This window comes from Hyperoodon ampullatus (assembly GCF_949752795.1).
Source record: "Hyperoodon ampullatus genome assembly, chromosome: 19".
In the NCBI taxonomy this organism is placed as follows: domain Eukaryota; kingdom Metazoa; phylum Chordata; class Mammalia; order Artiodactyla; family Ziphiidae; genus Hyperoodon; species Hyperoodon ampullatus.
In genome coordinates, this window is record NC_136932.1 from 21362721 (window position 1) to 21506899 (window position 144179).

At 45.8% G+C, this 144179-nt stretch overlaps 1 protein-coding gene across 1 annotated transcript; it reads right to left on the bottom strand.

Moving 5' to 3' along the window:
* Window positions 1–73612: 73612 nt before the first annotated feature.
* On the bottom strand, window positions 73613–76819 carry SOX9 (SRY-box transcription factor 9; the record flags this gene model as incomplete). Its single annotated transcript, XM_079725436.1, has 3 exons — window positions 73613–74590; window positions 75137–75390; window positions 76389–76819. 3 exons carry the CDS (start codon window positions 76817–76819, stop codon window positions 73746–73748), a joined length of 1530 nt encoding a protein of 509 aa, XP_079581562.1. The 3' UTR covers window positions 73613–73745.
* Window positions 76820–144179: the final 67360 nt, after the last annotated feature.

The window sequence follows — 144179 nt, forward strand, 5'->3', positions numbered from 1 at the left end:
TCTTGTGGCCTCTCCCGTTGCGGAGCACAGGCTCCAGACGCGCAGGCTCAGCGGCCATGGCTCACGGGCCCAGCTGCTCCGCGGCATGTGGGATCCTCCCGGACCAGGGCACAAACCCGTGTCCCCTGCATCGGCAGGCAGACTCTCAACCACTGCGCCACCAGGGAAGCCCTAGCTTTTTGCTTTTTGATTGAAGTAGAATTATATACCTATAAAAAGTCCACGATCATCGGTGAGCAGGTTGATGAATTTCATGAGCTGAAACCCCTTTGTAACCAGCACTGGGATTAAGAAACAGAACCCAGGAAACCCCTCTTCCTTCCTTCCAGCTCTCCTCCTCCCCGCTAAGGGAGGCCCCTCTCCTGACTCTTTTTTTTTTTTTTTTTTTTTTTTGGCTGCTTTGGGTCTTCTTTGCAGGGCTCAGGCTTATTGTGGTGGCTTCTCTTGTTGTGGAGCACGGTCTCTAGGCATGCGGGCTTCAGTAGTTGTGGCACACGGGTTCAGTAGTGGCGCACGGGCTTAGTTGCTCTGGCATGTGGGATCTTCCCAGACCAGGGCTCGAACCTGTGTCCCCTGCATTGGCAGGTGGATTCTTAACCACTGCGCCACCAGGGAAGCCCTCTCCTGACTTTTAACACCATAAATTTGTTTGCTTATTTTTGAACCTTATAGAGATGAAATCAACGGTACGTGTGGTTTTGCATCAGGTTCCTTTTACTCGACATTCAGTCTGATGGTTGCATCAAGCTGTAGAATGTTTATTCCCATAGTGGTGAAATATTCCATTGTGTGAAAGTCCCATAATTTATTTTTCCATTCTGCTGTGGATGGACATTTGGATAGTTTCCAGTTTGGGCTATAGCTATAACCAGAACATGCATAAACCTTAAAGAATCCAGCACATTGACAAAACTTGTGAGAGGAGTGTATGTTTTTTCATTAATTATTTTTTTATTGACGTCTAGTTGATTTACAGTGTTGTGTTAGCTTCTGGTGTGGAACAAAGTGATTCAGAGATAGATATATATATATATATATATATATATATATATATATATATATATATACTTTTTCAGATTCTTTTCCATTATAGTTTATTACAAGATATTGAATATAGTTCCCTGTGATATACAGTAGGTCCTTGTAGTTCATCTATTTTATATATAGTAGTGTGTATCTGTTAATCCCAAACTCCTAATTTATGCCTCCCACTCCTTTCCCTTTTGGTAACCATAAATTGTTTTTTAAATCTGTGAGTCTGTTTCTGTTTTGTAAATAAGTTCATTTGTATCATTTTTTTAGATTCCACATATAAGTGATACCATATGATAGTTGTCTTTCTCTGTCTGACTTACTTCACTTAGTGTGATAATCTGTTGGTCCATCCATGTTACTGCAAATGGCATTATTTCATTCTTTTTTGTGGCTGAGTAGTAGTCCCTTGTGTATATATACCATATTTTCTTTATCCATTCCTCTGTTGATGGATATTTAGATTGCCTCTATGTCTTGGCTATTGTAAATAGTGCTGCTGTGAACATTGGGGTGCATGGATCTTTTCCAGTTAGAGTTTTCTCCAGATATATGCCCAGGAGTGGGATTGCAGGATCATATGATAGACCTATTTTTAGATTTTTAAGGAACCTCCATACTACTCTCCATAGTGACTGCACCAATTTACATTCCCACGCACAGTGTAGGAGGGTTCCCTTCCCTCCATATCATGTTATTAAGGCAGGAATGGATAATTTCTCTGTACTCCTTAGTGCCTGTTGCAGTGCTTGGAACAAACCAGAGTTCCAAAGACGTTTGCCAAATCAGCGCTCTTGTTTAATTAGCTTTCCAATGCAAATAACTGTGGGGTGGGTTTCTATTTTAAATTGGCACCCGTCTCCTATGTTTTGGCATTAGATGAATGAATGAATGTTTGCAGATCAGGCTTTATATCAGGCAGAGGGCGACAGTGTGAAATCTCTGGGTTCTGGGAATAAGGGTAAAATCTGGAGTTAGAACAAGTACAGACCAGGAAGGTGGTGACAGCAAGGTCAGATGTAATGTATTTCACAATTTGCACCTGGACTGTCCTGGCCCCCAGGGCCATTGTGGCCATCAGAGGGGCCTCTCCTAGGGCTAAGCCACCACCCTGGAGATCATCCAGAACACACTCTTCTCCTTCCCCTGAGTTAATAGGTATTTCCTCTCTTTCTCTTATTGGCTTGAACGTCATAATTAATCACTTGAGAGGAGCTTTGCAGGAAGCGTTCTTACCTGTGGAACAGTCACTGCTGGGGTTACGGCCACAGATCTTTACGCCCCGGAGTATTAACATTCACTGAGTGTCTCCTTGTGCTAGGCTCCATATTTGTGTTCACAACAGCTTTGTGAAAACATGGGTATTTGTTTCCACATTCTATAGGTGAGGAAATTGAGGTTTCCCATTCAGTAAGTGGCCGAGTGGGCCAAACGGCACAAAATGATCATGGCAATCATGTCTTCCTCAAATCTATTATTCATTCTTCTTCCCAGGCTCGGCACATCCTCGCTCCCCTGGTCCTATCCCATCCCCCACCCCAGCCAATCATGTCATACCTCTGCTCTCCTGTCTTGTCATTAAGGTGCAGCAATCATGTTTCATGCCTTTTCTTGGCATCTCTCCACATCAATGTGAACGTTCCATTCATTTCAAGAGTGGAGCTGACTTTGTAAAATGAAATCTGGGAAAAGAGATTTGAGAATACTTTGATGTCATTGGGCAAGAGTTAGTTGGAGGTAGAGAAAGTCTTGAGTTGAGGGGTCCATGTCATCTATTCACTCATTCTTCATTCATTCATTCAACACACCAGGCATATAGAGCTGCCACTGAGCTCAGATACCTAAACAGAAGCTGAAGTTATCAATATCCTGAGAACACAGTGGCTTCCCTCCAGGGTCTGAGGTCCCCAGTTTCCAGCCTGATGACCCTGTGTGTGATGCCTCACTCTGAAGCAACATGAAAGGACTTTGGAGAAAGGTGAGAAGGACATCACCACCGCCTGCCTCTTGCAGTCACATTGGCCATTAGTGTTAGATGAACTTCCTGCTTTGAACGTGCTCCCCCTCTCATTTAGTGCCTCGTCCCTTCTCAGATCCAGAAGCAGTGGTGACAAGCTTAGAGGCATTTCTGGTAAATTAAGAGACTTAAATTAGGAGTTTGGGATTAATATATACACACTACTATATATAAAACAGATAATCAACAAGGACCTACTGTATAGCACAGGGAACTCTACTCAATATTCTCTAATAACCTATATGGGAAAAGGATCTGAAAAAGAATGGATATATGTATATGTATAACTGATTCACTTTGCTGCACACCCGAAACTAACACAACATTGTAAATCAACTAAATTCCAATATAAAATAAAAATTTTTTAAAGAGAGAGAGAGACTTACATTCCAGATTACGAAAGCAACACAATTTAACTCTAATGTCCAGGGTTCTGAAAACTCATCTTTTTTTTTTCACTTTACTTATGCATTTCCAAGTCTGAAAATGAATCCATTACACGACCACATCATCATTCTTTTCTTCTCTCTCTCTCTCTTCCTTTTTATGAAGGTGCATCTTTAGACAACATTTCTTGGCAGTTGGTCCTGCCAGGATTCAAGAAGGTGTTAAGGAAGAGTAAAAGATGGTCCAAAAAAAGAGCAAAGAAAATGGAAAGTTGAAAAATGGAACCATTTCTGGGAGGTTATTTCATCTGGAGCCATGTGATTTGAGGAAGGCATTAATAGCTGCCTTTATGCCTGTGGAGGGAAGAGGTAAAAAACTAACATTTATAGAATACATACAATGGGTCAGGCATTCCTATTCTGGTTTCTCCCTCTAATCCCCACAATATCAGTGAGATTGGTACTATCTCCAGACACTCACACATGAAGAAACTGAAGCTCAGAGAGAGTAGGTGATTGGCCCGAGGTACTCAGCCTGTAGTCAGCAGAGCTAGCACTGGAACCAATTGGGCTGGTTCCTGCACCCATGCCCTTTGTCTACCAGTGATGGATGTCCTCTGGTGGTGATAATTCCATCTTGTCCCATCTTTCATGAGCCCTGAGAAAACAAAGGAAGAAAACAGAAGGTAAGTGTAGCACACTGAAGACTTTTTAATTTAGACTGGGAATTCAATTGAGGGGAAGGGACCCCGAAAATGCAGTGATCTAGAGCTTTCGGGGGCAGACAGATCTGGGTTCAAATCTTGGCTCTGCCAATATTTTGCTCTGTGTTCTACTTATGTAGCCCGAAAAGACTTTTTTTTTTTCGGTACGTGGGCCTCTCACTGTTGTGGCCTCACCGTTGCGGAGCAAAGGCTCCCGACGCGCAGGCTCAGCGGCCATGGCTCACGGGCCCAGCTGCTCCGCGGCATGTGGGATCTTCCCGGACCGGGGCACGAACCCGTGTCCCCTGCATCGGCAGGTGGACTCTCAACCACTGCGCCACCAGGGAAGCCCTTTATTTATTTATTTGTGGCCACATTGAGTCTTCATTGCTTCATTTGATCTTGGGCTTTCTCTAGTTGTGGCGAGTGGGGGCTACTCTTCGTTGCGATGCACGGGCTTCTCATTGCGGTGGCTTCTCTTGCTGTGGAGCATGGGATCTAGGTGCCTGGGCTTCAGTAGCTGTGGCATGCAGGCCCAGTAGTTGTGGCTCGCAGGCTCTATAGCACAGGCTCAGTAGTTGCGGCATGCGGGCTCTAGAGTACAGGCTCAGTAGTTGTGGCGCACAGGCTTAGTTGCTCCAGCATGTGGGATGTTCCCGGACCAGGGCTCGAACCCGTGTCCCCTGCATTGGCAGGCGGATTCTTAAGCACTGCGCCACCAGGGAAGCCCAGCACAAAACTCTTTATCACCCAGACTTGGACAGAATGAAACAGGAAAGCCAAATCTGAACTCCCAAATCCCGAGCTGAGCCTCTGTTTTGCCCCCATCCTTGCCCTGGATCCCTCTTTATTCCCCCTACCCACACACACACACCTGAGTGACCTCCTCTGTCCCCCTCCTCTGAGAGCACCAGGAGCCCCTGCGTGGCAAATCTCCCCACACCCCTGCCCCGCTGGAGCTCTCTAGATACCCGCCCAGCCGATGGAGGTGTAGCAGTCTCTGGAGCCCCGTGGGAGGGCATGGAGGTGGGGGGCAGCGGCAGGTCGGGCTTCAGCCTGTGTTCTTTGTTCTCCGATGACAGCTAACTTGGTCTCCAACAGGCCCAGTCTGAGCGTAACTCCACACTCCATGTGCTGCCCGCAGCTGGGGCCTTAACTCTTTCTTACCCAGCTCTGAAGGTCCTTCAATTTCTGCTCCTTCCTCAAAATGCCAGCTCTTAAAATTACCTTTCTGGGCTTGGAGGATGGTATCGATGCTGAAAGGGGGAGAGGCGTGTGACATCCCACACGTGGGACGCTCTGGGGCCATCGAGAGTGTCCCCGGCCCATGCGGTCCCACTTTGCTGGCAGGAAAGACCATCTGGTTTGAGTCCAGCACAAAATATGACCAGTCACCTCTCCACAGGTGTTCAGGTGGATTTGTTTCCACCTGGCAGAAGAGGCTGGAGACAGATGAACAGGAATTTTAAATACCTGCTCGCGCTCTGGGGTTCCTTCTGCTCTAAAAACAGAGGCAATCGGTTCAGGAAATCCGAGGAGAAAGCCAGCAAGCGAAATCGTAAGAGCACGGTTTTGGAGCCAGGCAGACCGATGCTGGGGTTGCAGTGTCACCATTTGATCTTGGGTAAGTTGTTTCATCTCTCCAGGCCTCAGTTCATCCGTAAAAATGGAGATGGTTGTAACATCAGCACGACCCCATGGGATTGTTGGGAGGATCAAATGAGTAGCACATGTGGATGTCAGTGTCCACTGCAGTTGCTGTGATAACTGAAACTTTCTCCAAAGAGAAGATACGTCTGCTCCAGGAAGCATGGAAGAGGTGAAAGCTGCAAATGTCTCATAAATCAAATTATTATTCAGTTTCTCTTTGGTTGTGAGCTAGGAAGGCGGCCAAAAGGAGATTGCTAGAAAATTACACTTGGTAACAAACCAGTTACTTATTCAACAAGTGGTTTGCGGCAGCAATAAGTTGGCCTTGAGGATAACAGAGATGACTGAGACCTGGCTTCAAGGAGCTGAGAAGTGGTGGTGGTTGGGAGGGTGGGATACATAGCTTGGACTCTTGATTGCAAATCTAAAAACCCAACTCTAATTGGCATGCATAAAAAGAGAACTTGAAAGGAAGAATACATGTGTAGCTCATGGGATCCAAGGAAGAGTCTCTCAGCCATGCACCTGGAAGAGTAGGGACGTAGCCTGGCTTCAGGAACAGCTAGGACCAGAGATTCAAGAGTGATCAGGCCCCTCGCTCTGGGGCAAACTCCCACTTCTCTGTGTTTGCTGCTTCCATCATTCTATCTCACAGCAGGTGCATGTAAAGCATGGTGGGCCACATAGGTCACAGTGATTCCTGAGTTGAACACTGCACAGTGTTCCTGGTGAGTTAACTCACCATGGTTGACCCAACCATGGCCAAATGCCCACTCAGGACTGAGCAACTCTGGCCCCGGGGGCAGGCTTATGTTCCACCATGACAATCTCCTCTGAGCCCCCATGAATGGGGATGCGAGATTTGGCCAGTTCTCAAAAGAGTTTCTGGGGAGACAACCATAGAGGAAGCCACTACAGAGAAAGAACCAGATAGTTAAGGGAGTTTCGATTTTGTCTTTAGGCCAAGGAAAACCACTGAACAATTTTACGCTGAAGAACTAAACAGATATATATATATATATATATATATATATATATATATATATATATCGCAAATGGAAAGGAAGGAGATGATTTTTAAGGTAGAGAGACCTGTCAGAAAGCTATTGCAGCCGTTCAAGCATTAGATGTTTGGGGCCTAAAGTAGGGTGATGAACTGTGGGGATGGCCAGAAAGTGATGGAAATGAGAAATATTTAAGAGGTAGAATCAACAGAACCAGTTAACTAGATATTGGATGAAAGAAATTAAACATTGAAGTCAACCTCCAGGTTTCCATTTGGAAAACGAGTTTATAGACATGGACTGTAACAGTAGTCCTATTCTGGGTGGGTATGATAAATTGGTGGGTCAGTGAAAATCTCGGGTATATCCATATCTATATCTAAATTAAATATCTTTTTCTTACTTCCTCCTTCCCTTTTTCCTTCTCTCCTTCCTTCCTTCCATCAATTTCTCTATCTCTATATCTATATTTCTTTCTATCTATCTATCTACTATCTATCGATCTATCATCTCTCTCTCTCTCTCTCTATCTATCTATCTATCTATCTATCATCTATCTATCTAGAGAAGTGTGATCGTATTTTTTTGGTCCCTGGGAGAGAGATGAGGAGACAAGAATAATGTAGCCAACAGAATGGTGACCATTCCCTAGCCTGGTCCCAGACACAAGCTTGATCTTTTATAGGAAAAACAGCTGCAAGCAAAAACTCAAAGTCAGAAATGAGATGTACCTAGGTGACACTATGAGATCCAGAGTTGGGGAAATGGGAGCACTTCCCATTGCTTCCAGGCTCCAGATGTGATTACAGCCCAGTGAAGATGAAGGGACACCATACTCTTTAGCATCTCAAAGTTGATGCTATGCTCTCTGCATCCACTCAGCAGCCTTCTCCTAGAGGGCACCAATGGCTGCATCAGAAGAGAAGCTAGAGCTGTAGGGTTCTGCAGAATTGCTGAAGGGATTGTCATGGGGGGGTAATGCATTGTCTGTTCCTCTAACCCTATTCCAGGTTTATCCAGGAAACTTTGCTTTTTTCCATCTTATGTTAAGACTTCAATTTGGAAAAATAAAACAGGAGGTTCTGTTGAAACAGTATCATGTTTTCTTATGATGGGTAAGATGTAAAAGCATGGAGTAAAAACTGGAAATAGGATATGAATTTAGAAGAAATTGATATTGTTTAAGTGAGAAGCTACTGAAGACCTGAGGTAGAGGGTAGCAGTTGAAATGGAAAAGGGGAAACAAGATGTAAAACAATGAAAAGGTAGGTTCTTAAGAGCTTGCAAGTTGCATGTGGGGACCAAATGAGAAGTCTGGAACAACAACCATTTTTCCTAATTTGGACCCTTGGCAAAGAAAAATGGTAGTTTTATTAACAAAGTTAGAGGGCTCTGCAAAAGGGCATAGTTTGGTTGGAACTCAATGAACCTAAGTCACATAAAAGTTCTCATTGAAGAAGGAATAAATAAGATATATGTGTTAGATGCTGCAATATGTAAGGCTAAGATACTACAGGTCATCTACTATCATGACATTTGCTGAAGTATCTAAAACTATAAGGATTTTAGGGCCAGGGTGAGTGATAAATGCTACTGGAGAATGTAATTGTTAGTAATCCCAGAATTAGAGGCTAGTTCCTGCCTTTGCAGAGAATGTTTAGGACAAGCAGGGGTGGTATGGATTAGTCTTCTTTCCAGTAAAACTCCACCTGTCATCTCTCCATCCATCCATCCATCCATCTATGCATCCATCTCCATCCATACATACAACGAACCATTATTTCTTGAGCATCTCATATTTTCTTGACTCTGTATTTCTGGAGGGTCAAAAAACAAAATACAGCTTTACCCCTTGATTAGCAGAAAAGAGATATAGCCAATAAATCACCAAATCTCCAAAAAAAAAATTGGCATCATATTGTTAGTACTTTCACTTGTGTAACTGATCAGAGAAGCCAGGGGGTCTTCTTGCAGACTGATAGTTAACATTTCTTTTCAGCTAAATGACAAATAGTTTAATTTCAAAAGAATTCCTAGAGACTCTCAGCAGCTGGCATGGGATTATTTACATTTTATATTATTCACTTCTATTTTAAATTTCTTATTATTTTCTGGAATGCTTGAGCACTTTCATTGTCTGTCCTCACAGTGGTCCACATTTTATGCTTAGAGAACTCAAATTCATTTTAATACTAGCTTTATCTACATATAAAGATGGATCTCCTTTTCAGAGTACATACCTTGCACTGCAATATGTTTTCCATCATCTTGGACTTTTTCCATGCCCTTTAACAAGAACTATCAAGAACTAATTGAACATCAATGCCCTGGACAGGTTACTCCTGGTGAGACAGTTTGGTGGATTCCCCAGCTTGTATCTCTCCAAACAGGAGATTCCATTTGCTATTTCAGTTTCCAGGACTCCAAAACTTACTTTTGTTGTCCATTAAGAACAAAATTGTTGGGCTTCCCTGGTGGTGCAGTGGTTGAGAGTCCGCCTGCCAATGCAGGAGACACGGGTTCGTGCCCCGGTCTGGGAAGATCCCACATGTTGCGGAGCGGCTGGGCCCGTGAGCCATGGCCACTGAACCTGCGTGTCCGGAGCCTGTGCTCCACAATGGGAGAGGCCACAGCAGTGAGGGGCCCACGTACCGCAAAAAAAAAAAAAAAAAAGGACAAAATTGTCAAAGAGATGACAGTTTCATTAAGTATATTGGTTAGGACTCTTTGTTATTAAATTTTTTAAAACAATTTATTAGAACTCTTTATTTTGAAAACAAAACAAACAAGTACACGAAAAGACAGCCCATCTCAAAATGGCTTAAACAACAAAGAGGATTTATTGGCTTACTTGATTGAAAGAAAACTGGATAAAGTGGAATTCAGGGTTGGTTTGATCCAACAGATCAATTAAGTCATCAAGGACCTGGTTTTATTTTGCCTCTTTTCTTTGTTCTCATTGGTGCCGCCTTTATCTTCAGGCCAGTTTCCTTCAGGATGGCAAAATGTCCAAATCTCTTGGATTGTTATCTTCATATCATGCTGTCCAGGAGGGAGGAGCTGGGTTTTGGTAGCTCTCTCTGACAAAGGTAAGAACAAACTCTCTCAGAAGTCCTAGCAATCTTGCCCTCAGGACTCAGATGGGAAAAGACCATGTATTGATGTATCAGACTTCATCTACCTGAACCAATCATTGTGACAGGAGGACTGGAATCTAATCTCTGATTGGTCCAAACTTGCAGCTTGGTGGGGTCCATCTCCACTTAAATTCCATGACTGCTAAACCATGGAGGAACGAAGAGTTGGTGGAGATTCAGCTATAATTTCTACTACAGTTAAGACTTTAAATATCTTTCAATATTCAATAAACCAATATGTTTTGAGTGCCCTCCACAAGCAATGAACCCTGATAGGTTTTGGCAATTGGCTGCAAAAATCCTGGTCTTCACCTTTATGGCTACTGCAATGACAGAGCAATGACCTGAATGCTTAGAGCAACAGGCTGAATCAGTCCTCCAGCTGCTGTGGGCTGAGTATGGAGAGTGGCTTGTTATGAGAATCCTGATGCATACCTAGAATTTGAATGATTCAAATGACCGAGTTTCAAAGCACCTAAGTAGGAACATGTTATTTACATTTTTTAAAAAAGTAGGAGTAACTGAGAAGTTTCTTTCCTCCCTTCTTCCTATGTTTATGTTTGATGATGGTTGTTTGGTGGAAATTATGTCCACCAGACCTTTTGAGCTGTGATACAACTCTAGTTAATATTTGACTATCGGCTTCCTGTTACACAAAAAACTAAGTAGTGAAGAATAAACCACAATATAGGTTAAGTCTCTTCTTCTCCTTTTCTTCCTCAAACTTTGGTTGTCACTACCCTTTCAAATAGATGCCCTCCTGCCTGTAAAGTTAGATGATATGTTTATCATTTGTTCCAACTGGAAAGAGTGGGTGGCATTTGGGCCTTGTGGTCTACTTTCCAAAGTGGCTGAAGGAGGTTCCAGTGACCATATTTCAAATATTTTGCCTCTTTTCATGCCTTCTTTTTTTTTTTTTTTTGCGGTACGCGGGCCTCTCACTGTTGTGGTCTCTCCCGTTGCGGAGCACAGGCTCCGGACGCCCAGGCTCAGCGGCCACGGCTCACGGGCCTAGCCGCTCCGCGGCATGTGGGATCTTCCCAGACCGGGGCACGAACCCATGTCCCCTGCATCGGCAGGCAGATTCTCAACCGCTGCGCCACCAGGGAAGCCCCCTTTTCATGCCTTCTTGAGCATATATCCAGCTGCCCATTTTAGATGTTATCCAGATTTGTAGGTGAAGAAGAAGCGGCAAGAAGAAATGAACATGGAAAAGAAAACAGAACTTTGGTATATGGTGTTCACAAGTATCAAAATGATGCAACTCCCTGTGGAGAGAAAAGAGGCTTCTAGTTTCAAGGACGAAGCCCACCTGTTGGTACCTTAGCCCCCAGTTCCCCATCTCAGTGCCTATCCCCCTCCGACCCTCAATAGATTGAAGGATCTTGTTGGTTCACATTGATTCCCCAAACACCTGTGTCCACCAGACTGTCCTTTATGGATATTTCCTGATCTCTTGGCTTTGGCTGGCTGGTGTCACCATGGTAACAGAGAGTGGGGAGGGGGATCTGGGGGGCAGCTCAGTCCATTTGTCATCAGTTGCCACTGTTTTGTTCTGCCTAGTGTGCGCTCTCAATTGAGTCCTGGGGAAGGCAAAGCAGAGCAGAGGGATTCAGCTGGTGGGTTGCTCCTGCCCTCTGATACTTAGGACGGGGGATGTAGCTACGGGAACTGCCTTCAGAGAGAGCCAAGACGTGGAGATTATAACCAAGTGCTCACCTTCTCCGGGAGAATAATTTTTCTGTACCTCAAGATTTTATGTTTTAAGAGGGAGGGTGGTATTTGTGTCGACCCAAAGAACTTTTTTGTGAAATTAAGAGGAAGGAAATTTTACCACCTCCCCCTAACAGAGAATGAGATCTTACCTTTCTTACTCTGGGTTGGAATGTTACTTAAAAAAATTGATTAGGCTACCACTGTATCACTGCCTTAAACAGAGCATGCAAACGTGTGTATCTTGTTTCATTTTTGACCCAGCCTGGATGCTATGCATTCATTTAGATAATTCACAAAAAGACTTTGCCCACCACAACCCCGCCCCCAATCAGGCTTAAATAGTTCAAGCCAGGCCAGCTGGGTGGAAGCATTCCTGGTTGGGCCTGGCCTGGAAGTCCCCTTCCTGCCACCATCCTGGCCCCAGTGTACTCTTTGCTTTGCTCCACTCTCATCTTTGCCCTTAGCAAAGACTGGGACCAAGTCCTACCCAGACTCACGGCAAGTTGGATGGTGCCCCGTCTCATTCTATGTGGACCTCACCAGTGCAGTCAAAGCGAAAGGCTGCTTTCTCCGTATTTTTCTATCTGGCCTCTTTGCATCCTTTCCAACATGCTATCACTCCTCTAGGCTTCCAGTCTTCCGCTCCTGTCACTCAGAACACTCCCTCTTCTCCTTCTTCCCCTCTGTACGATCCTCTGTGGCCCTTCTGTCTCCCTCACTATTCAAAAGTTGGTTTTCTCCAGGGATCTGTCCTTGGCCCTGTTTTCCTACCGTCCGTCACTCCTTGCAATGTCGCCACCTCCTAAAGCCTGGACTGCGCCTCTGAGGCTGACGCATCCCGCAGCCCGAGGGCCAGCTCTGCACGGATGTTAGCATCAAACGCCTCAACCCAAATCCCACTTTCCCTTGAAATTTCCCTCCGTTTGCTTCGGCGTTGTTAGCGTGCCTGTTCTCACAGTTGCTCAGACTCAGAAGCTTTGTATCCTCTCTAGTTATCTGCATACATGCCATGACTCCCAGCTGTCTTATTTCCCTCACCCTCCTTCTTCCTCTTCATCTCTTCCCCCCTCTCTGACCTCCCCCCACACTGACACAGCCCATCTCAGTACCCTAGTGCTCCATTTTCCCTTTCTTACATCAGGGTTCTCTACTATTCCGGTTTCGTCCCCCTGCCAATCTGTCTTTCCTTCTGCCTTGCCACTTCTGGCCAAACTAATCTCTGCTCAAAAACTTTAGTACCTCTCCAATCCCTAGAAATCAAAGTCCAATCTTTACTTCATGTCACGCAAGGACCCCTTAAATACAGCTGGCTCTCTGACCCTCCAGCTCTCCTCCTACTCCCGTGTCCTTTGACTAAGCCTTCTGAACCCTAGATCCTGCTGCTGGGACTATAAAAAGGCACACACCCTTTGGCAAAATAGATTGAAAACCTTCGTGTGTTTTGACCAAGTTATTTCACTTCCAGAAATTGATCTTAAGGAAATAATCAGACAGCTGCACAAAGATATGTGCATACGAAGCTTCATTACAGCATAATTTGCAATTATAAAAAAATGAAAACAGTATCAGCGTCCAATAATATCAATACAATGGAACTCTAGGCAATCATTAAAGAATAATATAAATGTATCCACTGACATGGAAAGATCGTTCCAGCATTTTTCTATGTTTCTAAGTAAAAAAGAAGCTATGCCGGGATCTATCCTAATGTACAATTAATATATATTTATGTGTGATCTTTATATATAATATTTATATGCATAAAGAAATAGAACAACTCTCCATGGATATATATGTACATATGTCTGTATGTACACATATACAGTGGCTGGAATTATAGTTAATGGTTTATTTTCTCCTTTTTCTTATCAGCATTTTACAAATTTTCTACAATAACCATGGACTAACTACATAAAGTAACGCATAATTACGTTTACAATGTGCCAAGGTAGAACAATTTAAAAATTCTTAAAAGAAAAATGTCCTCCTCTCTTCTCTCACCTTGCCTTTGCTAATGTCATCATTGTTCTTTTAAGCCTTTAACTCCCTAGGTTATGGTAAACTAGTATCCATTTCCAAGTCTAATTAAATTTCTTCTGCAAAGGAGGAGCAAAGGATCTGGGGTCAGAAGTCCAAGGTCTGTATCCTCATTCTGCTCTTACCAAGCCAAGTTTCCTCCTTGATAAAAGAGAGAGGGGTAATAATACCTAACTAACCGATGTGTCATGAGGGTCAGATAATATATATGAAAAACCTTTAGAGAACAGCAAAGTATCACTCGGTGGTCAGGGAGTGTGATTTATTCTCAGTATTATTGAAGCCCTTGGGTCTTTCCCTGTGGATTACATTGGCACCAGAATTGGAGCCTTTTCAGCCTCAGTCTTGAGCTCAGTGTGGACACAGCCCAAGCTGTACATCAGCGTGAGCTCTGGTCCCCAAGAACTGGCCTTGCGGGTGAAGAGGGGGTAGGGTTCCTCCCAAACACTCCCGGCACTTTCTGTCCCTTCCAGTGTTTCCAAAGAGATACTTAACTCTAGAAGTCTCAGAAAAAACATTATGTCCTGGACCAGTCTGCCTGGTGCCCACATGGAGACTTCAGAGCTGCCTTGCAATCTCCCTGACCTCTTCCAGTCCTGTACTCGGACCCCAGGAGCTGGGGACCCTCAGTGCTGCTGGCTCTGCGGATGATAAAAAGACCTCCAGTTCCCATTAGAGTCCCGGCTGGGCTACTATGCGTGTGTGTGTGTGTGTGTGTGTGTACTATGTGTGTGTGTGTGTGTGTGCGCGCGTGCACACGCGTGTCCCTGCCTAGTTTAAAGTCTTCTCTAAACACAAGAGGATTGGGTCTACTGCATGCCTTTAAGTGACTCAAGACTCAAAACCACCTACTCAGGTCCTGAACTGTTTGAGTGGGAAGGAGAGAGTCTGGGAAGAAGTAAGGAGGGTCCAAGAGGACCCAGGCCAAGCTCTACCTAGACAGCCAGCGATGCCAGAGTGGAGTGGAGAACCAGCCTTCCCCATCTCGGTCTGCTCATTTGCCTGTGGAAGAAGTGGCACCTGGGGATGATCCATGGGGAGGCTTGGAGGTGGACTGCCATCCAGGAGAAGGACTTGGAGGCACAGGGGCTGCAAGAGCTGGAGATCCTTTGTCTTGGCTCGGATGGGTTGCTTTTTGGCCAGCCTGACTGAACTTGTCAACAACCAGAAAGTGAGGTCAGCTGGGGGCTGGAGGCCTCATCTGCTATCACCAGAGCTTGCATCTCAAGCCCTTGAATCATCCATGATGAGACTCTTTATCAAGGCAGGAGGAGGCAGCCCCCGGGGAATAAGGCTTGATTTTGAGCAAGGCTACATCCGGAAGGACCGGCCAGGATGAGTTAGCCCCAGTACACACTCCAGGACAACCAAACAAGCTGACTTGCTGAAGGGAGTTATTTAGCATCCTCCATCTGGGATCAGGAGAACGCTGTGGTCCCTCTCTCTCCTTCCATGGCCAGGCTAACTTAACCCTCCCAGTACCAGCCTGCAGACTTCCCCCCAAACTCCACTCTCAGGAGAGAGGCTGGGAAGCCACCAGCTGAGGGACGGGGCATGGCAACAGTTTTACTTCTGTAGAAAGATTAGGACTCATTATATGGTGGGGAGCGATAACCTCCAAGGAGTTTTGTCAGCGATGTTCTGCTGAAAGGAAACAATTGCAATCCTCAAGTAACACATTGGAGAGATAGCAGAGGGGAAGAATGTCTTGTACTTTACTGTCTCTAAACGCTTCAAGGCCACCCCAAATAGCATGGGAGTGGGGGGAGGCCGGCCTCGGCAGCCGTCTTGCGAGGTATGAAGAGGTACTGGCCGCCGGCAGTGGCGATTCTGGGGGTCAGAGTCATGAGGGAGGCTGGAATTTTTAGTACAGCCTTGAAAGGAAAATATCAGCCTGCCCCACCCCTGGGATGGGAATAGGGTAGGAGTCTAGCAAAATAAATAAAATCTGCTGTCCCAACTAACCAGGCGTAAATTGTTGCTTGAACAATGGCGAAGGAAAAAAAAGTGCCAGATATGCTTCCCGTGCTTGTTTTCCATCTTCTCATCCTGTGTCCTTTATCAAGCCCCAAAGGGAGCAGTTGCATGAGGCCCAGAAGAGGGGCAGCCCGGGGGTCTGGCAACACCCTCACGTCGGTATTCCCACCCTGGGAGACCCCTGGGTGGGGAGCTGGCTGCTTGCAGTCAGTGCCTAGATTTTCCCCAAATCACCCAGGAACACAGCACTAATGGAAAAAAAGGTGGGGGGGAGTGCAATGTACCATTTGCCTATTTACCTTCTGTTTCATGCTTCAGAAGGAAATTCAGTTGTCATTAAAGTAAGAGTTTTCAGCCCTGGGGATGTTTGAATTATTTTTCTTTGGGTTTTAAGTTTGCTGTTCTTTTAAATTTTTTTCAACTTTGCCTTCACCAGGGAACAGGGGAGATGGCTGAAGGTGGTCCCAGACCCCCAGATTTTCAACCCTGCTACTGCCCTGAGCCCTCCTGCAGGGTGGCTGCTCATTTATTTCAGGGTTGCCGGACATCTGGGCGATGGGGCCGGGATGGAGCACCCCAGGTGGGTGGCTGAGATGGGTGATCTTTTGTTAGGGTCCGAGAGCACCAAGTGACTAGAGGTAGAGGTGTAATAAATGCTCTGACCCCTTCCCCACGGAGACAAGTCAGGAGCTCTGGGGAGTGTGAGCCCTGGAAGGTGTCTCCTAAACCGTCCTAAGCACCTTGTGCTGATGAGACAAGGTGAGGACTGAGACATGGCCAGGGAGCCTGGGACTGAGTTAGCTGTGAAGGTTCAGAAAAGTAAGCTTTGTAACCTGGATGTTGGCTAAACATCCTGTTTTGTTTGTTCTCCTTTCTGTTTTCTTTTCTCAGTCTTTCTGTCTCTCTATCTCTGTCTCTGTCTCTTGCTCATTTAAATTCTAGTCTCTCAGTTGGGCTTAAGGGAATCAAGGGAGCAGATGGCAGGCTACACTTGGGCCCGAGCTCTGAAGGACGAACAGTAACTCACGGCTGGGCTGACAGGGCTGTGGGAGAGGAGTCACAGGGAACGCAGGGCGAGGGAAAGGGGAGACTCAGGAGAGATGGCGTCTCTGCTGGGTCGGCCCTCCCTCCCCACCTGGAGAGTTGGCCTCCAGTTGTAAAGCCTTGGGGACTCTGTGTTTTGTTTAAATAAGAGGAGCTCTTTCCCTTACATCCTTCCAAAAATAAATAAATACAAGGCTGTCATATCATCTTACAGATGCTCCTCCAACAAACAAAGGTTCAGAACTCTGGACATTTTTTACAAAATCAGAAGATGAGGAGGTGGGGTGTGGGATGCAAGGGAGGATTTTAGAGGCAGAGAAAGCCAATTAGCTGGCTTATCTATATCTTGTATTAACCCCACAGTTGCCACTAGTGACAACAAGACCATGGAACCACCACCACCACCATCATCATTGTTGGACCACCATGAGCACCATCCACACCACCATCACCATCATCATCAGGATCATCATCGCCACCACCACCATCCCCACCATCACTGCCACCGCCATCACCATCACCACTATCACCATTATTATCACAACCACCATCAACTCATCATCACTACAATCATCATCATCATTATCATCACTACCACTAACACCATTAGCACCAGCACCACCATCAGCATTACCATCACTATCACCAACACCACCATCACCACCACCATTATCATCACCATCCGCAGCAACACTGTCACCATCACTGTCACCACCACCACCACCGTCACCATCATCACTACCATCCACCACTGTTACCATTACTACCATCCATCATCACCACCTTTACCGTAACTACCACCACCACTGCTACCACTACCACCTCCACTCCCTCCCCGCCCTCACTGCCCTGACCACCACCATTGCCACTACCAAGTAGCTCCTAGGAACACCCAAAATTGAGGACTGCCAACCTTGGCCAAAATGATGCATGCTGATTGTTGAATGAGATGGAGGCCATTGGGTCTGCAGATGCCTTTTTCCAGATGATGGGACTGAATAAGTAAATTAGACAGGCAATCCCAAAGCTACTGGCAGCAGCAGCAACTTGATGGAAAGTTTCTGGCCTCGGAGCCAGAAAACTCAGGTTTTGCCTGTTACCAACTGAGTGACCTTGAGCAAGACACTTGTCTTTGGGGCCTCAGTGTCTTATATATAAAACTGGGGGTAATCAATACCTATGGCCTTATAGAGTTTAAAGGGGAAAACACACGTAAAACATTTTTCACATCGCCTAACCTATAAAAGATGCTAAAAATCCCTTCTTTTTTCCCTCCCACCCCCTTTCTTTTCCTCTCTTTATTCTTCCAATTTTTCCTCTTCTCATTACTCCTAGATTTGAGACCCTCACCCATCCCCAAACTGCAAACGGAACCATGAATATGGAATAATAAAAAAAAGTTCCTTCATTTCAGCCTCCTAATTACTCCTTTAGCTCCTATCACCCCATGTCCACAGTACACGATCCCTTTCCTCAAAGAGGACAGAAGTGAATCCCAGGCTTCAGGCACCCAGCACATGGAAGATGGATGACAGCAATGGCAGGGGAGTGGAGCGGGGGGCGGGGAGAGGTCCAGTTCCTCCAGAGAATGAGGTCAGGCTCTGTGTGAAGGCCAGTTAAAAGGTGTGGCCTCATTTCTTGTGTCTTCCAGGAGCGCTCACAGGGTGAGGAGGTGGGGGAAGGCCGAGGCTTCCTGAAACAGCCTGCCAACTTTGTACTGCAGCTGCTTGCTGGAGAGCTGGCTCCGGAGAGCTGTTTGCTTTGGCCAGATGTGCTACACGGAAACAGTAGTAGGACAACGTCGGGGGAGTGGCCGGGACGGGGCAGAGGGGCCCTGTGCAGTTTCAACGGAGAGAAGCAGTTTCTTTACAGGTGGTGTCAGGCCTCAGGCTGCCTCAAGGAGCCAGCTGTGACTTGGGTTCGAGATGCCAGCCTGTGGGGACATACGAGACACTGGGGCTGAGCGTGGTGGGAAGGGCCGCTGTGCAGTTAGCGCAGAAGTGGGTGACGTGCCGAATGGAAGTAAAGCAAGGGTCCACAGAGAGCCAGACTTTGGCGCTTTCTTTTTTTTTTTTTTTGCCTGTCTCCATTTGGGTTGAGTTTTCCTGGGATGGTGAAGGGTTTGTGGCTAATGGGCATGCCTGTGCTCTCAGCCCAGAGAGGAGATGACCTTGAATGAGGCAGTAGGAGCAATACGGCCAGGAGATGGCACTGGAAAATGTGGCTGATCCAACACAGCTTGCAGATGTCACTTTTACTGAGACAAGCTGGAAACTGGGACCCTTTGCTTCAATGCTTGCGCCTGGACACAGGTCTCCTCAAGCGACAAAATACAAAGAAACTATAGGAGACTAAAAATAAGTGCATGCATGGGCAGTTGGGGCAAATTATGGACAACAAGACACAAAAAGACCAAAAACCCAACTAAGACTTCTGAGGAGCTGGGTGCAAAAAGAGGGTGTGGGGAGCAAAAGCAGGGTACTGTGCAGGCCACCTGCACACAGCACCACCAAGGGGGTGGGCAAAACGCCTGAGCCACATCCCTCCAGCCCGACCCCTGGATATACCCCACCCTCACCCCATATAAGGAACCAGCTCAAAGGGTGAGTGAGCAGGGGAACCTGTAACCTATTTTCACTCTCTGCTGCTGCAGCAGGGACCCCAATAAAACCTTGCCTGAATTTCTTGTCTGGCCTCTGATCCACTTCTATCGATTAAGGAGGCCAAGAACCCTGGTCGGTAACATAACCACTTTTAACCTTCTTGCAATGCTAAAGTAAGATTTCTTGAGCGTCCTGTGCCCTTTACATACATGATCTTTACATGCATACTCTCATTCAGTCTTTTAAAAGGAAATTTAAAAATAACTTTAAAAGATGATGACCCTAAAGCTGACGATGTTCAGACAAGATAGATCATGCAGCTAATAAGAGTAAGAGAGAAAATTTGGACCAAGATCTCTCTGCCTCTAAGCCTGACATCTTAGTAGACCTGTTATACTGATAACCACTTCCCAGCAAGTTTTACAGTTTATCCCAAGGATCAGGCAGGCATGAGACCAATGGAGAGTTGAAGATACTGTGTATAATACTACAAAAGGGAGAAGTTGGGGTGAAACCAAATGAAGGCTTGATAGCTCCCTCTCCGGATCCTGGGAAAAGATCCTTCAGAATCTTGGAGAAACAGCATCTCTTCGAGTCAGCCTTGATCTGCAAGAATAATTTGATTTCTTTCCACATTGCTGGGGCCAAAGGGAAGAGAGGGCTAAGCCAGGGGGCAGAAGACAACCTCATGCCTCCAGTTCCTTGAGGGGAATTGCTGAGGCTGACTTGGACTTCATGCATGGGGAGCAGCTCTGAGATGCAAGACCCTTCCACGTGAGCAGAGCTGACTGAGGACACCCCAGAGTGTGAGTGCCCCTTCCCCTGATAGACAGTAACAGACTGTTCCTGGTCCCTGGCGGTGTACCGTGTGGCCCCCTGGGGGAAATCAATAACCAGGAAGTATTTTTCTACTTTGCTCTCTCAGAAGAATTCAAAACAGCTGGGAGGGGAAGCAGCCGTGTTTGGCGGGGTGGGTGGGGGCGGGGGGGCTGGTCAGAACGAGCGAAGAGAGGATTAGCTGCTCCATCATTTAAGGAGATCCCCAACTGAGTCTGTAGCCTCTCCACTGCCGGTCACCACAGTGGGTCGCTTCTGCCTGCCCAGCCACCAGCTGATCCCTACAGAAGAGCTGACCGGCCCCCCTCCTTTGTCCGAGGAGAAAAAGAGACTTGCAGGCTTCAGCCCAGAGCCTGACCCCAGCCCGCTGTACCGCTGTAATCTTTTCCTCTCCCTCCTTCCTCTGGTCTGACTTTCCCTCTGTCTCAAAGTGGAGGTTTCAAAACGAAGAGGCTAACATACCCTTGGCCTCAAGTGCTGGGAAGAGGGAAATGTGTTTGACACATGCTCACCCAGAGTGCACAGGAGGGCTCCCAGCAGGATACAATTAATGACCAAGGGGGAGGAGGGGATTGCAACAATATGGGTTTTTTTGTTTTTTGGTTTTTTCCCTCCCCATATCTGTAGTCTCTGGACTTTGGCAACATTTCATGGTGGAAAGAAGAGCATCCCAACCTTCTGTAAATAAGTAGCTGGGGCACATTGGTCTCAGGTACGAGCTGAAGGGGGCCTAAAATATATTGTTCATCTGCCATGGAGAGCCAAGGATCTCAGAGGAAAATGGGGTTTTAAATGGGAAACCAGCCTAAAGGCATTGGGAAATTTTCCTCAAGTTTAATCTTTTGAGCCTCCTGGCTACCTTAAAAAAGAGAGACAGAGAAGTGAAGCAGGATAATTAATGTTATTAGAAACTGTTTGAAGTTGGGCTAGGTAATCCACCAGCATCTAAGCTTGATAGGAGGTCAGCATCAAAAATGGGAACTGGACTTTCTGTTCCACATTTTTTTTTTCTTTTTTTTTTTTTTTTTTGCGGTACGCGGTCCTCTCACTGTTGTGGCCTCTCCTGTTGCGGAGCACAGGCTTCGGATGCGCAGGCTCAGCGGCCATGGCTCACGGGCCCAGCCGCTCTGCGGCATGTGGGATCTTCCTGGACCGGGGCATGAACCCGTGTCCCCTGCATCAGCAGGCGGACTCTCAACCACTGCGCCACCCGGGAAGCCCCTGTTCCAGCTCTTTAAATGGTAAGTTTGGTTCCTGGGCATCCTAAGACCGTAGAAAAACCAAACACCCTACTCCTTTTGGGAAAATCCTCTTTATTTTAGAGTCACTGAATCACAAAGGGTTTTCTTAAGCCATAAGGTCATAATGAATTATTGTTCATATGGGTTAGGTGTGTATATCCTAACGGCGGTTAAAGAAGCTGCATGTGGATAGAAAAACTCCAGGAATCGCTAGTTTCTTTCTTCCAATATCTTCCAGGAAAGAAAAAAAGGAAATAAAAGAAGAAAATGAAATTGATCATAAAATGTTTAGGGGAAATCAAATTCAGGATGATCAGAATAACTCTGTATCTGTGGACAAGTTGGAAAAAACTTTAGGGATGTCTGTTTTTCTGGGCGTGGGTTAGGGTAGTCCAGGACTAACAGTACTTGACACCTGTCTGTCCCCATCAGTACCTGTGTGATTTCTTTTGTGATTCTCAACTGCCTTGGGAGGATAAGTATGGCAGACTTTTTAAATCTCCATTTTATAAAGAAGATGGATAAGCAAAAACCCTAGAGAATTAAAATGCCTTGAGTAAGTTCCATAACTTTCAAGCCTTAGGGTTAAGACTAGATACGAGTGTTCTGGTTTTGCTTGTTCATTTTACCCCTGTCCAGTTTTCTTTCCCCATGATGCTCCACAGAAGAGAGATGACCTACATGATTTTATGAAGATAAAGTGAGTGGTGCTTAATGAAGCCAAGTCAGGAAGATCTTAGGGCCCCAATCCTTTCCCTTTCACTGCCCTCCTCTCTCCCCTTTTCAAGGCAGGGCTTTCCTAGAAGCTGCGTGTATCAGGCGCTCAGTTGCACAGGTAGTACTCAGCAACTAGTACTCTGCACATATGGCGGAAGTTGGGGGAGAAAGAAACAGGGACCTTGGACATTGTTCCCCCATCCCTCTTCATGAGTGTCCTGCAGGTTGGCCCGATCTGCTCTTGGAAGGTTATTACTTCTGTTCATTTTACCTGGGGTAGCCTAGTACGCTCCAGGATCTTTCTTGACAAAATGCAGAAGCTAAGGTTGGGCCATCTGGGTGTGGGCTTGAGAGAGCTCGGGCCAAAGCAACTTCCTCCAAGCTAAAAAACCCAGGGAATTCCAAAGACCCCATTGGCACTGGGAGAGCCAACTGTGGGTGGGAAGGGCCACAGGGAAGTACTCCGAGTCAAGCTGACATTGGGAGATGGAATATGACTATTGGCCCGTGCCAACAAGTGCTTCTGAGTTCTTGTTTCTTATTCAAGGACCAGGTAAGGCTTGATGGCTGGGAGTTGAGAGAGGTTTGTAAATGAGAGCCTTTTAGAGGGCTTCTCCCAGTTTCACGGCCTGCAGGGCAACGGTGGTGGTGGGGCGGTGGAAGAATTCCACATTCCGTCTTGCCCATCCCTCCCCTTGTCCACTCCTGTTACATCTCCTCCCTTCTCCCACATGACAGTGGCTGTCACAGAAAAGCCTTCCACAAATATTAGCTCAGCCTGGATCTGGCCTCAGTACATCTCGCTCCCAGGGTCATCCCAGGCTTTGGCGAGGCCAGCCCTTTGGTGCCTGGCACCCTGCAGAGACTGACAGAATTCCAGAACTAGAAGCAACTTTAAAATTCATATCGTTCAACCTCCCCTCCTGGGAGAGAAGACAGAGTGCTCCATCCCCTGGGTCCAGGCCCCTCCGATCCTCCATCATCATTTGTATCCTTTTCACCTCTGTCAGTAGATAAAGAGCTATTTTAGGGATCCCTGAGCTTCTCAACAGTGGAAGTCGAACAAAACTACTGTGGGTGGGACAAATCCTCAGCCTTAATCTTGGCCCTTGAAGTGAGGGCTGCTTGAACACAATGTGCTGTTTATGCAAATCCCATGCAAATCAGGGCAACTGGATTAACTGGGAAGAAAAAAAATCCCATGGTCTCTCTGAGCCTTCCCAGCACTCTGTGTTGGCTCCAGAAAAGATGATTTTTTTTTTCAGGTACTGTTTTCTGTTAGAAACTTCTCTCCTGCACTGGGAGCCTCAGCCAGTACCAAGTCCACAGCCCAACTTGGCTCTTTCCATCCACTGGAGTCTTGTGTGAACAGGGAGGTTTGTTTCAAGCTCTGTCAACGGCGCCCTGTTGGAAGTTACCACACCTTAGACAGGCTCGCCAAGGTCTCCGCGGGGGCTGAGCATGGGGAAGTGGCTGGCAGTGGCCAGGGCATGGGGAGGACCCAGTCAGGTGACATTTGCTCAGCCAGATTCGGGGTGTCTCCCCATAACCAGCACAGATGAAGCGCCTTCTTTTGGGGGTGGGAACCTCCTGCCAGTTTGTAAGACCCTGAATATCCTATTTGAGAACACAGTCAGTTGCCATTTGACATACTTAGAGACACCATCTCAGCCACTCAGCTTTTGCATATTTATGCAAAACAAATGCAAATGAGTCCATTGAACCCTTTGTCTGTATCCTGCCAAGCTGGGAACCTGGGTCTCCTGACACCTCCTCCTCCAAGCCTTTACCCTCTCCAGAAGAGTTTTTCTAATTAGGGCTTGGAGCCTCTGAAACTCGGCTTGTTCAGTGAAATTCCCCTCAATAAATATGTTTACTGAACTCCTACTAAGTGCAAAGCACTGTGTTAGCTCTTAGTAGGGAGTGAAGAAGAAAAAACCTGCTTATTTTTCTTGAATAGCTCACGATCTCTTTCAATGAGGTTTCCAGCCCTGATTACTTTCTTATTTAATTATCTGTTCAACACACGTGTATTGAGCACCTCCTGTGTGCCGGGTCAACAGCTCAGTGCTGGGGATATGGCCTGGAACAAGTATGAAAAGGTTTCTGCCCTCATGATCTTACATCCTAAAATGGATGAGACAGACGAAAAGGGGGCTAGTGATGAATAAAATAATTACAGGTTGTAAGAAGGGCCAGGAAGACAATGAACAGAGTGATGTTCTACTGTGACAGAAATGCGCTGGGGACCAGTTTGGTAAAACTCCGTAACAGTTCAATCTTATTTTTAAGTGAATGAAAGGCAGTGACACAAAATGGCAAAGAACAGAAGGTATTTTTGCTTATCCCCTGCATCCTCGTTTGTCTTAATTGGAATAATGATGTTCCATTCATTCATGAATTCAATAAAGATTTATTGAGTGCCTACTCAAGACAGGAAGTGTTCTCGGTACCGGGGATTCGGTGTTGAACAAAGCAAGCCAAACACCTGTTGTCACAGGGCGCAGTGTGCAGACACATAGCAAGTACATAGGACACATAATATGATGTGGGGCAGGAGGGCAGAGAGAAGTGGGGCAGGGATAGTGGGCGTGGGGTGGCAGGTAGGTGGCCTGTAGGTGGCAAAGGTGGCATTTAAAGGAAGTGCAGCCCAGGTGAACAAGCACAGCAGGGGTAAAGGGTCTAATGGACCCGATGTGTTTAGGGACAGCGAGATGCCTTTTGTAGCTGGCTGCAGCCGGGAAGGGAGAAAGTGGAGTGAAGTGAGATGGCCCAGGTGAACAGAGGAAGAGGAAGGGCCAAGGCGAGGTGTTGAGAACTTATCATAAATGTGGTGGGAAACTCTTTGTAGATTTCAAATAAGGGAGAGATCTGGTCTGATTGATGGTTTTGAAAAGATTATTCAGTGGTTGCTGAGCAGTGATTAGACAGTAGGAGGGCAAAGCGAAGCTGGAAATACAGACGATGCTTGCAGTAGCTCAGGCAAGAGGCAGTGGCAGTTTTAATTAGAGGGACATCAGTGGGGCTGATGGGAAGGAACATCTCAGCTGTATTTTGAAGGTCGAGCTCACCTGACTGGTGCATGGATTGGATTTGGGGTGTGGCAGAAATCGAAGCATCAAGAATGACTCCTAGGTTTCTGTCTTGAGCAACTGGGTAAAACAGTCATGGGTTTTATGCTTTGGGGAAAATTAGGGGAGGAGTGGTTTAAAGGGCATTAAGAGTTGTGTTGAAGACATAATGAAAGTTGAGAATGAGATGCTTCTTGGACATCCAGCTGGAGATGCGGGGGAGGCAGCCAATGGACAGGTTTAGAGCTCAGAGCACTCAGCTAATTTAGGGCTGATATCTTAACTCTTACTTGAACTTCCCACTGTTTCATAAAGATATTGGATGAAGTGAAGCGAGGTCTTCCCAATCCATGGGAAGCACAGAAGGGGCTAAAAGAGTGGATGAGGTAGGGCTGTTCTTGAGGGTTGAGGGCCAGGTGTATCATTTGTACTACTCTTCTGGGGCAGGAAGAGGGCACAGCAGACCCTTGAAGCCTGCTCATTGCCGGTCTCCTGACCTTCCACTGATTTAGCAGGTGTGCGTGAGACAGGTGACTTCCTGGAGATGAGTGAGGAAATTCTAACTATATTCTGAGGAAGTGCTCAGAGCCCCAGGCGTTCCTTCCTGGGAGAGCCTGAAGTGAGGCCAGCCAAGAAGAAGGTGGCTAGAGCAGCTCATCGCTTTGCAGATAAGGAAACAGAGCCTCGGAGAAGAGAGATGCTCTGACCAAGGTGGTACTGTTCAACTGTATGTAGAGCTGGACCTTGAGGCTGGGTGTCACCTTGGTTCCCACATTTCTTCATGGAGGGCTTTGTAGACAGGAACATCTTGAACGTGCTGTCAAAGGGTATGGTGTATGAGAGGAGCAGGCTGTCTGATAGACACCCTTTGATTCCTCCTCGACGCAGTCTCACAATCAAGAGTTTCAGGAGCACTCAGATATCTCAGCATTAGCGGCCAATGACCAGGTCCAGCATCTGAATGGGTCATTCACCTGTTGATGTTGCCTCTGCCAATGATTCCATCCATCAACTCACCTGTCAATGCTTCTGAAACGTAATAACAAATCAGACCCTAGACAACAAAGCACAACAAAAGAAAAACACTATTTTGGGGGTGACAGTCAACAGTTTTCATTTGCGAAGGTTTTTGCTGGTAAGACCAGATCTGTTGGATGTCTGTGCCAGTTCTCTGTGGACAAACCACCATCACCCCAAACCAGACTCGCCCTGGGTATAAGAAGCCTTCTTTAGATACTGAACTGAAAAACTTGAACTTTCTGGGTTCAGTCTGGTGACACGTGATTAAAAGAGATTAAATACGAAGTAGGTATAATAATCCAGTGCAATGCAGGAATTTGATTGGCTCTTGGTGAGGGGGACTGACCGTCTCCAGCTTGCCTAGGATGGAATCAGGAGTGACGCTCCCCAGACTTTCCCGAGGATGGGACACATAGAGCCAAACCAAGAGAGTTGTCATCTTACTTCTAATTCAGAGTGAAAAGCAGAAACAAAAACTCAAACAGCTCTAAAACACATTTGTAAGATAGTTGGGGAATTTTAACATGGTCTGGGTAGCAGATAATGATGAGTAACCACTGTGAGTTTTTCTTAGGTGCATCAGTGCTATATGGTTACATAGGAGGATGCCAACATTCTAGGCTTTTGAGAGGTGTCGTGTCCTGAAGTCTGCTACTTATCCTCAAGTGGCCCAGAAACAAAACAAAAACCAAAAATCAAAAAGTACACACACAGAGACAAAACAAATATGGCAAAATTATGAACAATTATTGAGTGTAGGGACCAACTATATAGATGTTATCTATACTATTTCTAATTTCCTGTAAGTTTATATGAAAATTTGAGAAAATGCTTTTGAGTGGAAAGGTCATGGTCATCTCCCTTTTAAGGATGTAGTTACTTGCATAAGTTGAAATTTTGTAACTCAGTTCTTTGTCACAATTCAGTTGTAAAGGTTGCGGGATGCCAAGAGTAATGCATACAATCATATTTTAGTAAGTGAAGGTCTATTGAAGTTCTCAATCAGAGGTGGGGAAAACTTAGCACAAACATCCAGCCAATAAAAAAATAAAAGGAAAGAAGATGGCTAGAGCTAGATGCTGGGAGACAACTTGTAAATTGGAAGACGATCTTTCAGGGTTCGTGCAGTAGGCAAAGGGACAAAACACAACAGATTTCTCTATGCTTCTTCCTCATGGAAGAGAAAGCAGCTGAATGGGGGAAACAAAACCACCACAGAGGAAGCGGTAAGCAGGCACAGGAATGAGTCCGTTCCTTGAAGTCATGGAAGATAGTCGTAGCTTTAAAGCAACTGCAACGCTTTAATGCCGGACACTTAATAGGGACTAAAAAAAAAAAGAAAAAAGCTAGCTAGAGAAATATTCTTATCAAGTCTAGGCTCAAAGGTAAGATCCACATGGGGACCCAGGAATTAAATATTAAGATGAAGGTAAATTATACCCATTTGGATGTTTCTTTTAAAAGATGGACTTAATCCTCTTATTATTCTTGTAAGCTGTTGAATACAATTTCAATTTTAATTTAATTTAATTTAATTTTTATTTTTTTAAATTGAAGTATAGTTGATTTATGATGTGTTAGTTTCAGGTTTACAGCAAAGTGATTCAAATATATATATATACACACACATATATATGTTCTTTCTCAGATTATTTTCCTTTATAGGTTATTACAAAATATTGAATATAGTTCCCTGTGCTATACAGTAGGCCCTTGTTGGTTATCTAGTTTATGGATAGTAATGTGTATATGTTAATCCCAAGCTCCTAATTAATTTCAAAAGAGAAGGGGTGAAATATGTTATTCTGATCTTGTTTTTAGATTAAAATCGAGGTAGCCACAAAATAAATCTTGAATTGGTTTTCTTGGGGGAACAGCATAGACAAGATATCAAGGTTCTCTTGACCGCATAATTTCCTAAGGTGGCCAGTCTATGAATTTGGTTCAGAACTTGAGTTCAGGATCACGCAGGCCCATGAGGAAATCCCAACTCTGCTCACTGCCTGTATAATTTTAAACCAGCTGCTTAACCCCCTCCAAGCTTCAGTTTCCTCATCTGTGAACTGAGAGAATAAATTATATTCTTCATAGAGTTTCTGAGGCTTAGAAGTGTCCATGAAGGTAAAGTCATTAGCATAATGTCTAAAACACAGTCAGCTTGCAATGAATATCACCTCTTAATATGCCTCTTACCACTAATAAAAAAAGAATATAGGTCTGATGAACTCCACCAAACTTGCAATCTTAAATATGTCAGTTTGAAGGGGATGACCTCACCGTGACAGAGTCGACTAAATCCAGGAAAACTCATTTTGAGGACCACTCTCCTCTAAGAACTTGTTGAGACACATGCCATGTTCTTCTAGGACTGTGACCTTGTTTAAATATTTGGCTTTTAACACACAGTGGTATTTTTTTTTTTTCCTGAAACCACATGCTCTCATTTAGAAGGACTTGAAAATGTCCAGGGTCTTGGAATTTGGGGTTAAGTCCTGGGAATGAGGGGAATGAGAAAGTAGGACTGAACTGGGGGCAGTGCAGTATGAGAAAAACAGAGAAGTAATATTCGGCCCCAGCGCACGAATACCTGGCCCCAAGCACTAGCTACCGAGGGCAGGTGAGTGAGAAGGGCGCCGGGACCCTTTATGGTGCATAATAACCATTGCAGCTGTGCAAGCAGAGATCAAAGATCAAATCAAATTTCAAGCTGCAGGGACCTCAATCTGATCACCTGCAGAGGTCAGGGAAAGGAATTTTTCTTCCCTGAAGAGCCCCAAGATTGGCTGAATTCCCAACAGGGGGGTTTGGCACGGCCTTGAAGCATCACATTACTGGCTACTGCCCAGAAGCAAGGGGACACGGCCTCGGGGTGGATGAGACGGGTGGGACCCTTCTGTTGTTCCCCGCAGAGTGTCTGCCAAGCCGAATGGAGAAACTCAGAGAAAGCCCAGGTTCTCGGCATCCATCCAGGGGCTCCAGTGTAATCAGGGCTCAAAAGCCCGCCTTTGAGTGTCTGCTCTCAAGGTAGGTACCTAGAATGCTAAATGCTGATGTTTTTGTAAGTGCTGTGCCGGCCTCCATCTCTTCCTCCTTTGACGAGCCCAGGGTGAGATGGGACTTCTGCCAGAAGTGCAGGATGGGGCCATCTGCACTGTTTGCATGTCCCCCGATCCCCGTCTCTCCCAACCCCAGCACACGCACAAAGGGAAGTAGCCAGAGCCAGGAAGCTCAGACCTGTGCCCAGCTTTGGGGATACCCCCTCAGTGTGCCCTGGTGGAGACAACGCCATCTGGTCCAAAGGAACCCCCGGCATCTCTGTGCTGTCGGAGAGAAGCAGGTGGTCCCCAGCATTAGCTCTGAGAGGCTCCGTGGAACTCTCTGAACTTGAATCTTCAACTCTCCCTTTGCCCTACCTCTCCCCACTCCCACTGGACGGCATTCCGCATTGGGGGAGAAGTTAGGAAGATTTCTTGCAACGGCGGTAAGAGGATTTCACTTGATAACTAAAGAGAGAACAAAATGTTGTTCTCTAGAGATTTAGTAGATTGCTTGTAAAATATCCCCCCAGCAATGGTATCTCAATGGTCTTTATTAGAGGGCATCCTTCAGGGTGAGGGGACGTGTGTATAAGGCATGGCGGGGGTGGGGCAGTGGCTGGGTGGAATTGAATGTATCATCAAGAGAACATGGGGAACCAAGCAAGAGTGAACTTGGCCACTTAGACTGAGGATGCCAATCAAACTAATGTGTTTGGGGAAGAGGGGGGAGGAAGTTTGTCACCAGTTTTAATATCAGAAATTCCTTTACGTGGGTGGTAACCGGGGAACAGCTGCAGGTAGCTGAATCGCAGCCCAAATCCTTGCAAAAATGCCGGTGGGACCCCTGCCAACAACTGAGCAATGGCTTTTCAGGCTGGAAGGGAGCAAAGTCGGACTAAGTAAGGCAAAGCGGGGGAGGGGGGGGAAGCAAGCTTTTAAAAGCCGGGTCTGGAAGCCGGTGCATATTTAATAGGATTAGAACACATGAGTCCCCGTCTGAAAATTCTCTACCGGCCCCGTTAAACAGCCAGCCTGAAGGAAGGCCCAGCTCTCTGAGCAACGGCAGGAAAGCGGGGAGGGAGGGAAGTGAAACACCCTGGTGTCCTACCTGGGGAGCTGAGGCTGGAGGAGAGATTCTGGAAGTTCTTTTCTCTCCTACAGTCTCTCGGGAGCATCCATCCATCACTCTCGGGTCCATGAACGCACCCAGTTTGTCAATAATGCCTCCGATGCCCTGCCCCTGCCTGGCTTGGCCCAGGCTGGTCCACCTACCGCCTTGGCCAGTCCTTGGGAGGAAAGTGTTTACCTTTGCCTTTTCATGTGGGTGAACGGGCCCAGCCTGGCGTCAAAGGTCTATTTGGATGTGTCTCGGATGCAGCAGCTCTGAGTCTGGGGGTTTGGGGTGACAGGTGGTGGGAAAGGGTTAGGGTGCACTGGAACATATTTCTTCTTCTAAATGTGGATCTTCTTTGCTGGCCTGATGATTTAGCCCAAGGGTTAAAAGACAGTCTGGTTCCTGTGTGTCCAGCCAGATGGCCTGTGATGCCCAGAGTTAGCTGGGTCCTCCCCGGCTTCAGGCTCTTCGTGAATTTGGTGAGTGACTTCAAACAGGGCCTCTCACTTCCCCGGCTTCTTGTCTGCTTACTTTTATACAGAAGCCACAGATTGTTGGAGCCTTTCTTACGGTGGCTTTCAGTGCCACTGAAATGAGAAACAAGTCCCAGAATTGCTACAAATATTTCATCCGAGACATTAGGCAGATCATGCCATGACGGTCAAGGCTCACAGAGGCCACCGTGTTTACAAGATTCAGGCCTGACTGGGCACTTCCTCTGATGGACCTTATACTTGTTTAAACTCTAAGCCCCCTGCTTCTTCTTCACAGCATCCTAAGTACCATTCTTAGCAGTTGAAAGAAATAGAGCCTCTTGGAAAAGAAGTACTAGAAGTTATTGAGGTACATGGGTATCGCCCTTCCTTGATTTTTCAGTGTATAAACTGTCCTCTTCCCGATTCTGAAGTAGGAAGAGAAGAGTCAGGCTTGTCGTGAGACCAGGAGGTATTGCCTCGATTTCATCCCTTAAATGTAGGTAGAGCCTAAAGCATAGGGATTGGAGCCCGTTTTAGGACTGGAGATGCTTGAGTTCAAATTCTGGCCACCATTTATTAACTGTGCCAGCTTTTTTTTTTTTTTTTTGCGGTACGCGGGCCTCTCACTGTTGTGGCCTCTCCCGTTGCGGAGCACAGGCTCCGGATGCGCAGGCTCAGCGGCCATGGCTCACGGGCCCAGCTGCCCCGCGGCATGTGGGATCTTCTCGGACTGGGGCACGAACCCGTGTCCCCTGCATCGGCAGGCGGACTCTCAACCACTGCGCCACCAGGGAAGCCCTGTGCCAGCTTTTGAGCGGTACGGATCATTCTAAACCTCAGTGTCTTTGGTCTAAAATCGGTCAAAAATAGAAGGTCATGGGAAAAAAAAAAAAAAAATTGCATGTAACTTCCTTGGGGTGCAGGTACATACTTCACGTACCTGAAACAGAGTTGTGACCGCCAGCATCCAGGGTGCTTTCCCATGGGTCAGGCACTGCAGGTAGATGTCACATGATTCATTCATTTCCTATCCTCAGCCCAGTGGCCTGCTCAGCCCAGCCTTGTCTCCCTTCTTGGTTGAGCAAACGACTTCCAAAGCCCTCCTCCCCAGCTTGACCCCCAGGCGCAGCACTTGGTCCAGATAAAGATCTGAACCTGGTCTGGGGAGTTCCTGGAGGCCCCTGTCTTTGGACAACCCAAGGGGATTTTAAAACCCTGTGAGGGGTGGAGCCCCGGCGCCCGGATGCGGGGGCCTCAGGAATCCGGGGAAGCGGGGACCATTCCGGCCGCTCTGGGGAGCCCTGAGCAAGCAATGTGTGTCCTGCCGGCTGTGTAAACACGGTAACCAAATGCACTGATGATTTCCAGGGTCTACCAGATGGCAACAAGTACAGTGGGTGATGTGGTTTCCGGTTCTCCTCCTCCCTTCTTATTTTTATTTGCTCCTCATGCCTCAGGGTGGGACAGAATGTGAGACACCCAGGAAGCTTAACTATAACCCCAAACCTTTGCTTTACAGGTTTGCACCGTCCCTCATGTGGTCCCTTGCATGGCACCTCCCCGGGGCAGCCCTCTTGGACCCAAGTCAATCGAGCTCCCAGCACTTCACACACCCTCCCTCTATTTTCTTTTCCTCCTTAGCCCTCACTATCTGGCATGCCACATAGTTGAATTATTTCTTTTTTAAAAGAATTTTGTTATTCTCTTTTCCCCACAAATGAAAATAAGTTCCTAGAGGGCAAGAATTGTGTGTAGGAGGGTGTGTGTTTCACCATATATCAGAGCTATAATAGTGACTATATTTTTTGAATGAAAGAATGGATTTCCCTCCTGGGTTAGGCTGTCCTGCCAAAATATTTTCTGGAGGCTTAGGGATACCACCTGCCCCATTTCCAGACTTTTCTAGGAGACCTGGCAACAGGGGTCAAACCAGAGATCTTTACATTCAAGTTTCAAAGATAGAGTTACCCGCTCAAATGCATGGAACAGGGAATATGCTGGAGTCAAATTGGCATGATCACCCCCAGGGTCCCTCTTCTGGGGGGGGGTCCTCAACCCCAAGAACCCCTCCCACCCAACTCCTCTTGCTTTACCTGAGACTGGAGCTGAAGACGGCCCTCAAGTTTATGCTCCTTCAAGGGAACAGCCCACGGCCACTGGGTTCCAATCCAGGCTCTTTTCTCCTTTAAAGCTTTAGTGCACTTTCCCTTTCACTGAAGTGAAGTGTATTTTTATGTTTTATGTTATGTATATTGTTTTCACTCCTCTAGGTGGTGGAAGCAGAGGTAACAAGGGTGACTCAAGTGCCTACACATTCACTGACCGTCAGTATTCCCAGCTGCCCCCCTGACTCAGTGTGAGCTCATGAAAGAAAACAGAGCAAAGAAGAGGAAACTGGTCTTGGGACGGACGGAATCCTTTAACAGGAAATCTGGGAAGTGGGGAGGAGAGGAGTGGAGCCGGAGGAAGCAGGCCGGGTCAGGTTTGTAACGGGTTTGCCTGCACAGGTTTGGTAGCAGGGGCAGTATAGCCTGGGCTGGATCTGAGGCACCCTCATCTCCCAGCTCAGTCTTCCCATCACTCCAGAGAAAGAAAAGTCAAAGCCCAAAGCGATGTCCAGTCCATTTTGGCTTCTCGCCATCTTCACTCACTGGACCTGGTCAGCAGCTCTTCATGGTGGGGACAGTCATTTTGCCAAGTTCTCTGTCATCTGAGTTCAGGCTTCAGTTATGTAATCAATGCAATGCAAAAGCCAGTTACTTTTTTTCTTTCACTTGGCTGAAAATTTCACCTCTCACTACCCTCTTTATTTTTCCTTTCTTTTCCTCTTTGTGATTTCTCTCTCTATTTTGTTTCTGAATAAAAAAGAAATCTCAGGGGAAGGATGTAGAAAAGCAGAGTTGAGAGATTGAAAGAGTTTTTCTTCTCTTTCAAAAGCTTTGTCCTATTTCACAAGAGATACCAACATGAAAGAAGTTTTCCAATGCTAGAAAAATTGTCTACCAAAATATGATTATGATATGGCCTCTTCTCCTAGACCAAGGAAGGATACAGACAAAGACACATGTGCACACTCTACACGCTGCAAGGTTCTGTAACCTGTCATAGGAGTGTTGTGCAGGATACAGCAGGGGACGAGGGATGGCTTTTCAGAGTTTGCCCAGCAGTCAAAGGGAGTCAAAGCCCAGTCCCCCATGAAGGAGTTGAGGGCAGAAAGAGCATGGCATGTTTGGGGACCCCGTAGTCATTGCACATGGCTGGTATGTTGGGTGGGTAAGGCCTGGGGAGTTGGAGGTGGGCATGGGAAATGAGGCTGTAGAAGTGGTGGCTCCAGGCCACAGCTACTGTGGTTGCCATGGTGACATGCTGGCAACTGGACGGCATGGAAGCATTTGCAGCGGTGAAATAATGTGGTCAAATCTGTATTTCAGAAAGTAAGTCTCACCGATATGGAGGATACATGAGAGTGGAAGCAGGGAGCCTGGTTCTTCATTCCTTAAGCAAATACTGATAGAGCTCCTTTGGTGCACCAGGCATCATTCCAGGTCCTGGGATACAGCAGTGAACAAAAAAAGATTATTTTTTGGAAGGGAAAGCCAACAAGAAATATATGACATATATGCAACTAAATATATGATATATAAATATGTGATACATATGTATATATGTATGTATGTGTCATATGATGAAAGGTGGGAGTAGGGTCTGTTAAGAAAACTGAAGTGAGTAAGGATAAAAAGTGATGGCGAGTCACAGTTTAGACCGAGTGGCCAGAGAAGTGCTTTCCGAGCAGATGGCATTGGGGCAGAGAGCTGGATGAAGTGAGGGATCCAGCCATGGCAACATTTGGGGGAAACTATACAAATATTTTGATGAGAATAAGGACGGCTCAAATTAGATGGTGATGGTAGGGAGAGATGACAGGAAATTTTAGGATGTGAAATTGACAGGACTTTTAGCTTTGGGAAGTGAAATAAGGAAAATGATCTAAGATGGCGCCTGGTTTTCTGGCTTGATCATCTCAATGACTGGCAGTATCACTAACTAGGACATAGAGTGAAGGGAAAAAAGTATTTCTTTAGAGAAAAATAGTGAAAAAAATGACTATGTTGTCTTGCATTGGCTGGTGGCACATCTTGGACTCTCTTCCATATCCTGACCATTGCTCCTACTGAGAAGTCACTCCAGATCTTGGGAAAGTTTTATATAATATCCTTTCTCCTCTAAGAAAACGATGGAAGATCTCAACCCCAAACGTCAGGGACTGATCGAGAGTTGACTTGACTTGTTTCCTATTTTTCTCTTCCCTTTTTTTAAAAAAACTGAAGTATAGTTGATTTACAATGTTGTGTGTTGTTGTGTTAGTTTCTGGTGCATAACAAAGTGATTCAGTTATATATATGTGTATGTATACATACATATATATATATATTCTTTTTCAGATTCTTTTCCTTTATGGGTTATTACAAGATATTGAATATAGTTCACTGTGATATACAGTAGGTCCTTGTTGTTTATCTATTTTTTATATAGTAGTTTGTATCTGTTAATCCCAAACTCCTAATTTATCCCTCCCCCGCTCCCGTTTCCTCATTGGTAACAGTAAGTTTGTTTTCTATGTCTGTGAGTCTGTTTCTGTTTTGTAAATAAGTCCAGTCCCTTTTTCTTTTTGATTCCCAGCCAATGAAACCACTTACTAGACAAAGTCAAGCCTTCCTATACCTTAGAAGAATATAATTCAGACAATGTGAAAAGATAAGAACATCTATTTCTAGGTGCAGGGCCTCTGCTACTCAGAGAGGAAAGGTTTGGAGACTCACAGTCCAGCCACCAGCCTGACTTTAAAACCATTCTAAGCAGCTCCTGCATTCTGAAGACCAGCAGGAAAAGATAAAATTGATGACAGTTTCATCCTATTTAGGAATAGGTGACAACCAGTTTTCTGAGCTGGATTCTTAAAGAAGATTTTAAACTGAACTGTTGCCACAATCTAAAGATTTCTGAAAGATCTTTGCAAAATTGTCCAATGGGATCAGATAGTTGCATCTCCCCTTCACCCATGCACTGAATGCTGTTCATGTGTTCACTTAGAGGGAAGGTAATGGTACTTGAATTGCTTACATATTTTCCCATCATTTTGCTAATTACACTGCAGCTTATTTTGCCTCCTGTCCAACTGTGGAACTGGGAAGGGTGACCCTTAGCAAAACCACTTTTCCATAGGGCAGGAGCCTGCTGCCTGTGTCAGAACTTGCAGGGAATGGTTGGCGTTGCCCGAGTGAGCATGTGCTAGCCCCACAATGGGATGGTCAGTGACCCATCGCGGCTTCTAAGCACTACTATTGCGCCATCTTGACATGTTTCCAAACAGAACAGGAGAGTCTGGCCAACTTACAATTGGATCACCTTTACACTTGCTTTCCAGCTGGGTTGAAATTCTGGTCAAGTCTGGGAACCTCCACTCTTTTGAGCCTTCTCAACACTGATCTTCAGACTCTGACCCCGCTCTCTGTCTTCTTCATGCAGGGCCTGTGGTGTCTGGGGCTCTTGTGGGTGGCATCACATGAAAAATACTCTTTGGTTTGGGGGAGAGACTTTTAGTGTGGATGGAAGTAAAATTTTAACGCAAAGCAGAAGGGTGTGTCTTCTCTGGAAGAGCATGAAGGCAGGAGAAAGGAGGAAGCAGGACCCGGGGCCTCCCACTGTTCTAGGCTGAACACCAAAACCCTTATGATGGCCTCTGGGGCCTCCTGGCCTTGAGGAATGAGCCTTTGCCTGACTCTCGGATTCAACTTGTACCCTTCCCTTCCTTAGCAACTAAGCTCCATCAATTTTGGCCCTTGGTTATTGTGTTTCCCTGACTATGCTGTAGCTCTCTGAAGTCAGGGGTTGTGTTTATCTGCCCACCATGTTTGTTGATTGACTGGATGGATGGATGGATGGATGGATGACTTGGGGAGCTTGCAGTTGGAAAACTACCTTAGCCTCATGTTCAGCCGCTCAGCCTTCCAATCTGGGGTTCAAGGAGGGGTCCTTTTCTAATAAACTACCCAGGACTGAAAAGGTTAAAAGTTCCTTTCAAAAAGGAGATGATGCCTTAGAAACCCTTAATCCTGTGGAGACTTGGTAACTGAAGGTCATGAACTCTGGGAAAGGAGTTCTTCTGAAGCCCCGCCTGAATGTGAGTCTGAGTCTCAAGCTTTGATTAAATAATGCTTCCACACAAACGTACAGAAAAGGGTCCACTTTTTAAAAGCGAAGCATGCATTTGAAAGAACATTTAGTGGACCTAGAGATGACCATACTAAGTGAAGTAAGCCAAACAGAGAAAGACAAATATCATAGGACATGGCTTACATGTGGAATCTTAAAAAAAAAAAAAAAAAAAAAAAAAGATACAAATGAATATGTTTACAAAACAGAAACAGACTCACAGACATAGAAAACCAACTTATGGTTACCTGGGGGAAGGAGGGGAGGGATAAATTGGTAATTTGGGATTAACAGATACCCACTACTATATATAAAATAGGTAAACAACAAGGACCTGCTGTATAGCACAGGGAACTATATTCAATATCTTGTAATAACCTAGAATGGAAAAGAATCTGAAAAAGAACATATATATATGTATATATATATATACACACATATATATATGAAACTGAATCACTTTGTTGTACACTTGAATCATTGTAAATCAACTATACTTTAATTTAAAAAACTAAAAAAAAAAAAAAGAGCATTTAGGCTCAACACCATGCCAATCATTGAAAGGGAACCCTGAGAATGATTAGCCAGTTACTTTTTAAATAATGTGATACAGGCTTCATTTTGAAATTTTCAAAAGAAGTAAATTAAAAAAAAAAATACTCACCACCACTACTGCAAAAGGAAAGAAAAATGAAAGCAGGTGACATGTTAAGCCCGTATCACTTCAACAGAGTGGGTTTACGATGTGTATAAGCAGCGGGGGTCTTAAGCAGCCAGTCTTCCTCCTTTGGAAGCCTGATATTCTGTGCTGGGCTGGGAGGGGCTGAGCCACAGAATGGACTGGAAAGGCAATCCTGCTGGTTCCCCAGAGAGAGGGAGGAGCTGGGTTTACACCCCTGTAAAGAACTGCTTATCAATGCTGACTTCCTTCCAGCAACTTTCATCTTTTTATACTATATGTCTTTGAACTCCTTGAGCCTCAAAGGACCTTGGAGTTGAAAAGCAAGTTTTCCAAAAGATAGGATATGTTTGGATTTGGATTTGTGAAGCTGAGGGAGGGGGTGGCACCTGGCTATCAGACATACCTGGATCAGACCTGGGCTCTTGGCCAGTGGAGGTCCAGCCTGGATTACTGCCTTTCACCTCTGCTTCCTACTTGGACCTCTCTTTGGGTCATCACTGCTATTTATTTAGGATCTGGCTGCTGTAAATACTCCTGCAAGAGTCCTGTGTAGGAGAGAGGGGACTCTGATGGGGAAGGCTTGTGGAAGCAGTGGCTGGAGCTACTAGACACTGGCCAGCCATCTGGGAATGCGTGTGGTGGTGAAGGGCACTGGGCCGGGAGTCCAGTCCCTGGGATTCCAGCCCTGCTGTCCTCATGACTCAGCAGTGTGACTAACTCTGATCAGGTCACTTCTTCTTTCTTACAGATCTATCATCTGTAAAAGGAGACAATTGGATGGGAGGAGTTATCAATTTCAGAGTCTATTAGATGTCCTGTCTGTGTCCGGGAGAAAGTCCCACACCAAAGGCTGCAAATAACAGGGAGGTTGCTTTGACCCTTTCATGTCAATTGTTCAACATAAGATCCTTGTTGAAAAAGCCACGTGTGCCTGGTGTACAGGGCTGCCCGGACTGTGCCATATGCAGAGGTGTGTGTGTAAGCGCGGGGGCAGGGGGGGACCCCTTAGAAGTGGTGTGTGTGCTGTGGGTATATAAAGCGGTGTCAGCATCTACATTTGTGTTTTACTATATCATCAGGGAATTGTGAGAAGGGCTTCTACAACCTAATGTCAGAGAGGCAGGGATTTGAAGGCAGGACTTGTTCCGCAATTGTTCAGGCGGTCTTATGAGGTTTGCATCCATTGACTTGAACACCAGCAGTTCCGAGCTTGGGTACCAGCATCATAATGAAGACAGAAGGGTGCACAGCAGCCAAAGGGAGAGTATCTGCTGAATTCAGAAGCTTCTCCCGTCTTCCTTTGCCTTTGCTCCTTCCCGTTGTATGGTGCCCCCCATCCCACCGACCTTGGCTTGTCTCACATGTGGAGAGAAAGCACGGAGCTTCCGAGCCTGGCCGTGGTTACTGCCACCAGCTCTGCAGCAGCTCTGGCCTCAGTGGAGCCAGAAGGCCCGCATTAAAGGCTGTTACTGAAGCCAGAAGGTTGCAATCAGGAGTTGGCTGGCGAGGCTATGGGTCACCAGAAGGGTCACCCCTGACTTATTTCCATGTCCCCCAGTCCTGTCAGGAGGTCCATGGGGGCACAGAAAGCAAACACAGCGGAGGGCTCCAATCAGAAACAGCCTGTGACCTTCCCTGGCTCAGATCATTCACGATGGTCAAACTCCTGCAACTCCCTTAGGACTTAGGTGGAAAAGCCTGTATCTGAGAGTCTCTGGGCCCGTCTTTGTACTTGAGGCCCACGCGTGCTCACAGGAAGAGAGTTTTCGGGGCGATATAAAAGCTTGTAAAAGTCTTGCCTGTGGTGCCAGCGGGTTCAAACTGACCAGCCTCACGGGCTGTCTCAGGGTCCCCTGCTCTTTTGCTGGAAGGCTTGCCGGAGCCATCCTGAATAGCGTGGCGAATGGACAAGCAGATCAGACGGCCTCCCTGTCACTAAGTGGATTTGACCAATCAGTCAGTATCAGGTCTGATCGGTATGCGAAGGCGATGAAGGGGAACTTGTTTTCAATACAGCTTTGAAAGGGGTGGGGAGAGCCGGGCAGGAGGCTGTCCCCATCCCTGTTTCCCTCTGTCCTGGCCTCACCGTCCCTACTTCATGCTTGGTGACATTCTTTGATAGCAAGGCTCTCTCTTCGACCATCAGATTCCTTTGGGAATGGAAGGTCCCCAGCTAGTATTACGGGTCTCTTCTGGGGCTTTCGGAGCTCTTGTCCTGTACTTTTAATATGCGTAGTACCTCACCTATTGACTTCATATAATGGTTCCAATTTACATGTTGCTTTGCATGTGATTTGCATTACATTAGGTCCATTCCCCCTTCAATGAATATTTATCAACAGTCACATACCATGGAAGATGCTATATAATGAGAAGGAGGTCTAAGGATTCAAAATCCTCTCCTCGAAATCTTTGTTACTTTTCACCAGCAGCTTCTAGCGCCTTTCCAGTCCACTAATCCATCTCTCCACCTACTTTTCTTTGACAGCTTCTTAAAAAAAGTTGATCTCCTTGGGATAATCACTAGTTTGGCTTCTCAGAGTTTAACCCTGCCTGGACTATGTACCTGAGTGAGAAATTGTACATGCATGTGGTTCTTTAAGTCATTTCTACTGATAAAGTCCTGGATTCCTTCTTTCCTTTTAGATTGACCAAGTGTCTGCTTTGCGGTTTTTGTATACCTTAAGAACACTCCAGAAGGAGACCCATGGGCTTTATTCCATTGAAGAAAGGAAGAAACTGAGACATGAACCTTGAAAGGAATTTACCAAGGGCTATTACACCACATTCAAGCCCGACTTGAGGCAAGGGATTAGCTTCAACATGTATTTTCTGGATTTGATTATGTCCGTGTGCATGTAAGATGAGGGGGGAAGCAGACACACATATGCTCTAGAGAGAACATAATACATCTGTCCACATGCAATCCTTCTGACTCATTTTGGGGTCATTTCACTTGCTCGGTTGCTGTACTGGACACCACAGACCTGTTTAATATTTGTGTCCATTTCTTCAAAGATTCCTCCACGTCTCCATAGAGTATTGTATCAGACCCTCATGGAAACGGGACCTTCATACAAGACAAAGTAGGATAGATCGTGGTTTAGTAACTACCTTAAGAATATCTGTTTGCACGATCCAGAATGATGCCCGTCTCTCCTCCAAGTGGTGACTCAAAGATCCTGGTTCCTTTTATCTTGTGGATCGGCCATCTTGGAATCTTTTGCTTCCACTCATAGGTGCAAGAATGTGCAAGATGGTTTAGTCATCCAGCTGAGAAGGGGTGTGCTTTGCTTCTGTCCAGAACTCAGTAACACGATCAACACAATTGCCAAGAAGATTGGGAAATGTAGAAATGCACAGAAATGTGGGTGAAGGCTCATGATCTCTGCCGTACACCCGTAGCTGTGGGCCTCAGACAAATCACCAGTTCTCTCCAAGCCTTACTTCCTTATCCATAAAATGGGGACAGTATCCCCTAGCTTCTGGAATTCTTATGAGGATTAAATAAGATAATGCATAGGAAGGTACCCACCAGCACAGTGCCAGGCACAGAGCAGAGGCTCAAGAAATGTTCCCTTCACTTTTCAATCCTACCCCTCCTGCCTGTTAGTTGTTTCTGAGAGCCCACAGGAAAAGAGGATGAGGGATGGTCCACATATGGTTTTAATTGGATAAATCAGGAGATGAGGAGGTGCCATTTGCATTCTTTGCTGATCTTCTCAAGGCAAATGAGTAATATCTAGCTATTTGGAAAGAGACTGTTAGCTCATGTTGAGCCCTTTCTGACTGCTTCAGTGACTGTATTTCCAGGCTCTGTTAGAAAGCATAAGGGCACAGGATGGTACTGCCCATGAGCTCTGGACACTGACTTCTAAAGCCAGAGAAGTTTGCTGGGTTGTTCTTGTGAGCTGTACAGAGAGAAAGGCAGGCTGTGTGCCCTCCAAATTATTAACACAGGTGCTGGGAGCTGACTCAATTATGCTCTGCTTACTGGATAAGCTGAAGGTGGGTGGAGGTTGTGTGTACAGATGGCTCTCTCTCTGACTCACGTCTCAAAGGTGTTGACACCTAGGGCACAGCTTTGGGAAATGCTCTATTTAGAAAGGGTTGGCAGATGGCCTAGACTGTGTTCTCATCATTTAGAATATGTTAGAAAACTCAATCAGATTGAAATTCTGTCCTTCCTCTCCTTATAGACCCCCATCCCCTAATTCCCACACCCCCATTTATGCTAGCTGGCATGACTCACTTTTTCTCTGTGACCCCTTGACAATTTAGATTTATATCTTTAGCATTCTTTTTTTTGAGGTCCAATGTAAGGCAGTTGTAGAAATCAATATTGGTCCAATGCCTAAAAAAATACCAAATTATAGTACTGAGGTAAATAGTTGTATAGAAATACTTCAAGCTGCCATAATAAAACTTTAATAAGGATGGTTTCAAAAGTAAAGGCATTTAATTATCTCACAATGAAGTCTGGAGGATGGTAGCACAGGGCTGGTTCAACACTCAATAATGACCCCCAAATCCATGCTTCCTTCTACCTTCCTACACTTCCCTAGCTTGGCCTTTCACCCTCATGGACATTGTCACATGGTCACAAAACAGCTTCTGCAGCTCCAGGCATTACATCTGCATTCAAGGCAAGAAGAAGGAAGAAATTAATAGCACTAGAGATATTTGTCCCTTTTATCAGGACGACAAAAGCCAATCTTAAGATATAGATCAGGGCGAACAATTATTTTCAGGTAAAGTCAATGTAATCTACATTTAGTTCCAAATTCTGGGCTCCTTTATGTTTTTGGAATCCTTCTCTTCTTCCTTACTTCCTTGTAGAGGGAACCCTAGACTATAGGTTAGGGTTATGTTTTCCTCCTTTCCTCTGGTATGTCTCTTATAGATTGAAAAGGAGACTTCCAAAGATGAGAGAGAGACAGAGAGAGATGGAAAGACAGAGAGAGAGAGAAGAGAGAGAGACAGATTGACAGACAGAGACAGAGACAGAGACAGAGAGAGGAATTATCCGGGACATAGAGAGAGGTATTTTGATCTATTTCAGTCAGTGTAAACTACTATTTTTTGTTTATTTGTTTATTTTGTTTTTTTTAATTCCCCAGCCATATCTTTAACATCGCCTGCTGTGAATATACCTGCTTTCCCAGTGAGGTCCTGCACCTCAGTCATTGATAATATTTCAGATTCTCATGTGACGATGCAAGAATGCCCACAATGGGGTAGGTGGCTGAATAGTCAAGCTTATCGATAAATTATAGGGAGGGCTTCCCTGGTGGCGCAGTGGTTGAGAATCTGCCTGCTAATGCAGGGGATACGGGTTCGAGCCCTGGTCTGGGAAGATCCCACATGCCGCGGAGCAACTGGGCCCGTGAGCCACAGCGACTGAGCCTGCGCGTCTGGAGCCTGTGCTCCAGCAACAAAAGAGGCCTCGATAGTGAGAGGCCCACGCACCGCGATGAAGAGTGACCCCCGCTTGCCACAACTAGAGAAAGCCCTCGCACAGAAATGAAGAACCAACACAGCCAAAAATAAATAAATAAACAAATGTGGGTTTAAAAAAAAAATTATTATAGGGAAGCAAAAAATGAAAACTGTTACAGATGTAGAAATCAACTTTTACAAACCTGTCTAGGACTGGACCTGGTATTTGGATAGAAGGGTTTTCATATTTGCTTTCACATGTATAGATAAAAACTGACCTTAGACACCAGTTCACTCAAACATGAAAAAAAATATTAATTCTTCTCCTCTCCTTTTTAGAGTCTACAAAAATGGAAATGAAGGCCCAGGAATTTTAAGAAACTGTTCAAATATTCCTTGGAATGGTCATATTTTAAAAAACTAGGAATTTTATTTTGTATTATCTGAGGTGCATATCTGAGGCCACCCCTCAGGACAGACATTGCTAACTGATCACTGTCCACTTCCTCCCACGCACATGGCAGACATTGCTAATCAATCAGAGCCAACTTAATGCTGGCTTATGGTTTCACGATCCATCTTAGTAGAGCGCTTCCAGAGTCTATTACCAAACCATCAGGGTTCGTTGCCGAGATGTGATGAAACTTATTTGCCACGCCTGTCACAGACGTCTTCCATTGCTTTCTTTGAATAGATCTAAAAACCAGAACACTATTCATTCAATTAAATTCTAATTTTTTCTAAGATGATAAATTTCCATTCAAACATAGTCTCCCCCATTTCCCCACCAAAAGGTCTCTGTTAAGTTGTAGAGTCAGAGACTGTATGGGATGTACCCCCCAAACCTGCGATTATTAGCCTGGGGTGCATTCAGCTGGCCCTGCCCGGAGATGCTCTTAGGCGAGGTACCAGCTTCTGTGCAGAAAGGAATAGCTGGTGGGTGACGTGGAAAGCCCCTACTCTTTTTCCCACAGCTGGGAACATTTGTTGGTGAATAGGATGGATGTCTTGCCTAAAGAGACTTTGCCCCAGAGTTAGCAATGAGAGCATATCCCCTTTCCCACGGGGCTCCAGCATAACTAAGCCTGACACCTGGGGAATTGATCCCATGGAGCTGGGCTGAAAGGACCTGAGAATTTCAGATCTTTAGATTATGTGAGAATAGGGAGGAGGCCATTTGGAAGACAGGGGGACACAAGGCGTGATATTCCACTGGCGGTAAGGGCAGCCAGAAAATTAAACAGTGGTTGATGTTTCTAACTATCCTGGTTGGCTAAAGAACAAGTTAGAACAGAGCCACAACGAGGAAGTCCTTGCAAATGTGTTAACCCTTTCTGGGGTATGGTTTTCTTCTCAAGGCAATTATTTTTGTTATTTTATTTATTTATTTGTTTATTTATTTATTTATTTATTGCGGTATGCGGGCCTCTCACTGCTGTGGCCTCTCCCGTTGAAGAGCACAGGCTCCGGACGCGCAGGCTCAGCGGCCATGGCTCACGGGCCCAGCCGCTCCGCAGCATGTGGGATCTTCCCGGACCGGGGCACGAACCCGTGTCCCCTGCATCGGCAGGCAGACTCTCAACCACTGCGCCACCAGGGAAGCCCTATTTTTGTTATTTTAGTTGCCTTCAACCTTCCCTGGATGGGTGGCTGAGCCTGGCTTTAGATGTGAAGAATGAGTTCTTTGAAATTCACACGTGCTTGTACAACCCAATTTTCATTTTTAAATTACTGTCACATGATACTCTTTGAGTCTAGGATTGCAAACGCAGGCACAGTGCTTTTGATCTTCTCATCTTCCCTAAGGTGGACATTCTACGAGATGTACATTTACTCCTACAAATTAAGGTCACAATAGTAGTTAGCATTTGTTGACTTTGTGCTCTTGCCAGGCACAGTTTTAAGAACATTATATATATATCTTGAATTCTTACACCCTTGAAGACAGGTACTACCATCAACCCTACTTATAGATGAGAAAATGAAACGAGGGGAGGTAAGTGACTTTCCCAGGGTCACACAGCTATGAAGTGGCAAAACCTGGATTTGAACTCGAGTATGACCTCAAAGCCAGTGAGGTGAAGCCCAGTTCACTCTCCTGTCCCTTTCACCTTTAAAATGCATTAATCATGACTCAACAGTTGTTTTTCTTGAATGCAGGTGAAGAGATTTCCTCTCCAAGTAGCAGTGCTGGCTCTAAGTGTCCCTCCTCACCCTGTTTAGTGTTTCCTGCTTCTTTGCTGCAATGGAGAACACCCCACATCCTTCGAGGCACCAGCCTGGTTTCTGGATCTTTATATTTTCCCAACTCATTTGAATGTAGCCCTCAGGCTTTCTTCCGCTTCCTGACCAGGTCCACGGGGCTAACATTCCAAGGGCAGCAAAAAACTTTAGCTGGGGAGTCCCAGTTGTTGTTGTTTCTCAACTTCCTTTGATCCTATTTTGTGGTTGACTTGGCGAAAGTCCACATCTGTCACCAACGGGCTTTAAAGCGGCTGCAACTCAAAGCCCATATCGGATTTGACCTCAACACGCCCAGTTTGGAGGCATCCATTTCCTTTCAGTCCTGGATAAAGACACGGGGGTTTCGCTGATTCCACATGCATCTTTCTAGCTCTGTGTCTCTCCCTTTCCTCCCCCTCAGTAATCCTTCAGACTCAGGAAGGACCTTCGCTCGTTTCTGTTGCCGGACGGCATATGCTGTGTCCTAATCCTTCCTGTGTTCGCTGTAGGTATGGCGGTTCTCCAAGACAAATTACTGATATAGTTGGGGAGGTCACCAGGCGTCATTCTACTGGGGGATGGGAAGGAAGATGTCTCTGGTGGTACACTCCTGGGACCGCCACCGCCTCCTGCCCGGTTCCAGGCTTGTTTGACGGCTACCGTGCTGGACCCTGGGACCCCAAGCTGCGAGCTGGCGGAAGGGGAAGGAAGAGACAAGCTTTGCCCACTGGCCCTGTCATTTGATGAGGGGGAAGCTTGCATGGGGCAGACCTCGGGCAACAGATGTTGGTGGAGAATCTGCCAAAACTGTGTTGAGGGTGAGGGAGTGATGCATATGTTACTTGACACGGGAGGATTAGGGGAGCCGTGAGGAGGATGCCTCAGCCCTCACCGTGACGCCTCGGGGAAGTGAATTATGAGAACAGAGAAGCACAGTCCGCGCACAGGCAGGGAATGACGAGCCCGGGGCCGGCAGCTTGAACCGTGCCTTTGCTTTTCTCGCCCCCACCAACTACCCCCCGACTCCCCTGCCGGGGCGATTGGCAGGCATGGTGAGATGTATTGTGCGAGCTGCAGAATCCAAAGCAGGAGGCAGTTGATGGAAGAGCTGCCTTCGGGGTTGTCTTCCCTTGCTCCGCCCAGTGAGCCTTCCCTGCCCACCCCCCACATTGTTAAGGGGATGTGATGCGATGCCCAGTCCTTTCCCTTGGACTTTGCAAGTGAAGTCATGTGGAAGGCGGCCAGTGGATCCAACCATCTGTCTTTGTCGATGGCACAAAGGAGCATCGCTGAAAATGGGCGCTCTTCAACAGGCTCAGGTAGTCCGAGAAAGCCGGCAAAGCGACCATTGGAAATCTGAGATGGGGAAGAATTGTTCTAGATTCCATGGTTGCTTTCTTCCCCTTTGTGTTAGGTTTTCATGGGACTCTACATCCTCCTGGCAGAGCTAGAAGCAAGCAAGAGATGCAGGCATCACATGCATCCCCTACCTGTGAAATGGTGGCGGGTGGAGGGGAAGGAGAAGAAAGAGGGAGACAGTGGAAGGTTGGCCTTGGGAAAAGTACATTTGGTAAGGAAATGGCTTTTGGAAAGAATGCCAGAATCTAAATTCCCACTGTGGCGATTGCATCCATGGAGGAGAGGGAAGGACGGCCGAGTTGAAGTCCATTCTTGGACCCATTGAAGCCAGAGGAATTCTCAACGCTGGGAGACCCCCCACCAAGACAGGTCAAGGTTGTTTATGGCCACCAAATGAGGCAAGCCTGTAGACCAAGTCTGGTGGTCTTCCAAACTCCCAGTCTATTTCCACCAGAGATTCTAGGTGGGATGGAAAGAAGATGGGAAGCCAGACTCCCTGGCTTCTACTTACTAGATGCCAGCAACACACACCCTCTCCCAGTCGTGATAATCAAAAATGTTTCTGGACATTTCCAGATGTCCCCTGGGGGCAAACAGGGGCTCAGGATGAGACCCACCGCTCTGCCCCCTTGACCCCATTACTGTGCTGACTGTCGAGTTTGAGCTGCGTGCCCGTCCACGGTTGATGCTCCTCCAACACATCTTCTTCCCAGGGGGGTGCTTCCACCCAGCTGGCGGGACCCCCTGAATTTTGCTCACCCCTACAACTGGGAGGCTTTCGAAATGGGGTCACAAGGCTATAATCCCAATACTGACCCTATCAATGTTACTTCTGTAATTAGTTATTATTTCTATTAACGAATAATAGTCACCATTTATTAAGCATCTACTTTGTACTAGAACCCATGTTAAGCTCTTAGGTAAATTAGCTCCTAGCCTCTCAACACCCCTGTGTATGATGATTATCTTCAGCTTACAGATGAGCAAGGATGTATAGGACAGCATGATTTGTGCTACTGGAAAGCTGGAGACCAGCACACACCTTTGCAAACTGTCAATTCCCCACCCTTATTTTGGGCACATGCGCTCATTTTAGTCTAGATCCTGAGAACTTGAAGCAGGCACGTTTAGAATGCCAGATGCTGCCATGTTGCCCTGTGAAGGCTGTCATTATTGACATGGTCCAGTGACCATGTATGGGTGTGCCCATCTCCCACACACTCCGGATAATGTCACCTCTTTACATTTTTGCCAGATATTGAGACCCATGCTATCAAATACAGCAGTTGCTAGCCACGTGTGAAGTAAGATAAAAAGTTCAGCTCCTCAGTTGCACCATCTACATTTCAAACGTTTAGCAGCCACACGTGGCTCTAGTGGCTGCCATATTATGTGGCACAGATAGAGAACATTTCCATCATCACAGAAAGTTCTACTAGACCGTGCTACTCTTGGACAAAAAAAAAAAAGGATCTCATTGTTTTGGATGCATGTCTCTGATACTAGTGAGCTGGACCTGCTTTTTGTAGAATAATTAGGGCAAATTCTCAGACATGCTTGCTACATAGCAGGGACTATTCTGAGCACATGATGGAAGTCATCCATTTGACGTATTTGTTGACTTGTTTGAAGGCTGAAGAGCCAGCAAAAGAAGTGAAGGGGAATTTGAAGGTGTCCCAGAGAGAGGTCTTACTGAGAGAGCAGGGTCCTTGGGGAGAATCCGGAGCAACTGGTCTTTGGAGGAGAAGGGCTGTGTCCTCCTCTGAGCCCTAGGGGAGGAGAGGACAGGTCAGGTGTGGGTTTATCTGTAAACTCAGTGGAATGACTTCTGCTTTCTCTGAAGTTTAAGGCATGATTATCGCTCGGGAATGATGGCCCAGAAGAGAAACCGGAGCCTTGAGGAAGGTGGAGATCAGACACAGCCATTCCCTAGACTTGGAAAGCGAGCTGACTAAAGAAACATACATAATTTCTGGCCATTTTGAGGGCCCAGTTGAGGTTAGGGGATCATGAATTTATAGTGACCACAGTCTAGTTATATGATTTTCTCCCAGAAACTGTACTGATGTGAAACTTGGAGCCAGGGATGCTCTGTAAGCCCGAGTGTTCCCATGGGCGGAATGTCTACTTCTGAGAACTTAGGTGACATCCTCTGTGTAATGGCTGGGGAGGCACCTAATAAAATTTTGTTGAATGAATGAATAACGTAGTCCTGTTTCCTTTCTTTCCCTTCCCACTCCCTGTCCCCACCCCCAACTAAGCTGGTTTGTGCTTCCTGTCAAATCTGGTTAAAGAAACGAATAGTGTGAACCAGCCCCCGGTAGAGTGAGCATCAGGTGAGAGTGTTTTTGGTGACCATATTTCAGGAAGGGGCAGCCCGGTGGCCCTGGGAAAGTAGTCCTCCCCAGACCTGCTGGAGGCCCCTGAGAGGTTGGCAGTTGCCTTGGCTTGTGGTCCATGACATGGATGTTTCCTCTTTCTCATGGCTCGTGTTGGAGTGGACAGAGATCTCCCTTCAGTACTATCTGCTTCCCAAGGTCTCTTCAGCCTCAGACCCCTGACCGGCAGGTAAAAAAACTGCTTTGGAGAACCATATGCACCTTTGAATCTTCATAATGAATTCCAAACTAACCAATCAGGAAACAAAACACAGCTTGGGAAGTAGAGGAGAAGAGAATGGGACTGTCTCTGCAAGGATTTTCTCCCCAGGCCCCAAGTATTTACATTCAGATTTGCATATCATTTGCATATAATTTGCATCCAGCTACAAAGCCTGTCTGTTGTTCAGCTAATGTTTAAGCTAAAGTTGATTTCCAGAATGTCCCACTCTCCTCTGTCCTTCCTCACCCCGTCTACTCAGGTATAGGGTGGAAATGTCTGGACTTTCAGGGGACAAGGGTAGTCCCTGGGTCACACACTTTCTGTGTCAGCAATGCTGCATGTCACTGTGCATTTTATTGTCACAAAACATCTTGGACAGCAGAAGAAACCAGGACAGAGTTGCCTGGAGGGCTGCAAGCAATATGTAGAGGAGTGAACTCAGCTGAATTAGAAAGGGGAGAGTTAGCCAGATAAGCCAACAAAAAGTAAAGTCTGGGAAAATTAATTAATGACAGTAGCTGACACTTATACAGAGTGCTTACCACGTGCTTGGCATTGTTTTCAGTGCTTTACAAGGATTATGTGTTTAATCACCATATCAGCCCTACAAAGTGAGTACAGCTCTTACCCCCATTTTTTAGGTAATTAAACTGAGGCCCACAGAAGATAAGTAACTTGCCTGAGATCATGCAGCTTGAAAAGAGACAGAATCAGGACTTGGGATGGAACTAGTCCTACTCTGCTGTGTACAGAACAAGAAGGCAGTGTCCTGGAGGTGAGAGAGAGGACCAGCTCTGAACTCAAGGTTGCAGGGAGAGATCCTCCGGCCAACAGAGGGTTGGGGACAAGAAGTCTGGACCTGTGGGGGGGATTCAGGAGGTAGAAGGAGGCCGTGGAGCCCAGGCGGGCAGCGTGAATACACTGTAGCTCTGCTTTCACTCTGTTCTGTTCTGGCCTCATCTGAAGAAGCCACGGGTGTTTACTCTTTGTTTTGACAGTGAACTCCTTTCAGGGCAAGAACTGGTCTCAGTCTGTGGCAGTGCCCAAGCTGAAGTCTGCTGATGTGGACAAGTGGGAAATACTTGGTCAGTGGCCTGGAGAAAGAGGTTGGCAGGCCAAACAATGGCAAGGATGAGTCAGCCCCTCTATAGTGAAACCCAAAGAATCCATCTTATCAGGCCCTGAATGACCAACAGGAGAGCAGGGCTCACTGGGGAAAAGAGATACTGCTTAGATCAGCTCACCACAGTGGAAGAGGGGGGAAAAGAAAAGAGGAACCTGTGCTCTGCGGACACCTGGCAAGAACTCCACCTCTCTGTTTAGTCAAACCCTTCTTCTCCAGGATTGATCTGAAATGCGGATCTTCCTCTCATTTTTATTTATTGTTCTTACATGTTATTTTGTTTGTGGGGATGTTTCGATGGCTCCAGAATGAGAAGCAGGCAGCCGCAGCTGGGAGGTAAAGGGGGTTGTAGCTGAAAACAAACCTTGCAGGAGCGAAGGGGGGGAAAATAATTAATGAAAGATGGTGTAGGGGCCACCGGTTAGCATTGGCCGAGCAGTGTGAGAAACTTCCTCGTGCTGGGGCTCCTGTTGTCCAGGAGAGAGTGTTGTCATCTGAATTAATTTGCATGACAATAGGCCAGCCCTTATTATGCATAAGGATGCTAATGGCACCAGCCCCAGTGCATTTCCATGGGAAAAGGGTCTTCCTTTGAGGAGGCAGCCTCTCCTTCCTCCCCTCCCCCTCCCTTCCCCCTCCCCTCCCCTCCCCCTCAACTCCTCTTCCCCTCCCCTCCCCGTCCCCTCCCCCTCCCCTCCCCTCCCCCTCCCCCTCAACTCCTCTTCTCCCTCCTGCCCCTCCTCCTCCCCCTCCAACTCCTCCTTCCCCTCCCCCCTTTTCTCCTCCCTCTCTCCTCCCTCTCACAGTGGGAAGCCCCCATCCATCCCTCACCCAGTGGAATATCCCCTGGGGGCCAGCACTCCTAGTGGGATAGAAAGGGTCCTCTGAGGTGGAAGAAATGTTTTTCAACACCTCCCCAGACCCTTATTCTCCCTCCCACCTCTCACAATATGATCAAGAAGGAAGTGTGAGTGTGCGTAGTCTAATTAAAAAACAAATAGGTCCTCAAGACTGCCAACCTCCTGGGGATGGGTGATATTGGGAGAAGCTGCCATGGGAGCAGGTGGGGCGAAAGATACCAAGGTTTGGGGAGGAGCGGGGTCCAGGGGAAAGGATGGAGACAAAAGGGGCTTGGACTTGATTTAAGCACCTGGACATCTATTTCAGAGCAAGCTGTTCTGTTGTAGCTTTCTCATCAGTGCTCCCCTGAAGAAGGACTTACAATGTAGCACCATGCAGCTGTTCAGTCTTGCTTCCCTCACTTGCACGCTAGGAGGCTGTAGAATTCAAGGGGAGGGTTTGGAGCCAGAATACCTGGGCTCAAATCCCATCTCTGTTTTTTACCAGCCATCTGACTTTGGCACTGTGACTTAAGTCTTGGTGGCCCCAATATCCTTATAGGTATAATGAGTACCCTAATGTCTCTTCCCATTAGAGAAGATGCTTGGAACCCCACTGGCGCACTGTAAGGACCATAAGTGTCAGGTATCAGCATCTTTCCTCTCTCCTCTACTTAGTTCTCCCACTCAGTGGCCTCCATTGTCTCCATGTCCCTTTAGAAAATAACCCAGGTGGCCCCTTAGGCTGGTAGATGTCTGATTATGTTGACAGTCCCACCCTCCCCCCTCCCCCACCCCGTCCCCCACCACTACCACCACCGTGGGACTGCACAGCCCAGGAGCACATAGTGCCCTTGGGAAGGGACTGTCCCTGTTTGGTCACATTGTATCTAGTAGGGTAGCTGAGGAGCCCAACTAACTCATTTTACTGCAGTTGCTACAAGTTCTAGAAGGCTTATCTACAATGTGTCTCAAGGTATAAAGTGTTCTCGCCTCCCCAGAACAAGATTTGATTGCCAGAGTTGAAAGGACTGCATCTAAAAGTAATTTTGAGTGGCTTAGCTTTGCCCCACAGTGTGCCTGCAGAAAAGAAATAGGGCATCTCAGTAATGAGCGCATGGCTTATCCACTGGCTTGGAGGATGAGTCTTGGGTACTTGAGCAGCATTTCTCACACTTTTTTAAAAAACTGAGGCTCAGTTTCGAGAAATATCAATATTTGATTTCTTATACTGTAATTCAATATTTCAAAATAGATATTTTCACTAGATGTAAAGCAAAGAGGTGGTAATTTAAAATATACTTTTTGTGAGTTCTTTATTAGAGGGTGTGATGACAGGACCAATCAACTGTCTGGTCTTGACTCATGAAGCTCTAGCATCATAACTGAGTGGTACCCAAGACAGAATGACATTAGCAAATGGACTTGAATTTTATATATACATGTCTATCTCTCTATATCTATCTCTCTATATATAATTTATATAAAACATATAAATATATATATAAATTATATTATAATTTTTAATTGATATATAAATTTAGATATATATATCTGAATCACTTTGCTGTATATCAGAAACTAACACAAAATTGTAACTCAACTATACTTAAATTAAAAAATAAAATAATATTTAAAAAATGGACTTGAAACAGATATAAAACCAATTTGTTCTTGTGCTCAAGATGGCCATTTCTCGTAAACATATTTCAGTTGTTCAACACTGAATGGGAGTTAACATGACAGAAAATCTCCAGAGGAGGATCATTTGGATTCTACTTTGTCTCAGTCCCGTTCCACATTTTAATCAAGAAAAATTAGATGAAGCCTTAAAAGAAATGCTTGTGACGTGTTTGTGATCAATAATTGAAAGGCATAACTAATGTTGATAGCTTCACCAATCAAAACTCAGAATGATCTGAGAGTTAGCAGGAATGGATCCAAAAAAGCCAAATGAAATTCAATGGGGTCGAAAGTAAAGTCCTGAAAATGTTAGTTTTAACCATCAATTGCGATCGCTTTTTGTGGGCATAAACAGAGATATTTGGATTAATGACAAGCTCAGGAAGAATTAAGAGTTTTGAGAAAGCACCTAAAAATATTGACTCCAATCTTAGGGTTTGTGAATAAAAATACATGTAATTTCCAGTGTAAGAACAGACTATTTTCCAAACCTTCATTTACAACCTTGTTTGGAATTCAGAATGTATTTTTCCCCTAGAAACATTGTTATCAATTCACCAGGCTGTGATACAGATTCAGATAAAATCTAGCTGAACAACAGCATAAATAATAACTGATTCCTGTTTGCAGACAGGAAGATAACTCTGGTCTAACTGCTTCCAGACTTTACACTTGTTTTGCTTTTCTTCATCCTCCCCAGATGCTGCTCTTCATTTCCTCACACTCTTGTCATGCAGTATGCCCCACTTCTTTTGTTCCTGAACAGCTGGGCTGCGGGCAGGAGGAGAGGTGGCCATTAGAGCAGCCAACACCAAGAAAGACCTAGAGAGTGAGGCACAAGAGATGGATGACAAATTCAAACCCTGCCCAGGCTCCACTTTGGAAAATGCCTTTCTTATTTGATTTGGCTGCAAAATAGATCAGTAACCCCAGGTAGAAAGTTATAATCTGGGGCTTCCTTGGTGGCACAGTGGTTGAGAGTCCACCTGCCGATGCAGGGGACGCGGGTTTGTGCCCTGGTCCGGGAGGATCCCACATGCCACGGAGCGGCTGGGCCCGTGAGCCATGGCCTCTGAGCCTGCGCATCCAGAGCCTGTGCTCCACAACGGGAGAGGCCACAACAGTGAGAGGCCCACGTACTGCAAAAAAAAAAAAAAAAAAAAAGTTATAATCTTCATTCAAATAGATTTCCCATAAAAGGTACAAGTTCAAGGCCCAGACTGCACTCTACTAGAATTTCAAGACTTAGTAATATTTTATTACTAAGTAATATTTTATTTTTCCTTCATAGATCTTTGAATTGTTAGATCTCACTGTTAACATTGTTATTTCCAGGCTTGGGAATGGAAATCATTGCAACCTCACATTACTTTCTAGTTTTTAGAGTGTTGAAATTCCTTCTTAATGAGAGGAAATTTCAGTGTGGATTTTTAAAAATTATCATTTTATGGTTTTTTAAAAAATTTTCTAATTCTTGACACACCTAAGTTTTGAATATGGTTAAAATAATGATGTGTCACTAATGAAGTCATCTCATAATAAGATTTCCTTGGCCTGGGTACATGGAAGTTGATGTGTTTCTGAATAGACTGAATGTTTGTCTCTCTGCAAAATTCATATGTTAAAATCCTAACCCCCATGTGATGGTATCAGGAGGTGGGGGTTTTGGGGAGGTAATTAGATCATGAGGGTGGAGCCCTCCTGAAGGGGATTAGTGCCCTTATAAAGGAGCCCCCTCCTCCTCCAACCACCCCCCAAGAGCTCTCTAGCCCCTTCCTGCCTTATGAGGTCACAGCAAGAAGACAAGAAGATGGTCCTCTACTGTGATCTTGGACTTTCCAGCCTCAGGTACTATGAGAAATAAATTTCTGTTGTTTATAAGTCACCCAGTCTATGATATTCTATTATAGCAGCCCAAACTGACTAAGACAGTTTCTATCAACAACCCCAATAATGCCAGGAGGAACCAGATACAAGGATAGGTACCAGGTGGGCAAGAACCCTGACGCCTCTTGGAGCTTTGTTTTCCTTGTGACTCTGTCAAAGGAATGGGAATCAGAGTGATTAGGAAATAAAACATTCCACCAAAGTTTTATATTGCCCCAATTACATTCACAGCAGTGACAGACAAAAAAAAAAAAAAACTGCTCTGTAGGTATTGGATTGCAGATAAAACATTGACATCATCTTCACAGAAGTTTCAATCCCATGGGAAGAATGTGTATGGCAACAGATCATTGCAATACAATGTGTGGTAAATGCTAGAAAAGAGGGGGTGTTAAGATGCTCTGAGAGTACAGAGGACAGGCTGACCCAGCTCAGGGGAAGGGAAGCTTCCTGAAGGAGGTGACTCACAGTTAGGGCTTGGAGGATGAGTAGGAGTTATCCAAGTGAAGGGGTCAGGAGATCAGCTAAGAGAACCCATTCAGGTCCAGCCACAGTTATGAGAAACGGCAAGGAGTGACAAGTAGTATGGTATTTCTTTCGCTTAAAGGGCAAAGCAAACAAAGCCAGGAGAGGCAGAGATAAAGCTGCTCAGAATAGAGAGAGGCCAGGTCACAAAGAGCTTTCCAGGTTTGATAAAAGAGATCGGACTTTATTCTATAAACAAGGAGAGCCTTTGAGATATTTTAACATAGGAGATTGGTATAGTCAGAATTGTTTTAAAATGACCACTCCTTAGGCAAGAGTACCACCTCAAGCCGTAATTGCCATAAAATGGGATAAAGGAGGGCTAACAGAAGGCTTTGTGAAGGAGGTAACATTAGAGATGGTTCTTGAACTCCAGATAGAATTTGCATATACAGCAATGGGGAAAGGCATTGGGGAGGGGACTCGGTCATTCATGGAGCAGAGAACGGTTGAAAAGGAGACTCGTGAGAAATCAAGTCAACAATGGAAATTGAGTCCACATTACGGAAGGCTTACTTGTTTGTCTTATTTGTGTTAGTTCCCTGCCATCTTCACTCATGAGGTCTTCCAAGCAATAATCAGTCCTGCCTGCCATGTTCCCTGGGATGACACAGGAATCTGCTCTCAGCATCCCTCCTGGTGATGCTTGATTATGGCACCTCCCTTCTGAGTTGGTGGCCAGCGCCCCAATACCGAGGGTGGAAGACTTGCTCTGTGCACCAATATTTCCTTCTGCCTCACTGCAGGAATGATCTGTGATCCATGCTGGTGCCCCAGCCACTGTCAAGCATCTCCATTTGGCCATTTTACAAATTGCCCCAGGTAAGTACACACTTGCACATAAATTTCCAGTGACAGAGCAAACTGGAAAAAAAAATATATAGGCTGGTATCTTGTAGGACTTATTTGCACAACTACTCCAATAAAGTGATTTGGGTAAAAAAGAAAGCAACTAGTGACTATGGTAATTGACTTACAACCCACATGCACATAGGACTTTGCATAACCCTTCTTCCTCATGGCTGGCTCCCATTTTGGACTTCTTCCTGTCTCCATAGCTTCAGAGGGATTCTAGTTCTGAAACTGGAGGAACCTTACTAAGCCTTTCTTAATGTAAAGGAGTTTGGACATGAACTTGAATAACCGTTGAGCTGATTTTCCAGCTGATGGGAGATGGTTAATTGTCTGCTGTCTATAGGAGTCTTAAAAATCTGTCTGGCCACGTTAATAGCAACTTGGAATTTATGACTCGAGACCACTGGGGACCATGAGGAACTCAGAGCCCCGGCAACTCAGGGTAATCATCCCTTAGGTAGAAAACAAAGCCCAGTGGGCAGATCTCACAGCCCTGTAAATAGAGATGATCAAATGTAAACATGGTGCAAGTTTAGCATCCCTGGTGGTATTATTTTCTTTCCTTCTGGGGTAGCGTCTGCTTGTTCAAAGGCATGTACAACCAGTTGAGGGTAGTGTAAGATTTGGAGGTTATGGAATAGTCTGTTTGTATGCTACTGGGATGAGAACTCTGCAGCATTTTCAGGAATCAACTTTTCCCTGATATGGTATTTTATTCTAACAACTGAAAGGTAGGACAGGCAATTTATTATGAGTAGATGAATGGACAGATCTTTTTTTTCCCCCTTGAATCTTGGGTCAAAATGTAGTCTTGACACTCATGGAAGGAAGACACCCAATCTATCTCCCAGGGAGAGTGGGGAAACCTTTCACAGAGTTCATATAAGATATCTTGTTGAGAGAGAAATTCTAGCATAATCTTTGAGAGAGAGGAACAGGATGAGCATTGGTATGAGCTGCAGGTTCTCTGCCCAGAAGCTCAGAGTCATAACAGAGAATCTGGTCAGTGGTTCTCTGCTGTCAGCTCCTTGCTTTCCGGCCCTAGTTTAACTCTCAGCCTACCTGCCTCTCAGTGTTTCATTGGTTCCTCTGACCGCTGCCTTCTCATCCAAATACCTGGGACGTGGGGCTAATGAGCCCTCCTACCCCCTGGGCTCATCAGGAGTATCAAAGACGACAGGTGTTCAGCACAAAGTGCTAGAGAGATGGAAGTCCAGTAACTCATGTATCCTGCTTTTCATTCTTGCACTTACCGGACACATGTGCAATGGAGGGGCACGTGCAGTGGTTAACAGAGGTTTCCACTGGAAGCTGGAGAGTGTGGGCCTTTCCATGCCTTATTTCTACACATCGGCAATTTGTTAATTATTCACAACAAGCAGGGCATTTTTATAGTTAAAAAGAAAAATTGAAATGTCACAGCAGTAAAGAAAATGAAGGATCTTTACTCTGTATACAGCAAAGTAGCTCACCATGTGAGGAGTGGTTACTTGCACTCAGAGAGCAGGTGAGAAAAGGCAATGGCTCTGACCATAGTTTTTAAGCATTCCTGAGCTTGTGGGCTGAGTCAGAACCATCCCTTTCTTCACCCACGATGCACACAATCTCCTTTCATTCAGTTGAATGTCCCCTTTCCCTGTCTCCCATGAGAATGCACCTCCACCTACAGGGAGTGTAGATGTACAAAGGCTTTGGCGGCTGCTCTCTGAAACCCGGCCCCATGTTGCTGCCGGAGCCACGCCTCCCTCAGGCTGTTTCTGGCCAAGGGCTGAGCCCAGCAAGGATGCCATGCTGAGGGAGACCTGCTCCTGGGAGACCCGGCATTCCTGTGAAGGCCGACTTTGGCTGGATAATTCCCATACGGCCTTGCTCGGCCACCTAGGATGCTTTTACCTCTGCTTCATCTGGGGTCAGACTTGCCTGGTGGTCTGAGAGCCCTCCCAGCTCATCCAGCGCCCCACCGCCCCCACCCATGTTCCTTCACAAAGGCAGGTCCTCTAATAATGTCCTTGCACATCATCCCATCACAGCATCTGCTTCTCAGAAGACCCAGGCCAACACATCTTGGGTTTTTGTTTGTTTGCTTCCGTTTTCCTATCTGCAACCTCCAGGGTGGCAACTTAGGCGTCATCAATGAGATGACTCTGTCTTCTACTCTCTAGCTCAGTTTCTCCCTTCAGTCCCACTTCAAGCTTGGATAGACCTCACCCTAACTCTAATCCACATGCACGGGTCTTGTAAGAGTGTGGTCAGTGGTTGTCCATTTTGGTTGCTTGGTTTTCAGGTGTTTTCATGCCTTCCTTATCTTCACCGCTGATCCACCTTCATAGACCAGCTGGAGGTTCTTCTGAGTTTGTGCTGAGGAGACCCAAGGTCTGGACCATACTTGCAGCAGGAGCTCCTAAGTGCACTCTCCGATGGAAAAACAAAACAAAACTACACATGCTATCACTTTTGGTTTAAGATGGTTGCATTTTGGGAAGTTTCACATCAGAAGTTATCAGAAAGCAGGGTCCTATTTGCATCCAAGCCCAAAGTCAGGGCTACCCAGACTTCAGCTTTCTGGTGATGATTTCAGTGATTTGGCGAGCAGTTACTAGTAAGGGGTCAAAGGAATACCTTGGCAAAGGTAAGATAATTAAGAAATACCATTCATTCTCTCATTCTACGAGAAGATACTAAATATTTTTTCTTCCTCCCCTCTCCCCTTCCTCCCTTTCTTCCCTCCTTCCTTCCTCCCTCCTTCTTTCTTTCCTTTATCCCTTCCTTCCTTCTTTCCTTTCACTGATATTTATCGAGGGCTTAATATGTGCCATGTACTCTGTGATGAATGCAACACTGTATTAATTGCTAAGTGCTACAGGTGATTCCAAAAACAAAAAATGTAAGGTGCAACTCTAGTCATCTATAAGCTTGAAAATTATTGCTGTAAAAAATAAACAAACCCACATAAAACAGTTGGGAAGTAATGACAAAGTAAAAGTAAAATGCAAGTAAGTACCTGGGTGTTATCGAGGTAGCATGGAAAAGGCATTAGATCCACCAGCTCGGGAGTGACTCACTCAAGGTCTTCAGAGGACATGACTCAAGTCTTCAAAGATTTAAATAAGGGGAGGTAGTAGGAGTATGCTCTAGACCAAGAATCACAAGAACACAGACCCGCAGCAATGGTTCTAGACCAATGCAACTGTTCCCCTGCCCCAGGGGACATTTGGCAATATCTAGTGACTATTAAGTGTTGTCACAGCTGGGGAGCGATGCTACTGCAACTGAGTGGTTAGAGGCCTGGGATGCTGCTAAACACCCTATAATACACGGGACATTCCCCCACACCCCCAAAATGTCCATAGTGTTGAGGCTGAGAAACCCCGATGTACAAGGATGAATGATCCAGCACTGTGATGGGGGTGGAGGACCGATTATCCAGAGAGATGACTGGAGGTGGATCCATCAGGGAAGGAGGAGGGGCGGGGCTTAAAAGAATCGAAAGGTTTACTTGGCTGAGATTGTTCTTAGGATCCAGTGCTGGAGATTCTTGAACGATCCAGAAACATAAGAAAGTTAATGCTCCAGAAAACTCTGACGACAGCAGAAGCAAGAAGGGAATTCTACCAACTTCGGCATGAGAGGCAACAGCTCTTCTAGGTGGAGAACGTGGAGACATCCTCCTGCCACAGAGTGAAGGAAAAATAGTCATAAAAAGTCCGGTTTGGGTACTTCAGTGTGACGACATCCTCAAAGCTCTAGCTTTGTCCCTGGGGCCTTAGAGACATTGCCCAGCTCTTTCAGTGCCCTTTTCAGGGATGACACTACTCCTTTCTCTCTTGAGGGGCAAGCTGGTCTTTCAATTCGTTTCTAACTTTTCCTAAACCTGATGGCATGATTTCTCTTAGGCTTTCTGGAATTTGAGTGAATTTTCACTGCGGGCTTAAACCATTAGGCCTGTTTTTGTTCGTTTTCCTGTTTTTGTTTTTAGTAGAAAAGTTAAAGTAAAATCAAGACAAAGCTGCAAGTTCTCCTAGGAAGAAAAGCGGTTGTTTTCAGGGGAAGGTTTGCTCCTGCATCCGAGGCTGCTGTCAACAGACACTGTTCCTTTAAAGCTTTCTGAGGACACCACCTCCTCTCCCAGGGACGCCTCTCATCACAGGTGCCTGGAGCGTCGTCAGGGTGGAGAGTGTCCACTGGTGGTTCCGTTCTTTGTTGTCCTGAGAGGAGTTTGTGGTGCCTGGTGTGGAGTGTGTGTGCACACGTGCCTGCGTCTGCTTTGCTTCTGGGAACAGGGAAAAGCACAAGAGAGAAACAGATGGGCCCCCCTGAGCTTCTTTTTGGCCTGGAAAAATGAAACGCGGAGAAAATCGTCATAAAAAACGGAAACAGCTGTGGCAGGACCACAGCAGCTTGTGGGGTGGGTCGTCGCCTGAGGGGCTTGCAGTCTGTCAAGATTCTGCTCCCAGGCGGGGCGGGTATCACCCCAAATAATGTCCTCAGCATAGCTGTTGCCCACCCCGCAGGTCATCTGATCGACCCTATGCCCTTCCTCCCCTCCTTACTCTCCAAGCCAGACTGCAAGACAGATGGAATTACCTTTTAATGTATCAGGAGAAGATGTGCAAAGAAGCCCTCTCACTGAGGCTGGTAGTTAACTGTGCAGGGTGGCTGTTCCTTCTTCCACATCATATAAATCCCCCAACTTTGTTGAAACCTGTATTTTGTCAGTGTCTTGGCACATCAAGTTGACAGCAAGTTGGCACACCACGTCATTTTTGTCCACGATTGACCAGGATGGTACACTGAATAAGCAGAAAAGACATTTAGTCATAATCACTGGCTCCCTGTCAAAAGCTATTGGACTGTATCTCCAGAGGGTCTTTTGGGCTGGGCAGAAATCAAGAGGGGAAAATGTGGCAACGTGGGGGAAGAGCGTAGCTCTCATAGGAGACCAGATGGAGCTTCTGGGAAAGCGAGGAATTTGCCACTCCACTTCCGGTCATGAACGGGAATTAGAGTTTCCGTTAAATCACTAAAGTTGTAATAAAGTATAACACGGAGGGTACGTGTGACCACGTAGCCCACATAGGGTAATCTAAATGCCCATCAAATGGAAGATGGCTCTACAAACCAGGATATTGATTTTATTTTTCTGGTAATCAAGTTATTTATGGATTAAAGAATCATTTTTCATTTGGTATTTAAAAGCATACACATTTGGACGAAGACATTTAGAAACTAGGGAACTCCTGACTCTAAGCTATTTTTTTTTTTTCACTGAACTCCCTGGACTAACTTTAATCCAGGAACATAACTCTCCATAATTTATTAAATAACCTTGTTGAATGGGGATCTCTCCCTACTAGGTGTGAGGTCCCTCTGTACCACTGACTTCTAGCATTGAGCCTGTCAGGTGGTAAATGAGAAAGAAACATTTGTTGTCTTGATGATTATGACCTCTTGAGCAATGTGGCTGGGTAGACCAGAGCAAGGCAGTTCTTTCTATACTTTGTGTCCATGAGGACTGTTTTCATTAATAGCTGTGGGTGCTGGCCTCTAGCTGGACAGCTGAATTTCATTTGGCCTCATGTTCATCGATCTGCTACTGCTCATGGCTGATTTCGGATGCTCTGTTGGCTCAAGTTACTTTCCTGCCATCTTAATTTTGCTGCCTGGCATGAGGTGCAGGCTTGGTTTCAAGAGTTAACTGGAACTTCCCTGGTGGCGCAGTGGTTAAGAATCTGCCTGCCAATCCCTTCAGGGAATCCAGGTTCAAGCCCTGGTACAGGAAGATCCCACATGCCACGGAGCAACTAAGCCCGTGCGCCACAACTACTGAGCCTGTGCTCTAGAGGCCGCAAGCCACAACTACGGAGCCCGCATGTCACAACTACTGAAGCCCGTGTGCTGAGAGTCCATGCTCCACAACAAGAGAAGCCACTGCAATGAGTAACCCCCACTCACCGCAATTAGAGAGAGCCCGCGCGCAGCAACGAAGACCCAACGCAGCTGAAAAAAAATAATAAATAAAAAAAAATAAGAGTTAACCACTCGCACTATGATTGAATCGAAATGACCAGATAACACAGTTGAAAACTGGAGTGGAAAGAGCCTTGGTGGGAATAGGAAATCAAGGAGCAGGGACACTGGGGAGACTTAAAAATGCTGTATCATTTTTTTTTTTTTTCAAATCCCAGAAAACAGCTGCAGGTGGAGAATAGGATGGATTTCAAGAATTCTCCATGGAGGCAGGGGTTCAGACAGGGGCCAGCTGGGTGATGAAATCAACTCAGAGGTCAGATGTGTGTTCATGTTCAGTGACGGCTTCAGAAATTTCAGGGACTTTCAAAATTGGTTCTGGAGAGAGGCAGATCTGTTGACTGGGCAGACGGGGACTAAGGCATGATCCTTCTGGGATTCAGGGGCCTCAGGCTTAAGGGGAAATGAGGCTCCAGACTCCTTGCCCTATCTCTGTTTTGGGGGACCCTAGAAAAGAAGTGACTTGTTTGCTGAATTTACGGAGACGTGGGACACTCAGAATAGGAGCAAATCTCACCCTTTCTAGGGGCTTTAAGCTATAAAGTATGAAAGCCCCACAAACACCGTCTTTCTGTAAGGTCCCTTATCTGCATAGATGTGGGTCAGCTCCCCACAGGTCAGAGAATTTGGGGTAATTTGAATAAGCACCACCTAGAAGTTCAGACGTTTATTTGGGTTTTCACATTTCCCCCCCTTATCCTGACTTCCTCCACCCTCCCAAGCTGCCTGTAAAGGAGCTAAGAGCCCCCCATTAGATGTTCCTGGATTCCCAGCCCTATTAATCTCCAGATGGACCTGGAAAGCCAGCACAATCGGCTCCCTCACAGTGCTTGGCATGCCCTGTATGGCTCTAGCTGGATTCATACAGTGCTGAGGCAGCTGCAAAAATGAAAAGTCATAAGAAAAATGGATATTCAGACTCTTCCCATCCAGTGAAAGGAAATAAACATCTGGGTTCCGAAAGAGTAGGAGGTCATCAGATCTGATGTCATATGAATTCTGTAATGCAAAACAATGTGCAAGGGAGTTACACAGGTCTTGGAGGAAGAGAGGTCATTGGAAATGCACATTAAAAGCATGAGATGCCATTTCACACTTGCAAAAACAGGTGTCAAAAATTTAAAATCTGACAACAAATGTTGGTATTGATGTAGAGGAACTGGACTACTCTTAGGTTGCTTGTGGGAGTGTAAAATGATTTATGCACTTTGGAAAATGGTTTTGAAGTTTCTTACAAAGCTGAGCATTTATCTATTCTATGACCCAGCAATAACATTTCTAGGTGTTTGCCCAAGAGAGATTTATATTAGTTTTATTCACAGTAGTTCAAACTAAAAAAAAAAAAAAATCCAAATGTCCATCATGAGGAAAATGGATAAACACAAACACACACAGTTGTATATTTATACAATGGAATACTACTCAGCAAGAGAAAAGAATGAACTACTGAATACATGCAAAAGCATTGATGAATTTCATAGAAATTTTGTTGAGCAAAAGAAGCCAGATATAAATGGGTACATATATGATTCCATTTGTATGAAGTTCAAGAACAGGCAAATCTAATGTGTGGTGATAGAAATCAGACCAGTGGTTGTCTATGGGAGATGGGGATTGACTGAAAGAGGGAATGAGAGAACTTGCTGGGGTGATGGTTATGTTCTATAATTGGATTGGGGTAGTCACTGTTCAGATGTATTCGTTTATCAAAAATTATTGAGTTATACACTTAAGAGCTATGCATTTCATAGTATGTAATTTTTAAAAATTGCCTCTAGAAAATAAGGGAGAGGTGGATCAGAAAGGGAGAAGAAAATCTGTGAAGGCTGACTTTTGGAGAGTGGATGCCACACAAAGGGTATTCATCTTCTCTTCGATGGAGAGGTGGGGTGGTGTTATTCACTAACCCTAAGTTTAACAAATGGGCCTTTAAAGAGGTTGCTCATAAAGCTTTGGAATGGGTTTTTATAGGTGGGGAACACAGAGAAATGGTGCCTGACTCAAGAGTCTAGGTAACTTGGGTAAGATGTGAGAGGTGCTGACTTCTCTTGGCTGAGTGGTGTGTTTCCACTTACCTAACGTGGTTCTCTGGGAGAGAGAGCAAGCACAGGGTCACCTTAGGTCCCGTGTAGCAGAGTCTCCTGCAGGGGCAAGGAGACCTCACTGCTGGACGAGGCCGGAGGTATTCTGAGCATGCTCAGCAGTGGGGTAAGGGTTGAAAACTACCAGTTTGAATAGCAGTGTATCTTTCTGAGTTAAGACAACTGCATGAATAAGGAGTCATAAAAGTGCCCCAGAAGAAAAAGAACCAGCTCTGATCAAGAGCCTGGCCCACCAGGGACACCAGCTTTAACCATCTACGAGGACCCAAGAGTGTGATGCCATCCAGATACAAGTTCCCTTCCCTTCCCTTTCGTCATCTCCTCTACCTGTCCAATCCCCTTCGAATCTGTTGGGCAGACAGAACACAGCAGACGGGATGTGCAGAGAAGGGTAGGACCATCCGTCTTCCCCACTCCAGCTTTCCATCCTGAAACAATCATGAGTTGAGGAGGGAGAAGATTTAACATTAAGCCGGTTTAGGTATTTCCCGGGATGGGACATTTCAAGGACTGAAACAAGACTATTTTTTCACTAAATAACCAGAGTACTGATTTTCTGAGAATGTTGGGAAAAGTCCCGTTTTTATGGCCCCCATTCCCAATTCCACCCTCAAGGATCACTCAGGGCCAAGGGAAGATCCCAGCTCTGGAATAAAGTCTAAAGAGACAGTAAAGGCAAAAATAAAGTTGCGTGTTGATTACAATCCACATGCTATGTTTGCTCCATATTATAGCTCGCATGTCTGTCCAAGTGCCCACTGAGTATCTCTGAGCACGTTCCTATATTCCAATGTTGGTTAAATGGCACCACCTCTCACCTTGACGCTGAAGACAGAGCACAGAGGTTATCCTTGACTTCATCCTCTGTGTCTACATCCCACCAGTTTTCACACCCTTCCACCTCAACCCCTTGAGTCTCTTCAGAGCCGTCATCCTCTCTCTATTTTTAGTGCCACTGCCTTGATCTCAGCTCAGGCTTTCACTCTTCCCCAGTAGACTGAACAAGAGACTCCTAAGTGGTCTCCCTGTTCTTGGATTTTGACAGCAAAGTCAAAAGTCTGGGCTGGGGGCTTCCCTGGTGGCGCAGTGGTTGAGAGTCTGCCTGCCGATGCAGGGGACACGGGTTCGTGCTCCGGTCCGGGAAGATCCCACATGCCGCGGAGCGGCTGGGCCCGTGAGCCATGGCCGCTGAGCCTGCGTGTCCGGAGCCTGTGCTCTGCAACGGGAGAGGCCACAACAGTGAGAGGCCCGCGTACCGCCAAAAAAAAAAAAAAAAAAAAAGTCTGGGCTGGAATGATGCCACCCCAACTTTTTAAAGCACACAACTGCTCTTGTGCCCACCCTGGTTAAAATCCTCCTAAAGTTCCCTATGACTCTACCCTTGCTTATCTCTCAACTAATTCTCCGCCATTTACCTACCCACATCCAGTTCTAGTCACTCCGACTTGTAGCTGTCCCCAAGTGCAAATCTGTTTCCGATCTCCATTTTCTTGCTTCAGAAAGTCCCTTCTCTGTGTCTGAAATGTCTCCCCTCAGCGAATCGACCTCCTCCTCCTCCAATATCTCCCTCTGCTTCCAGCTTCTGTGTTTGTATAGGATTCTGTGCACACCTCTAACTTAACACTCAACACTATTGTTGGTTTAATTACTTTACCTCTATCCTTTTCCTTGTGAGTTCCTCCTCTTATTCATTTTGGAGTCCCCAAATCCTATCTGGCACGTAGCTAACGCTCATCCAACGTTCACTAAATTTATGATTTTATTACAGAGTAATTGATGACTTTTGGCCTTTGAACACCTAATTCTCAATTCCTACCTCAGAATCTTGGGCAATAAAAAAAACTTGAAATATTAATGAATTCATCAGTAAACAATTTCTGAGCTCCTGTTATGCGTCAGACACTTTCCTAGGTACTAGAGGTAAGTTGGTTACAAGGCAAAGTTCAAAGCCTTAGTCAGAGGAGAGGAACGTAAACGGCAAAGATCATTTCAGGAAGTGATGGTGTTACAAAAATATACAGAAAAATGAGTGAGTGACTGGGGTGATAGCAATGTGGGCTCTTTGATCTGGGTCGGTCAGGTAAGGTCCCTTGGCAGAGGTGATGTTTGAGGTGAGATCTGAAAAATGGGAAGGAAACAACCAAAAATTCTGATGAAAGGTGCTTTTAGGCTGAGGAAGTAGCAAGTGCACAGGGCCTTAAGTGGCAAAGAGCTTGGCAGATTCGAGAGCGAGAAAGAAGGCAGAGGGTGGCTACACAGGGAATAAGGAGGATGATGGTAAGAGAGGAGGTCACAGAAATAGGCAAGGGCTGGACTCTGTAGAAAAAGGGTCAGCAAGGCTTTTCTGTAAAGACCATCTAGTGAATATTTTAAGCCATGCCGGCCATGACCTCTGTTGCAACTACTTAATTCTGCTATCATAGCCTGAAAGTCGAGTTCATAGTATGTAAGCTAATGGGTGTGACTATGTTCTGATAAACTATTATTTGCAACAGTAGGCGGTGGGCCGAGTTTGGTCCGTGGGCTATAATTTGCAAACCCCTGGAGTAGGACATGATAGCCTATGGTAAGGAATTTGGATTTTATTCCAAGTGAATAGGTAGCCATTGGAAGGTTTTGAACTATGGCTGTGGGGATGTGTGTCATAGGTCAGATTTTGCTTTAAAAATATTCCCTGTGACATAATCTACAACAAAAGAATTTATTCTCCTTTCTCCATTAAAAACTCTTTCAAATTCTCTTTTGAAAACAGGACTAGGTTGGGGGGCAGGGGAGACAGGCTGTGGGGTGGGGGAGTCCATGCTAATTGTCTATAATGTTCACTAGTTACGTGACCTTAGGTTCATTGCTTAATCTCTCTGAACCTCAGTTTCCTACTTAATAAAACTGTAACAATAACACCTGTCTCTAAGGGTTATTAAATGGATTAAATGAGATCATGTATATAAAACATCTGTCACAGTGCCTGGCAAAGTAGGGCCTCAATGATGTCAGTCCCTTTTCCTCTTTTTCCTTCCATTGGATCTGTATATGTTACTCTCCCGCCAAGACAGAGGTAAATGTAAAGCTTGGTAACTGAGTTCAAAAAATCAGTTGCACAATGACAGGATTGGTGAGGACTTTCTGGTGATTTGGCTACTACAACAACAAATACAATTTAAATTTAAATTAATAGAAGCACAATTTCCGATGACAAAAGGGGTGAATCTATTTGTATTCCATGTTAGTCAAACGATATTTGGAGTCCTGGAAATAATCCTGGGCATGCTAAATTGAGAGAAATTTTGGTAAGTGAAGTATACGCAAAGAAAAATGGCAAGATATGAAAGGGCTTGGGAACCATATCATAATGTAAAATGTATTGGAAATTCTAACACGGTAAAAAAGAAAAACTAAAAGAAAACTTGAAAACTGTACAAATAGTTGAAGGTCTGTCATTTGGAAGAAAGACAAGACTCATATCATGTTGGTGTAGAGGTGGGTCACCTTGGACCATTGGATGGAAACTGCAGAGATAAGACTTTCCAGCATCAAAAATCTCCCTGATAGGAGAAGTGAACTGTCAATCAATGCAAACCTTCTAGGAAACACTGAGTAGTCATTCAACAACTGAGATGCTGATAAAGGACTTTTGCAATGAGAGTCCAGCCAAACTAAGAGACTTCTCAACATACCTTCCAAGTTTCTGATTCCATAAACCTGTGGGGGTGCAGTAACCAAGTCTCTGGAGATCAAGAGACCCTCTTGGATTCCAGGGACTGGATTCTTCTCTTGTTGTCTCTGGTGAAAAAGAAGATTGTGAGATACATGAATCTGTATTTTATCAAGAAGTAGAGAGACTAATACAAGATTAATCTTGGTGGGGAGGAGGGAATGGCTAAGATAGAGTGGGTCACCTCTGTGTAAATTGGGTCAGAGTGAATTTCATGTCAGTGAAAAATGGATGGAGATCAGGAGAGAAAAAGCAAGTTCATGAAGGTCCCACCAAAGTTATTCCTAAATCCATCATCTACCTTGACCCTCTGCCATCCTAGACCAGGCCACCATCATCTTTCACCTGGATGGCTACAATAACCTCCCAACTGGCCCTAATGAGTTGCATTTTTTTTTTCATAGCACGTGAACAAGAAAATATCAGGGAGTACTATTTGTTTTCTCCTGCCTTCTTCACTCCAAGATGGAAACCCCATGAGGGCATGGATTATGTCTGTCTTGTTCACTGCTGAATCCTAACCCACAGGAGATGTTCCAAAAATGTTTAGGAGAAGAATGAGGAGTATAAATCTTCCTAAAGTGCAATATGGCAGCATGAAATTACGGTAACTGGATTAAGTTCAGTATAAAGTCCTGAAATTTCAAGAAACGTATCTAGCAGTAAACTACAAGGGAATGTTCATATTGCCCCACATTTTGCCTGGTTGTTTTAAATAAATGCACATATGACATTGCCTGTCCCATGTTGTATTGGTCTAAAAATGATTCTTCTTCAGATATTCAGAGTCAGTCCTAGTCTGTGAGTGATGGAAAAAGAGTAGCCCAGTCAGGGCCCAGCAAACTTTTTTTTCAGCTGCAAGAAGCAATGGGAGATCCTAAGAAAGCACAGGGGAAAGGTGGTGTAAGAAAGGAAAAAAGAGAAATAAGTAGGAAGAGGGAAGTGAAAGAATGAGCAAGGACAGGTAATTAACATTTCTTGTGGGCGCTTTATTTCATTTAATCTCTATTATGCCCACGAGACAGTATCATTCGAGAAATGAGAATCATTTGAGTCTCAGAGGGATAAGAAAATTGTGTAAGGTCAAGGGGTAGAATGCTATGGTATAGGTTCCCAATAACCTATTCTGTGACATTGCCATCAGGTCTGTGGATATGATAAAAGGTTGGTATTTATTAATCACCTACTGTGTATCAGGCACTGCTGAGAACAGAAAGAAAAGCATCTTGTTTGCAGCCTCTGATGTCATGGTTTGCTGCCCAACAGCTGTAGTCAGGGGCAGACCTAGGTTTTGTGGAGCCTGAAGCTTTTTTTTTTTTTTTGTTTTTGAGAGGTGAGCTCTTTAAGAAAAGAATATAAATTTTAAAAATACAACTTTAAGTACAGGGCCTTCAAAGGAGCCTGTGCAAGCAATGAGTCCTGAAGCTTAAGCTTCTTTAGCATCATAGGAAATCCATCTCTGGTATAGCAATAGTTCATCAATTAATTTAATTTAAAAAGTGCCACCATGGTGCCGCAAAAATGTTCATTTTGGAAATCAGGGGAAGGGGAGGGATGGGACGGCGTTGAGGTGGGAAAGTCAAACACACAGCTCAAACTAATCCATAAGTTCCATTTTAATAATAGTGCAAAAGACTGATTCTAAATGAGTTTTTTCAATTCCCTTTTGTTTATCCCATTTTGCTAAAAAATTCCCTTTTTGTTAAAATAGTTAAGAGAGAGAGAGATTTTATTTTGAGTACAAATAAACAAATAACCCTGGATCTGCATACAAGCTTTTTCTGGTCTGGAGGACTCTGCTGTTTCCAATCAAGATCTTGTTGTCAAGGTGATAAGCTCTGCATTTCTGGATTTAGAATAAAAATTCCTCTAACGTATTTTATAATCTGGTGATCTTGGGCTTTGACCAGATCCGGCAGACGGGGGTGAGCCGATTCAGAAGCATGCTCTGCACTCCAGTGTCTGTTGTGTTTTCCTGTGTATCAGACCCACCTGGGGAGCTTGTGAAAACCTTTCTGCCCTTTCCTTCTTGTTCTAATGTAGGAGGAATCCTGTAGAGACCGGTCAGTTCTGATGCAGTCAATTCCCAGACGGCTCCCTGCTAAAAACTGCTCTAAAAACAACCCTGTTTCATGAGGGGGGGCGGATTATAAACGTTCTTAACAAAAAGGGAAACCGAGGAACAGGAAAGTAAGAGACTTGCCCTAGGTCACCGAGCAAGTGTATGTCTCAGCAGAACATTCTGGCTCTAAGAAGGTCTGCCAAAGGTTACATACTGAGGAAGAGAGACATTTCTAGGAGAAGAGAGAGCAATCTGACAAACAGTAGAGGTTTGGGGAAAGGGGTGGTCGTGATGGGATGGAATGTGTTGATTTTAATTGACAACAGGCTTAGGGCACATAAGGGTGTACGAGAACTAATGAACAGCACGGAGACTTTTAAAAAGGACGCTGTGAGTTTTGGCAAGGGGGAAAAATAGAGATTTTGTACCCATGCAGGATAGACTCTGGGCCTGAGTGAACGGATGCTATGGCACAAACAAGGAACAGAGTCTGCCGTCGGGGGGGAGCGCAGGGAGGGATTTGCACAGCACCCCGCAGGTCACAGGCCCTCAATCAGTGTTTGTTGAAGGAATTTGCAAAGGAGGAGAGTATAATGTTGCCTCGATTTGATAACTACCATTTTCCTGGTTGCCATGATCCTCGCGTGGGACACAAGCCAGGAATCCAATAAGCAAAAACAGACAATGTGAGGTAATAACCAAGTTTGGACGCTGGTTAAGACTGTCAGAGACATGGGCCCATTAGTGAAACCAGCCTGAGATGAGAATGCAGACTCGCCCCCTTAAAATCACTTCCCCAATCAGCTGGGGTGTGTGTGTGTTGGGGGGAGGTGGGGTGTCTCAGTGTTGGGGGTGGGAGGGAAGGAGTGATTTCATCTGTTTAATGAAAAATGACCTGAACGATTCTCTGATCCTGGAAACTCCCATGTAACTGAGGCCAAGGAAAATAGGATTAGGTCTTATTACTTCTACGATGGCTTTGCATCTTCGCAGAATGAGTTAAACTGGAGGGAACAGAAAAAGAAGTGAATCTCATGTCATTGTGCCTGCAGATAAACCAGGAGACTTAATGGGACAGATTTCCCCCTGGTCTCCTTTGGATAGTTTTACTTTGGTTTCCTTTGCCTTTTCAGTGGACACCCCGTTTCTTTGCTATGTGTTCGTAATCACAGAAGGTTTGCTCTAACCCCCTTTGGCATTCTGTCTTCTGACAAGCTACTGATTTCAGGGCTAATATTCCCCCTCTGACTTCTTCAAGGGAGCAGTTTTTGCACTGAAGCATGAGGGTGTTAAAACCACAACAAACATCTTTGCCAGAATGGCAACTACGGACATGTAATTCTCTATGTGACCTAATGGGGTGGCACTTTTCAAGATTTTTCTGCTTTGATTTTTGGGGACACTGTCTTTTCTTCAGAGCAGGTTTTAGGATTGCCAAAAGTGCGCATAAAAAATAAAAACATCACAATAATTGGGATGTCATGATCTCTTTGGTGCCCCAATTCTTCAAACCATCCTTTTAACAGGAGAACCAGACGAATAAGTCCACAGGCCATTGTCTTTTTAATGCAATGTATATTTATTGTAAACAATAATATACAAAAAAAAAAAAGAAAGGAAGAGAAAAAGGAAAGGTAAGTTTCACAGAGAAAACAAAAGGTTTGGGGGGGGAAACAAGCAAAACAAACAAAACACAAACACAAACCAAACCTTACCTAAAGACAAAATATGATTTAAATGCCAGGTTTCTTAAGTTACAGAAATATTTTTTTTAAAAAAAGATCTGCTTTTATACAGAAATGGAAAGATGCCATATTATAAGAGTGCTTTAAGATTTTACTCTACTGAATTCTAAAACTGTTAATATATCTTTTTTTAAATAAAAAAAAAAGTTTGCTGTCTTTTTTAAAAAGCAATCCTCACTCTCCAGCCACAGAATTAAGAATTAAGGTCTGTCAGTGGGCTGACCCCCCTCCCCGTTCCTCCCCCTCTCCAAGAGAACACGTAGGGGAACATCGATGACACACGCTTGCATTGTTTTGAGTCACCACACACACACACACACACACGCGCGCACGCACACACACACACACATTTAGGCAGCCCAAAGATCTGTGGCAGAAAACACTGCAAATGACTCAGTGATACACTACATCTGCAAACTCTCATTTGTACAAAAAGAGAAACAAGTTTCCAGTTTGTTTTCAACAAAACAACAAAGAGGAAAAAAAAAAAGGACAGACAAAAAGGCATTTATACAAATCTAGGACAAGGAATCCAAAGAAACTTGCTTTTAATAAAAAAAAAAGATTAAAGAGATAAATAAAAAAAACTGGTTACAGTTAAGGACATAATTTAACAACAGATGACCATACCCTTTGAGGACGGCTCCAACAACCTATTTTAAAGAAGGTAAATTTAAAAAATAAAAAAAAAAGAGAAAGATTTTTTTTTGTTTTTAATTAAAACCTCTCCTTACAAAATAAATAATTTTAGCACAAGGAATGTCTTGAAGTTAACTGCTGGTTTTCAGAGAGGCACAGGTGACAGTGTAAGTGAGAGGATTCTAGCATCTGTGTTCCACATGGGGCCCGGGCAGGCAACCAGGGGGCAGTGTGCTGGGGCACAGTATTGGCTGCTGAAACATTCCCCAAACAGATTTTGTCTCCTTTGCTTGCCTTTTGCTTCTTTCTTAAGGTTGCGGTGAGCTAGCAAACACAGGAGGAAATGCACTAAAAGAGGGCACAAGGATTTCCCAGCAGCATGGTTTTAAGGCTTTAAGGTGTTTTTCTCTTGTTTAAAAAACATACATATGATAAAGCTTACCAAATCATCTCTAGCCTATTGTTTACTTCCGTATTTGCAAAATAAGGCCTTGATTTTTCTAAGGCAACTCCTCCTCGAATCAGAAAGCCTGAGGAATTAAGCAAAGCTAACCCCCCAAACTGATTATGTAGCACAAATCTGTGGCTTCTGTAGGTTAATACAACACACACACTTTTTTTTTGTCTGTTTGTCTGTAAGAGAAAGCAAATCTGTACAAAAATACTCTGGTTGCAAGAAAAGCTAGGGCACACTGTTCGACTAAGTAGTTTAGCTGTTGGAAAAATAAGAGCATTTAATTTTTTAATCTAAAAATATGTATAAATCCCCTCAAAATGGTAATGAATCATACACAGTACATACTAAAAATATTTAAAATAGAGAATATTCCTCACAGAGGACTTTTTTCTTTAATTACTGCTAAAAAATAATTACAAAGTCCAAACAGGCAGAGAGACTGAGCAAACTGGTCACACGAATCTCCATCACCCTCCACGCTTGCTTTGAAGGTTTCCAGTCCAGTTTCCCGTCGGTTCTGCTGGTCCATCTAGCCAAGAGTGGCCTGGCCACTGATTCGCAACAAGGTGGTAATGCGTTTGGATAGTCTATGTTTCTGTCCTGTAATCTGAGTTCGAGTTGCCTTCAGCGTACATGTCTTTAAAAATAAGAAAAAAAAAAAATGTCCAAAGGAAATTCTGGTTGGTTGCGTTATTTCTTGGGTTCTTTTTATGATCATCATGGCCATCGTCGCTCTCTGTCTAAGCGTTCCTCAAGGTCTGGTGAGCTGTGTGTAGACGGGCTGTTCCCAGTGCTGGGGGCTGTGGGTCTGCGGGATGGAAGGGACCCCGGAGGTGTCGGCGATGGGGGTGTACATGGGCCGCTGCGCCGGGTTCATGTAGGTGAAGGTGGAGTAGAGGCCGGAACCCTGGCCCGCCGCATGGCTGTAGTAGGAGCCGGAGTTCTGGTGGTCAGTGTAGTCGTACTGCGAGCGGGTGATGGGCGGGTAGGACGGGCTGTAGTGCGGGAGGCTGAAGGGGCTGTAGGCGATCTGCTGAGGCGAGTGCTGCTGCTGCTCGCTGTAGTGGCTGGGACTCAGCTGCTCCGTCTTGATGTGCGTTCGCTGGCCCTGGCCCGGCTCGCTGCTTAGCGTGGTCAGCGTGTGCGCCTGCGCAGGCGGCTGCGGGGGCGCCTGCGCGGACGGCTGGGGGGGCGCCTGCGCGGGTGGCTGCGGGGGCGCCGGCGGGGCCGGCGGGGGCGCCTGCGGGGGCGGCGGCGGCGCCTGCTGCTTGGACATCCACACGTGGCCAGCGCCCGCCGGGGTGGCGGCCGTGCTGCTGATGCCGTAGCTGCCCGTGTAGGTGACCTGGCCGTGCGTGGCCGGCACCCCCGGGTGGCCATTGGGCGGCAGGTACTGGTCGAACTCATTCACGTCGAAGGTCTCGATGTTGGAGATGACGTCGCTGCTCAGCTCGCCGATGTCCACGTCGCGGAAGTCGATGGGGGGCTGTCTGCCCCCCTCTGGCAGTGGGCGCCCCTCTCGCTTCAGGTCAGCCTTGCCCGGCTGCACGTCGGTTTTCGGGGTGGTGGGTGGCGTCGGTGGACCCTGCGATTGCCCTGAGGACGATAAAAGAGGAAGAAACAGAGAGCAATCAACCAGGGCTGTATGGAGGCTTTAGTCTCAGGAACCCTCCTGGGACCCCCTCCCCCCCCCTCCGCTAAAGTGTCCCGTATCCGCGGGGGAGGCGCACTGCGCCCGAGAGAAATCGTTGAATGATTAACTCGCCGGTACACACTCGGCAGTCTCCTTTTATCAGGGGAGGGTCTGAGGCCCCGGAGGGTCCGGAAGACCAAATTGCTACTTGAACAAGAGCCCTGTGTGTGCTTTTGGGCTGGGGGAGCAAAGAGAAAAAGGGAGAAGTCCTGTAAAGCTGTAAAGGCATTTTACCCTGCAATAAAAATTACTGTTAGGATGCAGGGATTAGGTTGGGGTGTGTGTGTGTGTGCGCGCGCGTGCACGCGTGTGTGTGTTTTCAGGGGCTTGGCGCAGGGGTTAGTGTGTTTCCCTCCCCAGGGAGCGCCAGATCCCTAAGCAGAGCCCACTAGGTGGCTGGGGGCCCGGGGGTGTGCCAGACGGGGTGTGGGGGCCGGGAGGAGACTCACCGGAGTGCTCGCCGGGGGAGTGGACCTCGCTCATGCCGGAGGAGGAGTGCGGCGAGTCGGCCTGTAGCGCCTTGAAGATGGCGTTGGGGGAGATGTGCGTCTGCTCCGTGGCCTCCTCGGCCTCCGCCTGGCCGTTCTTCACCGACTTCCTCCGCCGCGGCTGGTACTTGTAATCCGGGTGGTCCTTCTTGTGCTGCACGCGCAGCCGCTCCGCCTCCTCCACGAAAGGCCGCTTCTCGCTCTCATTCAGCAGTCTGGGGGCGGGGTGGGGGGGTAGCAGACAAAAAGAAAGAGAGAGGGAGGGGGGCTCCGTGAAACCGGCTGAGCTGTCAGGTCGGCGGGAGGGGGAGGTGACTCCCACCCCTCGGCTTCTTCGAACACAGCCCCCCTTCCTCCCTCCTCCCTGCTTTCCAGCCACTACCGCAACTCGAAACTTTTCTTAAAAAAAAAAAAAAAAAAAAGTAAAAGAAAAGAAGAAAACAAAAATCTCCGTTCTTCTAAACCGACCTGAGCGGACCCTCCCCGCCCCGCCCTCTCCCCTTCTCTCCTATTTTGGAAACCCTGGAGATGAAAATAGCTTTCCGCGGCTCCCGCTCTCCGGGCTTTTGCTACTGGAGTTATACCCGCCCCCCTTCCGTCCGCAACACCCTTTAAAAACTTTCTGAAAAACCACTTAATCTGCAAGGAGCTCCTCCTGCCCTCCCCACCCCCGCCACCGCACGCACACACACTGCACCCACCTATTTCCAGCAGCCTCCCTTCTCCCCCCTCCTTCCTGCCACGGGGCCCTCTAGCCTCGGCTTCTCCCCCCACCCTGCATCCCATCTCCGTGGGCGAAGGGCTTCATGGGGGAGCGCAGTTCGAGGGAGGGGGAGGCAGACTTCAATCCCTTGGGATTGAACTTCACTGAGGCGGGAGATCCGGCCGGCAGCCCTCTCCCACCGAGTCTCCTGCTGGTGTTCTCCCCTCCTCTGGCCATCTCCCCCCCCCACACACACCCGCCCCGCCGCCCCTCCCCGCTCCACCTACCCCCTCCCCCTTTCCCCCAAGAGCAATCCAAGAACTTTGTCAAACTCTGAGCCAAGTTACACCTCGTCCCCATTCCTCCCCCTCGCCTCCCCCCCCCGCCCCACCCCGCCTGCTCCGGGACCGGCAACTCCCTCCTGCTGGGAGGCGGGGCGCGGAGAGACGGTCCCGGCCAGCGCCCCCCGCCGCCGCCGCCGCGAAACCCACCCTGCCGCGCCCGCCCTACCTCCAGAGCTTGCCCAGCGTCTTGCTGAGCTCGGCGTTGTGCAGGTGTGGGTACTGGTCGGCGAGCTTCCTGCGCGCCGCCTGCGCCCACACCATGAAGGCGTTCATGGGCCGCTTGACGTGCGGCTTGTTCTTGCTCGAGCCGTTGACGCGCACCGGCATGGGTACCAGCGTCCAGTCGTAGCCCTTGAGCACCTGGCTGACGGCCTCGCGGATGCACACGGGGAACTTGTCCTCCTCGCTCTCCTTCTTCAGGTCCGGCTCGCCCTTGGGGAACGTGTTCTCCTGGGGCCGCGTGTTCTCGGTGTCGGAGCCGGAGCCCGAAGGGCAGGGCGAGCCCGCCGAGTCCTCGGACATGGAGGGGCTGGGGGCGCCGGACAGGCCCTTCTCCTGCTCGTCGGTCATCTTCATGAAGGGATCCAGGAGATTCATACGCAGGCCCGGGGCAGGGGGCGGGTGGCCGGGAAAGGCGAGAAGCCGCGGCGGCTCGGGGGCTCGAGGCGCGGGCTACTCTCCCCTCGGCTGCCCGGACGCGGGGCGAGCGGCTCCCGGGGAGCCTGGCGCGTCACTCGGCCGCAGCGGCGAGCTTTTAGGAAGGCGCGCGGGGGCCAGCCCGCAGCTGCCCGCTCCAAGTGGGGGAAGGCGAATTGGAGAGGAGGGGGGGAAGAAAGCAAAAAGCGGGGGGCGATTGCACCCCTTCTCTCCTCCTCCTGCAAAGAAAAGTTCCTGGAGTGAAACTGGCAAGTCGCGGCGCCACTCAAGTTCCCAGTCAGTTTCAAGCTCCGCACTCCGCTCTCTAACTCCCAGCCCAGCGGCTCTTTAATAAATACACCCCCCTCACCTTAGAGACGTCAGCCAATCACAGCACGGCATTTCAGGTTTCAGGGCTTGGCAGGCAGCTGATTGGATCCACTTCGGGGGGGAGGAGGATTGTGGCGCTGGGCAGGGTGATGAGAGGGGAGGGGCGGAGCGGGGAGGGGAGCGCAGCCGCTGGTCCGCCGGTGGGGGGTTGGGGGGGGTGCTGCGGGGAAGGCGGGGGACCCGGGACGTCCAAGTGTGTAAGTTTGCCGTGCTCTGGTAATGTCAGAATTCGGTGCCGTCTTCGCGCGAATCTTTGCGCGCGCACGCGCGTGTGTGTGTGTGTGTGTGTGTGTGTGTGTGTGTGTGTGTGTAGACTAGGATCTCTCCCCACCCCCAAGCATTTCTGTTCGTTGTTTTCTCCGCGGTCCCGGGGACTTAGTCGGAGTTTGCCATATTCGAAAAGCTGTCGCTCCTGACTTAAATCATAGCCCAGTTTCCGCGCCTGGAGCCGGCCTCCGCCGAAAGCGCTTAGAAATTGTCTTGCGAAGCAAAAGTTTTAGTGACTCAACGCCCGCCGTTCCTCGGTAATAATCCATATAAATAGATTTAACATGCTCTGGTTCGCCGGGGCTGGCGCGGCTGGTCGGGATTCGGCTGCGCTCCTGCAAAGGGAATCAATGAAAACCACAGCGAGGTCCCCGCTCAGGCTGGCGGCCGCGGCGACGCCGCAGCCCCGCGCTCGCGGGAGCTGTCCCGCGCGCCTCACCGACCTTGAACTCTGACAAGTCCTTCTTCAGCCGCCCCCTCCCCAGCCCCCCACCCCGCCGACCCTCCTCCGTGACAGGGCGACTGCTCGGAGGTTCTGCTTTTCACTTCTGGTCGAATCAGGACGTCAGCAGAGTTACCCCTGGAAAGGGTTTGCATACTGCTCTGGCTTTGAGAAGTCGAACTTTGCGAATGTGGCTGTCCTGGGCCGCGAGGCTGAGGCCGGTCCCTTGGTTTGAAGAGGCCAAACCAACGGGCACCACTGCAGACAAAACACTCCACTTTGGTGGAGTCGTGCTGCTTGCCTGCTTTCGCCCTTTTTTTTTTTTTTTTTTTTTTTTACAAAACACCTGGAGCAGTGAAGCGCCTGTCGTCCTGACTTTAGTTGGGTCCTTTCTGACTTGCAGACGTTCGGGAGTTCTGGGGAGGGGGCTGGGGGTGTCTCTGATGTATTTCAAGTGTGATTTGAGCACAACCTTTGTGTTTACACGAACTGCTTAGAGCTTGGTTGGCTCTCTGTTCTGGGAGAGAAGAAAAATCTTAGTCGCCTGCGGGTTACATGTCTCCAGAATCACAAATAAACGCACAACTGTGGAAAATTCAGTTTTAAATATTTCCCCCACCCTTTTCTGGCTCTCGCCAATGTTCGCCTCCGAATTAAATTTTTGTTAGTGTCCATCGGCCCGCATCATATCAAAGACTTATTTCTAATTTGCAAATTGCGGACACTATTGCAAGATTTCAAAGAATGTTTTCCTTGAAGAATTTTTTAAAATCTCGTTTTAAAAGAACGTCTTTCTGAAGAAGTCAGCATTTGTTACAGGAAATGGAACTCTTCAGAAGGTAGTCAGCTACAAACCTGTTAAACAATATTTACTTTTTAAACGAATGTAACTCACAAGTGGATGTCTTTAGTACCCTGTAGCTTGTTTACCCGTTTGAGAGACATCATACAATAGCCTTGTATTCATGGCTCCGTGAATACGCTCGGAAAGTATAAGAACAACTTCGTCCTTTCTTAGGAGAAAAAAATCCCGGTTAGTATGGACTGACTTCTGTATCCTAGGGAGGGGACAGTTGTTAGTATAACTGTGCCTTCGCAGACACCTGACCCAAGAGGGGTCTCAGAGGCCAGAACTTCGGGCAGAAGTTTTAACCAGGCCATCTGTATTTAGTCGCATTTTATTGTAATTCCCATGTTTACTGGCATAAAGGCAGTGAAGACGACTGTGACTTTAAGATATTTTGGAAGATTTCACTAAATATTTGTCAAGATAAATACGTACACATAATATATTCTTAGTACAATTACGTAATAGGAGATAAGTAATATATCGCATTTTAAATCATAAGTTACCGGGGTGTATCCCTTTTCTGTTCGTTTGATGCCAGCATTTTTGTATCTTTTTGAAAACCTGTGGTAAACAATCAGTTGACTTTAAAAACGGACTGCAATTTTTAGCTATATCCAGAGGGGGCGCCAAAAGCCCAGAAACTGTCTGACACAGAAACTGCGGAAAACTTAGATGGTGGTGGAGAGGGGGTGGTGTGTTCCATTCAGTCAGGACTGCGTGTTGCTGCTGAGATTTATCTCGGCAGAAATTCCTACTCTATATCCCCTCCCGTGCGGATCCACCTCTGGGCATCCCAGTTAGGGGAACTGGGAGGTGTGTGTCTATAGGGCACGGGGCAAAAAAAAAAAAAAAAAAAAAGCGTTCGAGATGCCTGACGTTTCTGTTCTGCTCAGAACGGGGACACCGAGACCACAGTGACCCCGGGCTCCCAGGTGCCAAGCGTCGCCCTCTGCTCGGCGAGCCGAGACCAGGCCAATTCTGACCCGTGGGCACCGTCCATTAGCCAGTGGGGGCGATCCTGCCTTTCTGCAAGCGGTCGGGTGCCAACACTCCTCCACCTCTGTGCCGGGGCTCTTCTGCGTCGCCCTTGACCTCCCTAAACTGCCCAGGGAAGAACGCTCGCAGTCCCCGACCGGAGCACCTGAGTCAGAGAGAACCCGAGGGAAAGAAACCCGTGCCACAATGTTCCGCTTACAGATCGGGAAACTGAGGCTGTCGGCCCAGTTTCAGCCAGAGCGCTCTGCCTGGGAGCTAAACAGTCTAGTGGGGCTGAGGGAGGAAAAGGACGCAGATCAAGAAAAGGGGCAGGCGATGGACCGCACTCCACGGATCCCGAGTCGCGCGCTTGGGTCCCGCTCCGCAGCCAGCGCCGCGAGGTCTGCCGCCGGAAGCGGAGCCTTGGAGGTGCGAGCGGATCCCAAGGGGAACCTCGGGAAACCGAGGTCTGGGATACCCCCATCCCCCCACCGCTTCTCTCCTTCTCGGCGTCGGGGGCCGGCGCCGGGCTCAATTTCCCCAGCCCGGGCGGCCAATCTCCCTCTGCGTCTACACGGGAGCCCAGGCAGGAGCCCAGGGGGTGCTGGCGCTGAGCAAGTTTCCCTGGCTCGGGGGGGGGGGGGAGGGGGGGCTGGCGCAAACGCCGGGGGTCTGTTGGGGGGGTTCCGTCTCGGATGGGGGTGGACGGTGTGAGCGGATGGGGTTCCCTTTGCTTGGGGAATTAAGGACCACGACCTCCCTCTACAAAATTCCTTAGCAAAAGTGGGGACTGTGTCTAAATCCGTTTTCTGCCGGGAGGCAAGTCCTGGAAGAAATTGGTCGGGGTGAGAGCGGCAGCATCTCCCAAAGATCTCAGCCCCGGGCAACGTTTTCTACATAAGTGCTCAGGACGAGGGATGCCCCTTCTCTGTGCCAGTTCCCCTGGCCCGGTTCCCTTGAGGTCAAAGACCCCAGTCCCTGGCGGGACACTCAGGTCCCTGGCCCTCCCTCCGCTGCCAACCGCTCCTCGGTAATTAGCACTTTTCACTGGGCGTGGAGGCTGTTTGCCTGTCGCTCTTCGCGCCGGACACCAGTTCTCTTTGAAAAGGAGCGGCAGGTAAGCTTGTCCCAGGACAAGCGTTGGGCCGGACGGCAACAGCACGAGGGCAGAGGAAAGTCCCAGGTCGCTTCGTTAGATACGCAATAAATATCTGTTGACCGGCCAAATAAATGTGATCTTTGGACATCGCAGGCCTCCAGACCTCCCAGCAACACGTTCCATAAACGCACGTGACTGTATGTTTCTCCATGTAAATTTCTCCCCAAACGGGCGCCCTACTCTGGGAGATTAACCGACCAGTGTCACCCAAGACTATATAATTCCAGCGCCCCTAAAACTGCAGGCCGAGAGGGGCATTTCAGTTTTCTTCCCCTCTCTGTTTTCGAAGAGAAGAGAGGGTGAGGTGGACGGGAGGAGGTGTCGGGTGAAGGGGGCACGAACCGTCAGTGTGCTCCCTGGTGACCCGGCCGGGCAGGGGGCGCGGACCCGAGCCAAAGCAAGAGACTGGATGAGCTAGTCCAGGGCTGGCCGGCTATCCGAGGGGGAACGGAGGGGTGGGAGTGGGGAAGTCCCAGTCCCAGTCCCAAAGGGACTTGGCTTCCAAAGGGAGTGTGCTCTCTTTTTTTTAACCTTACTTTTTCGAAAATATCTGTTTTTAGTCCAGGTACAAGGGAGCCGCGCGTCATTCGGATTGCCTTCACGCATGCATCCCTAGAACGGCCTGCGGGAAATTTCCTGGGCCAAGTTTTTTGCTTTTTTTTTTTTTTTTTTTCGTCCCACCACAATTTTCCTCTTTTAAAAATCTCTCAGGCATTTTCAGCTGAAGGTGCTTTTGCCTTGATGTTTCAAAAATACAAATAAAATAAGCGCTCGACGCAGCGGTGCCCCGGTTGCCAAGAGCTCCACAGGGTCAGGGCGCTCACTTCAGCCCCCAGGAGTTTCCTCTGTAGATCAGATTCCCACCTGCCTCCCCTCGGGTCCCCTTTCGGTTCAGGGTGTGTTCGGTCCCAGGGAAGGAACCGACAGAAAAGAGCTGAGATTCTCAGGAGTTTTGTGCCGATTCCCCAAAGGGACGGCGGGTTCTAGAGCGAGGACTTAATCTCAGCCTGAGGGGACTCTAACAGCTGCTCCCTCTAAGATGTCCTCAAGGGTGGGCGATTATTTCGGATCTTTATGAATCTGGGAAATGTTTCCATCCAACTACGAAAAGGGAGAAATGCTATTATTGAACAATCACGCAGGTAACTGTCAGAATTAAAGACAAATTATCTTGTGTCTTTCTCGCAGTCCTTTTCTATCCCTGGGGCAGAGCGCATCTCCCTGTACGTTCTCAGGGCCAAGCCGGGCATCCTTCCTGCCGAGACTTGGGCCCCCGCTTCGGAGCGGCGTGAGCGAGGCTCCAGGGCAGAGAGCGCAGCTGGGTCGCCTGCCCTCCGGTCGGAGCTCAGGCGGCAGCGGTAGCGCGTTCTGCCCCGAGGGCCCCGGGAATGCCAAGGCCATGAGGTCAGCCCCCAACTTTCGAGTTTCCCCGGAGTGAAGTCTTAAGGCGGAGGGTTCTCAGAGCTGTGACGTCGTAAAAACTGTAGCGTGTAGGCGGACCAAGAGTCTGGTTAAACAGCCTTGGGGATTCTCCAAGTGGGGGCCACAGGGAACCTGGGGGACCCGCTGGGCTTCCTGCCTTGTCATTGTTTACTTTAAGTTAACTTCTTGGTCCGCGTCGCTTTCTGCAATCCTGCAGGAAAGACAGGCAGCATGACTACCTGATTCCCTCCCGGGGTTGCTTCAAGGGAGAAGCAAGGAGTGAGTGCCTCTGGTTCTCTCCCAGCTTCCAATAGGCAGATGAGGCATTTTGAGAAAGCAGGTTCTTTCTTTTCTTTTCCTTTTTCTTTTTTTCTCTCCGTGACATTTTTCTCCCAAGGCCCTTTCACTGATGTAAAAGGAGTAAGTAAACTCTTAAATGCCCCCCCCCGACCCGCCCTTTTTGACCAGCGTGAGATTTGCCCTGGCATAAATGAGAAGAACAGGGTTTTTGTTGTGTTGTTGCTGTCGTGGTTGTTTTTTGTATCCTCACCTTTACATCGTTAAGACCCAGAAAACTCTCACAGTGTCCACGTCTCCATCTTTAGGACAACACGTGTGTACTTGCAATAGGAAAGTGCAGATTGCTTCTGTCTCACTGAGTTCTCGGGCTGGAACCTGCTGCTCCCCGTTTCCTGGTGGGAGGAAACATGAGAGAAGGCCCAGCCAGCAGCCTGGACGAGGCAGGAGTGGTGGCAGAAACGACTTCCCTCCCCGGTGCCCCTAAAGCTCACAAAACTGCCAGCTTCTGTTGACAGACGAGGACTGTCCTTTTAGTCTCACCTGCCTTCATAACCATGCGCAACGCAGAGACAAATAGCAGTTCTCCGTATACTTTAAGGGTAGGGTCACTAGAGATTTGGACCTCAGGGCATTTATTATTCTTCAAAAGGGACAGGTAGTCTAAGACAGCCCTAAACGGAGGCACCTTTTCCTTAAATACTCCCTTTCTGGGAGCAGTGGCGATGTCTTACAGGCTGGGAGGTTGTCCTCAGAAAAGTGGTGTCTGATGGAAGGAGGGTTCTATCTCCAGTAGGAAAGGAAGGTAGGGTGGGTAGTCTTGGCTCACGTGCTCTGTCCTGGCTTTCACCCCCTGCCTCCAGGGTCTGCTCCCCCACCAGAGGCCTGGCCTGTGAAGGAGCCCCGAATCCAGCTGTTGTTTGAACCTCAACTGCCCTAAACGCATGAGGTATCCTGGGCAGCAAACCAGGTGCCTCCGGTGCTTGCAGATTTCCAAGATGTGGGTGACCCCAGACGGCTGTGCGGGAACGGGCTCCATAGGTCTGAGTGTTGTCTCCAGGACCCCAGATAGCGGAGTACAGCTCTGGGTGGAGGAAGTACAGCCTAGTGGGGACATCTTGTTCTCTTCATTCCCATACCCTTTCCTGTCATTCTTTCCCTGTCATCTCTGTCCCAGAGAGCCCAACCATAGTCATCCTCAGCTCCCACATAAATCAGTTCAGTGGACGCTGCTTGATGGGCCTGCTATGTGCCTGAACATCCAAAGGGGACAAGATTGGGTCCCTGCTGTTGTTGTCTCCTGTTCTGGTTTCCATCAGAATTCAGCCTCTGAATTCCACCCTTTCCCTGCTTTGTCCTCTGGCCTCACTATGTTCTGAGATCTGCTCTCTCTGCCTCTGCCATGATTTCCCCTCTTCCTGCCCTGAAAGAATGCATGGGTCACAGAGAGCTACTTCCCATCCTCGCTGCTCCATCAAAGTGCTGAGGGAGAAGTGGTCCTGAGCTCCGGGCTCAGTGTCCCATCCCTTTCCATCTCTTCCCTCTTGCCCCCAGAGCTCACCTCTCTCCTTCTGTCCCCGCTGATGCTGTTCTGCCCTGTGCCTCAGCCATCATTTTCCCCGCCCCGCCACCCCCCCTTTCTTGGTCCAAGCCCAGAAATGCCTTGTAGTGTGGGGTATATGCTTCACTCTCTCTTTGGAGGACATCTGCCAACCAGCACAGTGGTGATGACAGTTTCCAGATGATTTTCCAGGAGCAAAGAAATCTTCTGAGGGAGGAGAGGGTGGCATTGGCCAAACGCTGAGTGGGCTGAATGCTGTGGTTCCGGAGAGGCCCAGGAAGGTGGGGTTTTGTGAGGCTCCAAGATTTCTTTTTCCCCTTTCGATTCTGCCGAAAGCAAAAGTCACTAATTGCTTTTTAGTTTCCTGGCACGGGGGAGGCTCTCTTGATTCTGACTCTCCTCCAGGAGCTTAGATCTGAGGAAAGCGGGGTTTCAGAGTGATATCGGTGGAGGTGTTTGCCTCCAAGCTCACTTCCTCAGCTCAGCAAGGCCTGAGACCTGCTTTAGCCAAGTCTTGGGTTAGTATCAGCCAAGAGGACCGGACAGGTTCGGTAGAGGACAGCAAGAATGGTCACCGACCCCCTTCCTTTGTCCCCAGGCTTCGCCAGCCCACTTCTGCCAAGGGCACTTTGATTTTCAGTCAAACAAACCAGGAAGTGAGGGTGAGGCTGCTTTTGAGACTTAAGAATGGGTTCAGAGAAAAGACCAGGTTCTCTTTTGATTCTAAGAAATCCTTGGAATTTCCTTAGAAAGAATTATTGATTTGCCTTCATTTGCTCATTCCTGACAGTAGTCCTAATGCCTTAGGGCTTTTCCATTTTTTTTGGTTGTTTCTCAATGACTCATGTATTGAAGTGGCCCAGCCTTCCTGGATTTATGTACTGGCTCATCCCTCATCTTCAAGAGTTTCGTTTCTCATGGACTGGGGAGCCTTCCTTACAACCCTTGCTGGCAGCACACCTCTCCCTTTTCAGGGAAGGGTGTCTCTCTCAGATAAAAGCGGCCCTCGTCTACTGTTCTCTTGGGAAAGATGTGAGCCTTATTCAGACTATGGAGTAAATGACTATATACTTAGTATATTCTCGGTCTCAGAGGTAGCCAGATGTTAACAGGAGATAGACATCCGAGGTCTTCACAGATCTAACCCCTCTGTGAAGACTTGAGGTCTCCCCAGGAATGGATATTTGCTCTTATCTCTCTGTTTTTATAACATTTTGTTCATGCCTCTTTGTGTTGTCATTTGTCCTTTGTGCGGATATGCTCACCGTTAATCTGTGATCTCCTTGAGGACAAGTACAGAGTGTTATTCTCTTTGTATCCCCAGTCTATATGCCACAAAGACTCTGCCGAATAAAGATTCATTTAGAGAATGAATGACCAAAATTTAGCCACAGCAATGAATACCTAATGGTAGATTTCTGCTAGTCATGCAGTGAGACACCTTGGCTGGTTGGATGAGATATCTTTACGGCTCCTCTCCAAAATGTGTCCCGTAGACGGCTGCCTATGCCACTCACAAGGAAGTATGTCCTTGTTCTGGAATCCTCTTTTAAATTTCCTACCCTCTGACTTCTTCCTATAGGAAAGAGTGTTGGAGACATGCCTTTGGAGAATTTTTGGAGTGATGGATGTAAAGCTTTTAGATTACAATCTTTGTACATTTCTGGCCTGGATTTACAGGTTCTGAGAAAACAAACCACAAACTGAAATCATTATTAACATATCAGAACCTCTAAAACCCCCAGACCTTGCTACCCAAATATACAAGGATAATAAATATTTTTTTCTTCCTGGTTTTCTTGCTTGCTTTTCTAAGCATGAGGTACAGTCCTTTCATGGATGAGCCGCGCGCACTGTGTGGCTGCCTGTCGAATGAATGGTGGGCGGGGATAGTGGGGAAGGGGGGTGGTCCAGAGCAGAGTAGACAGTTATGACCTGGCTTTCCTCTGCAGCTTCCCTAAGAAAGGCATTTTCTTTCCGCTGCCAAGGGCGCTGCTGTTTGTTTGGAGAAGGAGGGCTGTGGGTATGGAATTAGGGGTGTCATGTGGGCTGCACATGTGGCTGGAGCTACCTGAAATCTGCAGGCTAATCAGTCCCAGGAGCCCCAGAAGCACAAACCCCTCCCCTACTCCTCTTTGGGGGCGGGGGGGATTTAAAGGGAAAGCGAGAATGAAAGTGTGTGTAACGTGGATGTTCTATGTCTAAGGACTTGGGGGACTCTTGTAGTAATGTTTGGACCTAACACCCTACATCCTCTCCAACCAAAGGCACTTGAAAAACAGAATCACCCATCTCCACCCCTGCCCCTCATTCCAAACGGTGCCTAACGTGGAGGAAGAAGAAAGAAGGGGAGAAGGAGAGGTAGAAGCAAGGAGAAACGGGAGGAGGAGAGAAACTGGAGCTTCGGGAACTGTTGCCCTGGCTTGAGGGTGGGGTGGGGCGGGGTGGGAGGAGTTAATTTCAACAGGTATTTATTTAGGTATTAGGTGTCAAAGCGTCACGGCTCTTGGCTCTTCCTGGGTGAAACTTGGTGCCATACGGGTGGGGTGATGCAGTGAGGGGGTCGAGGATGGGCATTCTCTTCCAGCCAGTGGGCGGCCACCCCGGGTAGGAAATGTGGGGTTCCCGGCTTGGGGAAGAGAAGCCTCCAGTCTTTTTAGAGCCTGTATTCTCCCTACTCAGTGCACTGTGTCCATTTCCATCCACACTGTGATTTCCGTCACTCCGTCCCATAAAACCAGCAACTACCCGGACACGGTTCCCTCCGAACGCCCATTCACACGCTGCGGAATCACTCGCTCCGGGGCAGGAATCCTGGGGGTTCACACTCTATCCCCTCTCTCTTTTTCTCCCATGCGCATGTATACATGCGCACACACGCGCACACGTGCACACGCGCACACATGCATCACTCTAAAGAATCGGCTCTTGTGCCTTCTCGCCTATTACTGAAAAATAATTTCACCGCTAATGAATACTCCTTGCGGCTGCTTCCTGCTTCTGCTTTTGAAGTGCCCTTACATCCACTCATCAGCTTTATTCCCTGGACATGTTTAGGACGCTGTGAGGGGAAGAAATTATTCTCCCTGCTTTTTCGTGTTCAGAAACAGAAGCCCTGAAAAGAGTGTGTGGCTTGCTCAAGGTCACGCAGTTAAGGGGAGAGGCAGGTCCCTGGATCCCGTATCGCCAGGGTCGCATCTGCCTCCCCTGGCGCGTCCCACACACGCAGAATGCCACACACTGCTGTTTCCACGGAACTCTGGCTCCCAGGCCCGCAGGCCTCCTCGTCCAAGCAGACCACTCCCCCACGTTCTCACTGTTTCCCCGGAGATCTCCTTGGGCTCTGGCTGTTTTCTGGGTCACACGGAGATACGGGGTGGGGGCTCTACCCTTTTGTGAAATGTGTCTCTGATCTTATCTCCTCCCTTCTCCCCTAATCAGGGTTTGGCCACCTTTGTCTCAGAGGAGCAGAGAACGAAGTGTGACTTGAACCATGCACATCTGACGTGTCTTTCCTCCTCTTCATTTCCTTTTCAGGAGAACCTCTCTGGGTTTGCAGAAGTGGTGCCTTGGTTGACTTTGTTTCACAGCCATCATTTCACTCTGACATGTGTTGGGGTTTCTTTCTTCTCTGGGTTGGGTGGCAGCTTTTTTACATCTTGATCCAGGCTTGTCCAGGTTTTCAAAATCATTTTATTCAACATAGCAGAAATGGGAGGTCACTGTCCCCCTAATCCTGGAGAAGTCCTCATCATTCTGGAAGGCAGGACCCTGTGTCATCACCCTGTCCCTTTTTGCTCCATTGGGTCATTTATTAATAAGAGGAAGTGTTTGCAGAGCCCTTACCATGTGCTTGGTAATCTGCTAAGGGCTTTACCTGGATATGTCACCTGTATCCCCCCAAGAAAACCTTTCATGGTATTTCTTCCTTTCCCCCATTTAATAGATGAGAAAGAAAAGGTTTAGAATGGTTAAGTCACTTGTCCAAACTTTTACAACTTTAAGGATAAAGGGCTAAAAACCCACACTAACAGCAACAGTGAAACAAGAAAACAGTAGCCACCAACGCTTGGATGCTTATTGTGCAAAAACTCAGAAGACCAGATGGGCTACAGCATTGTCATCTCTCTTCTCCAGTGGGGGGAAATTTTACCCATAGCCTTGTTTCTTTTTGGCCTTGCCTTATTTCCTTTGGACTCTGTGTTTTATGAAGCAACCCAGCTTTGTTTGGGAACCCAGAAATTCCCAAACAAGGGCTGTCAGTGGAAGAGAAGGGTTTGGGAGGGAAGAGGGGCCGCTGGGATTTCTGACTCTCAAATGGCTGTCTTGCGTTTTGCATAAGTCACGACTGATTCAGTAAACCTGGTGAGCTCACTTCCCATCGGTACTCGCTGTTTGCCTTATAGCCATTCTCCCCTCCTGCCCAGACCCTGGAGAAGCACAGTGTAAGAGAAGAGCGCGTTCTTTGGGGGAGGAATCAAGATTAGAATCCTCTGGTTCAAACTTGGTCTGTAGGAGAAGACATTCCATTTGTACAGCAAAGATTGATGTTTGAGACTTGATGGTGTACAGCACGTGGGGAGAGGGTTGTGATGCTGGTTTAAGGAAAGAGGAAGCTGATGCTCCAAAGAGGGGGGCGGGCAGATGCTGCGGAGACTTGGAGCTCAGATTCCCTGATGATGTCCTTTCCACCATTCTCTAGTGTTTTCTCTATGGAGGAGCCAGATTAGAATTCAACTGGGCTCAGTCTTCATTTCTGGCAATCATTCCGGTATAATTGGTTGGAAAAAAAAAGGAAAGGTGGGTAAAGGTGATTGCACAGGACTATCTCCAGAGAGTATACAGAAAGGGACAGAGACCTCCAGAGAAGAACAAAGATCAGTTATTTTAGTAGCACATTTTATTTATTTATTTTTATTTTTATTTTTATTTTTTTTTGCGTTACGCGGGCCTCTCACTGTTGTGGCCTCTCCCCCTGCGGAGCACAGGCTCCGGACACACAGGCTCAGCGGCCATGGCTCACGGGCCCAGCCGCTCCGCGGCATGTGGGATCCTCCCGGACCGGGGCACGAACCCGTGTCCCCTGCATCGGCAGGCGGACTCTCAACCACTGCACCACCAGGGAAGCCCTATTTATTTATTTTTAAAAACATTTATTTATTTATCTATTTATCTATTTATTTATTCATATGGCTGCGCCGGGTCTTAGTTGCAGCAGGCAGGATCTAGTTCCCTGACCAGGGATCGAACCCCGACCCCCTTAACCGCTGGACCACCAGAGAAGTCCCTAGTAGCACATTTTATTGATGTTTCCTGAGCTCAGATCCTTCTCAGGGGAGCCAGGGAGTCTAGTGGGGATGAGAACAATGACAAATTCAAACGTTAGGACTCCTGCCTCTGGGAAGCATCCAGTACATTCCAACAGTGACACAGAGCCCTTTAAAAAAGCATCGCACATTCACTCCACAAACATTTCACGAATGTCTAAGAGAGGCCTGGCTTGTGCTACACAACTACCCAAATGGACCAACTCAAGGCAACTTCATTTCTTAATCCATCACGTCAGGCTGTGCTGCTCTCTTAGCTGAAGCCTTTGCCCGTCCAGCCTTTCGCAAAGAAATGCCACTTTGGGGACCTGATTTTTTTTAAAAAAGCAACACATCCGTGCCACATAACTGGACACTGCCCTCTGCCTTCCCCACGTGTGTTGGACGCTCGTCATAGTCTTTTTCTAGTCTGTGGCCACAGGGGTTTCCATGGATGGTATAAAGTGCTTTGTGTATTGGAAACTGTGAATAAAAAGGTAGGGGGGAAGAAAAAAAAAAGACTAACCCTCAAGCTCACCCAAACCCTAAACCTCAGACTCTTGGAAGGAACCAGTGGTGTAAAACTGTCCCAGACTGCAAACATACAGTCAGCAGGGAGCCGTTTCCGAAGAGACTGGTGTTTCTGCCACTATGGAGGCCTCGGCTGGCCGGTCCACACCAAGGAGTTGGGATCCTTTTTTAAGTTTCCGAAAGCAAGACGCTCTCTTCCTGCCACAACCCTCACCCCGCCCCCCACCCCTCCAGCCCCACCCCAAACCTCCCTGCCTCCCAGGATGATGGCCCTCTCCTCCAGGGGCTCCTGGCTGCCCCCCAGCAAGAGCTGACACCAGCCTCCCCTTGGTAGCACTCACGGCTCTTGCCAGCCCTTATCTGGGAGAGCAGAAGCCCTACCTTTCAGATTCCCCCCAGTTTCTAAAAGAAGGTATTGTTATTTTCTCAAAACTGCCCAGGTTAGGAACAAAGGCAGACTCTGGATCTTCTTTGAGCAGGAGTGAGTTGAATTGGCATTCCTTTAAAATGGCTTGTTATTACAGCCGATTTCTGCTAACAATTACCTGACAATATAGAAAGGGATCTGACTCCTTTAGGGTCCTGTTGGGTTTTGCCTTTTCTCTTTTTCTTTTTGTGGAGCCTTAAAAAAAAATGCATACTCGCAGCTTAGACGGGCCTAGTGTATTTTCATCCATGACGTCTGGGGAGATCTTACTGACAAATAATTATTTTATACAGATGTGTGTGCATGGCTATGTGTCTGTGTATGCGCATTCTCCGAGAAAAGAAAATAGGGATAATTTCTTTCTTTTTATAATCAAGTTGTCGCTTCTTGAGAACAGGATGGTAGGAAAAAAAAAAAAAGAAAGGAGTGAGGTGCTGAATTTTGGAAACCGTGAGAGAGTGTGGTAAGGGATGGTTTGCTTCACAAGGGGGTTTAGCATTTTTTATCTGATTTGAGCAAATGCCTTGAAGGTAATTGGTGCTCAACAAATATTTGTTGAAGGGAATTGCACCTGCTATGCTTGATATGTTTAAGTGAAAGGAAGTCCAGATTGTGTGCTGGAATTGGTTAAGTAGGAGAAAAAATGTTTCACTGACAATTTGGGAGATAGGAGAGTTCTGAAGATTCTAATGCAACAGAGCTTGAGGGGATGGTCAGTATATTTTGTTAAACCTAAAAACTAACTTCTGCCAACACAGTACAACCTCCATATACCTTTCCGTTAATAATCCAAAATCCAGGGTTCCTTAGACCAAAAATGTGACCTCCATGTTCCTGTAAATATATTGTGTGACCTTTTGAGAAACACTTTCCTTCTCAAGGAGCCTGTTTTCTCCTGTTAAAAATGAGAAGTTGCCTTGTCTGAGTTTCCATAGATATTTAAGCGGCGTTGCCTCAGGCTTACTAGGGACTTTGACCTCTGAGATAAGAGCTGGATTTAAAAAGCCTGGATCCAAACAAGCACCTGGCATGATGAGCATTGTTATTCCATTAGATCTATTTGTTTGACAGAGAAGCTTGGGGTGGAATTGGTGGGTGCCCTAAATGCCCTCGCCTGGTGAGAGGTAAGATACTCCATAAATATCTCTTGCAGCCCAACCAACCTCCCAACTCAGTAGACAACTAAACAGAAAATTCCGTGAATACCAGGAGACTGGGTTGTTTGGGGATGGATGGAAGCTCTCTTGAGACTTCTGACTGATACTAGCCCTTTCAGAGGCAATACGTGTCTAGAGGGGGTCAAGTCCCTGTAAGACTCTTTGTAATATGAACCTCATCCCAAACGCTCAGAATCCTTTTTGATGAGGATGGATTTGATCGCAGATAGAGGGTTGTGTTTGTTTGTCTCAACCAAAACCAACGTGTCACCTTCCCCTCTCACCCCTTTGTTCCCACCTTCCTGGCTCCCTCTGGCGGGGCCCACACACTGATTTTCATTTTCAACGCTGAGAGCCTGACTTAGTGATCTAAGATCACTGACTCAGAAAATGGGAAAGGTCAGTCTGACTAACACCTCACCCAGCGTCCTGGGATTAGCATCCAAAACAAACAGATCTGAGATGGCCTGTAGGCTCCCAAGAGATGATTCCCATGTGTGAGACAGCCTGGGAGAAACGGAAGGCGTTTCTCAAGCTCACTGACATCACTCAAGTTCATGATCCAGGGATTCACCTTATTGAGGTTGGGGGTTGGGATCCTACTGGAAGAACGGAAGAACTGGGCTGGTGGATTAAAAAAAAAAAAGGGGGGGGGAGGGAGAGGAGTTCTTCCTGCTCATCAAAGGAGAAACCAAATAAAACGAAGGAAGTCCAAGAAAAATACAACACTGTTGTTTTGGGGGCATAAGATGCTGGCTCGGAGGCTTCATTGAGTAATCCAAGTCACACCCTTTCTCTGTGGGACTGAAGGAATGTTGGCTGTTTCTCTGAGGCAGGTGGGAGGTGGGTAGACAGGTCTATGGAGATGAGAATTTCTTGGAGCCAGAGCTCTCTGAACACCTTGTGGCCTTGTAGCTGGGAGGCTGGGACACAAAGAAGCAGGAATGTGATGCTGAATTAGAGCCAGGGAGAAGCGACCATGGTCAGAAATGAGGGGGAGCATAAAAAGGTAGAAGAAAACTAGGAAGCAGCAGGGGAAATGACCTTGTTCTTTTTTGCTCTCATCTGAACAGGGCTCCTATGTCCTCAAGAGCCCCTTGGCTCCCTTTCACAAAACCATAGGGCGGCTACCCAGGGAGAGGTAGCGTGTCTGGGTCTGGGGTGCGACGGGAAGCAGGAAGTACCAGTCATTTCACAAGAAGGCTTGACAGTGGAGAGAGAGCCAGCAAAAACTGGCAGACCCCCAAGGTGGGGTAAGAACGTCTGGCCCGGCCTGCAGAACATTTGGCTTCACGTAGTTCTGTGAGTATGTTAAAAAACACAGCAGCCCACAAAGTTGTTGGGCCAGCCCACCTAAAACATCACTTTCTCTTGCCCATCCTTGATTGTTTCTCTGCGAGGCCATGTCAGCTGCTGGCGGTGAACTTCCACGGCCCAAAGAAGGATTAATGTGCCCAGATGACTTGTCAGGAGAATCCTTCCCAAAGCAAGTTCTTAAATATAATTCTCATAAATGTGTGTAGGCTCCTGATGGCCACTGCTACCCCACTGCATCCCTCCTCCCCACCTCACTCCTTCTCCTTCTCTTTAGATTTTAGCAAGAACCCTTGTATGGTTGTAGATACAGCTCTGGAGTTGCTTGTGACTCTACTTTGGGGAGAGTTTCACGGTTTGATCAGTTGGTGGTCCCTTTCCTTCTGAACATGTCCATCTGTTCTGTGGACCTTTGTCTCTCTCCTGGGCTGGGCATCTCTTAGCCAAACTCTAACTTTTCTTCTTCAACTACTAATGGCAAAGACTCAGAAGATGCCCCTTCTTTTTCATCTGATGCAAAATGTATCAGATTCATCAACAGTGTCCTATCTTGGTGCATCTGAAACTGCACTCTTTGATGTCATTAGCATGCTTTCAATTATTTCCAAAATGCTTGTTCTCCAAGGATTTGTTTCAGTTCTCGAGTCTCTGGACTTATGCAAATGGGCATTATTCCTTATCTAAGGCACAGCAGTACTCTGGATTCAGAATTCATAAATTCTCTCTCTCTGTCTCTTTTTTTTTTGTTTGTTTGATTGACTTGCTCTGTGACTTTAGAAAAGCTATACCACATCTCTGGGCTTCAGTTGCATCTCTCACTCAAAGGCAATTCTTCATCAAAAGTTAGCATGCACTCACTCTTCTTTTGCCTTTCCCAAGGCCAGAAGACTGACCTTAGCAATCTCTGACATGCTCCCTTATGGAGGAATCTGGTTAGAGTTGTGTGTGAAGGAGCTTAGAAGGAGGGAAGGGTTGGAAACTGTCAAGAGCTTTTTGGCCTGAAAGATGGCAATCCATTTGCTTAAGGAATCCCATGCCTTCCCCTAGAATCAGAGAAGAGCTAATCATCTGTGGGGCATGAGCCTCAGAACTCTCAGGGTTTCAAATTTGTATGGCAGCCACCACGGAAAATATCTTTGGGCTGAAGAGATGAGGGATGAGTCCGTCTGGAAATATTTCCACAATGTAAATAGCCATGTTTACAGTATGGCATATGGACAGAGTTTAGATTTGATAAATTTCCATCACTTAAAAAAAGAAAAAAAGGTGATCCAGCCAATAAAAGATATACCTTAACAAGTGCTGGTGTCTGAATTCTATTTGTCCAATACAGCATGGCCTTACCCAACTATGGCATTTTAACATTCTCTGGTTCCTATCACAACCATACTGTTCAGTTTTCTGAATTTAAAATCTGAGCACTCAAAGCAGTTCTTTGCAGAAAGGTCTTTGCCAGCTAGACAGGAGACAGCTCTCCAGGGGACCCTGGGTTTGGGGGGGGCGGGTAGCATCCCTAGTGATCCAGCAATAGTAATGGCCTCAATTGTTAAAAGAATGGAGTATGGGAATCCAGGGCAATGAGAAGCATTAATTGTTGGCTATGTTCTCATCTATAACCAGGTGCTGATTGGGGACCCTTTCTAAAAATACTACTGCTGCTAATACTAATCCTTGAGTTATTCATTGAAAAGCCACAGTGAGTAAAAACTTTATACTAAACATGCCATGCTCACGATGGCTCCTTTTACAAGGGCACCACAAGGTAGAGGACCTGGGTGTCCAGCCTGATTCTCTACAACGGGAGGCAACACTAGGGCCCCTCTCACGAGGCCACTTGAGCATTTGAGCTAGCGGATGTCACATGGAAGGGTTCCTGGAGTCTAATAAATGCTCAGCATAGGTTCATTGGGTGAGCTCTCTGCTCATTATAAATTGAAGGCAAACTGAGGCTCAGAGCAATACAATAACACATCCTGGTTCACATAGCTGGTAAGTGGAAGGGTTGAGATCAAAACCCAGATCTGTGTATAATGGTAACCCAGGCTCTTCTCGTTTTTGAAAGAGGATGGCCAGAAGCCCTGGAGATCACCTTGAAGAACTACGGAGTACTGATTTCCCGTGTCATAGGTTTCCCATGACAAGTCTCTTGAAAAAAGTGGCTTGGAGAAGAGGGTAGGAATACAAGAGCCATGCAGGAGAAAAGGGCAATAACTTAAAAATGTGTCTCATGGGTTGTTACTGGGTGATTCTTTCAAATTTTCTGGATATTTGAGATTTTCTTAATAGAATGTAGGGGAAAATAGGGTGCATTAGAAGCAAGATGAGCTTTGTGCAGAAGGCAAAAGGGCCTTTGCCCAGCAATAAAAACTGTAATCTCAGCATTTTCTAGAGGCAAGAAAGAACAGCAGTGACCTGGGGCCCTGAGCACCTTTTCTGAGGGCTCAGCTCCTGAGACTTGCTTGGCCTGATTCAGAAGACATCTGCCCGAGTGGGTAGATAGGTTCTAAGGAACAAAAAGCCTCTTTTCCCAGAACCTTGCTGCTCTCCACATTACATAATGTAGAGTTATGTGCCTGCTGTGAGGTTGGCAGGAACCTGAACATGATATGTTGACAATACATGGAGTCTTGCATGCAAACTTTGTTTATATGCTGGGCCCTCCCTCTGAGTCTGGGGGCAGGTAGCTGCCTGCACCACCTCCATCAGAGCTGGGAAGAGTCAGTATTTTATGGGCAATCATGTTTATTTTGCTAACTATGTTGGCCATTGTTAGTTTGGTTAAAGCAAAGCCCTGTAAAGGGATGGAGAAAGCATCCTTTGATAGAGAGGCAACTGCGTTTCCATATGTATCTTCCTTGTCAGATGGCATCCCTGTCCACGGAGGAGGGCCCACCTATGTCAGAAAGGAGACTAGAGCTCTCTTTTGAGGCTTTAACTCATTGCTTAGATGTTTTGTTTTTATGCCGACGCCCACTGAAATATTTAACCAAGTTTTCCGGCAAAGTTGGCTGCTGGCGTCGGAGAACTGAGAAGTGGAATTCCGTCCTGAAGGAATAGCAGAAAGACGCAGTCCGGTCTCTCACGTCGAAGCCATTGGATCTGAGTGGGAAAAGAGATCAGCCCTTCTCAAGAAGCCTTTCCCATCCCAGCCAAGAGGGAGTTCAGGCCTCAGGTCAGGGCAGGTCCCCATGAAGCAGCCAAACGTTTGCAAAACAAGCAGCAGGATGAAGAGACTCAGTCTCCAGAGACATCCCAAGGTTGGGACAGTCTTGGGAGGGGCCATGGGAGCTGGGGCCAGGAGGCGGACCTGCCTGGGAAGAGCATGGTCCCCTCCGCTCACCGCCTGGGATGCCGTGTGCCGAGCAAGGAAGGGCTAACTGGCTGGGATAATTGTCCAGTGTTTATATTTGAAAAGGGATACTACACTTCCAGGATAATTCCCTCCAGCCTCCTCTTGGGCTAAGATTTCCAATTGGTCTAGAATCTTGAAGAGAAATCAGGGGCTGATTACCTGGCTGAGTGGGCTGCAATCACACCTTTCAATACTAATTATCTGCTCCTTGAGCTCAATGACATTGAGCGTCCAGGCTCTGGCTGGGGCCAGCCTTGCTCAGTGGTTTGCATCACTGGCTTAAGACAATGATTTGAACAGACAAAGTGCCCGCACGATGCCTTGATAAGCAGGAAATGAACGCTTGTTTGCAAATAAGATTGGGAAATGTGATCAGCTTCTTGTTCTGCTTCGGTCTTTGGGTAACTAGCCTGATAGTACTCATGTAGAAATAATATGTTAGAAGACACCAAGAAAGGGAGCCTTTTTGTATGACCCTCCCCTGAAACTTTCTGTACCTGAAGCCAGGCAGAAGTAAATGAAATTGTTGTTTTGTGCGCTTTTTATCCCCCTGAAATGATTCTAGCTTGAATGTTTCTTTGTGGGGATTTGGGGAAACAGGTAACGATTTGTTATGAAACTTTTTCAGCGTTGGGCCTTATTCACATACATGTCTTTTCCTAGATGCCTGTTTCTGTTCTCAGCCTTCTGTGACCACTTCCCCCAGGAAGCCTTCCTTTGCTGAAGAGAATAAAATGTTTATTTCTACTTGGATGCAGCTACATCAAGGCTCCTTAATGTTACATAAACAGCTTTGGCGTGGGATTATTTGAGGGGTGTATTACTCTGTAACTGAAGTGCATTATGAGTGTCTGGAAACTCATGGAGGTTTAAGATGTGGGTTGGGTGAAGGGAGAGAGATTATGGGCCAGTTACCCATTGGAGGTGCCTGCATTGGTGCCCATTTTAATATATCATTCCTCATGAAGGAGTATTGGGTGCAAAAAGTAGATGTTCACGGCCTTTCATCTTTGGGGAATGTTACTTTCAAATCTTGGCCTCTTGATCATAAGTTAGAGAAGTCTAGTGTTATGGGTTGAATTGGGTCCTCCTAAAAGATGTTGAAGCCCTAAGCCCTGGTACCTCAGAATCTGGCCTTATTTGGAAATAGGGTCATTGCAGATGTAATTAGTTAAGATGACGTCACACTGGAGTAGGGTGGGCCTGAGATCCTATAGGACTGGTGTCCTTTTAAAAAGGGAAAATTTGGACACAGACATATATATACAAAAGGAAGGGGCTTCCCTGGTGGCGCAGTGGTTGAGAGTCCGTCTGTGGATGCAGGGGACACGGGTTCGTGCCCCAGTCCGGGAAGATCCCACATGCCGCGGAGCGGCTGGGCCCGTGAGCCATGGCCGCTGATCCTGCGCGTCCAGAGCCTGTGCCCTGCAACGGGAGAGACCACAATAATGAGAGGCCCGTGTACCGCAAAAAGAAAAAAAAAAAAAAAAAAAGGAAGATACAGGGAGGAGAAAGCAGAGGATTGGATTGATGCATCTGTCAGCCACGGAACACCAGAGGCTACAGAGGCTGGGAGAATGACATGGAGCATACCCTTTCCTAGTGCATTCGGAGGTACCATGGCCCTGCTCAGACAATGACTTTGGACTTCTAGCCTCCTGAACTACTAGACAATACATTTCTGTTGTTTTAATCCATCCAGTTTGTGGCACTTCATTACGGCAGCCCAAGGAAACTGATAACACCCAGCTTCTACAGATCCAAATACTTCGGATGGGAATGGCAATGTCAGCCTCCCCAGACCAAAGAACAGATACGTCCTTTGATTTTCCAACTTGGGAAGTGGGAGGTTCTCAGTCGGTGACGACTGACGTCTCTGGCCTACCTTGAGGGTGTTTGTGTTTCAGGGGACTGAATCAACTTGAAGCAAGCCTCAGGCCACATTACTAACAGGGGTCAGGATGCAGCTGAGATGGCCGTATGGGAGGATGGATTTCCACTTTGAATCTCTCCTTCATCCTCTTATCATTACTCCCTTCACCCTGGAAGGGCAGCCAAGAGATAAATGCTCAGGACTGGGGCTCACTTTACAGTCAAGGATGGTTAAAGCCACAGACGGTTTTCATGGATTTTTCTTACCTACTTGACCAATCTTACAGCCCTTTGAAATAGATTAGAGTGTTCCCTTTAGCAATCCTCCCATGCAACTGCCCCCCAAAGTAACTGGAACTCAGGGGAAGTGGAGACCCTCTGGGCTGAAATAGCGAGTGTATTTCACCTTCATCTTTTGGTTACTATCCTTAGATAGTCCTGATGTGTTTCTTTGTCTACTTAGATTCTGCTCTGTGATGGGGAGGACAACCATGGAGGAGATTTCTCTTGCCCAGGCCCTTGCTTTTTGCCATCTTAGTGTTTAAAACCTTTGAACCATAGAGCTCTAAGGACCCTCAGAGATTAATATTAAAGCTTCCTTATTTTTACTTGAGAAGCTGAGTTCCAAAGAGTGAATCAAACTTGCCCAAGATGCTCTTGCCTTAAAGTGGACTTTGAATCCACGTATTCGGAACCTTTCTCTTTGTTTCATACCATGTCTCTATTCCTTCCTTTTCTCTGGAAGGTTCAAGGCTTGCCTCACGATTTGAGAATTCCTCAGTATTCTCTCTTCCCCAAGCTCCCATCTTTCTGCCACCAGACCACACAAGTTTGTCCTCCTTCTCTGTGCAGCCCGCCCTCTCTCCCTGGAGGGAAAGGAGATCTTATGTTTCCTGGACACCTGCTCTTTGCCATGCATCACGCTGAGTGCTTTACCTGTGTTAGCAAATGAGGGGACTGTGGCTCAAAGGGGTGAACGTCATGCCCCAAATTTTACAGGTATTAAAAAGTGGAGCTGGAATCCACAGTTCTCTGGGGAGTTTCTTTCTCCAGCTAGAGAAAGGGGACTACACCCACGTGGCCCTGCTTGGGTGTAGTTGTAATCAGCAGAGGGAGGGTGAAAATGGTACCTTCCTGCTACATTTCCATTCTCTGCCACATTCTTCCAGCTCAAGTGTTTCTTGTTTCAAGTCAATGAAAGCATTTTGATTCAATAGGAGCAATGCCTGCTATCAGTAATGAGGTGACTTATTTTTTCCTGCTCTGAACCTTCCCAAGATAAACAGGACACTCTATGGTCATGGCACATGCAGACTCTCCCGTGGCACGCTTCTAGGTCAACAAATATTTGGTGGGTACCCACGATGCTCAAGGTGAAAGGCGTGATGTATGAGCTCTGTTTGAGTTGGTTCCTAGCCTCGAGAGGGATGACTCAGGAGCCACTTAGCAAGTCAACATGCCCAAAATAAGGATGTTCTATGAGCCACTGGCCAGCCCCCAGTTCACCTCCAAACCTTTCCTGTCACGTCTCTCCATTCCTAGCCTAGTCCTGTTGCTATGGCCATGGCCACATCCTGCTCACTCAGTTTGGTGCCTGAGCCGAGGGTTTGCCCCACCTCCTCCTAAAGTGGCCAGAATGATGCAGTGGAAAGACTGGGCACCTGGGCTCCTTGCTTCCTGAGCCTCCTCTGCTACAGGAACCAGGTAGGGGGAAAAATCTCACCGAGCCTCATTTTCTACACTTGTAAATAAGGGGTTCTCCCAAAGGAAATGAAAACAGGATATTGAAAGGAGATCTGCAGCATTATTCATAATAGCCAAGAGAGGGAAACAATCTCAGTGCCCTCACCCATCAATTCAATGAATGAACAGATAAAGGAGATGTGAGATGTACGTACACATACATATATGTGTGTGTGGGGGGCTGAACAATGGAATATTACTCAGCCATAAGAAAGAAGGAAACCCTGCCATTTGTGACAACATGGTTAGTACCTGAAGACATTATGCTAAGTGAGATAAGTCAGACAGAGGACAAACCCTGTTTGATATCACTTATATGTTTAATCTAAAGAAGTCAGATTTGTAAAAACAGAGGAAAGCGGTGGTTACCAAGGGCTGGGAGGTGGGGGGATAGAAGAGATGTTTTTTTAAGGTTACCAACTTGCAACTAGTAGATAAATAAGTCCTGGAGTTGTAATGCACAGTATAATGAGTATAGATGACAATATTGTATTATAAGCATCAGACTTGCTTAAGAGACTAGGTCTAAATTATTCCCAACATAAAAAAAGCAATGATAATCATGTGACATGATCGAGGTGCTACTGCTACAATGGCAGTCATATTACAATATATAAATATATCAAATCAACATGTTGTACCTCTTAAATTTACACAATGTTACATGTCAAATATATTTCACTTAAAAAACACTTATACTGGGCTTCCCTGGTGGCGCAGTGGTTGAGAGTCCTCCTGCCAATGAAGGGGACAGGGGTTCGTGCCCCGGTCCGGGAAGATCCCACATGCCGCGGAGCGGCTGGGCCCGTGAGCCATGGCCACTGAGCCTGCGCATCCGGAGCCTGTGCTCCGCAACGGGAGAGGCCACAACAGTGAGAGGCCCGTGTACCGCAAAAAAAAACCCAAACCCCCCAAAACCCCCACTTGTACTAATGAAAACCTACCGTATAGCACAGGGAAGTCTGTGGTGACCTAAATGAGAAGGACATCCAAAAAAGAGGGGATATATGTATAAGTATAGCTGATTCACTTTGCTGTACAGTATAAACTAACCCAATATTGTAAAGCACCTATAGCCCAATAAAAAAATAAAAAAAACCACACTTGTAATAAGGGGATTCTATTTACTAATAAAACAAATCCTTCTTCCAGTTCTAAAACTTTATACTTTTTCTGTGCCAATCCCTATTCAATCACTCTTTTCAAGACTTTAGCCAAAACTCTTTTCTTTTCATTTTTTCCTGATTCTAACTCAAAGCATTTAACTAAATAGTTTCATTATACTATTTTATGCTTTGTAATTGGCTCCTAGAATAGTTTCATAAGTATATATTTCGTTTTCTGAGCAAGTTTATTAGCTATTGAGTGTAGAACTGCATCATTCATTTATTTATAATCTCAGGCACTTGACAAATCTGTATCATATAAATAGAACTTAAGTGTAAATTCCCATGTATTAGCTTGTCACTGATAATATTTTTTCATCCAGCCTTCTGTTAAATTCTTTGATGATTTATTGATAGATATTTTTATAAACACACTTCCATACTTATGCAGGTAGAGAGGATTCCCAAGCAGATGTGGGAAAAAAGTTATACAATTGGTATAGTACCCAAATTATAGAACACACAACAAAGAGTTTGTGATGTCTTTTCTGGCAACAAGATCATTAGTCTCCTTGGCCTTTTGGGCTACACATCTTTCTGCCACTGTTATTTATCATTCACATGAGTTCAGTTGGAGATAAAATTGCCCACAGGATCAAGGATTCTGGGTTCTGGTGGCTGTTATTGATCTTTCCTTTGAACTAATTAAGCCTGGACAAAGCAAGGACATTTATTATGATTTAAACAGATATTGATTGAGTCCTCATCACATTCCAGGTACTGTGCTGGCACAGCAGAAAGCAGCTCCCAAGGAGCTTCAAGTTTGAACAGGAAGACAGAGCAAATAAAGGGTATTCGATATTGTGACAAATACTTGAAGAAAACCAATGAATGCCCAAGATAGGCAATAATTGGTGTGGGGTGGGTGGAGGATGACCTCCTTTAGACAGGGTAGCTGGGGAAAGGCTCTTTGAGAAGATGGTGTTTAAGCTGAAGCCTGAAGTATTAGGGGTGCCATTCATGAGAGTCAGGGGACGTGGGGAGAGCATCACAGGCAGAGACAAGAGTACTTTCAAAGGCCCTGGGGTGGGGAAGACTCTGGTATGTTGGAGGAACCAAAAGAATGCTGACTGGCTTTCAAATGTGGAGCCTCTGGTGTAGAGAGTAAGTAACTTTTTCAAGCCAACCCTGCTAGAAAGTGGAGAATCCAAGTTTGTCCTCTTTCCCGCCCGCCATGCTTCAAGGCGTGCAGTCGGCTGGGTGTGTGTCTCTAAGGAAGTCAGAATGGATCACCTGTCAGGACTAGGAGGCCGGGGCTTGGCTGGCAGGATGTGGAGTGTGTGTGTTTTCTGTTTTTTCTTGAAGTTTACTTCCCCGCAAACACATGCCTAACTGCCGTGCACCTCTCACGAGGAAGCCAAGGCCAGCACTCCATCGCTCATGAGCAATCCTGAAAAAACAAATCCGTGTCCTCCATGCAACTCTAGTGCCAGCCTGTCAGGCCTGCACTGGCCAGGCAGCCTGGAGCTTAGGAACAATCTGGTCCTTAGGAAGGGAGGGAAGAAAAACAATTTCGAATTCCAGGCGCTGAGGGCCGCTCACAGACGGCCATTGTCAGGGGCAGGAAAGTTAAACTGTGGAAGGGAGCACGGTGGCGCCTCTGAGGAGGGCAGAGGATATTGAGTTTAGGGGCTGCTGCCCTGGGCGTGTGGGCAATGGGGATGGGGATGGGGGAGAGTTTACTCCTGTGAGCTTGCCTAAAGGGACTCAGTTTCCTCATTTAAAATTATAAGAGTGATATCTGCCCTGCCTCCGTCAGGTTGGACGAAGGAAGGAGGATAGCCTTAGGAAAGGGCAACGTGCTTTTTAGGGATTGCAAAAGGGGGCTGCTTCCCTCTTTAATTCGGTGGTTGGCTAGACCCTCCAGAATGTCCTAGGGATTTCCCCCCTCCTGGGCATAACCACGGGGGGAAGACTCCTGCAGTTTCCTTTTTCCAAATGTGAAGGTGGTGGGTGGAGGTCTTTGGAGTGATCTAGGCTAGGTTTACGCCCCACATGGTTTTGGTAGCTGCAAAATGGTACCAACTCAAGTTTTACAGCACCAGGAGCTGCCACAGAGAGATGCGGCAGGGCTGTTTTAACATTTTGATGAGAATGAGGATGGTGACGTTGATGATGGTGACTGTTGTCATTAAGTTGGTTGAATGCTACTGCATGCCTGGTGTCTTAGTCTGCTCAGGCTACGTAAACAAAAATACCATAGACTGGGTGGCTTATAAATACCAGAAATTTATTTCTCACACTTCTGGAAGCTGGAAATCCAAGATCAAGGGAATGGTAGATTCAGTGGTGAGGGCTGGTTTCCTCATAGCTTTCGTCTGTGTCCTCACATGATGGGAAGGTAGAGGGTTCTCTCTAGGGTCTCCTTTATCAGGGCACTAATCCCATTCGTGAGGGCTCTGCCCTGATGACCTAATCTCCTCCCAAAGGCCCCACCTCCAAATACCATCACATTGGGAATTAGGATTTCAACATACGAATTTGGGGAGATATGAACATTCAGTTCACTGCACCTGGTAAATAGCACTAAGCACTTTATCCTTATTATCTCACTTGAGCCTCACCACAACTCTATCAGGCAGGTGCTAAAGTCATCCCCACTTTGCAGATGAGAAGACGGAGCCAAAAGGGGGTAGATAATTTTCCAAGGTCATACTGCTAATGAGTGGCAGAGCTGAACTGCAAAGCCATGTATATCTGACTTCAAAAAGGATGATCTACCAATTACATATGGATCATTTTTTACAAATGCATCTTAAAATTTGAGTAATTGATGTTCATGTTTTTAACAAGCTTGTACAAGTACTTGTAAACTGTATTTAACATTTATTGCTTAAAAAGTATTTCTTATATGGCATTGCTTGATTTGTGGCTTTGCACATTCTTTAGTTCTGGGAGCTTTCAGAGAAACGAAGTATTAATCTAACATAAAAACTCAGCTGAGAGCTGGTACTATTTGTTTTCTGCCCTTTGTTTTCTAGTCCAGTAGATGTTAGCCAGAGAAAGAGAAGGTGGGGCAAATAAGTTCCAGACAGAGGGGAAAACATGGGCAAGACCCAGATATCAAGAGAAAAGCTGGCAGGTTCTGGGAACGCAGGGTGGATCAAATGTAGAGAGTTACTGGGGGTGAGGGCTGCAGTGAGAGATAAATCTGGAAAAATAGGCTGATGTCAGATCAGAAAAGGTCTTAGATGCAGTGTTAAGGACTTTGGAATTTATCCAAAACCAGTGAAGGCTATGCAGCTGGAGACCTATATGATCCGATTTACATTTTAGAACGAGGATGCTTGATGTATCAGTAATAGACCACGTCCCATGCTGCAGACCTAGATTCCCTTCCCGCCCCAGCCCTCACTCAGATAGTGAGAACAATGGAATTTTTTTTCATGATGTGGTTCAATACTCTGGGGATTAGTCCTAAGGGTGATACCATTTTCCTCTTTTAGGAGTTGAGCTACCACAGAAGGTGGGGCAGCCCTGCCCTAACCCCATGAGAACACATGCTCCCTTCCAGACTTTCAGTCCAGGCCTGTGCTTCCCCCTTTTTTCATTTATGGGACACTAAAAAGACAGGTGCTGAGTTTTAGGACTTTCAGCCCATTGACTGTTAGCCTTGATGCTGTGTTTTGGAGAATGTATAGCTGAAGCCATTTGGATGCAGATACCGATGTGAGACCCTGAGTGATTTTTCACCACAGTTATAACTCCTGCACATCAGGAAGGAGAAGGTTGAACAGAACCATGGCACCTCAGTACTTAACAACAAAATAGAAATGTTTCTTCATCTCCTACTGGCACTTACATCCCTAAATGGGTTCTCCACCACCACCACAGCAGAATATACAGTTAAGTGACAGATTTATGGGCATTTAATAAATTGGGTTCATTAGACTTGAAATGGGTCAAGTCTGCTGACCTCACTTCTTGACTTTGCTCTTCCCTGAAGTCAGTCTCACCAGCTCCTCTTTGTTTGGTCAACTCCAGAGACTGCAGGTCAGTGTAGAGGCAGAAAGAGAGGTATGCTTGATGCTTTTTCTGATCCAATTGTCCAATTCACTCAGATCACTAACTACAAATTTCCTGAGGCTCAGTTGTGAAGGTCCACTAATCAGAATAAAAGATCCTGGCTCATGACTGTGCCAGGAAGCAGAGCCAGAAAATTCCTTCCTTGCTGCTTCATAGGGGTCAGGTCTCAGAAGGTAAAGGACTGTTGTTTGCAGGGTGGACCTTCGTCACCTGAATGGAGCTTGGGAAAGTTCACAGCTCCACTTCGAACTGGCCTGTAAGAAGTCAGAGCAAACACTGGAGGTCAATGACTAAATCGTGTCTCAAACTCTTTCCATGAGAGTCAAATTCCACTCCCAGCTGTTTAACCAGGACACCTAGGACCTGAATGTGAACATTTTGACATCCGTGTTTGAAGGGACAGTTCATGACAACCTACCACCACGTTTTGGCCAAAGGAAGAGGGGGAAGGAATAAAAATGGTGGAATATGCTGTGCTGCCTTGAATTTTGTCAGATGGTTTCACAGCCCCAGTGGTATATTTGAAAGTTGGTCACTAAAAGATGGATCGTAATTACGGATTTCTCTTCCATTTTATTTTCTCAGTTTCAATGTATTTCAAGACCTAAATCTTATCTGTGTTAAAAGTCATGGTTAACTTAGGGTGAGAGCAATATAATGAGATTAAGCAAACCTATGGAGTTGCAGTTTTGTACAGCAAAAAATTTACTTTGTAACTCTGAGCTCCAGTTCTCTTACAAACACAGTGGAGAAATAATTGAAAAGGTGGAGGCATCATGAATATCACGGTAGGTATCTTTACATTAACTTCTTAAAAACCAGTAATCTGTTTGGAAGGACATGATGACAGATGTATTTGTTCTTGGTATTTCAGCCTTTTTTGTCCTTCCCTTTGATAGCTGTATTGTTACTGAGGTGTATTAAACCATTTGGAGATTATGCGTGAGGCTTTGTGTCCATCTCTGCGAGACCCCTGACAGGTTACCTGCAGCAAGGGGGATGAATTACAAGAGTTGGTGTGTGTTCAGGGCAGAAAGAGATGCTCTCCCTTCCATCATGGTGTCTGCCTGGATCTTAGTAGACCCAGAACTGTGAGGTATGTCAACCCTCACATAGAACTGGACTTCAGAGACTAGTCTTCTCTTTGTTTGCCTAACAGTTGTACTTCCTGAAAGAAAGGATTTGATTGGGCTCGTGTGCCACCATCCTACTTAGACAGCCTTATGGGGCAGAACTGGGGAACAATGGGCTCCAGAGACATTCAGACTTCTTCATGCCCTGTCCGTATGTGGCTGTCTTTGACTTCTTGACCATTCAAAGGAGCAGTTGGATGTGGTTAGAGAACAGGGTTGGTTTATCCACACAACATGGTAGCACCTACAGCATATCATGACATAGGGTAGAAATGAACCCTTTTAGCCATTTTCCTTATATGTGTATGGGGAACGTGGGCATCTGATGGCTTGGGGCTCCTCCCAAAGTCCCCCCCACCAGTACTATTCTCATCTTGTCCACAGTCTTGGGAGTATAGTGTCATTGGCCTGCCATTCACCAATGCATTTTGATGTCATGATAAAATTTGGTCTTTATAGGTATATCTAAAAGACCTTTCTTTGTACAATGTGTATGGACTAGTCTATAGATATACCAGGTAGAAGCCCATGGGAACGCAACTAAGTCTGAAGATTAGCTCTGAGAGCCAGCAGTCTCATTGTCAATGAGGATTTTGTCCAGAGACCTCAGGGAAACCCTAAATTTGCCAAAACATGAATGTTGGTCCTACTGCTGTATGGACCCTGTTCTTCTCTTGAATAACGTTTCCTCTGAGAGTTATGCATGTTCTGTAAACATCATTACAGCATGAGACAAACTGCATCTAACCTTCTTTCTACACTAGTTTTTTTTTTTTTTTTTTTTTTTTTTTTTTTTTTTTTTTTGTGGTACGCGGGCCTCTCACTGTTGTGGCCTCTCCCATTGCGGAGCACAGGCTCCGGATGCGCAGGCTCAGCGGCCATGGCTCACGGGCCCAGCCGCTCCACGGCACGTGGGATCTTCCCGGACGAGGGCACGAACCCGCGTCCCCTGCCTTGGCAGGCGGACTCTCAACCACTGCGCCACCAGAGAAGCCCGGCATAGTGTTTTTATTAATTTTTCAAATAACAAAATTAACAATAACTAGTACCTATTGAGTGTTCCCTTTGTGTAGGAAATATAACTTACATGTACTTGTTTATTTCTCCTTGCATAAAACCCTATGAAGTATCTTCATTCCTGTTTTACATACAAGGAAACTAAGAACATGGAGATGTTAAAATACACATCCCAAGGTGACTCATCTAGGAAATGCCAAATCCAGGAGTTGGACTTGGGCAATCTGATTTTCAACTATTGATCTCTAAATTTCAACTGGATACTTCTTCAAGGGCAGTTGTGTCCACATGACACACAGAAAGCTTCCACGGCTGGTTTTCTAAGCAGCTAAGTCAGATACTCCCTAGCATTAGCCTAATCATAACCCATGGGATTTGCAGCTATGAGTTGCCAAAGGTAAGAATTTTCAGGGTTGCTCTCCAACAACAGAATTTCAAATATCAAGCTCCAAGACTGCTCATTCTCAGCATGGCCTTTTAAGTGAATGATCCATTGATCGATTCATTCAACAAATATTTATCTAGCCCCTCGTATCTCTTGTGTGCTGAATACTGTTGAGGACGCTGGAAACACAGCTGTGATTAAATTAATTAATGACTCAGTGCTCATAGAGCTTACATTCTAGCAGGGGAGATAGATCATAAGGAAACAAATATATGATATGATGCCAGGAAGAAAAATAAAGCAGAACTAGAGGGTTTGGAGTGTTGGGTGGTAGAGGGTGTCATTTTAGAGAGGGTGACCGGGAACGATCTCTCTGAGAAAGTGGCATTTGAGTAGGAAGTTGAGTGACACGAAGGAGGGAGACAAAATGCAAGCCTCACATAGTAGAAGTGCCGTAGTTATTTTGTAAAATAAATTCTTCCTACTGTGCATTTGACTTTATATGAAAAACGAACACAAGATCAACAGGGGCAACAATGTTAATAACGAAAATGTCACTCACCAAGGCAAGGCTTTGTGAGTTATTTTAATCTACTTGCTGTGGCAAGAGGGAATAGATGGGGTAGATGGTACATAAAACTATGGGCTCCAAGGGCGTGTTCTTCTGACTGGCGACTTGAGGTCTGCTGAGTGATTCCCTGTTTTTTTGTTCTTCTGAATTAAGCTAGAATCAGGCAGCCTCCGTTTTGTGGTTTGGTTCTGCAGTCTCTGGTGGACCAGAGCATCAGCCCGTTTTCATTTGTGTTGATTCACTCGGAGGAAAAAGTTGTGGCAGAAACTGCCCGACGTGCGTGAACTAAAACCGTTCTTGGTTGATTGCTGCGGACTCTGTTTCCATTATTCTTTTCCAGGGGCAGTGTTTTCAGGTCTCTGATTTTGAGCATCGCACCAGACAGTAGGACTCATGCAGTGAATGTGTAAGTCCTGCCTAAGGCTGGGTGAGGAGAAAAGCTGCAAAGACAGTCTTATACGTAATTTACTGGGAAGGCACATAGGTTAGCCTGGGTGTGGACTCTTCTTCCGTGAAGATCTAGAAGAAGACAGAGATTGAGTTGGGCAGTATATTTTGGCCTCTTCTGGCCTGGGACTGGGAGGAAGTTGACATCACACTGTGATCTGGGTAAGTGGACTATGAATGAAGGTAGATGCTCCCAGGGCATCTTTGGCCCGAGGCAACATTTTAGCTCTGTTCAGAGCCAAATTTTAAGTTTTGGCAAAAACATGTTTTGCAACTCAAAACGTCTCTTCCTGCTTTACCCTGATGAGTTGTTGGTTGAAAACTCTCAGCATCTCAGCTCTGCCACCCCTCCCTTTAGTCCCCCCCACCCACACACCAGACAGCTGCAAATTTCCAAGAGAAGGGCTATGCCCAGAGTAGACATTTAAGACAATTGTAGGAAGGTAGATGGGAAGAAAGCAGGGAAAGAGGGGCGGGCAAAAGGGAAGGAGGAAAGAAGAAATCCCTAATCCATCCAGTTCTGGTCTTGGAGATCCTGCTCTACGGGGCATGTGAGATGCAGGAGTTAGAACATTCCTGTTCAAATCTTGATCCTCCATATAGGTGTGTTAGCGTACAGTGTTTGTTTTTCTCTTTCTGACTTACCTCACTCTGTGTGACAGACTCTTAGGTCCACCCACCTCACTGCAAATAACTCAGTTTCGTTTCTTTTTATGGCTGAGTAATATTCCATTGTAAAAAAAAATGGTACTGATGAACCTAGTGGCAGGGCAGGAATAAAGAGGTAGACATAGAGAATGGACTTGAGGACACGGGGAGGGGGTGGGAGGGGGAAGCTGGGGCGAAGTGAGAGTAGTGTCGACATACATACACTACCGAATGTAAACTAGATAGCTAGTGGGAAGCAGCCGCATAGCACAGGGAGATCAGCTCGGTGCTCTGTGACCACCTAGAGGGGTGGGATAGGGAGGGTGGGAGGGAGGCTCAAGAGGGAGGGGATATGGGGATATATGTACACATATGGATGATTCACTTTGTTGTACAACAGAAACTAACACAGTATTGTGAAGCAATCATACTCCAATAAAGAGCTATTAAGAAAAAAATATTGAACCTCCACTGAAAGCACTGTGTGACCTCAGACAAGTGTCTTAACCTTTCTGAGCTCTGAATTTTCCTCATCTGCAAAGGAATAATGTGAGGATTCATTTCAGTGAAATAACTTTAGTCAAATGATGCTGTTAAACTACTTAGCAAATTGCCTAACACATAATAAGCATGTAACTTACTATGAAATAATTTCATAGGTTCATTATGACTTGATTGAGACAGTGAGACCCCCATTTCCAGGGTGGCACTGCCTGGCTTGGGGTAAAGTTGCAGCCGTGAATCCCAGGTCCACGAAATCTTTGGCTTTCCATAGCCAAGAGGTTTGAATAACCCCAAAGCTTCTTAGGATACAAGAACTTCATAGAAGTTCAGATGCCAGCAAAGTCGTCAGAAGCTGTGACAGTTAATTCTAGGTGTCCACTTGGTGAAGCTAGAGCACCTAGCTATTTAATCAAACATTCATCTAAATATTGCTGAGAAGGTATTGTGTAGGTGTGGTTAACACTCAAAACCTGTTGGCTTTAAGGAAAGGAGATTACCTCAATAATGTGGGTGGACCTCATTCAGGCTGTTGAAGGACTTGGGAGCAAAAACTGTTTCCCAGAGAAGAAGAAATTCTGCTTCTAGAATGCAGAATCAGTCCACAACTGAGTTTCCAGTTTGCTGGACTGCCCTATGAATTTGGGGCTTTCCAGTCACCATAATTACATGAGCCAATCCCTGAAACAAATTTCTTCATATATATATGAAGAAATATATATATAAATGTATGTATTTCTATATATGTATATATATGTATTTGTATATAATATGTACATATGTGTATATAATTATAAAATTATATATCTTTAAATTTATATATAATATATAATACATTTAAATATGTATGTATATTTAAAGTATATGAAATATATATAAACATATATAATAAAATAACATATAATAAAAATAATATATAATAAACATAATATTTGTACATTATATAATATAATTATTATATAATAATATATGGTGAATATATTATATATAAAATGTCTTATTCCTTCTGTTTCTCTGAAACACTGACTGACATAAAAACCCATGACTTAAACATGTATGTAAACAATTTTTAGCAGGAAGCTTTTTTTGGCTTATCTATGATAGGAATCCAGACTTGAGTTCTTAATGCAAGCAACCAAAAGGGATGAAGGCAGGAGCTTCTGGCTCAGTGGAGACTGGTGTGGGGAAGGATTTCCTAATCTTAACCTGAAAAGGGAATTTCGGGGTAGGATGGACAGCATCCCAAACCCCAGCCCTGTATTCCATCCCTGAAAGGCTCAGGAGAAGTAAACAATCTGGGTGGGGCGTGCAGTTTTGCCGGCTCCATTGCTTTGTGAACCTGGCCTTTCCCCCAGGCTCGGTCATGGTGGTTTGTTTAAAATTAGTTCTTGTTTGGGGAAGAGTGAATTGCAGAGTCTGGGATTTACTCTGAGCCTTTGCATTTCAGGTTCTGAGGCCAGATCACTTGTCTATTTTAAAAGTGGAGAGACGTGGGCCCAAGACCATCCTGTGACCAAACCTCCATCCTCATGATCAGAACTGGCTAGAAACCCTAAACTGAATCAGAGGCCGTCACCTGGGTCTGATCTTCTCTGTCCCAAATAGAACTCCCTATCTCCCAAGCTGAGATGCCTCCAAACTTCTGGGAGAATTGTCCCTTTTAGGAATGAACTGTCAGCTGCCCCACTGCAAAAGTGTCCTCTCAAGGCCGTCACCGGCCATAAGCACTCACCATCATTTCATTTCACCTTTAGGGGTAACTCATATCCCCTCAAGCAGGGTCACCTTGGAACAAGACGCAGGATGGGTAAGCTTGGAGGAAGGAAGGTGGAGATACCAATTGCATATAATAGCCTATTTGGAAAAGAAGTGCGGGCTCTCTGGAACTCAGCATACAATCACTAGGGGCTAGGAAGGGGAGGACACAGATAGAGCCAGTTCTATAAAGGGACAAAGGAGTATGAGAGCTGACATTCATTCACTTCACAAATTTGTTTGCAGTTGGCATGAAACCTTCTTTGATTCTGGAGTGTTTTCTCTAAATATATTTGCTTTCCCCTTTTCTGTGAAGTTGGTTTTGATTCCAATGTCAGAATAAGGCCACACATTGTTGACTACACACATTGCCTGGTCCTTGGGAAGATATCTAAACTATTCTTGAGCTGAGGGGTACTGCTGATGGCTGTCCTTAGGGGACTAACATGGTGCAGCTCTATTTGAATCAAGAACCATATTGACCAGCCATACTGCAAACATGTATTGTCACTCGGGAAGTTGAAGACTCATACTACACATCCTCACACACACTCGCTCCCCATATGTTGATAGATATGCATACACACAGAACATTTTACTACATGGTAAGTTGAGCTTAGTTATATTCATTTCAAACTCAGCAATGCCTGGTTTCTTTGCCAGATATCAATGGTAAAAACTGAGGTGAAGAAAGGTGATTGGACCCCTAGTCACATGACGGTACATATTTAAATCTTTGGTTGGCAATTCAGTCTCACGGCCCCCCAAAAAGAGTGATCCTTAGGGTAAAGATCAGCTTGGTAAGAATGGTAGGATTTTAATACTCTAGATATGATAAATAAAAAGAAGTTAGAAATAATTGGAAAATTTGCTGCAAATTCACTTTAAGTTATAATAAAAGACTTCCACATACCTGTCATATAGATAGTTGATTTCTGTTCCAATTACAGATAACTATGTCATCTGTTATTGAGTTAAGAAAGTTTATATAGTTTCTGTTCAAATAGACAGATTTGAGCAATGAAAGAAATATTGTAACTGGGCATCTATTGGTTACAACAACAGCTCAGGCCCCAATCCCTGCTATGTCTTCCCAACATAACCCTGATTTGGTTGAGGTTTAGGGAAGCAATGTGTCAGGGAGGGTGGAGTAGGAGGTTTTCAAGGGAGACAACTTGATTGATCTTAGCCAATCATGAGATTCCTAAATTTCCCTTTGCTAGTGATTGGCTTAGAGGTGGGCATCTGAAAGATGATAGGAATCTGTTAGATGCTCTGGGAAAATACTGCACAACAAGATTCATCAAAATAGGTCTTTCCTTTTTGCTTTGAATGTTGTCAGGTAGGAAGTAATGCTTGAAGCTGCTGTAAGTTGCAATTATTAGGGAAAGCCAAGACACTCTGAAAGAGACCATTTATTGAGCCGCTGAATTAACCCCTCCTGGAGACAACCTACCCCATGTCCTTTGATGTGTCCTTACCATTTAAACCACTTTTAGTGGGGTGTTTGCAGCCAAAAGCATTCCACTGATACACTGTGCCCTATCAATTCAGAAGAAAAATAAACATGGGTAAGATTTAGTCTTTATATCTTTTTTGGTCCCAAGTAAAAGGTAAAGTAGTGGACAGAAAGTTGATTGCACTTTTTGTAGCTCTAGTAGCCATTACATAAGAATAAAGCAGTTTGGGGGAATTCCCTGGCAGTCCAGTGGATAAGACTCAGCGTTTTCACTGACACAGGCCCGGGTTCGATCCCTGGTTGGGGAGCTAAGATCCCACAAACCGAGTGGCACAGCCAAAAAGAAAAAAAAAGAATAAAGCAATTTGGAAAGCATGTGTACACTTGTGTGTGCACACACACACAGTCCATACTTGAGGTTGATGTATTGGAGTTTCCAGGCATAGATTGTTTCATCATTTCCATGAATAAAACATTGATGAAGGATCCTAAATACCCAGATCTAGAATTTGTATAGCTCCTTGTATGTGAGTGTGATAAGGTGGGAACGCATAAATGGACAGGGAAAGAAAGCAAGGGGTACTGGGACCAGCTGAGGTGAATAATGACCAGGGGGAAAGCAAAGCTCAGCCTTGTTGGGGTCCCCCTCTACCCACATCACTTCCCAAGCTCAGAAGTCATGTTTGCTAAGTGTGCTTTGCAGACAGAAAATTCCAGGTGGAGAGAAGTTAGGACCTGCTCACAGGAACGGAATGATCCAAGTTCCTAATGCTTCCAGAGAATTTTCATTACTGCCCATTACCTCTGGCTCATCTTCTCTTATGAACAAGGAAATGCATGCATGCTCAGCCCTCTGAAGATCTGTTGCCTCTTTATAAGCTTGAGTAGAAAAGAAGTCAAGTCTGCTGGGTCTGCTCGACTTGAAACTATGAGTTTGTCCCAAGAAAAATGGTTTTCATTTCAATTAACCCAGCCATCTTGGCCGCTTGGGCCTTAATAGCCAAATGTAAGGAACTGCATTTGGAAGAGATTTACTTTTGTAGTTTAGCCAGGGGGTCACAGGGGTCCCTCTCAGGACCTTGCCAACACCAGACCAGCCACTGATGGAGATCCTAACTGTGTGTGACAGGTCTGTACATCATGCTTCCAGGTTGCTGCAGAGACACACTTCCTGAAAATCACCCCTGATTTAAAACTTTCCCCTGACAATCCAGCTATGAAAGCACAGTATCCATACCATCCACCGAAGGAGCTAAAGAAAACATCCACAGGTTATCATGCACATTCCTAGTCCAGCTGTCATTGGATGATTCCTCAAGGACAAGGAAATGTATGGAAAATAGTATCAACAAGGGACCAAGATGGCTCGGGTACCACTGCTGCCTGGGGTTGGGCACTTCTGTGGAGCAAGAGAATCAGAGTTAGGGACCGTCACGAAAAAGGCCCCCCCTCAATTGACGAGGGACAAGAAATTAGAAGCTCGTGATGGAGACAGCAAAATTAAGAGCCTCCTGCTTTCTACCGCTTACATTCTGCCTTCCTCTTGGCGGCTGCTGGGGTGGTCACAGCCCATGGCGATGATGTTCCCTCTTCCTTGGAGGAGTTGGGGAGGGTGAAGAGACTTTTTCCATCTTTCTTCAAAACCAAGACAGTCTAAAAATTTTCAAAATATCACTATTTTTAAAGTAGATTTTTATCAGAAGAAAAAATTTAAACATATGAATAATAAATAACAAGGTCCTACTGTATAGCACAGGAAAGGATATTCAGTATCCCATGATAAACCATAATGGTAAAGAATATGAAAAAGAAAATAGTGATATATATATATATATATATATATATATATATATATACACACACACACACATACACACGCACATATATATATAAAACGGAGTCACTTTGCTGTACAGAAGAAATTAACACAGCATTGTAAATCAACTATACTTCAATAAATTTTCTTTTAAATTAATTTCTTTATATATTAATTTATGGCTGCGTTGGGTCTTTGTTGCTGCGCGCAGGCTTTCTCTAGTTGCGTCGAGCGGGGGCTACTCTTCGTTGCGGTGCGCGGGCTTCTCATTGCGGTGGCTTCTCTTGTTGCAGAGCACAGGCTCTAGGTGTGCAGGCTTCAGTAGTTGTGGCACACGGACTCAGTATTTGTGGCACGCGGACTCAGCAGTGTAGGCTCAGTAGTTGTGGTGCATGGGCTTAGTTGCTCTGCAGCATGTGGGATCTTCCCGGACCAGGGCTTGAACCCCTGTCCCCTGCATTGGCAGGCGGATTTTTAACCACTGTGCCACTAGGGAAGCCCCCAAATTTTTAAAATATATATGAATAACACGAATTGGTTGAGTCTCCAAAAATAATTCTTAGAAAACTAAAATATCACCACAGAATAGCTCATGTGACCAATAGTTTTTGTCCTCATTTCTCTGGCTTCCTGCTTCTGTCCCATCTGGTCTGGGACTTTTTTACTCCTTGGAAACCAGTCAGCCTAAATTTCCTGCTCTGATTAAAGTTACATGTGACTGTTTCTTTTTGTTTGTTTCAAATATGTGTATTCCTCGGCATCTATCCTCTGAGGACAGGGTTATGATCCTGAGGAAGAAACTTGTTCTCTGTGTATTGATACAGCATCTGTAATTAACATATTTTTATTTTTGCTTCTCACTTCCACTGCTATCTGGATCGTTCTTCAGATACCTTAGTCCCCTCCTTCTGGGAATATTCTGTCTTGCGTCTAAAGGAATTTAGTAACTGCTGCAGTGAAGTATCATCTCCCAAAATGTATTCCATGGAACACAATCCCCTGTAAACTGGTATTTCACATTCCACCTAATAACACCTTCCAAGATTCACGTTCTCAGGGAAGTACTTTTGGAAATGTTGAAGTGATGCAATATTCTGGCAGCACTGACTAAAATTGCCTTGGAATATTGGAGGTTTCCAAGAGGAGGTGACCTTTCATCTTGATCCTGAAGACTTAGTAAGAACTCAACCAGGAATTTGACCGGAGAAAGAGGCTAATGGCATACTACTCTAGACTGTGTTAAAATAAGGACTACTTAGAGAACTTGGCATATTTGGGAAGTTTGGAATGTCCATCATGGAGGGTATCTGTGAGTGAGGGGTAGAGAAGGAAGGAGGAACAGTTTGGATCAGAGCTTGAAACGTCTTCAATACTGTGTTGATTTCTTCTGTTTGTCCCTCCACATCACCTTCCACCCTTGCCCTCCTTGTTCTTGGAAAGATATCAACGGGTTGCTTTGCCCTCTGGCTTCTGGTTGGATTCCCCCCATGGAGAGCCTTGGCAGGAGATTGGGAAAAGGGAGGAGAGTGAGGTCAGAGTTTTTGCTCGATTGGCTCCCTCCATGAGTATGGAGGCATCCTCCATCCTCCATCTTGGGATGGATGCTTTTCCCAATGGAAAGTCATTGGCCCTCTAAACCTGGTCAACTCAGCTTGTCCTTGAAAGGTCAGGTAACTGCTGCTTCTCCTCATCTTTTTGGGTCTAGAAATGGTAAACCCTAGGTTTCTGCACTGTCTCTTGTGATTCTCCTATATGCACACCTTTGTAAATGGTCTCTGTGTAGATAAAGCCTTCTTAAATTGTCCTTTTTCAAATGTGTCATCTACTTCCTGTTGTGCATAAATGTGATGCTAAAGACTTAGAATATAATGTAGACAAAAGAGAACAATGAGAATTTTTAGTAAGGGTATGGTATTACCTGATTTACATTAGCAAGAAATCATTAGTAGTCCCAGAGTCAGATACTATTTATCTTGTTAATAAAGAAGTGTATATACCACATATCACAAATTTGTTTTCTAAATATCTGGATAACTGCATTTCAATATAATTTATTTTTTATAATTATATATATTCAAGTAATGTATTTAAACATACAATTCTTAGAAAAAGCCATCAACAAATTTCCAAAAGGGCTAATGGTACACAAATTGTTAACCTCTGTTCATTCATAGATACTCAGTCAAGAAAATATAGCAATAGCTGGATCTCAGGGATATCCCTTTCTAGAAAAAAATCCCCAGTTACAATAAAGTCTGAACAGTTTCTATATTGTGCAGTTTCTGGACTAAATCTCTTTAGTTCAATGTGTTGACTATATCTAAATTATCTTAAGTATTTGATCTACTTCTATTTTTCTCTAATTCTCTGTGTGTTTCCTAAATGTATTTCCTATTTACTGTTTGTTTCTCAAGGGTTAAGGGCAAAACTTGATATCTGTGGCCTAATTTTAATTTTCATTAGGTAAACTTATAAGAAGTAACTCACAGCTTGGTGTCTCATAACTCACTTCTGAAATATCCAATGAGAAACTGCCAACTTCTTCATGGTTGTTTATTTTGGTCCCAATACACTGTCCATGCTCTGGTTGAATATCTTGCCAAATTTCCTCCAATTTATTGCAAAACCAGTTGGCAGAATAATGAGGAAACATGTTTGGGCCAATTTTAGGGAATTGATGGTGCTGCCTCTTTCCCCCGCCCCCACTTTCCACTAATCCCTCAAGTTTCTTCCAGATCTAACCATTCTTCACAGGAATATGACACCTTGGCATGACTCCAAACATGAAAGAAATACATTCTCTCATCCTCATCCCACTTCTCCCCTCCCTTCTGCTTCCTATCCTTTCCTCAAAACCCACATCTCCCAATATTTACTTCTCTCAGCACAGAAACTGGTCAACCTGTCATTGCAACATCCAGAATAAATCTTATTTTGAAAATGGGTGATTATGATCTTATCAACAAAGGAACAAGAGATTTCAACCTCTTTCTGTCAAGGTGAGTCTTTCACAAAGCAGCAAACCTGGACTATTTCCTATGTGTTTGATGTAGGTGGGAGGAGCTGTCTAGGAGAGCCTATTGAGATCAAAACTAGCAAGTGTCTTTACAGCCTGTTGATATTCAAAGTCGTTTTGTACAGACGATGATGCCTTTCTAACATAGACCTTAAAACTCTTTCAAATAGACTCCCTGTAGTTCTCACTGCATTTCTAGGACAAAGCAAGAGGCTAAGATTATTTGCCCCCATTTATGGTCTGAAGGCTAGAGCCTCAAGAAGATTACGTGACTTGTTGAAGGTTATCCAGACAATTAGTATCAAACGTATAGTAACATTTTTTTCTTCTCTTAGACTCTGCTGTCATTTTGAGCAAAGAATCTGATTCTCAGATTTTCCCTAGGTGACAAGCAGAAAGAATCCTTGGATATTGTATTAGTTGAGGGTGTGGACAGAAAAACAGAAAGCACACTAGGTATTTCAACAGAGGGAATTTAATATAGGGGACTGGTTATATAGGTGTTGGAGGACTGAAAAAGTGAAATAGGAACAGAGAGGTAACACAGTAGCTGATGGAAGAGGCTCCCCGCCAAAGGCTGGGGGAATATGGGAAGAGATTAAGTCTATGGATCCTAAGAAATCAGAGGAAGGGCCCTGAGAAGGTAGAGCCTAAAGCTCTGAGGGGGAGATTCTGTCTGGCTGCTGATGGCATCTGCAAAGCTTGGAGGAAGGGGCCTATGGAGCTGGAATTCAGATCTCTGAGGAAGGAGTACTGTTGCCTTGTGGGGACTTGTACTTCTGAGAAAGCACTTGGGGCTGGCTCTGGGAGATGGAGGCCACGTCCAGCTGTTGCTGTGGGGACAGAGAAAACACTGCTGCTAGGCGGCATTGGCAAGAACGGCAAGTAAAAAGGAAATGGGGGTGCATTCTGCTTTGTCCTGCTTTCAGTCTCTCTCTAGTGTCCCCTATTGCCAGACCCTCTCAAGAAGCAGCCAGCAGCAGTGAAAAAACATTTGCAGAGTACCCCTTAGCACCCTAAGCGATGTACAGGAGTTTTGGAGCTGAGAAACAGTAGTGGACTACCTCACACAGGTACGTAGGACTCTTTCAGATTACCAGAGGGTGCGCCAGTCACCTGTAGGGACATTTGGTATCCGGAAGAGGCTGATTTAATATGAAGTCTTTGGGTCCTGCAGGCATGGGAGTCCCTGGGACTTCAGATTTCCTAGGTCCTCTCTCTTGTCGGTGCAGTCCTGTTGCTTGGGGGAAGAGAGTGTGGTTGGTGTGAGACGAAGGAGACTGCAGCACCCAGAGCTGTATGTGGTGGTGCCAGTGCCTTTTGTCCAGCCATGCAGATACTAGAGACTCTATAGCAGTTGGGCTGAGCTGCAGCCAGGTCTTAGGTGGAGAGGAGACTGACAGAATATCTGAAGGACCACACCAATATCATTTTCATGTAGCACAATCAGCGTATTGGTCTACAGAAGCACTCACGCCCACTTATGGCTCAGGTTTCTGGAACTGTAAGGAATTGAAAGACTCTTAACAATATAAATATACAGATGCATGTGCTCATCAGATAATTATGGGGCATCTACTCTATGCTACTCACCATGCTAGGGTCTGGGGATATGAAGATGAATTAGATAAAGAAGAATCTGTCTCCAAGGGAATGCAAATATTAGTAAGTGTGTACAATAGAGCATTATAGCCACTTTTTTTTCCTGGCAAAGTGGGAACAAAGCTGAGGGAGAGGTACCTTAACTAGGACACATCAGGGAGACACATCACTAAGTGCTGATATAAGGATGGGAGCTCAGTAGGTGTCAAGGGGGTGGGGGAAGAGGAAGCAACATGACTCGAAGCCCAGAGGGATAGAACAGCCTGGTGCACATGAGAAAGTGGGAAGAAGAGGTGGAGAAGCTTAGGGTCTTCGTTAAGGTAGCAGCTTCATCCTCCTTCTCTGCTCAAATGTGCTACCAGGGAGCAGCCTGACCGGCTTGCGTTTCCTCTTCTGCTCACCTCTGATGACAGCAATAATCATCACTATCCCAGAGAGCAACCAAAGAGAGAGGAAATGCAGATTTGGAAAACACACCATTGGGTTAATCAGCTCTTGGTTAATTGAGAGAAGATGGATACATGAACAGTCCTGATTTACTTATGAAGGGCAGGACCCAGTACCCTTGGCATTTGCCTTTTTCTGGAATCAATCCATATTTCCTTGTGGCTTTCCGAGGTAGAGAGGGTCTGTTGGGAACTTTGGGGCCTTTTTCACATTTTAGAGGGAAGGAGGGACCCACAGCATCTCCATAGGTGGAGTGTGAGAGGCGGTCCCTTCTGAATGAGCTGGCCGCTAGAGCCAGCTACTTCCAGGAAGCTGTCTTATGATTGAAGCCACAGCAGCAGCCTTCTCTCAGCCTCCCTCCCCCACAGAACCTTTGGCTTCCATCTGACCAGCCTTGACACCCAGTGTCCAAACGCCGATAAAACTGATCCCCCCAAGTGTGGGAAAGTCCTCGAGCATTGATTGTTTCCTCCTCATCACCCCCGTGCCCTGGTGTTAGCGCTCTCCCAGCATGTACCTTGCTTGTTTGGTTGGACGAGGTCAAAGACCTGATGAAAAATGAGAGGAATTCCACAGGATCAGGCCAGTCTTGATAAATGACAGCAGGGGACGGTGTGGGGAGGGGGAAAGGATCAGGGAAGCAGGGAGGACTGATTGGCTCCCAGACAATCAACCCGTTGCCTCCCCTTGTGCCATCCGTATGCCTAGTGCTTTTAGAGTGACTGAAGGCTTGCCCTTCTAAATATTTGGAGTTTCAAAAAATGACCTATGGAATATGGGTTTTTTAAGGTGAAAATTTTTTTATTTGAATTTTATTTTTTTATTTTTATACAGCAGGTTCTTATTAGTTATCTATTTTATACATATCAGTGTATATATGTCAATCCCAATCTCCCAATTCAACCCACCACCACCCCCTCTGCCTCGCTTTCCCCCCTTGGTGTCCAAACGTTTGTCCTCTACATTTGTGTCTCTGTTTCTGCCTTGCAAACCAGTTCATCTGTACCGTTTTTCTAGGTTCCACATATATGCGTTAATATACGATATTTGTTTTTCTCTTTCTGACTTCACTCTGTATGACAGTCTCTATGTCCATCCACGCCTCTACAAATGACCCAATTTTGTTCCTTTTTAAGGCTGAGTAATATTCCATTGTGTATATATACCACATCTTCTTTATCCATTCATCTTTCAATGGGCATTTAGGTTGCTTCCATTACCTGGCTGTTGTAAACAGTGCTGCAATGAACATTGGGGTGCATGTGTCTTTTTGAATTATGGTTTTCTCTGGGTATATGCCCAGTAGTGGGATTGCTGGGTTGTATGGTAATTCTATTTTTAGTTTTTTAAGGAACCTCCATACTGTTCTCCATAGTGGCTGTATCGATTTACATTCCCACCAACAGTGCAAGAGGGTTCCCTTTTCTCCACATCCTCTCCAGCATTTGTTGTTTGTAGATTTTCTGATGATGCCCATTAAGGTGAAAATATTTCTAAAAATAGTTTTGAGAGTATTGTTGTTATACTTCAGGGAACTAGAACCTAACCAAGTAGGATTGACTATCATTAGTTTGAGGCTACTGTTTGCTCTGACACTTTTTTTTTCTTTATTGCTGTGAACCTGATCAGTCCATTTGAAGCTGTGACTAGACCATTGTACTGTGTCTTTAAGTAGCTCATGACTGTCTGCAACTCGCTATAAAATGAGGAGTTGGTTGGTGGTCTCTTATGTTGTTTCCAGCTTTGACTTTTATGGTCTCTAACTTCAAGATACCTCATCGAGTCTGCAGAATTAGACATAGGTGTGTTCTAACACCAGATGAGCCATCTGGAAAGTGGTACAAGGACAAGATGGAGAGTTCTTGCACTATCCTTTACATCTTCTCAAACCCAGCCAGGGATCACAGTGGCAACACACCATGGAAACCATGGAGATGTTTTTGGTTATTCTTCCATGGAATGTCCCTTAAGAAGAAGATAACTGCCCACACTATCAGGCCGTCAGACTAAGACATAGATACCTTGATTATAGACACTACTCAGATCTCCTAGTTAGGATCAGAGATGCAGAGAACCTGATGGCTTTTGAACATGTGGCCAGTAGGCTTCTCGGGAAGGCCCAAGTCTGGGAAATGTCATTTTATTGTTTAAGCTTCTGCACAGACCAAGAAAGAACATCCATTTCTGTTACCCCTGGTTTTTTTGTTTGTTTGTTTGCGGTGCGCGAGCCTCTCACTGCTGTGGCCTCTCCCGTTGCGGAGCACAGGCTCCGGACGCACAGGTTCAGTGGCCATGGCTCACGGGCCCAGCTGCTCTGCAGCACGCGGGATCCTCCCGGACCGGGGCACGAACCCGCGTCCCCTGCATCGGCAGGTGGACTCTCAACCACTGCGCCACCAGGGAAGCCCCTACCCCTGGGTTTAAAGTCATGCTGAAAGTTCAACGAGGCGCTTTGGCATATAAGATAGAATAAAATGGGATTGTACTTACCTACCCTCCTTTAATTGAGGATGAAGATTCCTGTCTATTTAGTGCAGGGGTTCTCATCTGGGGACAATTTTAATCTGGGGACATTTGCAATATTCATAGATATGTTTGATTGTCAAAGGGGGCGATGGGTGCTACTGGCACCTAGTGAATAGAGGCCAGGGATGCTACTAAACATCCCACAACACAGACTTATCTGGTCCCCAATGTGCTATAATTGAGGAGTTCTGGTTCATTGATTCCAGGTGCCAGAGCAGCAGGCTGGTGGTGGTGGATGGGCTAAAGCTTTCCTGTTGTCTGGTGGGAAGACTCAAATTCAATCATTTATACCATATTCGGTTTTGCTTAAGGCTGACAAGACTGGCTGGCTGTGGAGTGAAGGGAAACCCCTCCTTGATCAAAAGTGGCTTCAAAATATGTCTGCCCCCCCTTTTCTGGTGAGTCTTCTGTCCATGCACGAGTGGGAGGTAGGAAGGAGGCCACTGAGAGGCTCCCCAAGGATACGATAGGAAACAATGGATATGATACGATAACTGGATGAGGAAACTCTGGAAATGACGGCTCCACTAATGACCGTTTCATCCATGCCTCTGCTTTGAAGCACCAACCCAGGGACCATCCAAGGCGAGACTATGAATTACGCAATTTTCAACATTGCTGTTCAGTCTGTCTACACTTCCCTCCATCATTTGCACTATTTTTGGTGCCTTCTTTGCTTTTCTTAATGTTTAAAAAAATTTTTTTTATTGAAGTATAGTTGCTTTACAATATTGTGTAAGTTTCAGGTGCACAGCACAGCGATTCAGTTATACACACACACACACACACACATACACACATATATACTTATTCAGATTCTTTTCCCTTATAGGTTATTACATAATATTGAGTATAGCTCCCTATGCTGTACGGTAGGTCTTGTTGGTTATCTATTTATAAAATAGTGTGTATATGTTAATCCCAGCCTCCTAATTTATCCCTCCCCATGCCTTCTTTTCTTCTGGACCCTTCTTCCTCTACTCTGAGCAGTATTCTGGCTAACTTGGATCCCTACATCTACGGGAGAACACAATCTAATTGGTTATCTCATGCACGACTGTCAGCAACTCATCCTGCTCTCACTAGCAACTCTATTAGCCTTTGGAAATGGAGTTCATGAAGAAAAAATACAGCTTAGCCCACTTTCCAGTAGTGGAGCCCTAAGTGTGATAATACCCAAAGGAAGAAAACATTTTTGATTACGGGCCTCTTATACCTCTCTTCAAATTGCAGTGTATAGGCAGTTACCTACTCTTAATAGCGACTTTATTGATGCTAACATTCTGAGCAAGATATTCTATAATCTTCCTTGGAAACACACCTGAATATTTAATAGGATGGAGTCTGCAAGAGAACATCACCACATTTGCCTAACTCTAAACTCTTGAATGTAATGGAAAAATATCTCATTTGGACTGACTGGGAATATCTATGGTTTAGAGCTGCTAAACTACAAACCAGTTGAGGCTCCTGGAATTAAACATGATTTGCCTTCCTGGGTGCCTTCTTAGCACTCTTCCAGCCCTCTCTGATGTAGAGTTACAGGCTATAGATGAGGTGGACTGCTTTCTGGCTTTGAACTCAGCAGAGGGAAGGAAGGCAGCACCTTCCCGATTAGGGAATGGAAAGTCTAATGAAGTTCAAGAGCCTGTCTCCCCCACACCCCCGAATTCCCTAAGAAAAGGACTAGGACTGGGGTTCTCGGTGATGAATCAAAGTCCGTTTCCATCTCTCCAGACCTCCCTCCATCTTTTATGGCGTTGTTTTAGAGAAAGAAAACCACCCTACAAAAGCTCTGCTCTAGGGCTTCCCTGGTAGCACAGTGGTTAAGAATCTGCCTGCCAATGCAGGGGACACAGGTTTGATTCCTGGTCTGGGAAGATCCCACATGCCGTGGAGCAACTAAGCCCGTGTGCCACAACTACTGAGCCTGCGCTCTAGAGCCCGTGAGCCACAACTACCGAGCCCATGAGCCACAACTACTGAAGCCCGCGTGCTTAGAGCCAGTGCTCCGCAACAAGAGAAGCCACCACAATGAGAAGCCTGCACACCACAACAAAGAGTAGCCCCTGCTCGCCGCAACTAGAGAAAGCCTGCGTGCAGCAACGAAGACTGAACACAGCCAAACATAAATAATAAATAAATAAATTTTTTAAAAAGCTCTGCTCTATCAGTTTCCCCTACCTACTGTGTGTTCTTAGATGTTTATAACACTCTTTAGATTAGGATTATGATGTTAGGACTGTCATCGATTAATAAAACATATGGTAAACTATAACTTACCATTTTGATTTTTTTAAAACCTGGGAATAACATACATGGTTCTAATCGTTTTCTAAGACAGCCCAAAGTATTCTCAACATCAGTAAAGAATGTTAGCAGGTCATGCTATTTTCAGGCTAGAAATACATTGACTATATATTTGCTGGTGTTGGGGCCACACACCTTGCTTGTTGTGAGAACATGTGAAGTATTTTCTGAGACTTATAGCAGGACAGCAGTTACGGACATATTTTAGATGCTTTCCAATTGTCTGTAATTTGTCCTTGTTAGACAAATATGGCCACTTGAATTCCTTTACTGACAGTATTCTAGCAGAGGAGTAATATGTGTTCAGAGATCTGCATGAAAAGCATGTGATAAATAAGCAATTTCCATGAAATATTTTGACTATCTTATAATTAAAGTAATTATGCTCATTGTAAAGACTGGAGGAAACATTGGAAATGTGAAGAAGAAAATAAATACAACTCTGATGATCCCATCACCCATTTGTAACACTGCTGACTTTCAGATATACACGTGGATATGTGAATATGTAACTATATCATATACACACACACACACATAAACAAGGAAACTAGAAGTGCTTTGGTAATTCTATTGCATATACAGTTCTGTATACTTCTGTTAACATTATGCTCTGAGCATTGTCTCCTGTCAGTACAGAATTTTTTATAAACAGTTTTAAGGGTCTGGTGGTAAAGCATTACGTGGCCACAGCATTATGTTACTCTCAGCAGTTATACAAGAAGGCTGTTTTCAATTTTTCATGATTATAAACAAGGCTACAATGAGCATCGTTGTCCCAATCCTGTAGATTTTGTGAGGATGAAATGAGATGATCCATGTAAAGTTTCTAATATAATAGTGATAAACATTCAAACTGTTGTCCTTTCCAACTCTCTCGTTTCACCTACTTTTCTCCTGCTGTCATTAGTGCATTTTCCCCCTGAGAATAAGACCTCAGAATTGTGGCTATTTAGTTAAAGCAAATACACATCTTTTAAGATCTCAGTATGGGTCACTAGGTTACTTTCCAGAGAGTTCGTACCGATTTTTCTTCTACCTTGAGTGCTGTTATTTGAATCAGATTTTGGTTGGTTTATGCAGCTTCTTATCCCCTGCTGCAGTCTTAGCCTCATTTGTAAAAGAATGGATACATGTCTATAACTGAATCACTTGGTTGTACACCTGAAACGAACACAACATTGTTAATCAACTATACTCCGATATAAAATAAAAAGTTAAAATATTAGAGGGCAGGGGGGAGGGTGCCAGTCGTCTGAGTGAGGAAGCTTGTGCGCTGGCCGCCATGTCAAATCCTCGCCCACTTCTAGCTTTATCCAACCCAAACCACCGGAGGTTCCTGAGCCAATCTTCATGAGACTGGCTGTACATCAGGAGTCCCACCTGCTCTGGGAGTCTAGAATCAGGTTCATTGTGGGTGGTGTCACCCAAACACCCTCCTGTCCACCAAACCCATTTTATGTCACCATATTTATTGGACCTTTGCTCCCCCAATTCCTGGCTTAACACTTTACTTCCCTCCTTGCAATGGAAACCCTGTCCTAAACATTAGCACACGTCTCTGGGGCCTGGAGACCCTGTCTGGTCCCTGCTGATCCCTTACCCCTGGGGAAACGCAGTCTGTTTCCAACTGGATCGGCCACATGGAAACACATTGCTGTCATTCTGTCACATCAACTTAGAAACTTGTGTTCCTCTGTCCCACCCACAAGAACCAAGCTCCTTGAGTCTGTACTGTATTCCAGACCGAGGTCAAATTTTCTATTCCTCTTTGGAGTTTTGGTCAGCTCCCTTCCCAAAGCCTTGGCCCTGGGGCTGATTTGCTCCAACTGTCTTGAGCCCACTGTTCCCAGCATCCTTCTTGCATCCTCAGCCAGTGCTGCCGAGTTCTTACTCTGCTCATGACCAAGCCAGCTCACAAAACAACAGCCTCTGGTGTACTTCTGGCTATTTCATGGCTACGAGGAGAAGCAGCAGCTGGCAGAAAACATGTTAAATAGACCTGGCTCCTATGGGAATCACAGAGTTAAGCGTTCTCACCCCTTTAAGCCACCTTTCACATTTGATTGATTTTTTTCTATTGGTTGTTTGCCTGATCTGATCAGAGAGTTTGGGCAGCAGTTTCTGTTGACACTTTATTTCACTTTGGGTAAAGTTTAAACATGACTTATCACAACTCTGACACATCTGGAAGGCCATGTTTTGCTCCCCTCCTGTTTTCTACCTCTTTTGGTTATGAGAACACAGGGTATAAAGGCATTTAAAAAATATATATATATACACATACATAAGAAGCAAACTCATTGCTTTGGATCTCTTTGGAGAAAGGTCTTAGACATTCCAGGTTATAAGCATGGCTAGACAATCCTTCTTTTTTACTCTAGAGTTTAAAACTTTCATATTTATTTCATTTCCCACAGGTGAAAAACATCCATTTCCTAGAGAAGCACCTGTGGGATAGCAAAGTCCCAGGACCAAGACTTCTGTATGTCTCTTTCCAGTGAAGTGGCTGCAGGTCTGGAGCTGAAGTTGCAAATTCCGTAGTGTCCTTGATTCTCAAGTCTAAATTGATAAATTTCCTAAAGGCCCTCTGGTTCAACCTTCTCCTTTATATGGAAATCTCTTCTACAGCATCCTTGTATGGGAATCATAGGTCTCTGTACCCATCTAGCATAGCTTATTTGGGGGCTTATTCTCATAATTAAAACATCTCTCTCTCACTAAATGGGAAATTACCTCCAATTTTTATTTATTCCCTACTTGTTCAGTACCTATTATGTGCCAGGCATGCTGCTAGGCTCATGGGATGTCAAGCTGGGTAAATCCCAGGATTTGTCTTTAAGGGGTTCAGAGTGGAACGATGGACATGGTTACAGAGTACAATGCACAAAGTTCCTGGGGGGACACAGGTGGAAGAGTACTTAGTTCTGCTAGGGAAGGTGGGAGAAGACTTTGCAGGTGATGTGACCTCAGAAATGAGCCTTGAGAGATTGGGTCAGATTTCATTAACCTGAAAAAGTGGCAGAAGAATCCACTGGGGAGGAAGGAAAACATAATCGCCTTTCCCCAAACTAGAATCATCCACTGCAGAGCACACCTGAAACAGAGCAGGGGTGCGAAGGAATTGGATGACTCTGGAAAGGTGGGGCTGGAGTGAGGCTGATGTGGACCTTGAGTGCCGTGTTGAGAGGTCTGAACCTTAGGCTGCTGAGGAGAGGAGCTGTAAAAGTGAGGAATGTGCCAGCATTAGCAGGATGACAACCAAGAGAACCTGGGATCTGGGGCCGAGGTAGTGTTGAATTCAAGAAATATGTGGGGCTTCCCTGGTGGCTCAGTGGTTGAGAGTCTGCCTGCCGATGCAGGGGACACGGGTTCGTGCCCTGGTCCAGGAAGATCCCACATACCACGGAGCGGCTGGGCCCGTGAGCCATGGCCGCTGAGCCTGCACGTCCGGAGCCTGTGCTCCGCAACGGGAGAGGCCACAGCAGTGAGAGGCCCGCGTACCGCAAAAAAAAAAAAAGATATGTTTGGAAGCAGGGTCACAGAACACAGCAACCGTTGCATCTGGAAGGTGACAGAGAACATGGTTCCCGATTCCGCAGCACCCTGAGCATCGTTCTCCTGCTTCTCCAGGAGCCTCCTCTTCTAAGGCACTCACTTAGTTTACCACACACCACGTGTGTTCCAGAATCTTCAACACCCTCATCACCTCCCTTAAAACACAGTGGTTTGCTGGGGTCCCTCTTAATTGTGGTCCTCAGAGTCAAAAACATGCAACAAAAGATACATAACTGGGGCGGGGTGGGTGGGGGGGATATAGTTTCTTCTTACGTGAACAGGAAATTTCTTCTCCTCTCAATTCCACATCTTGTCCTTCCCTGCCTCCTGATCAGGGAGAACATTCCTCCCTAAGTCTCTGCTTGTTCATCAACACAATCTATGAAACAGAGCACATGACCACTTAAAGGAAAAGTGAATAAAAGTCATTTTTGAACATTCATTTGTCTGCTCAGTAAGAATTTGTGATACTTATAACATGCCAGGCTTCATACGCATTGTAATTAAACACTATGTACCAGACCCATGGCTGGGTCCATGGGGTGTAATGATGGCTAAAGTCCACGATTTGCCTTTAACGAGTTCAGTCTATCTAAATATGTAAAAAGATGTCTAAAACAAGTGTTCTACTAACAAATAACTTATAGTCTAAAAGGCAAAGAATGATGGACACCCTTTCATTTGTGTGGTGACATGTGACATGCATTGAATGCTTTCTCTGTGCAGGTATCCTTCTTTTTTTTTTTTAAACATCTTTATTGGTGTATAATTGCTTTACAATGGTGTGTTCGTTTCTGCTTTATAACAAAGTGAATCACTTATACATATACATATATCCCCCTATCTCCTCCGTCTTGCGTCTCCCTCCCACCCTCCCTATCCCACCCCTCTAGGTGGTCACAAAGCACCAAGCTAATCTCCCTGTGTTAAGTGGCTGCTTCCCACTAGCTACTTATTTTACATTTGTTAGTGTGTATATGTCCATGCCACTCTCTCACTTCGTCCCAGCTTACCCTTCCCCCTCCCCGTGTGCTCAAGTCCATTCTCTACATCTGTGTTTTTATTCCTGTCCTGCCCCTAGGTTCTTCAGAATTTTTTTTTTTTTTTTTAGATTCCATATATATGTGTTAGCATATGGTATTTGTTTAGGGTATCCTTCTAATTGCATGGCATGAATTAACTTACTTGGTCCTCATAATAACACTGTGAGGTAGGTGGTAACTCTTACTACCATTCCCATTTAGCAGAGCAGGAAACTGAAGCACAGTTGCTCAAGGTCATACAGCCAAGAATAAGAGGGAGTCAGCATTCGAACACAACAATTTTGCCTACTGGGTCTGCACTCTTTACCCGTATGTTGTAATATCTTGCAAATAACTAACATAAAAGATAGAAAGAGAGAAGTGCGATGAGAGAGAAAGTTCAGACTCCTGTGCCTGGCAAAGGTGGCCAGTTTTGATCCCTTTGTGAATGATTCATCCCTGGTGTGGGTTTCTCTCAGGCATGTTTCCGGGTATGGGGGAGGGAGGGAGGGCATAACTGCCTTACCTCATGCGTCTATCTGCTGCCACCTGTAATTTACAGCGGGAGGGCTCACACCCAACTGGACCTTGGTGTTAAAGTAATCATGTTCTATGCGTTTGCTTTTAGCAGGTGACAATAAAAAATCAATGGATTATAATTATAGGACCTTGAAGTTTAGCGTTGCCCCAGACTGTAATGAAAATTCATTTATGGTGTGACAAACACAGATTGGCAATTTATCTCTCCCCACATAGCAGGCGGTTTATTATGTTGCTGGTTTGCTACCTCTTACAGAAGGGACCAGATCATGTGCCAGGTGGCCCCAGTGAGTAATAGCCTGGTTTTATTATAAGGGATAAATCAATCTCATTGACTTCTTACATTGGCTTAATGAGGTTAGATCAGCAAAAGCCGAGCTTGGGAAACAGTTGTTGGTCAACAGCCTCCGAGTGCTGACAGAGGGCCCTCGAAGGGTTGACTCTGGAGTGAAAACCCAGCAGTTTGCCTGCAGGTGGGTGGGAAGAATCTGAGGTTTGGTTTGGGGATTGGCTTTCAAGTGGACAAGAGTTCTAAAATACAGCTGAACCCGCAGAGAGCTTTTGCACATTAGTAGATAAGTGACTAAATAAATGAAACAAAACAAAGACACAATTTAAAAAGGAGTCTTTATTTTTTTAAGCTGGTAGTTCTTGTCATTTGCCCATGCAGTGATGGCTTTAAATTCCAGCAGGGAGGGGTGGGGAGCAATGCATAGAAGGGGGTGGATTACAGAACACCACAGTGACCTTCCAGAAGAATGCATCCTGCTTCTCTATGGCTACATGGGTTGGGGTGTGGGGAGTTGCTTTGGCACAATGTGTAGTGACTCCCTGCTTTCCAAGTTCCGAGATGTTGCAAGAGCCTGCCTTCACTGCTTGAGCTAGGGTCATGGCAGGGGAAAGGCATTAAAGTTTCCCTCTGCCCTTGTACCCTGGTTTAGCTCTAGGTGAGTGAGAAGAGTCCTCTGAATATCTCCCAGGCATTTGCCAACAGGGACAGACCAAACGGACCTTCCTCTCTGTTGGGTGAACCCTCCTGCCTAAATGTCCCATGAAGCTATTTCATTTGCCTCCCTGTATGTGTACATTTAATGAGAATACCATGCTCTAGAGCTGAAAGTAACCACAGAAGCCATGTTGAGGGCGCTAGAGCAGAGAAAAGTGGAGCCAGAGAGAAGCTTCAGGTGATGTCCACATTTCGCGTTCTCTATTTCAGAGCTGATCATGTCTTGCCTTTTGGAATGCAGCCATAATCCCTAAGGAAATTATGGATGAGAACTTTAAAGGCTTTCTGCCCCAGCTAATCCATTCCATGTTTAATTTTATGTTTCTAACTTTGTCCTTTTCATTGAAAAACGTTGACTTACCAGAAAAAACAAAAAAACAACAACAAAGGTTTCAGTTCTCATTTCATAAGATAGAAATTTCTTGACATCTAAGCAGAAGGGGGACCATTGAGACATAAGAAAGCACTTTATAACAGGGACCATGATGGTGATTCAATCAGGGCTGGCTGCATTGTATCAGTCAGGGCTGTTAGGATGTGGTAACAAACACCCCTCAGATATTTTTTAACCTCGTAGTGTAAAATAAAAACACTGATACAGAGACCCACAGGAAACAAATATTTATATTATTATAAAGCTAACATCCTTCTAACCAGCACTCAATTTAGGAAATGGAGCTTAGACAGGCACCCCAGAAATCCCTTCCCACATCCTGTTCCTTCTCACCCTCCAAAACTAACCACCTTCCTTGCTTTCATAGTACTAATCCCCAAACCTTAATGGATTAAAACAATTAACGTTTATTTCTTATTCATACTACGTATCTATCACCAGAAGCCGCTCCCTTGTCTTTGTACTCTTATTGTGGGACCCAGGCTGACAGAACTTTCTGGAACATTGCCAGGGAGGGTGGCAGAGGATACAATGCATTCTGGGGAGATGCAGATGGGCTCAACCTGGAAGTGATCCACATTATCTACTTTCACAACTCATTGGCCAGGGCTGGTCATGAGGCCCCATCCCATCTCAGAGCTCAGGAAATGTAATCCCACCTGGTGCCCAGAAGGGGGAGCTGAGGAGGGGTTAGGAATATTCGGCAAATAGCACTCAAGTTGACAGCAGTTCTGGATTTGGACTCTGGTTCATTTGCTAGTTCTACCAGTGGCTAGACATGTGCTTTGGACAAACAACTTTTTAAACACTCGGTTACCTTAAAATGAGGGACATTCGTAAGGTTCTTGTGAGAATGAAATAAAGTAATGCTTTAAAGCCTTAGGACAGTGCCTGGCAATCATACTCTTAAGTATTATATTATTATTATGAAACCTGTTTAAACCTCCCCTATTCAGTTACGATGCTCAAGATGGAAAGAGCTTCCCTCCAACCACTGTCTCAGATGGGGTTGGGGAAAGGATCGGATGACCTTAGTGGCTTGAGTTTCTCTAACCCCATGTGTAAACACGAAGGAACAGAGCTGTGGACCACCTTTGGAAGCACTTTGGAGTCTGTCTGTCTTCCACTCCATGACCTATTAGTTTGCAGCGGGGGATGGAGGATGAGAAGGAAAGACGAGACACCCCCCTTGCTAGATACGTCTGGGGTTTCTATTTTGTTGTTATTGCTCCAGGATGTTGATCTTTTCCCCTTTTTTGGATGAAAAGAAAGTGATTCATGGTCAGGGGAGGGGTCCCATCCCCTCTCTCACTGACAGCGAAACTGTCAAAAAGCCCATCCCTATAAACACTAACCTGGCAAAGGAGACCAAACCTCCATATGGAAAATCAAAGTAAGGGATCTGGCAGGGAGTTGCAAAGATGGTTTGAATCAGAGGCAGAGACAGCCCATGATATTGGGGTGGGGGCTTGGGGGGCTGTCTGCACCCTCGTGCCAAGATGGCTGGGAACCTGGGCCAGTGAGTTTCCATTCACTGGGGAAGGCAGGCCCTGTCTGCACTGGAAGCCAGATCATGGCAGGTCTCTGGTTTAAATTCGGCTCATCGGAGGGTCCTCTGAGCTAATTGGGAAGGAGCCGGGCTGTGTTTTCTTTCCTGCTTAATAACAAGGGGAATTGCTTACAGCTCTGGACTTTATTAGGGGGGAAATTTGACATTGTTTTGTTGGACAGAGGCTCCGTCCAGGGAGCTAATCTCTCACACCTGTTTGGCCTTGTTAAGGATCCAAGGGGCCCCGGACTGCTGGCTATTGGTTACTGCAGAGACTGATACAAGGGGAAGAAAGTATGGGCTGAGAGAGGATGGGGATTTTCCTCCTCAGTCCTAATTCCAAAAATCCAGTGCTAAAGAGGATACAAATGCCAGCGACAGAGTTAATCCATAGGATCTTTACACCTGGATTAGATCCACCCAGCAGGACTGATTCCCTAGATACTTATGAAGCATCTCCAATCTGCAAGGCCCTGTCCTGTGCCAGCAGCAAGCCAGACAGGCAGAGCTCCTGCCCTTTGGGAATTCAAATGCTGGTCATCTCAAGGGAAGATTAGCACATCTCTCATGATTCTAGGAAGCTGGGGTGCTGGTGGAAGGGGAAGGGGGTACCTCTAAGAACTGCTGCTGACTCCTTGCCTATGCTTTTCCTTTCACTGGAGTAACTCTTAACATTATAGGCTATTTCATAAGCCCGGGGAACCTTGCCCTTTATCCTCTGGGGGAAACTTTATCCTTGTTAGTGGTCTTGAAATAATGGTCCATGGAACCTTCAGGAATTCTTCAGAGGATACATGTGGGCATAGATTCCTGCAAGAGAATGGAAAGTCCTTCATCCTATGGGATGAGCAGAGGGCAAACCCAGGGCCTTTTGGTTGCCAGTCACACACATTTCCCTTTTTCCATACAAGGGCGCTGGCAAAGGAGGAGGCTATTAATGCCAGTTGAACAGCTGAGGGAATAAGAAACAGATGCTGACCCTCACGGATAGAAGAGGGAGACATCTGCACAGTGATCAACAGCTCCATCTCTTGGGTTTGAATCTTAGCAGGGCCAGCTGCATAGCGCATAGGGCCAAGTGCAAAATGAAAATGCAAGGCCTTGGCCAGGGGAAGGGAAGTCACAGGCCCACAGCCCAGACCCACAGTGGACACGCAACCTCCTTTCCAGGACATGATTAGAATCTGGATCGGGGGAGTCCAAGAAGACCCCCTCCTTCCCCCAGATGGGAATGGCTCAGCTTTCCTTGTGTACCTGCCTCCGCCTCTCCGAGTGTTTGTGCCATACGGGTATTTTTCCTTTTGTCTGCAGGACCCAGGCGCGCCCCACGTGGTGGGCAGTGGTCAGGGGCAGGGCTGGCAAAGGGGGGGACAAGGAGGTCGTGGAGCATCAGAGGTGGGAAGCAGGTGGCCGAGAAGCCATCCCAGGAGGCCAACAGGCAGCAGGAGACTAGACCACACGTGAACAGAGGCCCCAAGCCTCCAGGAAATGCTCCATCCGACTTGACTTACAAAACACAGATTCAAAGATAAAATTATTAAGAATTTTAAGACAGCATCTGCAGAGCATTAAACCCCAAGCAGGGGCCCTTGGAGTTCCCCTGGGCGACTGCACAGGTTGCATGCCCGGGAAGCCAGCCCTGATCTCAGCTCCACTGCTTATAAGCAGTGAAAGCTTGAGTATGTTAGCCGCTCAAAGCATGAATGTCTCCATCTACAAAGCCATGATGACGAGAGCACTTGTCTCAAAGGGATGCTGTAAAACATTTAAAATGATAATACATTTGAAGTGTTCAGAGCAGTGCCTGGCACTTAACAAGCACTCTTAGCCATTATTATGATTATAGATTCACCTGCTTTGCTCTTCTGTAGTATGATGTGTGACTGGAGTTTTACTTTTTTACTTTTTTCTACCTAGTTCTACTGAGAGGCCCTCACTTTTTCATTTTGGCCTTTTGTTGCCAGTGGCAGGAGATTTCAAGGTATCTAGCTAAGCTTCAGGAGACCTACAGGGAAGAGTATGGAATCCTCTGCCCCTGCCGGAGTACACACAGCACTCACACATACAGAGACACAGAGAGGCACACACAAACAGACACAAACACTGCCCTCATTAATTGTTAATGTGGATTTTTTTTAAAAAGCTCTTCAAGGAGACTAGGGTTCTTTTTTTTTTTTTTTTTTTTTTTTTCGGTACACGGGCCTCTCACTGTTGTGGCCTCTCCCGTTGCGGAGCACAGGCTCCGGACGCGCAGGCCCAGCGGCCATGGCTCACAGGCCCAGCTGCTCTGCAGCATGTAGGATCTTTCCGGACCAGGGCACGAACCCGTGTCCCCTGTGTCGGCAGGCGGACTCCCAACCCCTGTGCCACCAAGGAAGCCCTAGGGTTCTTTTCTGATGCTTTAAGGGTCCCCGTGAGCAGACAGCTGCTATAACCATAAAATAGCCATCCCCCTCCCACTATCCCCACAGAAAGGTGCCTTTTGGTCTGAATTATACTTTGCTATTTCAGATAGGATTTTGCTTGAAAAAATAAAAAAAAGTTTCTGTGATTCTAAAAAACAGAATGTGTGAAAACCAGGGCTCTAATGAACGGAGCTGTAGGACCTGGACTCTGCAGCTATCTGTCTGCTGAGTTTGAGTCTCTGGCCAGGTGGCTGCCTACCTGGGGAGCAGGGGGCTGTATGTGGGCCTAGAGATCCAAACCTGGACTCTGACATCTAGGTTCCTTGCCCAAGGAAATACAGTTAGGAAGTGTGGTTGAGTTGACAGCAGGATTTTCAGATTCCCAAGTGCCTTCTTTTCCCACTGCACTGGCTCCTCATTTAAACTCATGTTCAAGAGTGAGGTAGCTTTGTAGAAGAGCTAATCCAAAGTGGGTATTTTCATCCTCCCTTGAGAAACACTAGGCTGGGCATCAGAAGACCTATGTTTTAGTCTCATCTTAGCCACCCACAGTCATGTGACAGTAGGCGAACTACATAAGCCTTTGGAGCCCTGATACGCTCATCTGTTAGGTGAGAATACTCTCTGTCTTGCTTTTTTCACAAAGCCCTTATGAGGCTCCCATGATATAGGTTGTGCAAAAGTCCCTTTGGAAACTATAAAACACTACCCAGAGGTATGAAAATATTAAGAGTGGGCTCTTGCCAGCTTTGCCTGTCCTTTGATGAGCTTTGTTCTTGGTGGCCTCAATGAAAGAGTAGGGCAGGTAGAAATAGCTCGTACTGTGTCATTTTTCTAGCAATAGTTTTCTTTTACTGTTTTGTGATCCGCCTCCATTAAACCAAAGTTAAGTGACATATATGTAAAGATGCACACATATTCATATACTTCTATTTAATTACCATCCTTTAAGTCATTAAAATTACCCCCTTTCCTTACATGTAGTTATGCTATTGGATAGTCATGTGCTGATAACTATTTAACCACCAGCTCTCTGAAGAAAATGTATTCATGTTTACACACACATATGCTGATTATAAATCTTACTGATATAAAGGTGTAGCATATGATTTGCAAATAATTATAAAATATGCAATACCCTTCATCGTAAATTCCATATAGCTAATTGACTCTTGAAAAACATTTCACTGACATTTGCAGTTGACGAAGGAGTGTAATTCCAACATGAGCACTGGTTGATATTTTCATTTTTGTTAAGGAATACGATGAAAGAAGGAAGACATTCATTGGAACCTCACTTCCTTGTCGACGATGTGATTTCTTCACGGGATCAGAGAATGGTTTTTGAATCCTGGAAGAATGTTTCCTTGATGCATATTTGTTGGCCACTCGCAAGGGAACAACTAAAGACGTGATATACTTTCATGTTTAATCTGCATTAACATTTTCTTCATCACTCAAGTCTAGACAATTGTAAGACCATAAATCGAACCCTGTTTCATAGCATTTTTAGATTTTCATGGTGTTCAAGTTCCCATTATGGCTAACTCAGCTAAAAAAGTGACATCACTGAACACAGAATTGGGGAGAGATATGCAGTCATCAGCCATCAGACAGTATTTCCACTATATGGGCACAAGAAATAGAAATAACGTCAAGGGCATGGTCAATAGTGAAACATTACAAAATAGTAAGGAAGTGATATGCTTATTTACCTTTCATTAAGATATAATTTATTTAATTGTAAGTTTGTAGAATTTAACTTTTAATAGTGGCTGTGTTTAACAACCGACTTGAAAAATTCTTGTAGATTTAACAATCGGCACCCGTGAGTGGGTACAAGCTGGCTCCAGCATGTGACTGCATGTTTGTTTTTCTCTTCCTTGTGAATCTGGAATTTTTCAGCATTCAGAAAGAGTTATTGAGTGCTTATATGTGCTAGATGCTGGGGATTCAGTGCTACGGTCCCTATTCTCCTGGAGTTTACAGTCTTCTTAAAAAAGCAAATAAATAGAGCCGTGATTTAGAGCCATTTTCTAAGTATGTGTTTTATAAAAATTTTTATTTAAATTTTTATGTTATATTGGGGTATAATTGACTTACAATGTTGTGTTAGTTTCAGGTGTACAGCATAGTGGTTCAGTTATACATAGACATGTATCCATTCTTTTTCAGGTTCCTTTCCCATATAGGTTATTATAGAATATTGAGTAGAGTTCCCTGTGCTATACAGTAGGTCCTGGTTGATTATCTATTTTATATACGGTAGTATGTATATGTCAATCCCAAACTCCTAATTTATCCCTCTATGCCTTTCCCCTTTGGTAACCATAAGTTTGTTTTCTATGTCCATGAGTCTGTTTCTGTTTTGTAAATAAGTTCATTTGTATCATCTTTTCTAGATTCCACATATAAGTGATATCATATGATATTTGTCTTTGACTTATTTCACTTAGTATGATAATCTCTAGGTCCATCCATGTTGCTGCAAATGGCATTATTTCATTCTTTTTTATGGCTGACTAATGTTTTTGAATTACGAGATAGAAAAATCATGTTTGACGTTCAAGGGCATATTTGTCCCTCTATTTCCCAGTTACGTTCCAGCCCTGGCTTTTTCTCTTTGCTCTCCAGACCTCTGGTAAAAATTCATTTTCTTAATGAAGAACTTTGGGTAAGGCCGCGGAGCTAAGGACAGTGAGGCGTTGTCTCCAAGTTGGCCTTTGAAGTCTGACTATCATGGGCAGGGAACCCGCTCCATTTAGAGAAGGGGCCCTCTAAACTCCTTATGATTTGTTTAGATTTCACTTACCCCCTTCCTTTACCCTCAGAACGTATTCCTGAGACTTCCACCCTCTTCCACGGGCAAATGCAAATTCTGGATCCCAAGCAGAAATGGATCCAGAAACACATGAATAAAAATTATAAAGTGCCCACTTACCCTTTGTTAAGAATAATATAGGCTTCGTCATTTTGTAGATTCCCTTCAAATCAGGGACTTTCCAAGCCGTGGTGACACCTTTGCTTATGTGAGGTGGTACAGGGCTCTGGTCATTTAACTCAGGGATGGATGCTCGTATGTGTGCATATACACTCACATGCACACACACACACACATATGCAAAGAGAGAAAAGCTCTCATCACATACTGAGAAGAGACTGTTCACCCAAAAGCGCCAGCAGTGAGTTCTCTGTCATCATTTGTAATAGCTCCTGAAATGACTTGGAAAACTTTAATTATGTGAGGGCTTTATTTTCAACTCCTGTTATCTTTTGAACTCCCGGAGGGAGGGGGAGTGGGTTACCCCGCAGCCCAGGCTTTTTCTAAAGAGCCTTTGTCTCTCTGCCCAGGTATTAAGTTGGCGGTGCAACCATCCTAGGTATATTTGCTTCACTTTTCTCCCTCCCACTGCCCACCCCCTGCAAGCACCATCCTGGGGCTGAATGTGTGCCTGTGTTCTCCAGGTCCACCGTCCCCGGTCCTGCACAGGGGACTGAAAGAGAATGGGCCGCAGGAATGCACCCAGAACAGAGCCAAATTGTTCAAGCTGCGTGAAGAAGAAAGAAAAAACGGACAGGGAGGGGGGCAGTGGCGGCTGGGAGAAGAAGAAAAGCTTTTCTTGTCGGTTCAATTTCGGTGGAGATATTTGGAGGATAACACAGCCATTTTGTCGGGGGGGACACCACGGGAGCAAACAAAAAAAAACAAACAAAAAAAAAACCAAAAACGAGAGAGCCGAGTTTTATCGGCACACTGGCCCATACAGAAAGGTGACATTTGAGAGAACAATTGCTAGGTTGTTTGGCCACGTTTGCTGCTATGAATGAAGCTTAAGAAACGCTGTCTTTGGATTGCTGCGAATAGTCATCTTCATCATTCCTGTGAGCTCTCTCTCTCTCTCTCAGTTCCCTTATGAAATAAGGGCACACAGGTAATAAACAAAGCACTATAAAAGATCAGATCGAGGTATTCCGTGGGCTCATTCAATGTCGGAAGCAGGCATTCTGCACACCACCGCCGGGGCTTTCAGCTCAAAACTGAGGAGAGGCAGGATTAGGCGCGACCCCTGGCTCTCCTTCTACAAGCTGGCTGAATTTATCGGGGCCGTGTCCTCGGTCAGCTAACCCACGCCTGAGGACGGAGGGACAGAGGAAAGCATGGCAGAGTAGATCCCCTTGGATTTTGCTCATTTGGAGTTTGGATTTTGACCTGACTTTGTCAATCCTCATGCCAGATCCAGGTGAGTAAGCTGCCTGGATTAAAAAGCTGTTTGTCAGTCGAATCTGACTTATTTTCCCTCTACTTGGACAGATGATTTGATGGTGATTCTTATTTCCCTCCTTTTGCCATGGTTTAGGTACTGGTGGTGATTGCAGTCTCCCAGCTGAGTCCTGTCTGGCTGCCTGCTGCAGGAGAAGCAGGCCAAACTCTGCAAAGGAATTGCATTGATGTGTACGAATGAGCAGGGTGGGGTCCTTTGATTTGGGGGGATAATCAGCAAGGGGTGTGTGGACAGAGCTATAAAGGATCCTCCTCCTGACAAGCAAGCTTTCTTGCCCTGAGTCCTGGCTGGGCCTCTACCTCCTACTTTCACCTCCTCTGTAATTCTCCTCTGCTTTCAATTTGCAAGACTCACCAGAAGTGAACATGGGAACACTTGGCCTTGTCTCGTTTCAAAGGTATGTAGCTCAGGCACCAGTGAGCAACGGGCACTAGCTGTGGATCTAGTTTCCTCCCATGAGTTGGTACCCAGGGAGTGCCCTTGCCTGGAAAGTTCATCCACATGCAGGTGCTCGTGAGCTGGGCCCCTATAGGCCGGACCTCTGGGTCGACAAGTAACTCTGTGCCTAATTGGAGCCTAGTTATTCTTTGCTCTGCTATTTGTTCTCCTTTTCCTGGATCACAATCACCATCACAGGGAACATAATCTAGTAATAAAACAGAACGAAATGATATCAGTTTTTCAGAGGAGTATAACGTTTGGATAGGTTTGTGGCTGTGTTTGTGTGTGGACAGGCCCAACTGAATGTGATGGGCATATTTCAAATATTTGCTTAACAAAGCCTCGAAAATGCCCGTCTTGCTTATGGACAGTGTAATAGCATCAGGTGTTCAGTTTCAGGCATCCTAAGGAGAAAATTGTTTTAGCAGCTGTGTCTTCGCATCTGTCTTGTCATTAGTGAACAGTACCAAAGAGTGGTTCAGTGTATACATTCTATAAGATTAGGCTCTTTTATGTTTATCCATTTAGCCTCAGGATTTTAGGTACTTTCCAAATGACCCAAATACTAAATGAATTTAGTATTCTTAATTCTTTTTAACCTCCATTTTGTGACACTGATTCATCTGGGATCTCAGCTGTATTCCAATTATTACAAAAGAAGGCTTTCTGGAGTTTAACTAAGACCTTAGACTTCCCATATGGGAAAGACCATGTGTGTGTGTGTATGGGTGTGTATCAGAACACACACTATAAAAGTTATATACCAACAGTGATATACTGCTTGTTCTGTTCAGGTGTGTGCATATGAGTATAAAACAATCATACTGGAGAATACTGAGTCATTGTGGCTCAGTAATTTAGATGCAGGCTCTAGATCTTTCAGTGGAGGCTTTTCTGATAGAATGCTGCATGAGAAATGAGGCTGAATGCTGCAAAGACATGGTTTAAATTCGTAGGAACAGGGTTATACTTAATACTTTATAAATGTATTTCATAGATATGTGCAGGTCTTCTCAACAATGAACCATAGATGCTTGAAATCTTTCCCAATTTGCCATTGCATAGCAAATGTCCTCTTCTTTGCTCAACCTTGAGGCTTTCTTTCCCAGGACTGTGTTTTCCAAATGGTACTGATTTCTCTGGAAATAACAGGATTTTTAACATGGCTGCTCTAAGAGAAACCTGCCTAATGGAGTAGGGAATCACTAACTGTTTGAAGAATAAAGGAACGATTGAATCGTCCCTGAACTGCAGGTAAGGGTCACCTCTATATTTATTTACACACATATGTACTCTCTTGGGTAGAATATTCACAGAGTTATTGGACTAGCAGTCTGGACTCACTTGGCAAATTCTTTTAATGTCTCATTTCATTTATCAGTAACTTAAATTCAGTTAATCAGTTAATTGGTATTAGGTAAATATATCACCACTGTTTCCATCCTCCAACTTTCCTTCTTTGTAGGTCTCCCATCGTCACCTATATAATCAATATATTGGGTAGGCTAACATTAAAGACCTCATTTTCTCGGAGATTACGGTTTGAAGTATGTCTGCAGTATTAAGTACGTGTGTACCAAGTTTTGGAACAATTTAATTTCCTTTCCAAGACATACCCATAACTCCTGAATGGAGGCTAGAACAGCTAGCAGAGTGGTAGCACAGGGGTCAATGACTGTTATTCACATAAGATGCAAGGGGGAGGGGACTTCCCTGGCGGTCCAGTGGTTAAGACTCTGTGCTTCCAGTGCAGGGGGCTCAGGTTCATCCCTGGTCGGGGAACTAAGATCCCACATGCCCTCTGGCCAAAAAAAAAAAAAAAAAAAAAAAGGTGCAAGGGGAGAAAGCACATCATTGAACATTAACTACAAACTGTAATCTACAGCAGCATCCTAATAAGCATTTTGCCCAAACGACATTGGGCAAAGCAGTTGTCAGTGATGTCTGGCCCCGGACATCTGCCTCTTACAGACTTATGGGGGCATGGGGACCCAGGGCTCAGACACATGCATTATTCACTGCTTTTTTCCTCTGCTTATTAGCCTTGTGGGTGAGGGTGGCATTAAGCACTGGCCCAGTCATGGCAAAATGCAGGAGAACACATAGTCTTGTGTTTGGGGCTTTAAGGGACTCTGAGACGACCTGGTGCTCGGGAGGATTTGAGAGCAGATTGGCTTATAGCCATCACTGTTGGCTAATAATCGCACTAATCTTTTCGAAGGAAGTTTTGTGTGCGTGCGTGTACCCCCTTTCCTCAATCCCCAAGTCAGAGAACAATAGAGGAACTGTGTTTCTGCACTATTCCATGAGATAGGTCAGGGGGCAGGGTGCATAAGGTCTGAAATGGATGACCCACCAGGCATTAGCCTCGAGCCATCCCAAAGGCACCCGAGACCTGGGCGATATGGCTTTGGCCAAATTATAGGGAAACATTTCACTGGCTGAGCCTTTTGGAAAGCAGCTGTTTTGGGGATAGCAGATCCCGTACCCTTTGGGGAGACCTCAGAAGCAAGTGTAAGGTTTGCTGGAGGAGAGGAGAGGGGGTGTGTGCACGTGTGTATGTTTGTGTGTGTGTGTGTGTGTAAGGGGGGTGACAAGCATGTTTATCCTTAATGTCAAGTTGTCAGTTCTATGAGGAGTTAAAATAATCTACAAGGTTAATCTTTGATGTGGACATGCCCTCGGATGTAGAAACTGTTACTTAAATGTTCAATCATGATGAGAATACTTAGAAAGTAAGTGCTTAGTAACTACTTCTGCCTAGAAGTTCAGAACAAGAGGCCGAGGGCCCTAAGATCCAAGGGGCAAGTTAATGTCCCAGGACGTCTGTCACAGTGTGTGCTAATTTCCTACACTCTCCCCGAAACAGGGCACAAGATCATATCAAACATCCTGCGTTCACCATTTGCTTTTCATGAACTTCCACGGGCTGGCTGTTCGCGTCTTAGCATTGTGGAGCAGGGTCCTTGCTTCCATATCAGCTGGGATAAGCACAGAGTATCTTAATTCTCCTCTGCCACTCGGCCGTGGGTTTCCCTCATGCCCACTTTGGGGGTGCCACTCACCTCTCTCCACCTGCTCCTTGTTTAGTAGTGAGGCGGCTGGTGGGGCTGGTGGGGGGAGGATGCTGTTCGTGTCGTCTGGCAGGGGTTTCACACTGCTGGCGTCAAAGGGCAGTGAGAATGAGAGGAGGTGAGGATGTTTCCACGGTGTGGGGGGGGCGGTGGCAGGGCTAGGTAACCTAGCTGCCCTGGCAGTGGATGCCCTTGGGGAGCTGCTGATTTGAATTAGACTGAGAGCCACGCAGGGACACAGTTTCCCCCCTCTCAGCCCCCGGGAGCTCTCCAGCCTGCGTTTTCCTGCTCCCCACGAACATTTCCAATTTAAAAAAAAAAAAAAAAAAGTGTGGAAAAATACAGTAAAAGTGACGGCACCTTCCAGTTTCCAACAGTTCTGTTTTGACTTCGCAATCAGCCAAACTGGAGCCCCCGAGTTGCTGGCTTAATTTGTCACCTTGAGTTATTAACCATTTTCCTGCCTCGCTTGGTGGGTGTCCTTCTGGCTCCCGGTCCCCGGCTGGCCGGCTCAGTGACCTGTTAATCCTGTGTCCTTCCTTTCTCTCGGGCTTGTGGCTCTGCCCAAAGGGCTCTTTTTTTCTTCCTGGAGTCAAGTTTGAATTCACTTCATTGTCACCTCCCTGTTGGTTTTTGCCAAGTAGTAGCTGAAACAGAAGGGTGATGGGTCAGGGCAGGAAGGAATGGCCCCAGAGTCAGCTCTCATATGGTCCGGAGTGCCTTCAGAAGTCCAACAGTTCAGTACATTTTTCTTGCTTATGGGTCAGAGCAGAGAAAGTCTCGTTTTAGAACTGGGATGATATAGGATCTAGTCTATTGGGAAGCAGGAGAGTTGATCTCACGTGTGTTTCATGTCAGCAAAGTTAGTCTTTGTGGCATCCAGTCACCCTCTCTGGCCATCTTCTCTATTTCCCACCATCCCTTTGGTACCAGGTACCTTCATCTTTTCCCAAGGGTGCTCAGAATCTTCTTAGGCAATTACCCGAGGCTTTACCGAAGGCTTTCTTTCCCCTCAACCCTTGCATATACCCGATACCAATGTCCTTGAAGACCTGTAATTTGGGACCATCCAACCTATTAATATGAGAAATTAATTCAAATTAATTAATTCCTTGGGGGATGATTTGGTGGGTTATGAAATCTGATTTGATGGGTTACT